General features: G+C 42.9%; 1 protein-coding gene across 2 annotated transcripts; it reads left to right on the top strand.

The window, feature by feature from the left end:
- Nucleotides 1-62,117: 62,117 nt before the first annotated feature.
- Nucleotides 62,118-139,936, top strand: SLCO5A1 (solute carrier organic anion transporter family member 5A1). Of its 2 annotated transcripts, XM_072151759.1 has the most exons (10): nucleotides 62,118-62,227; nucleotides 68,511-69,942; nucleotides 102,145-102,277; nucleotides 103,926-104,143; nucleotides 106,391-106,555; nucleotides 121,568-121,766; nucleotides 123,396-123,555; nucleotides 126,610-126,851; nucleotides 128,101-128,165; nucleotides 131,419-139,936. In XM_072151759.1, the coding sequence occupies exons 2-10, from the start codon at nucleotides 68,964-68,966 to the stop codon at nucleotides 131,883-131,885; spliced, it is 2,628 nt and encodes an 875-aa protein (XP_072007860.1). In that variant the 5' UTR covers nucleotides 62,118-62,227; nucleotides 68,511-68,963; the 3' UTR covers nucleotides 131,886-139,936. The 2 variants fall into 2 exon arrangements, with proteins under 2 accessions (XP_072007860.1, XP_072007861.1); XM_072151760.1 differs by lacking the exon at nucleotides 106,391-106,555.
- Nucleotides 139,937-144,179: the final 4,243 nt, after the last annotated feature.

Below are 144,179 nucleotides of genomic sequence, written 5' to 3'. Positions count from 1 at the left end.
TAGAAATCTCTGTTTTCTATTCTTGGGATTTTCCCGTTTAAGGTTTTTATCAGAGTATGCCATAAACGCCTACTTGGTGTGGGTCAGGCACCTGACTGATTTGGAAAACATCTCTAAATTCTAACCTTTTGAGAGATCAGGGATCTAAGTATGACTGTACTGGTAGGGGTGGATGATAGGTCTGTGACAGAAGCAATTACTAGTGTATCAGATGGGTAGATTTGTTGAATTATGGAAATGTTGAATAACTTTATGTTGGTTATATAGTCTGAATCATTGCTTAACCCCAACAAAAAAGAATACATATGGAAGACCCCAGGTAATACGTAGGGCAACACATAATATATTTGTCATAATTTCAGCAATTTGATATTTCTTTTACCATTTCTTTTACTAAAAATTATATTTAAAGACAATGCAGAATGTGTATTGAAACAGTCATTGATTGAAACGCAAACAAATACTGTAAATATGACATATTGTTCCTCACCCCGATCCCCTTTTGCATATAAAACTAAAATTTTAAAAAATGTAGACAGAGGAAACACATGAAACAGTGCCTAGAGATTCAATTTGCTGCCTAATATCTCCCAGGAGACCCTTGTTGTAGATCATATTATAGATGAAGTGAGGACGTTGAAGGGACTGAGTAAAATTGTAGATAGCTGTTTAAAAGGTTTAACCCATGAGTAAGGGCTGACCTCCAAACAATGGAGCGTTTTCTGAAAAGGGCAACTTTCTTTATTCCTTTCCCCAACAACAAGCAGGGAAGACAAAGAGAGCTGTTTCTGACCTCTCGCTCTTGAGGTTTGTTTGATTTACCCGGTCTGACAACAAATGGGTTAAAATGAGACTGACATGTTACCAGAGGCCGGGCTGTGTTACAAGCACATCTGCCAGTCCTTCCACCTGTGCGAGGTCCAGACTGGAAGAGACAGTTGGGTGAAATGAAATCTCCTCATGTGCCACGTAAAAGAGTGAGGTGCTGAAATGCCCTGTATCCGGGTCGGGCTCAGTTTACACTGGCAGATGGAGCGTACTGTCTTGTGGTCATTAGATCATAGAGTGATCTCCAGGCGGTTACGCACCTTGTACCTGCACATTATGCTCCACATAGACAGTACTACCACGTCTCACTACTCTAACCAACTTATACTACTACCTTATCAGACTGATATAAAGAAGGAGAAACCGTCAGCTCAGAAATATTGAGTGTACATCTATTTCATTGAATTTGTCACATAATCTAGTGGTAAGTTAGTAGATTTCTATAGTGTGTTTAGTTGTTCAAAAGGGTCTCACATAGGGTAAGAGCACATAATATGCTCTAAATACAGGCAGTCCCCGGGTTACGTACAAGATAGGGTCCGGAGGTTTGTTCTTAAGTTGAAATTGTATGTAAGTCGAAACTGTATACTTTATAATTGTAGATACAGACGAAACAAATTTTGGCCCCAGTGACAATTGGAGTTTAAACAATTTTTGCTGTAATTGGACCAAGGATTATCAATAAAGCTTCATTACAGACATCTTACAGCTGATCATTACAGTCTGGGACTATAGTAAAGCATTGAGAAAGCTTCATCATAGGTCAGAGGGATCTGTCTGTAACTATGGGTTGTCTGTAAGTCGGGTGTCCTTAAGTAGGGGACCGCCTGTAAGTATTTTATTATGAAATAAAATGACAGACACCTACAACCAAGGGTGAATCTAAACTCTTTCCAGCCTGAGGTGCACTATATAACGGTGCTCCATCCAGTAGTAATATATCAGATTATGATTTATTAAAGTGGGTTCCCCATACAGTGTCTCACAAACATGACATCAAGCATGAAGTGGAAGGTCTTGCTTTGTAGAAGATAACTGCATACTTGATGCTGCCCCCATCTTGCTGCAAGTGGTGCTGCCTGAGGCAAAAGACTCAAGTCGCCTCATGGCTGGTGCATCCCTAACTGATGGTGAACAGAAGATTTTCTGTTAATCATCTAAGCTGACCTGCATGTAAACAAGTCAGGCTTCTGGAACCCCCTGGACCACCGCGGACGATGACACAAGCCGACACCTGGGACCAAAATCTAAGTGACACCCGGTCTTCACCAGAGCCCGCCGCAAAGCAGGTTGGTCTTGCTGCAGCGTGGTACCACCAGGTCACTCCACAGGCGGGACTTGTCCGCGGTGGCACCCAAGGTGGAGGTACAGAAACAGTAGGCAATCTCGTAGTCAGGGACAGGCAGATGGTCAAGGCAGGTGGCAAAAATGTGAGGTCAGGGATGGAGCAAGAGGTCACGGCTGGCAGTGAAGGAGCGAAGTCAAGAGCAGGTTCGGGGGTCACAGCAGGAATTCGAAACACATGCAAGAGGCTCAGGAAACAGCTTTCTCATCCGCAATAGCAGGAAGAGGCAGGCTTATATGGAATTCTGAAAATGGTCAGCACCAATTTACGGCATGCTGGGTCTTTAAATCTTATGAAGCCGGAGTGCGTGCACTCTAGGGGTAGGGAACGCGCATGCACGGCGGAGGGGGTCGAGACAGGAGCAGGGACGGGTATTATCTAAGAGCATGATGTGATAGAGTTAGTAGCTGAGCAATGTAATGTAATGGGTTATATGATTTGCAGATGGATTTTTGAACAAACCCTGATTTTTGAACAATTACTAGGAGTCCTGATTACTCCTCCCCCATATATGGTGATTGATTGTTTTCTGTCCTCCCATTGATACAAGGAGAGGTGTCAGACACTGTGAGGGAGATTAATCCTATGCTGGTGCTCCTGTGCCGGCATATGATTTTGGCCACACACCCTTGTCGTACCGGATACATCAAGAGGCTTAGGCAAAACTACACCAGGTCCAACCTTGTGCATTTTTGCGTAAAAAACCTGCAAACGAAAGTTTGCGGGTTTTTCAAAAGGACTCCACCGGCCGCAGTGCCCCTCTACACTCCCTCCATGCCCACATGGTGTGGAGGTGGCTTATTGGCTTTTTTTAATCACAAGAATTTGCACTCCGCAAGAATTTGCGATTATTTCACTGCTTCTATGTCAGAGAACTGGCGTGGAAGCAGTGATATCCCTCTGTGAGTTAGCGGGGTATGCAGGACATTCACTGTTTCTACTGTACTACCATGCAGTTCTTACCTTGGGTATGGACCCCTGTTCATGTAATAATGGGGTCCAATCCTTCGGCTAGAAGTTCTGTGTGTGTTTATGAAGATCATTATATGACATGTGTAGTTTTTAACTCTATTTTTGCTGCCTTCTCTATGCTGATGGATGGAGACTGAGCTTCTGTAACTCAGTACCCCCCTCCCCTCTGCATAGACCGGAGATTAATTTACTTGTCCATATCTCTGTTCTGATTTGATTTGAGAGATAGAATTATCTTCTATTATCTCATAACAGACCAATAGTTCAAGGCGCTATAGCACCCGAGATATAGATGTCTAAGGAGAAGTGAAGTCCCTCTATGGTAAAAGATTTTGGCTTTCTGCGCATCTTCATATGACTTTGGGTGAGATTTCTTTTTAGGAAAAAGTAGAGATTTCACTTAAAGTAAGGAATGCTAAAAAGGACATTTGATATCCTACATGTGGGTGCTGGTAGTTTCATGGGGTAAAGTCTGGCAACAGAGGTGCCTCTAAAAACTTTAAATTCTATTACGTTAAGCTATATGAACACGCCTGCCATAGATGTGCATAATGCGTTGATACCGCGAAGTGAGCACATTGGGAGAGATTTATCAGAAGTGTCTGATGTAAAACTATGGCAAACCAATTTTAATTAATTAATTAATTAATTAATTTTAAAACTGCTGTGTTTGCCATGGGCAACTAGAACAGTTCTGCTTTTAGACACTTCTGATAAATCTCCCCCAAATTATGTTTCACTGCAATGTGTCCAAACCTTGCTGCTGTGCAGCAAAAGATGGAGCAGGTCCTATTCCTGCCCTGATTTGCAGCATGGTTACTCAGATCCCCAGGGAGAGGGGATGGCAGAGCAGTGCTCACCCCTCCCCACGGCTTGCAGCACTTTTAAGATATTTTTTTGTGATTTAAAGAAAACCTGTTTTCATGTGACATTTACAGAATATAACATTTGTCTAACAAGCCAGAGACATGCTCCGAAAGAAAACTCACAGCCAAATCCAGGGCTGGGTAATTAGGTCTGCTAGCTAAAGTGGGGATTGTTTTTTTTATACAAGATGCTATTTAATCCATGCTTGTGAGTATAATAAAATACTTTTAGCCTCTATTTTGAGCCTCTGTTGATCTGCACTATAGATTTGTTAGATTTGTTCTCCCTAATACAGTCTTCAAAAAGGATAAAACTGGACCGGTGAAGGGAACCATAACTAATTTTCTGAGACATTGGGGCACATTTACTCACCTGTCCGCTGGAGTTCAAAGAAAATGCACTGTCCCTCTATAATGCTCTGTGGCGCGATTCACTAAGATGGTGCTCCCGATATCCTGCATGTGTCGCTTCCCCACTCAGGTCCGCCGGAGCTCACCTTCTTCTTCCTGGTGCATGTAAGTGCATTGTCTTGTGACACATATTGAAAGTTAAATCCCACGCTCCGTCCAAATCAGTCAGATCGTCCGACGGCCACGGCCCCTGATTTCTGTTGCATGGAAGCCAGCGCAGCTGCGCCAAAATTCGAGCATGCGACAGACTCCCCTGTTAAATAACACAGCCATGCAAAACTTGAAAATGTCAGGACGTCCGACAAAAGTGCGGCCGCGGACTCTTAGTAAAAAAGCCCTAGTGTGTATGGTGACCAATAGAAAAAATGGAGGAAAAAAGGGAGTCAGGTTGAAGATAACAATTTTTATTGTTTATTTGAAGCAATAAAAAATGCTGTAGATCTACTTATCGTTTCAAGGAATCTGGAATTTCTGGAACCTTTAAGCTGCATGCACACGACCGCATGGGGCTTGTGACCGTACATACGTGCCCCATAGATGGCAAGGGCCGCCCGTACCGCTCCATACATCGGAACAAGATAGGACATGTCCTATCTTTCCCTGTGTTACGACCTTTACATAATGCATTGCTATGGATAGGGGAGGGGTCACCCCTCCTCCTCGCCATGGGGCTGAACACATGCCCGCCCAGCTACAGACCGGTGTGTATACATTCGTGTGCATGCAGCTTAAGGTAGAAGCTTGACATTTGCTCATGCAGACGTGTGTATGGAGCCTAACGCTGCATTTACATGAAGTATGGGGGACATGTGTACAGCCACAAGTTTATGGCCGCATATACATCCCCCATTGACGGCAACAGCCACACAGAGCGATACTGTGCCACACACTCTGGGAAAAGATAAGACGTGTCCTATCTTCCCCCATGTGTACCGCCGTTCGCTGTGCATTTCTAGGGAGAGGGGTCACCCCTCCCCCTCTCCAGCGTGCCAAACATATGCCCGCCTGGCCGTAGGGTTCATGTATTCATGAATTTGCCCTAACATTGTACATGAATCTCAGGCAGTCCAGCAGTCATATGATGAAATAAATAACATGGAACCTATAGACTTATGGAGAGATACATCTAATAGACAGATCAAGTCAACAGTTATCATGCGCATGAGTTAACACTTCTTCAAGTCTGCAATGAGAAATAATTATGGAAACCCCTGAGATATAAATGAATATTTAACTCCCCATAGTTATTGGAAGACATGTTATGACACATTGGATAAAACTGTCCTCATTTATTGTGCTCTGGATGTGGAGAGTGATGAGAAAGTTGGCCCATTAAAAGCCCTCAGCTAACAGTTCTCACAGCAGAAGATGACATGTTTGTCACACCTTTCTATAATAACACCTGCCCCGATACAGGCCACTTGTCTGATTTTATCAAACACCACCAGTGAGGCCATCCACAAACAAGGCCCAAGGTGACTTATAGTGACATAATGCATGAAATTCAGAGTTTGGAGAGTCATAAAGAAGTTAGAGAAGTTGATTTTTTGTTCAACGATAAATGTAAATTCTTGTTCATGGAAAAATAAGACATCCCTTGAAAATAGGACCTAGTGCAGTGGTGGCGAACCTATGGCACGGGTGCCAGAGGCGGCACTCAGAGCCCTTTCTGTTGGCACCTGGGCCAGCACACCAGACAGGACTCAAAGAATCTTCCTGCAGTTCCAAGCAACTTAAAAGATGCAGCTTTCAGTCATATTTTGATACCTACTTCGCTACTTGGGACTGTAGGAAGAGGGAGAATGAGTAGACAGGGCTGAATTATCTTTGGAGGACCTTCTCCTGGCCCCACAATTTTTTGTGTACAGAGAGATACCGGAAAGAAGCTAAAATAATGTAAATTTTCCATCTTTATACTGTGTTGGTGTCCTCAGGAGGCCAATATGATTCAAAGTTGTTGAAGAACAGCAAACTATAAGTTACTGCTTTGGCACCTCGCGATAAATAAGGGGGGTTTTGGGTTGCTTTTTGGTCACTCGGCCGCTAAAATGTTCGCCATCACTGACCTAGTGCCTCTTTAGAAGCAAAAATTAATATAAGACACTGTCTTATTTTCGGGGAAACAGGGTAGTACCTCTGTCTCAAAGACCATAGCTTCTCCTTCTCTATCATATCCCGCTCTAATATAAGGACACCCTACAGATTCACTTTTAAACTTTCTTGCATCTTTATTCACCTTATTCACCCAAAAAAATAATGACAAGGTCAGACATACCCGTATATACTCAAGTATAAGCCGACTTGAGTATAAGCCGAGACCCCTAATTTCACCACAAAAAACTGTGAAAACCTATTGACTTGAGTATAAGCCAAGGGGGGAAAATGCATTGGTCACAGCCTCCCAGTATGTAGCCTGTCAGCCCCTGTAGCATACAGCCTGCCCAGCCCCTGTAGTATACAGCCTCCCCAGCCCCTATAGTATACAGCCTGCCCAGCCCCTGTAGTATACAGCCTCCCCAGCCCCTATAGTATACAGCCTGCCCAGCCCCTGTAGTATACAGCCTGCCCAGCCCCTGTAGCATACAGCCTGCCCAGCCCCTGTAGCATACAGCCTGCCCAGCCCCTGTAGCATACAGCCTCCCCAGCCCCTGTAGCATACAGCCTGCCCAGCCCCTGTAGCATACAGCCTGCCCAGCCCTTGTAGCATACAGCCTGCCCAGCCCCTGTAGTAGGAAAAAAAATAACACTGTACTCACCTTTCTGATGTCCCCCGTAGGTCCTCTTCTGCTCCGATTCTCCGGTGCTGCCTTGGGTCCTTCGGTTCTCTTCGGATTCTTCCGCTTATCTTTGGCTCCTCTTCAAGTCGTGCTCAGCCGGCACACAGAATGACGTCAGCCGCTTGCCAACATCATTGTTTGTGGGCCGCTGACATCGCGAGGGGACCCGAAGAGTAGCGGAACTTCCCGAAGAGGAGTTGAAGAGGAGCGGAAGAACCCAAAGAGGATCCAAAGGACCCGAGGCGGCACCGGAGCATCAGAGACAGAAGAGGACCTACGGGTGACATCAGAAAGGTGAGTTTTGACTTTATTTTTTTAGTTGACTGGAGTATAAGCCGAGTAAGGGTTTTTGAGCACATTAAAATTAAAGAATCAAAAATTGCATTGTGTCGCCCCCTCTCGCGATCTTTCTTATCTGAGTTCTCCACTCAGCAGTGTACTGTAAAAGATTTCAGTGTTATATACATATTATGCTGTTCAATTATACCCCTGCAGAGGTTTTAAAACATGAAAAAATTGTAAGTTGCACTGAAGTTTTAAATAATCGTTAAATATTATTTATGTCTCAGAGTAGATAGTAAAAAATCTTAAAGAGCATCTATCACCAGATGAAAGATTGTAAACCAAGCACACCAATATACTGATGTGTGGCCCCTCTGGCAGGATCTTCTCTTCATTTAGCTATTATGTCCTGGATTTAAAAAAAAAAAAACAATTATGCAAATGAGTCTGAGGGGCTCCAGGCTCCATAGGAGTTAATGCATCCTGGAGCCCCTCAGATCTGGTGATAGATGTCCTTTAAAGAAAATCTACCATCAAAATCCATCATGATAAACCTGTGGCACTTACTCATAGATCCAGACGCTGTGACTGAGGCAGTTCCCAGAACCCCTCAGTGCTACAGATTCACAGGCTGTTACACTGATCAGGCAGAGGGAGTGCCGAGCGGCAGCAGAGGGGCAGGTTGAGACAGTGTAACAGCTTGTAGCACGGAACGACACAGTAGCCTTTCAGGCTCATTAGAATAATTTTAAAAGTTGATTTTAGAAGTAAGGAGACCATGGATAGCACATATAAGAAGATTACAGTAAGTGTCACTGGTTTATCACAATAGATTTTGATGGTAGATTTAGTTTAAATCCAAAAACATTGTTTTATTTTGTTTATATTCCACCTCTGAAAAGAAAGGTTTTATAAATGTTAATCCATATGACTTATGTTTTTTATATGGCCATTAAAAAATTCAACTTGTTCTAACGCCTACTTGCCGTTAACCTGTATCTTCTTTGTGAAACTTTTGCTGATGATGATGGTATGTTTTTGGTTGTGGTACTATGAATAGCACATTAGTTTCTCTTTGTTATTATTGGTCTTTTGGGGGGCTGGCTAGGTATAGGTGGTTCATCCTGTGTTATTGCAGTTTCTCTGGGGATGCTCCAGTATATTCAGGACCACAGTTACTTATCTATGAAGTACAATTTATGGGATAGAGTTTTTAAATTGCTTTCATTCAGAAAAAAAAAAAAGTTCAAGTGCCTTCACCACTAAAGGCTCAGAAACCCGAATCTACACCAAGGCGAACTTCACAGACTCTCTGCTTCCTATGCAATTGTTTTGTACAACCTGCATAGCCAGTACTTTGTAAACTTTGTTTAAGACTCTTGTACATAGTGGGTTTTTTAAAATTATAGTATTTTTATTTAGATACCTCCAGACTTGAATTTATGTCTTGTGTGATGATACATTGTATAACGCAGTGGTTGCGAACCTATGGCACGGGTGCCAGAGCTCCCTCTCTGTGGGCACCCGCTCCTTCACCCCAGCACAGAGTTTGCCAAACAGGACTAATGGCCTCTTGTACTCCCAGGCAGCCCAGGACCCTGGAAGGAAGCTCAATGATAATCCGAAATTCTTCTTTTTTACTATTGGTGTCCTCTGGTGCCTATACGATTTAAACCTGTGACAGAGCAGGGAGTAATAAGTCACTGCCTAAATTGTCGCATTGGCACGTTGCAAAAAATATGTGGGTTTTGGTTGTAGTCTGGGCACTCAGTGTCTAAAAGGTTTGCCATCGCTGGTATAACGCCTCTTCTCTCTTTCAAGTACCATTACTGTTGTACAAAGGTTTTTCACTTGTTTTATTTTTCTATGGTTGCTGACAAGCATGTAACAGACTTTATCCTACATTAAAACTGGCATTTCAGAAATAAATGGCTTGTTTAGAAAAAAAAAACAAAAAACAAAAAAAAACTTAATATGAAAAAACAAAAACAAAAAATAGGTTGGTCCTCAAGTAATTATTTTTCCCTTTGTGAAATTAAAGGAACTCTGATACTTTAGATATAAAGATAAACAAAAGGAAGATGAAATGTGGTGGATTGTGTATACATTTCAATCTTAATATCTTCAAATTTAAGAAAACTTTATGTGAAAACTCATGTGGGTAAGTGTTCATCTATGCTTCCCATAAAACACAAGGTGCAAATGTATTTCACTGTATTTAACTGCTGATCTAAGCAGCTGTCTCTATGTAAAAGAGCACTGTGGCTGTAAAAACTGGGAGGTAGGAAAAAGAGAAATATTGACTACAGTACAACCCCCAATAAAAGCTTTTAGAACACATTCCCTTTTATGGGCCAACCTACATTGCTGTTAGAAGCCCACATAATCATGATGCCATACAGCCTAAAACAAAGCCTGGGGCACATGCGGACACAATTACTAGTCCTCCACACACTTTACATCTTAATAGGGATTTACTCGGCTCAGCACGTGTGGAGCACACTCCTGTTGCCCTCCCACTAATTTCATGGAAAGGAATAGCTCATTGATAATAGCACAGGATGTAGTTTCAAGTAAACAGAATGCCAAGCTGTGCATCAGGCCGGCCATTTACAGTCCAGATGTGATGGTCTGAATGCACAGTATGTTATTGTATCAGCCTGTGCCATGACACAGCAAAGAAAGGAGAACAAAACAACAATCAAGAAACCATGGAATAACCATTTTGATACTGACTAAGGAATTACATTTCTACAGTTACATTATCACATAGAACGTTAACTTGGTCTATAAAGCCAGAACAATATTGAATCCCCAAATTAGTCCAAATTTTAGATAACCTAAGGGTACATCTCAGCAGTAGACAAATGTGAAGCAACGAACTGCTGGAGATAATATGGCATTTTTCTTGTTTATTATGTGGGTGGTCTTCTTTAGAGAAGCCATTTTTGAATACCCTTTCATCCCATTTGTAAGATTTTGCAGGGAGTAGATAAACTTATACACATACCGGTAACCCTTTTAATTACCTGCTAATGAACCTCCCAGCAAGAAGCATAGGGCTTCTGGTCCCTATTGGATTTGAAGCGATGACATCACGTCCATTGTTCACTGGACTGTTCAACCATGGTTCTAGACACACCTGCCTGCACTGTAACACCACCAAAGGCACGTGTGGTAACAACAGTGGCCAATGCATAGTGTTCTCTTTGACTTATCAAACTAGTGGCCATCATTTCTGCTTAGCGTGAATCGACTTTCATCAGTGAACAGAACTGAAGTCCACTGTAGATGTTCCCTGATCCAAACAAGGTGATGACTCTTGTAACTATTGGTGTGGTGAAGGTACCCTTGCAGGTCATCTAGCACGCAGACCAAACTGATGTAAATAATTTTGTATGGTCTGATACATGGGTGCATCTCACCTCCCTTAAATGTGGATGGAGTTTTGTGGCATTCATCATTGATCCCAATGAAGCAGTCATCAGTGTAGGACATGACCTTCCTGTGACTCTTCCAGTCTCTCTGTATCTCCTGCTGATGATATTCTGTGATACTCAAAGCTCAATATCCACTTCCATCTAAGAAGTTCCATTTTGAAGCCTGACAAAGGCCAGGTACAGTCGATCAATTGTTACATATTGTCATGTCAAGTTATTAACAGCATGATGAGGAGGACTGTTTAAATATTTCTAACCAGGAAATTTATTGGGTGATTCATGGACCAAACACCTGTTGTTTTTTGCCATTAAGCTCCTTGTGGGAGAACAACAAGTTGTGCAAAAAGTGATGAAGCATTGAATAGTTGGACATGTGCATTCAAACATTTAGAGAAAGTCACATTAAGTTACATGAAAGGTTACAGTGCATTTTCGTTTCATCCTTAAATATCCCAAACTGTTTACGAGTAAACCTGATCTAGGCCCCCACTTCCATAGCGCAACCCCAGGTCTCTTTTTACGGTCTCTATACCCAGCTGGGATGGACGTGGTCATAGAAGCCATGATGTTCAGCAGTGACTTCACCATTTCTGCTGTTATGACTCAGGTTGCCTCTAACTAGTGTCTCCTAAAAGAGACAGCAGGCCAAAGCAGTATAAGTATATATTTTTTATTTTTTTTTTATCTGCTCCCCTCAGGGGTTTTGGGTTTAAAATAAATTTTCTTTTCCTGTTGCTGCCATGTAAACATTTGAGTTTCAGCTTTTTTAGGGATCACTGCATTGTGACTACCACCTGAGTTTGTCTTCCGCCGGGTATCAGCCATCAGATGTCATATTGGCTTGTTGACTGTGCAAATCTCTGTTTGTCTCTGTATTCTGCTGCCTTATTTCTCTATATACCAACACTTAGAAGTCCTGCCTGTTGCCTGTGATCAGCCATGCACACAAGCTTCTGACCCTGCTAATCCTTCTCTGCCACTAAAGTCGAAGAAGCTGATCAGTGAAAATCTTTAAAGAGTCTGTTTACCGAGTCAAAGTGATTAATGCACATCCATTTGTCCTGTGCTGGCGGTGTGTCTGCCATTTTTATCCAGTGGTTTCATAGCTCTTGTGTCTATTATACTTACACACTCACCCTTCATATTATTTGAGTTATGTCTAGTAGCTTACCATTGCTATATGGAAATAAATGGAGGTGAGTTACAATACCACACAATGGGTGTGGTCATGGTGGCACCCAACTTTTTCCTCTGCTTTTATTTTTTCCACAACTTTAAATTGTAATACAATGCCTTTGTTGAAACCCCCCACAATTTCTGGGGGTATTCAGGACTCATTTAATTGCTGTCACACAATCATACACCCAGTTATGGTATTGTACAGTTTGACCTAGTACCCCATTCAGACAAAAGTAAATGGCGGCCGTATGCTAGCTGTACGAACGGCAGCTAAATAAGTGCATATTCTGTGCCATTACCAGAATAAATATAACGCATGCTCTATCTTTCACCATATGTACAGCCTGGCTTCAGGGCTCCCTATGAAGAGGGGATGGGTGAGGAGCACTTAGCACTCCCCTTCACTGGCCGGTTGTATGCTACCCCCTGGTTCTGGGCGTAACATATGTTCATGTGTAAGGGGCATAAACGTGTTACAACAAACTCCACCTATTCCCTAGTTTATGTTTAGGGAAACAGATAATTGTGAATCTTGTCTTCCTCATACAATAAAAATTGAGTGTGATCCGCCGGCAGCATTTTATAGAGAAGGGGGAGCTAAGCAGATTGTACAGTGTCCTATTTGTAGGTAGCAGGTTAAAGAGCAGGAGGAGTTGAGCAGATTTTACATACTGTCCTATCTGTATATAGTATGTTATACAGCAGGAGGAGTTGAACTGCTACTTTTGTATTTAGGAGTCCAGTGGGCAGCCTTTCTCATTGATCAGTGATTGCTGTCACTCACTGAGAAGAAATGGACTCAACATCAAAATAAATAAAATTTAGATCAATCAATTACATGTTATATTGAAGCTTTTCCTATTACTTTGTGGCATCTTTATTTCAGATACAGCATACATTGTACAATGTGTTTAGCTCCTCCTGCTCTGTAACATGGTGCCTGCGGCTAGGACTCTATAACATACTGCCTGACAGTATGTACAATCTGATCAGCTCCTACTGCTCTATAACATGCTGTCTATACATAGGACACCCTGTACAACCTACTCAGCTCCTCCTCCTGCTCTATAACATGCTGCCTGCAGATAGGACACTATGGACAATCTACTCAGCTCCTCATGCTCTATAACATTCTGTCTGCAGAAAGGACACTATGGACAATCTACTCAGTTCCTCCTGCTCTATAACATGCGGATGTGTTTTCTGTGAAGTTAATATATACATCAACAAATTATGATCTTTTTTATATTCATCAGTTATAGCGGTCTCCTATGTAGTCACACGTCATACTTCAGCTCCTCCTCCAACCATAATACACATACAGCAAAACCTTTTTTTGCGCTATACCATATATCTTGTTGGGATTACTGGTACAATGCTTTTCCCAAGAGATGCAATATCTGGATCATCCGAGGATAAATGACGTGCACAAGAAGATGAAATGACTCATCCCAGTTACTACCACTTATAACAAGAGGCGTTTTGTGTACGATCCATCCTTGACCTTGACCGTCTGTCAGAGCTTTTTTCTCACCACGCAGCAGTTAAAGTATTTTTTGTCAACGAGTTTGCCCTTTGGGAGAATGTTTATTAACCTTGACTTGAATGTGGTCTGGAGCTGCCAGTCATGTATTATTCATCGTTATTCCACCCTCTAACCTCCCTCTCTATCTTTATTGATACAATTTACACAGTATAATATTATCTTGAACTTCTTCGCCGCAAGAACACCCAAGTTAATGTCCAAATGACTGGGACTTGAAGAGATGCGTGTAGGGGTGTAAGTTATATTTATTACTATGATTTTAGAAATTCTTTGGCCACATTTATATAGGTGATGCATTGGCGACGGTGGATATCTAGGTAATATTTTCCCTACAGAATGTAGTTCAACCTGGTAGTACTCTAGATGAAAGGGGTTGTCCCAAGTCTATAAGTTATGGATAGGGGAAACTTGGCCCTCCATGATCACAAGAACAGGACCCAAATCAATACGGAGGGAGAGGATACCGTTCTCACTAATGGGTGGATACGTCCTGGTGCTCCATTCAGTAGTATAGGAGTGTCTGAAATTGATGAGCATAGCACTTCATATCTGAGACACTCTCATAGGCAATGCATGGGAGATAGCTGAGTGCAGTGCTTTCCAATTTCCAGCACTCCTATACTATTGAATAAAGGGACAGGCTAATCCTGCCGTCCCACCCATAAGTAAGAATGGGATCCCCATTCTCTGGACCATGTGGATCTGGTTTACCTGGTGTGTCAGGATCTTGGTCACTAAAATTTGGTATAACATTGTCAGGAGTTGAACCAGTGGACTCCGCTATCACAGGCTAAAGCTCCACCAACTGAGCTATGCAACTCTCTGGACAGTTCCGGTGCTGATCCTTGGCCTAGTGCTAGATCTTCCAGATCCTAGCTCCTGTTTCCCTGGTTTGGCTCCATCCCTTCCTTGATTGGACTTCCTATTTCGACCCAACCTTGCTTATACTTCCTTGCAAGATTATTGTGCTTCCAGCCTGTAATCTAGCTTGTCTCCTTCTCTCCTGCGATTGACTTCTCTATTGTGCAACGACCACCAAATTCCTCCAGACTACGCTACCTGCCTGCCTCCTCTGTACTGTTAAGCCTCTCCTGTGTTCCAACCTCTGGCTTCACTGACTACGATTCTTGCCTACAATAACCTTAATAAGTTACAACACTTAGACTTCAAGACTAGACCTCTTACAAACCTCTTTTAATATTCCTACTTTTACAAATTCTTGTTTATACTTTTTTGGAACATAATTAGTGATTAAGTCATTTTTGTGAACCAGAGAAATAAATCCCCAGCATAAGTTTACAGTTAAAGCAATCCTTAAAGCGACCCATCCATAAGAGTTTCCTAGAGTTTCTGTGTAATTTAATACCTTCGTAGGCTTCTGTCCATTCTTCTAGTAAGATGGAATTCACTGAAATTCAATCGTGTATAAGCCATACTAGTGTATAAGCCGAGTTTTTCAGCACAAAAAATGTGCTGAAAATCCTCACCTCAGCTTATACACGAGTCAATACAGCAATACAGCACTTAAAAAAAAAACCAAACTTTTATACTCACCCTCCGGCGGCCCCGACACGCAGCGCGGCTCCCCGATGTCAACGCGGCTCCTTTTCTGGCTTCCGCGTCTGTCTTCTTTCTTCAGTAACATCCTGCAGGGCGCAACCACGTTTCCGCTAGGCCGGCAGGTGCATACTATGACGCGGCCGCTGCTGACGTCACACTATGCGCCGGCCGGGAGAAAACATGCCTGAAGAGGAGCCCGCTGACATCGGGGCCGTCGGAGGGTGAGTATATAAGTTTATTGTTTTTTTTAAGTGTTGGCAGGCTGGCTGGCTGTATACTACTGGGGGCAGGCTGGGCTGGCTGTATACTACAGGGGGCAGGCTGGGTTGGCTGTATACTACAGGGGACTTGCTGGCTATATATTACTGGGGGCTTGCTGGCTATGACCAAAGCATTTCCCACCCTCGGCTTATACTCGAGTCAATAGGTTTTCCCAGTTTTTGTGGTAAAATTAGGGATCTCGGCTTATACTTGAGTATATACGGTAAGTGGCCAAGAAATCCCTTTACTCCCATAAGATTTCTTTAAATGTTTCTTGTAGTCTTTACCAACTCTGGACCTCCCATTGTCCTGTGGCACTACCATGCCCCTGTTTGTTTACATAACTGCCGCGTCCACCGGAGTTCCCCCTCTTCTTCCTGGTGCATGTAAGTGCATTGGTTGTGACACAATTTGAAAGTTAAATCCCGCGTTCAGTCCGAATCAGTTGGATCGTCCTAGGGTACGCCTCCCAATTTGTGTCACATGAAAGCCAGCACAGCTGTGCCAAAAACCGATCGAGAGCAACACAATCCCAACGCAGACACCTATTAAATACCTGTCAAAACTGTGCAAATCCCGAAAAAAGGTGCAAAGTCTGACAAAAGTGTGTTCTGCGGCCATTAGTAAATAAGCCCCATAATGTCTCACTCCATCCATAATGTCTCAGCCCCATAATGTCTCACTTGATTTTCCGCTTTGAGTGGATTGTGTGGATTTTGAGTATTATTCCAAATCCAGAGCACCATGGGATATTATTTTTGATTTTCATTGATCATTTTTATTATTTATTTATTATTTATTTATTATTGTTTTCAATGCATTCTACTATGTAATGAAAAAAGAATTACAACTGGAAAATTTCATTCATTGAGATCTAGGATGTGGTATTTTAGTGTTCCATTTATTTTTGTAGCAATGCATTGTAACTATCACATTGTGTGTCCTTAAAAACCACCTTTATTTTAAAAATGACTTTACTTGAAGAAGTTTACTATGCATATTAACTTTTTTTAATTGGGATGGATTCAGGGCAGCCAAGCCTCTTGTAGCTATTTTTCATGCCGTTCAGCCAGTGACTGGAACACAGAACTTTACACTGATCAATTAGTCATTGACCAAATTGCTGCTGTAAGTGACTCTGGGGAATGACTAAATAAAGCTCCAAATACTTTATGTAATGATGCTTTGTGGAAGAGTTAATAAAAGTCAACCTAAGGTTATTGTGTTTCAGAATCATTATGTGAATTAATGCCTTATTGACCTATATAATAAGTCAGCAATGTCATGGGCAATGGCACTGTTGTTAAGTAAACATGTATATACATGGCTAGTGTGTGTTTTTCCCTTATGAAAAAGAGAATCTGTCATCAGTTTTGACCATACATGGCTGCAGATGGCATTAGGTAGCACCCAGCGAAAACCATACTTATGGGTGTGTTGTTAGCAGCAGCAGGACTGTGACAATTGCATTGGAAGATAGTAGCCAGACTTGTAGCACTCTGGTGGCCCGGTGTGTGGGATCTCTTCACTGAACACAACACAGTCCCTCCTCTCTGCTCTGAGTCACTGCTGTAGAAGGCTACTGTTACTGAATACTAGGTTGGACTTGACGGACTGACATCTAATTTATTATGATACTATAATGATACTATGAATACTACAGCAGTTACTCAGAGGGAGGGGCTGTGCAGCAGTACAGTGAAGTGAACTTACACACCAGTGCTCCAAGTCCAGCTACAATCTTGGAATATAAATGTTCTGTATGTTTCAAAGTCTTTCTGCTACTAACAACACATGTGATTTATATGGTTGTAACTAATTTCCACTAAAACTAAATTCTCTTGCATCCAAGCTATTTACAAGACCGTGTAAGTGGGTCAGAACCCACACTTTATGAATCACTGTATGGGTGATATAGCTGAACAGCTAAAATGAAAAACACAGATGTGAACATTGCTTGATATTCTAATAAAAGGCAGCAGCCTGGCTCGGAGGGCTCAGATACCCAGCCACAAGATAGTAATGCTTTGCTCTTTGGTGCGCGACAGTCAGTGATGTGGAAAGGGATTTTGCCAAACAAGCTCTTGATTCACAGCCATCTGTTTGTGTAGTGTCAGGGACTATCTGATGACCCTATGATTATAATGGGGATATCTTACTCCTGGAGTGTGCCTAACCATCCTGTTACATTTTCCCCCAAAGGAATGGCACATAAACAATTATATAAGGCTACATAACAGCTTTTCCCAATATCGCCTTTCTATTTTAATTAATTAGATAATGAAGAAATAGAAAATAAATATTCAGATTTTTTTCTATAATCTCTGATTACCAGCTGTGAATGTTAGGGAGACCATTGCCTGGCCAATAATGTAACCTACACTAAATAACTGTGGCCTCTGCTAAATCCCCCTAAATGTGACCTGCACTAAATAATGACCTCTCCAAGCCCCTACACTTAATGCCTCCCTACTGTTGCCCCTTTCTATTCATTCTCACTAACAGGAGCCCCCACCTAATAATACCACACTAAATAATGCCCTCCCCACTAAAAATAAACCCAAACTGAATAGCGCACCTACACTAAATAAGTGAAGTCCTCACAGCAACAGGCATATAATGTCCCCCAAATCCCCTAAGTAATGTCCACCGTAGCCCCAAGTAAATAATGTCTCCACAGAGCCAGTAAGCAATGTTCCTCCAACCCCCAGAAAATAATGTCCCCCAAAGACACCACTAACTAATGTCCCCCACAGTTCCCCCAGTCATGTCCTCCACAGCCCCCAGTATTGTCCCCCCAAGCTCCCCAGTAAACACCCTCTCAGCCCCCAGTACTGTCCCCCACAAGCCCCAGTTATGTCGCCAAACAGCTTCCCCTTATTAATGTCCTCCACAGCCTCCAGTAATGTCCCCCACAGACCCCCCCATGGATCTTTTGACATAGCGACGTCCCTGCACCAAGACCTTAACTAAGCAGGAAATCAGAGATCCCTTGTATCCTGGGAAATTATGGAGTGGCATGTGGCAAGTCCAATCACTTCTAAGGTACTGACAGAGATGGGTAGGCACTGTACTCTGGCAGTCCTGTACAGGAATAATGGATCAATTGCGCTTGTGGATCAAGACATTCATTCATCTGTGGTAGGGAGAAGAATAGTAATCACAATGTAGCACCAGCTCACCGCTCTCTCAGTCCACATCCTCTGGCACGGGCACGGACTGGTCCTGAACCCTAGAGGAGAATCCGCGATAAACAAGAACACTCCAGAACTGTTCCAAATGTAGGAAAGTACAAATCTTTATTGTATTAAAGCCATTACCACAGGAAACATCACAGAATCCAGAACTGTCAACCAACAAGCTTCGATTACATCTTATGCAAATGCAGTCAGAGAGTTATCCTCTATCATTCGGCATACAACCATTTTAAAATGTAATAATTATATTTGTCTATGTCCTATTACGCATATGGATTTCTCAGACAGTAGTACCCCACTGGAAACCCCCTTTCTGCCAGCTGTAATCTCACTGCAGCAGGGTGTTTTAGCACATAGTGGGGAGGGGAGAACTTCTCCTTCTCTATGGTAACAGCCTGTGAAGATGCAGTATGGAGGGGCTCTAGTAACGCCCCCAGAGCCCTACTGGTTCATTTGAATCATTTAATGGCTGATTTTAGAAGGAAGGAGGCTATGTATAACAAAAATAAGAAGATTACTACAGTCATGGCCAAAAGTTTTGAGAATGATACAAATGTTAATTTTTACAAAGTCTACTGCATCAGGTTTTATAATGGCAATTTGCATATACTCCAGAATGTTATAAAGAGTGATCAGCTTAACAGCAATTAATTGCAAAGTCAATATTTGCCTAGAAAATGAACTTTTTCCCCCAAAACACATTTCAACTTCATTACAGGCCTGCCTTAAAAGGAGCAGCTAACATCATTTCAGTGATTGATCTCCAGCTCTGTCCTCATCAACATCCACACCTGTCTTAATGGAGCAATCTGTCATGATTAAGTAAGAATCACACTACGGGACACTTTAAAAGGAGGATGGTGCTTGGCATCATTGTTTCTCTTCTGTTAACCATTGCAGCTAGAAAGATTGCACCTCAGTCACCAATCTATCGCATCATCAAGGAATTCAAGGAGAGAGGTTCCATTGTTGCCAAAAAGGCTCCAGGGCACCCAAGAAGGACCAGCAAGAACCAGGACCGTCTCTTAAAAGTGTTTCAGCTTTGGGATCGAGCTACCAGCAGTGCAGAGCTTGCTCAGGAATGGCAGCAGGCAGGTGTGAGTGCATCTGCACGCGCTGTGAGGCAGAGACCCTTGGAGCAAGGCCTGGTGTCAAGGAGGGCAGAAAAGAAGCCACTTCTCTCCAGAAAAAAGAAGCTCACAGTCTTGCCTAAAGACACATCCATGAATAAAGAATGGGACCAGAATTTCCTCCAAGAGCAACTTCTCCCAACCATCCAAGAGCAGTTTGGTGATCAACAATGCCTTCTCCAGCATGATGGAGCACCTTGCCATAAAGCAAAGGTGATAACTAAATGGCTCAGGGAACAAAACACAGAGATTTTAGGTCCATGGCCTGGAAACTCTCCAGATCTTAATCCCATTGAGAACTTGGGTCACTCATCAAGAGACGGGTGGACAAACAAAAACCAACAAATTGAGACAAAATGCAGCATTGATTGTGCAGGAATGGACTGCTATCAGTCAGAATTTGGTCCAGAAGGTGATTGAGAGCTGCCAGGGAGAATTGGAGAGGTCCTGAAGAAGAAGGGGCAACACTGCAAATATTGACTTGCTGCATGAACTCCTTCTGTTAATAAAAGCTTTTGTTACTCATAATATGATTGCACTTGTATTTCTGTATGTGATAAAAACATCTGACAAACCAGAAGAAAACAGATCATGTGAAAATTTAATATTTGTGTCATTCTCAAAACTTATGGACATGACTGTACATTTACTGTTCCTGGATCTATGAGTAACTGTCCCAGGTTTATCATGCTTGATTTTCATGGTAGATTTCCTTTAAGTTGCCTGGAGGCTTCTTTACTACTATAATAGATTAAACTGATGGAAACCCCCATGTGTGGGCTGAAACATAGGGGACAGAGAAAAAAAGAATGAATAGTTAAATGCATCGGCTCCTAGTTCCAAAATGAGCTTGGTACTTCTGGTTATAGGGGCACGAGTCTCATAACGGTGTTTAATAGAAAGCACACACACACACACTTACAATGAAGAGCCACAATAGCTGTAATAACACTTCACACTGTTGTGACCTTACACTCATCGTATACCAATGTTAGTTAATGTGTGGGACTTACCATCTGGGCTGAGGCACAACAGAATTCCTAACCTATTGAATGTCTGTAGATGTGAAGCTTTTCACATTCATTGAGCAGTGTTATTTTAATGCACTTACAGCTGATATGTCCTGCTGGGCTCTCAGCTGAGACTTACCTGGTGGGTATCTCTCTCCAAGCAATCTGAATTATGCATTAAAAGAGAGACCTAGAAACACAACAGCCCCTCCTGTTATGGAAATGCCCACCAAAACAAGTGACCATGGGAGGAAAACCAAAGGTTCATCAAGGTCTTTGTTAAGGATTGTTTCTGAGCTTTTGTTGTCCTGTTGTGTCAGCAGTGCAGAGAATACAAGTACCCTACCTGCCATTGTGTCCATCTAAGGAACCAGAAATGGGAGGAGAGGACAATACACCTGCACAGTTTCCTTTTATATTTAACAGTTACCAACCTAAACATCTTCTTTAGCTACAAAGGTGGAATACTACTCTGAATAACCCAATCAATGCAGCAGAAATACATGTGCTGTTTACTTCTGCAGGTATATACAGTATATAGCACAGCACCTTCAATTAGATTTCTGCAGGACCCTCATGATGGACATCAAACATGAGAGAGACTTGCTTTAAGTTGAATTGTCGCTATGCTAGGTGACTGAAAAGAACACTATTCTTCCCATTCCAGGAGGAGTGCTGTTACTCTTTCCATCTCTATGGTATAGTATTGATCCAGGTCAGCTGTGACCACCTGCTGAAAAAACTTGAAAAATGTTGTTCCATACCCGCAGTGGATTATAATAAGGGCGATTTGGGTGGAGAGCAATCATCATGCTTGTGTGCCAGCCCTGTATACAAGAGGGCTTTCAGGGCCTTAAAGGGTTCTTAACCGGTTAAGGACCGGGCCCTTTCCTGTTTTTTCATGTCCATTTTTCACTCCCCACCTTCAAAAATCTATAACTTTTTTATTTTTCCATGTAGAGAGCTGTGTGATGGCTTGTTTCCTGCGTAACAAATTGCACTTCATAGTGATAGTATTAAATATTCCATGCTGTGTACTTGGAAGCGGGAAAAAAAAATTCCAAATGCAGTGAAAAAACGCATTTGCGCCATTTTCTTGTGGGCTTGGATATTACGTCTTTCACTGAGCGCCCCAAATGACATGTCCACTTTATTCTTTGTGTCGGTACGATTAAGGGGATACCAAATTTGTATAGGTTTTATAATGTTTTCATACATTTACAAAAATTAAAACCTCCTGTACAAAAATTATTTTTTTGATTTTGCCGTCTTCTGGCGCTAATAACTTTTTTGTACTTTGGTGTACGGAGCTGTGGGTTGCGTCATTTTTTGCGACATTTGATAATGTTTTCAATTATATAATTTTTCGGACTGTACGACCTTTTGATCACTTTTTATAGATTTTTTAATATTTTTCAAAATGGCAAAAAAGTGCCATTTTTGACTTTGGGTGCTATTTTCTGTTACGGGGTTAAACGCATTGAAAAAACGTTAATATATTTTGATAGATCGGGCATTTTCGGACGCATCGATACCTAATGTGTTTATGATTTTTACTGTTTATTATTTATACTATACTATTTATATTTATGTCAGTTCTAGGGAAAGGGGGTGATTAGAATTTTTAGGTCTTTTTTATTATAATTTTTTTTTTAAAACTTTTTTTTATTTTTATTATTTTGTCAGATTCCCTAGGGTACTTTAACCCTAGGTTGTCTGATCGATCCTATCATATACTGCCATACTACAGTATGGCAGTATATGGGGATTTTCCTCCTCATTCATTACAATGTGCTATCAGCACATTGTAATGAAGGGGTTAAAACGAAATAGCCTCGGGTCTTTGGAAGACCCGAGGCTACCATGGAGATGGATCGCCGCTCCCCGATGACGTCACGAGGAGCGACGATCCTAGGCAAGCACCGATCACGGGTGTTACTGGTAAGTCTTTGCTGCAATATGCAGCAAAGACTTACAGGCTATGGAGAGGGCTCAACCCGTGAGCCCTCTCCATGCAGCGGGACCCGAACCAGCGGGCGGTCGCAAACCAGTTAAACTGTTGAACAACTAAAAGTGAACACAAAGAATCCTCTACAGAAGATGAGTTCTGGTACCATAGAGGGCTAATTCTAGCTCTTTTGCTGCCTGAGGTGAAGGGCCTCAATTTTCCTCATAGAGACTATATGCAGGCAGGACCCTCTACATAGATAGTATATTCAGGCTGAACCCCTCCCACGTAGATGGTAAATACAGGCAGGAATCATCCCACCATAGTATATACAGACAGAGCCACCTTGATAGTATACACAGGCAGACCCCTCATAATATATATACAGGTAGAAAGTCCCCACCCAAATGGTATATGCAGACAGGACCCCCCATAGGGAATAAACAGGCAGGGAGCCCCCCTTGATAGTATATACAGGCAGAACCCCTCCCCCATAGATGGTAAATACAGGAAAGAATCAGCCCACCATAGATATTATATACAGACAGAGCCACCTTGATAGTATTCCCAGGCAGACCCCTCATAATATATGTACAGGTAGAAAGTCCCCACCCATATAGTATATGCAGGCAGGACCCCCCATCTGATATTACATACAGGCCACCCCCCCCCCCCCCCATAGGGAATAAACAGGCAGGAAGCCACCCTTGATAGTATATTAAGGCAGAACCCCCCCATAGACCCCCTATTCACCATACATACTATGGGGGAGTGCCGGGGTATGATATTAGCCACACCTGCCAGATACATCAAGAAGCTTAGTTTTGCTTAAAAACTTGCAAATGTTTGCAGGTTTTTCAAAATCATGCTGGCGCGGGGCGGAAACACACCTTGCCTGCCCACTGTGCCGGCCGGTGAGCCCCGCTGTACGAGCCCCTCTAAACCCACATGGGTTGGAGGTGGCGTAGTAGCTGTAAAAATTGCAAATTCTTGCATTGCACAAGAATTTGCAATTCTTCCACTGCTTCTACACCGGTTTGCTTGAAGCAGTAATATATATCTCCCCCTACGTCTGTAAAAAAAAATCAGGAACCTACCACTTAACTCCGGGCTCCAGCTCTTTCTGTCTGTTGCTATCTCCTTCTTTTCTCCTGTTAGCAAGTGTGTCATCTGTGTGGGGACACAGGCCGGCGCATGTGATGACGTCACACCAGCCTGTGGCATGTCTCTGCTTGTCAATTACATCTGTGTCTTAAAGATGCAGATGTCATTGATTTTTCCGGTAATACAGACTTACTAGTGTTGGGCAAGTCTTTAGTACTGATGATAAACTGCCCCCCTAAGGGTTCCAGGATCTGCCGTCTGAGGCAGGATTGGCATCTCACCTCGTGTCAAATGCGGCCCTGCAACCATATGTAACAATTTTCATCTTAAACTGTCCCTGTTCTTTACATATTCTCAAAAGACGGAGCCCATGTTTCTATCAGAGGTACAGATAGTGGAAAGTTCTCAACAGACACCTCCCACTGAAAGAGCCTAATTCAAGACAACACCAAACCAAATCCACAATCTTAAATATGTGTCCAGTGGATTCTAGTTTGGACTTTTTCGGTCGTGATGGATAGTGATGGACATATTCATTATGTATTATGTATTATTCATACTTCAAGAAGGTTTACCACAGAAAGTTGCATCCAGCCATGGAAAAAACTTCACTGACAGTTTCACTATTTTTGGAGTGCTGCCTCATCCGTAGATTTATCTACCTCATCTATCCATTTATCTATCTAACCAAAAAAGAGCAACAACTGTGTAATAATCATCTAAATGGAGACAAAAGGAGTCATGCCTAGAATGCCTACGAAATAGGCAGCACTCCAAAGATGGAGTAAAAGGGGTTAGCAAGTTAGGATCATTCATGTGATCGGTGGAGGTTTCATCAACAGTGCCTCTTTAGGAGCAAAAATTAATATGAGACACTGGAGCACATTTACTTACCCGTCCCGTTGACGCCGCCAATCCGGAATGTCCAACGAGGATTTGGAGCTGCCGCGATTCACTAAGGTCGTGCGTCCAATGTCTTGCATGTGTCGCTTCCCCGCTGAGGTCCGTCGGAGTTCACCTTCTTCTTCCCGGTGCATGTGAGTGCTGATCTTGCGACACAATTTCATTTTTTAATTCTGCGGTTTGTCCGAATCAGTCAGGTTGTCCGTCAGCCACGCCCCCGATTTATGTGGCATGAAAGCTGATGCGCCACACTTTGATCGCATGCGCCAAAAACCCGGGGCAATTCAAAGCAAAACGGAAAAATTCGGGAAACCCTTAGTAAATGTGCCCCACTGTCTTATTTTCGGGGAAACACTGTAGTTTATCTGTGTCTGTATCTATCTATCACAAAATGATTGTCATGTAGATGATTTCTCTTGGGTCATACATGAGGTTTCTTCATGCTAGTGGATAAGCGATGATTTGCAAGGAAGTCAATGCAGCATTAGGACGACACCACACAATTGCTTTTATGGATGAGTGGCTCAAATGTCTTCAAGTCAAATCTAATCCATAACATCTTTAAAATGAAGTGATTAGTTGGTGATGCATTAAGCAATGTTTGGAAACATAATACCTAACTGGTTAACATGATGATCCGGAAAAGATGAGCCGTTTACAAAAAGCCGACTCTAATGTTACATCTCCAAAATACTATTAATATCTATCTATCTATCTATCTATCTATCTATCTATCTATCTATCTTATATCTATCTATCATCTATCTATCTATCTATCTATCTATCTATCTATCTATCTATCTATCTTTTAATAATAATATCTATTAATAATAATAATTCCTTTATTTATATAGCGCACACAGATTATGCAGCGCTGCACAGAGGTTGCCAAATCAGTCCCTGTCCTCAATTGGGCTCACAATCTAATCATCCTACCAGTATGTTTTTGGAGTGTGGAAGGAAACCGGAGGACCCGGAGGAAGCCCACACAAACACAGAGAGAACATACAAACTCTTTGCAGATGTTGACCTGGGACTTATCTATCTATCATCTATCTATCTATCCATCTATCAGCACATCGGAGTTGCACTGCCACTGATCACTTATTAATGATGATTGCTATCTAGGTAGTCATTTCTTGTTTTCAATATAGACGCGATCATACAAAAGGATGGGGAACATTACAGGCATGCACATATGGAGAGAACAAACTATCAAATAATTCCTTCACATCATTGTCGATGGCAGATAGTCTGGAAAGTTTAGAATTTGATAGAACTGATAGGAACAGGAGACATAACATGAGTACACTGCTACTTGTCAATGACTGGCTTAAATCATGTAGCTCTGAAGGAGATCACAGTCCATGTTGTTTCAATTGATGACAGCACATTGAGTTACTGGAATATACTGAACTTACAACAATACTGCCCTCTTGTGGTTGTCTGGCTGAATGGTAATGATGTGCACTGGAGCTAAATGACTGTCCCATTGTATCATTTTTATCTACTTCTGTTCCATTTCTCCGTGGGGCTGATTTACACTCATGTGGTTGTATTTTCACAGCAGAAAGTACTTGCTTATGATAGAGCTAATAAACATGTACCTGCTACTAGGTTCCTAACATTACTCTATTGCTGTAAAAGAGCAACAAAGTAAACCCATATTGTATAAGATGTGAGTCAAATCAAACTAGACTGGACTCTATACTAGTGGTCTAACCACTATATTAATAATCTTGAATATTGTATATATGTATGTAGAGATCCTGGTTCTAGTGCTGCATTTCTCTATGCAGCCTGGTTCTGTTGCAGTATATCTGTACAGAGCTCAGTTTTGGTTCTGTATTTTTGTAGGGAACTTGGTTCTGTTGTTGTATTCGTAATGGGGGACTTGGTACAGAAAAACGGACGATACAGTGGTCGATGATTCCTCCCTACTCCAATGTGCAAAACACAGAGCCTAAAACAAAATAGTACAAACAGATAAGAATAGTCATCAGACCCAGGTTGCACAAAATGAGCAAATTAAGTACAAAATCACAGGACAGAAGAGCAGTCTAAAAAGGAGCCAAAGGGAAGACTACCAGAAGAGCAATTACCAGAGTCACAAGCAATGTTTGGAGCTAACTATGGTCAGCACCCTAAGAAAGGTGGGCAGGACACTTATGTGATCTCAGAGCCCCGGACTCAATAGTAATTGTGCCAGAACTCAGAGATCCGATAACACAGGGAGCAGGTGAGAAGGAAGAGAGCTTCCATTCACAATTAGATAACAAATGAAGACTTCGAACTAATGCTGAAGGAAAGAGATGGGTGTGGTGCTAATGAATCCACACAGCATAGCCAGTTAAATACTAATTCAGAAAGACTCAAAGATGGAATCATCACCTCATCCACCGCATACCACAGACAAACCATGACGCAGACGCAGGTGTTACAATATTTCTGTATCAAGCTCGATTCTGGTGCCTTATTTAAGTACTGAGATTTGTTCTAGTTCTGTATTTATGTACTTTTCTGTTATAATAATTAAAGGCTGGGAGTTTTGTGGTACATGACCTTAATTTTTTTCCTATGAAGAGAGAAAAAAATGCTATTTGTATCTGTTAATAAGAGAACTGATTCTTTGATGTCCATTGTAGAAATTGCACGGACAGATCCTCTGTTGGGTAAATATAAATGTATATTTTTAAATTAGAAACATTCTTTTTGACCGGTGTATATGACAACACTTTCTGTCTACAGATATCAATATGAAGTTCTTAGCGCACATTTTGAGCAAACTGTGCGAGACGATCTTTCTGGTCACGGCGACCTCATTGAGATGGGTCACAACACATGACTAAAATTGTATAAGAGGAGATATTCAGATTTTTGTGTCCCTTTTAGTATCATCATCTGTCCCAGCACAATGTCCCATTTTGGAGGAAAATTATTGGTCCCACGAATGGAGGAAGTGACATAATCACAATGATATGATGGAGAACCTACTTATAACAGAATTCCTCTTTTTCTAGTGCAAGGGGGTCAAACACCTCATTTGGAGCGTAGCATAGTGGCAGGGTTACTCCGATACTCACCTTTTCCTTCTCCCCAGAAGCAGCAACCGCCCTTTTCGTCTTCGCTCTTGTGTGTGTCCGTTGTACATGCGAGCTCCGGAGCTGTCACACGTCATGTGACGTACTCATGTGTGCCGGCTTCAGAGTTTCTACTAACAGCTGATGCACACAGGAGCCAAGACGTTTTTTTTCACAGCGAGGCGGGGGTGCTTAATGGGAGGGGGTGGGAGGTGGGTTGGATGTGGGCACTGTGGCTGCTGGGGGGATGTGGGCACTGCGGCTCCCGTGGAGAGGGAGATATGAGCACTGTGGCTGCTACTGGGGGGGAGAAGAAGTAGGCACTGTGGCTGCTTCTGGGTTGGAGGGAGATGTGGGCAATGTGGCTGCTGTTGGGGGGGGGGGGGTAGGTGGGGCCAAATAGGGGACACATTTATCAGGACTTTTATGCCTGAAGTCTGGCAAACAATCCCTAAAATAGATGCAAATACTGCTGCACAGCCAGGAATAGGGCCTATTTCCCCACTTAGGCCATCTCCACGCCAAGCTGGCATGGAGGGAGTGAAGGGGGTATGACCAGGTGCAGAGAGGGCCAGCTAGGGGCATTCCTACCTTGTACAAGCACACAAGCTATAGCCTCTACCCATTACGGCGCAGCGTATGGCAGAATTCTATGCCAAACTGTACTTGGCGTAGAACTGCCCATGTGGTGCGGAGCAGCCCCCTGGGGAAATTATCAGGAGGCCGGAGCATGCTAATAAATCAGGTGGCAACCTAGGGATGGGGGAAACACAATGGGGAAAATTTATCTTATTTCTCTCTTTTCTGAGCTCTTTTTGCACCATTTGTGAGTCTATTTTTTGCACCTCATATTTCTTATTTGCATAATTTTTTGGCTTATTTGGCACAAATTTTTAAAAAATGCGCAAATTTTTCAGCAACTCATACCACTGTCTTTCCTAAGCATGGTCAGGAAATACAAAGACACATTGGGGCACATTCACTAAAGGTCTGAATCACGTTTTTCCGATGGGTTTTCAGAATTTTACAGTTTTGCGCCGGATTACCCCACGATCGGATTGTGCCGCAGCGGCGCCGGCTTGCATGCAGAGATGGCGTGGCCATCGGAAAACCTGATAAATTCGGAAAAATCGCGTTATTTAAAAAAAAAAGTTGCTTGACACGCACTTACATGCACCAGGAAGAGGATGGTAAACTCTGGCGGACCTCGGCGCTGCAGCGACACCTAGTGGATATCGGGCGCACGACCTTAGTGAATCCCGGTAAGCTCCGAATCCTCGTCGGAGAACGCACCGCTGGATCGCGACAGGACCGGGGTAAGTAAATCTGCCCCATCAGGCGCAAACCAGTTTTACTGCTACACAGCGAACTCCAGCGAACTGCTGGGAAAAATCTGTTTTTGGTTCTTTATCATCCAGCTTTATCTAAGCATATTTATAATCACAGTTTAAAGAGGACTCTTCACCAGATTTCAACCCCCCTGACTAACAATGCCTGTTGATAAATGGTTACAAGCAGTGGTGTAACTAGGAGAGGCAGGGCAGATTTCTGCATGGGGCCCCATTCCACTTAAAAAATATTCATACATACACACACATTTATACACTTAACCCCTAGGCGCACCAGGACGTTATAGTACGTCCCCGGGGCTAGATGCTTAGCGCACGGGGACGTTCTATAACGTCCTGCTTCTGGCACCGGCTCACGAACGGAGCCGGTACCAGAAGCAGCGGCTGTCAGCTGTCTAGTACAGCTGACAGCCTGCGCTAACACCCGCGATCAGAGCGCTGTGGATCGGATCCCCCGTGCCGCTTACCGGGGGATCCGATCCACTTCTGGGCAGCTCCGAGGACTGGCATGTGCCCCGGAGCTGCCCGGTCTCCATGGCAGTCAGACCCCTTCCGGGTCTGACTGTAAACTGTCTGAGCATGCGCAAGCTTGCTCAGACAGTTTACACTGCTCTACAATAAAATAGTATTGTAGAGCAGTGTATTGAACTTAAACCAGTGATCAGAGCATCACTGGTTCAAGTTCAAGTATGTATAAGTAAAATATGCAAAAACACTTAACACTACACATTATAATAAATAAAAAATAAATACATAAAAATATAAGCCCCTAAAATGTCACTTTCCCATAAAAACACTTAATAAAGTATAAAAAACACAAAAACACAAAAAACCCCGCATATTTGGTATTGCCGCGTCCGTAACAATCTGTATAATAAAACAGAATCATTACTGGACCCGCACGGTACACGCCGTAGAAAAAAAAACGCAAAAACTTTCCGAAAAAAGATAATTTTTAATTAATACCCTATAAAAAAATGCTCTAAAAAGTAATTTAAAAAATGTTAAAAGAACAACTCTTCTCGCAAAAAATAAGCCCCTAACCAGATTTGTCAGCCGAAAAATAAAAAAGTTATGCATATGAAAAGATGGTGATGCTAAAATGAACAAGATTTTCTCCAAATTGGTTTTCATTCAGTACAATTGAATAAAATACACAAAACCCCCACATATTTGGTATCCCTGCGTCCGTAACAATCTGCATAATAAAACAGAATCGTTATTAGATCCGCAAAGTGAACCCCGTAAAAAACAAAACAAAAAAAAGCTCCAGAAAAAAGATCATTTTCAATTAATACCCTATAAAAATGCTCTAAAAAGGGATTTAAAAAATGTTATGCACTCTAAAATAAGACCACTAAAAAGAACAATCCTTCTCGCAAAAAATAAGCCCTTAAACAGATTTGTGAGGCGAAAAATAAACAACAACATTTTTGCCGAATTACTTTTTATGCAGTAAAAATGGGAAAAAAATAAAAAATCTATATAAATGAGGTCTTTTTGTAATCGTGGCGACCCATAGAATAAAAATAATATACTATTTTTATGGTATGGTAAACAGCCAAAAAAAAAACCCCATAAAAATCTTCCTGAAAAGTGATGATTTTCATTTCCTCCACCAACAAAGAGTTAATAAAATCTCACCAATTAGCCTATAGATTCCCCCAAATTACGTACCAGAAAAGTGCATCTCATGTGGCAAAAGAAATAAGCCCCTATAGGTCCTCAATAAAAAAAGAAAAAAATTATAGCCTGTACAATGTGACATAGCAAATCGGATCTGGATGGCGCCTCCTTCCCTCCTATGCCCAGGCGTGCGCCCATACAGCAGGTTACCACCACATATAGAGTATCCGTGTACTCGGGAGAAATTGGGTAACAAACTTTGTGGAGCCTTTTTTCATTTAATCCATTGTAAATGTTTAATTTTCCACCCAAAATGAGTGTATTGTGAAAAAATATTACAATTTGCAGACTGCACCTCCATTTTGTTTTAACCCCTATAAAACACGTAAAGGGTTAACAAACTTCTTAAAAGTAGTTTTTCATACGTTGAGGGGTGTAGTTTCCACAATGGGGTAATTTACGAGTCTTGCTATTATTTAGGCCTCTCAGTGTCAATTAGAAGTTGAGCAGGTTCATCTAATACAGGTTTTGGTGATTTTACAAAAAATGTGAAAAATGGCACCTAAATTCTGAGCCTCACAACATTCTAGTAAAATATGTGGAATCTTAAAAAACCATGCCAACATAAAGCAGACATTTGGGAAATGTAAGTTATGAATTTATTTGGGAGCTATGACTATCTGCATCAAAAGTAGAGAATTTAGAACGTTGAAAATAAAGAATTTTTCAAAATTTTTGCCAAATTTTGTTTTTTTTCATAACTAAACACAAAAGATATCATCCAAATTTTTAAACTAATTTGAAGTACAATGTGTCACGAGAAAACAATCTCAAAATCCCCTGGATATCTCATAGCGTTCCAAAACTATAACCACTTACAGTGACACAGGCCAGATTTGAAGAATGGGGTCGCGTCCTTAAGGCCAAAAGAGGCTTAGTCCCGTAGGGGTTAAATAAACACAACAACATTCTACACTCATACATTTATACACTCATATGCACACATTTATGAACTCATATATACATTTATACACTAATACATACAGTATATACAAACTCATTCTGTATATACAGTATATAGGCATCAAATTTGCATACATACTGTTTTTGTACATACATATAGCATACAAAGATCGTATTCTTTTACATATGATATACACCCAATGGGGCAGATTTACTTACTCGGCCCATTTGCGATCCAGCGGCGCGTTCTCTGTGGTGGATTCAGGTCTGGCCGGGATTTATTAAGGTAGTTGCTCCGACGTCCACCAGGTGGAGCTACTGTGCTGAAGAGCATCGGGAGTTCACTGAGCCGGGCTGAGTGAAGGTAAGTGCAATTTTCGCGACACATTTTTTTAAAAAAATGCGGCGGTTTTTCCGAATCCGTTGGGTTTTCGTTCGGCCACGCCCCCTATTTCCGTCGTGTGCATGTCGGCGCCGTTGCGCCACAATCCGATCACGTGCGCCAAAATCCCGGGGCTATTCAGGGGAAATCGGTACAAATCGGAAATATTCGGGTAACACGTCGGGAAACCGCAAATCGAGCCCTTAGTAAATGACCCCCAATGTGTATACACATACATGCAGTATAAAAACACCATATATACACATACTGAATGTATATACAGCATATGCACACATATATACAATGTATACACACAGAACGCATATACATACAGCATACACACATATATACAGTATATACAATGTATACACACATAATGCATATACATACAGCATGCACACATACATACAGTATACACAGCGTATACACACATAACACATATACATACACCATACACACATACATACATATATACAGTATATACAGCAGATACACATATATATTTATATGCATGTGTCTACGTACTGCATATAACCACACATACAGTATATACAGCATATACACATACACACAGTATATATAGCGTTTACACATATACTACGCCAAATGAAGTGAGCGGGCTGAGTGGCTGCAAATGAAGAGGCTGAGTCGAGTGGCCGCAGATGAGGTGGGTGGTCAGTGGGATGGGACAGGGACCCGTCTCACTGTACACGGGCGGTCCCATCGCCCCAGCATGCAAGGAGGGATGGAGAAAATACAGTTTATAAATTTTCTCTCGGCTGTTCATCCCGGGCCCCTGTGCCGCCCCGGGACCCGTAGCAGACGCTACAGCTACGGCTGTTGTTGCGCCACTAGTTACAACATACCTCCCAACATTTCCAGAAGAGAAAGAGGGACAAAATTGTGGCAATTCCCCCTAAGCCACACCCCTAATCACGCCCTGGCGACACCTAAAATTTTTATTACTATTCATCATCTTCATTATAATAATAATAATCACCATAATAGTAAGAATAATAATCCTCTCCATAATAATAAAACATTTTTAAATCTCAATCATAATAATAATCTCAATAATAATTATCTCAGTAATAATCTCAATAATCTCAATACTAATAATCTCAATAATAATAATCTCAATAATAATCTCAATCTCAATAATAATCTCAATCTCAATAATTTCAATAATATCAATAATAATAATCTCAATAATCTCAATTACAATAATCTCAATAATAATAATAATCTCAATAATCATCTTAATAATAATAATCAGCTAAATAATATTAATCTCCATAATAATAATCTCAATAATATTCTCTGAGAAGATCCCTCTCTATATACCAGTGTGTCAAAATGTATCAGTGAAACTCTTAGTTACATAAAATCCTCTCACTAACAACATGACAATTTGAGCAGTAACCTATTGATCTCTGTTGTATCACAAGTTTCAATCGTATTGGCGTCCTGAAGACACCAATACAATAGAAAGCAGGAGACATTTGGATTGTAGCTTCCCTCCAGGGTCCCCTGAAGAGGAGGAATCAGGGGATCCAATAGAGATAATCCTTCTCTGTCCACACCTTCTCGCTCCTCCTGTCGTCCTGGCAGCCAAGTAGTTGTCAATTACAAAGAAAGCCTTGAGTCCTATCTGGTAAATCCTGTTCTGGGTGCCCACAGAAAGGGCTCTGAGTGCCATCCATGCCATAGGTTCTCCACCACTGCCCTAGGAGACCATATATGGACAGATGGTGTTCCTGATGACGTGGACAGATCTCTCAAAAGGATTCCCTGCCCGATGTCTGCTCTGGGGAAACCCAAAGAGATGTAGTGACCATATATGGATAGAGAACCTGATGACGAGGTCCCTGCTCTCCGCTAACCCGACACTTCTCTCAAAAGGATTCCCTGCCCGATGTCTGTAGAAGACATTCAGTGCTAAAGTTCTGGCTTTGAAAGTATTTACTATGCGGGACACAGAGCCTATAAGAACATGCGACCTTTTCAAATATATCAATAACTCCCCACACTCGGGATTGGCTGTAGGGGAGCAGGGGGCGTCGCTAAGCCCAGTGATGGGTGTTTTCATATATTTGAAAAGGTCACATGGAGTAGCTGTTTCCCAAGGGTGGGTGGGGGGGGGGGGGAATTGCTCCTTTCCAGCCCCTCCCAGTGGGCAACTGCCTAGTCACACAGCAGATGCTAATGAAAGGTACAATATAACATATCTTTTTTTCGGTAAAACCAATTTTTAATACAAAAACACTTTGGCAGTGTATGTACTATGCTCTGTGGGGGCTGGGGGAGTGCTAAATATGGGTCTCCTGGTGACAGGTTCCCTTTAAGCCGGCCTCTTCCTGCACACCCTGCCGGATCTTCGTGCTATTGCTGATGAGAAGGCTGTTCCCTGCACCTCGTGCTAGTGATTGGATTTCCCGTTGTGACCCCGGACCTGTTCTGGACTTCGCTCCTCTGCTGCCAGCCCTGACCTCTTGCTTCGTCTTTGACCTTGAACCTCTGCCGCCTGCATCGACCTACTGCCTGTCCTCGACCACGAGATTGCCTGCCGATTGTGTTCCTCAACGTTGGCTGCCACCGTGGACAAGTCATGCCTGTGGAACGACCTGGTGGTAGCACGCCGCAGCAAGACCAACCTGCATTGCAGCCGGCTCTGGTGAAAACCGGGTGCCACTTAGATTCCGGACCCAGATGTCGGCTTGTGTCATCGTCCGCGGTGGTCCAGGGGGTTCACTGACCCCGAGCCTTGACAATCACAGATCTTCTGGTTTCATATGTGCACCTTTATTATAAATCATGCAACACAATTCTGTCGAGTTGCTGTATTAAATGTGTTGCAAACTCCGACTAAGCACTAACACTCCCCTTTAGCGGCACATTTTTTACCACTTGTCGTCAGAGTGAAGCTGTGACACAAAACTGGCGCAGACACTTTATAAATACACGTACAAGCTCCACGAATGGTGCAGCCACAATAATAGATCTGGACCATATAGAACAGTGGTAAAAGGTCCAGGATTATACAATGCTGCCATCTAGCGGTAGAAAATCAGATGGCACTGTATGTGAAGTTTTGCAGAATTGTAACAGAACTACAACTTGTATCAGATAAAAAACATTGTAGATTGATTTCTAGCTACTATAAAACCTTGTAGAAAAGAAAACCTATTGGATCACACTTGGAAAATGTACTCCAAAAGACATGTGGCTTCTGTATAAACAGGACGATTCTTGTTTTGTTTTGTTAATTTGACTTTCCTGCTCTATTGCATTATATCATTCATTTACATTTTTGGCATGAGAAATGCAACATCTAGTCTATATAGAGGTACATTTACTGAGCGGCAGATGACAAATAACAGTCAAAGAAGAATCATTTACAAATCTGAAGTTTGCACATTATGGGGCGAGAAAAAGACTACACCCATGAGTAGCATGGCCCTAGAGTGCTAGAGGGAGTTGGCTAACTATACATTGTTTGTGTGGCCGTCAGATTACCTGAGTCTTAATCCTGGCTTCCTGAAACTGAGTTTTCTTACACCAGGATCTGTACCTCTGTCCAGATTTGAACCCACTAATAATATTGCCTTTTGTCAGATTTCCTGCTGCTCTTTGAGCACCCACATGTCTCCCCTCTACTCCTCACAGAGCCAGCACCCACATGTCCTCCCTCTCCTCCTTACACAGCCAGCACCCACATGTCCTCCCTCTACTCCTTACACAGCCACCAATATCCCCCCTCTCCTCCTCACAGAGCTAGCACCCACATGTCCTCCCTCTCCTCTCCTCCTTACACAGTTAGCACCCACATGTCATCCCTCTACTCCTTACACAGCGAGCACCCACATGTCCCCACTTTCCTTCTCGCAGAGCCAGCACCCACATGTCCCCCTTTTACTCCTCACGCAGGAAGCACCCCCATAGCTACAACTCCTAACACTTGCCCATCAACTCTTCTCATACAGCCTGCACCCTCAAAGTTGCCTATTTACACAAGGCAGCACTGCCTTGTCCCTCAAAGTTGCCTATTTACACAAGGCAGCACTGCCTTGTCCCCTTTCTGCTTACATAGCCAGCACCCCCAGAGCCTTCTCTCTCCTTATAAAGCCAGCACCCCATATCGCCCTACTGACCACGTAACCAGCATCGCTTGTCCTCCTCCTCAAGCAGCCTGAACTGCCATCTCCTATCCTCCTCAAATGGAAAAAGTAGCCAGCATCATTTTTTTTCCATCAAAAAACACATGCAAAACAGATGCTTGCCTAACTGAATATATTGGATGACATAAAATTTACATTTATAACAATGGGATTTTTAACCGATGCATTAAATCTACATATGGGGGGTAAGGAACAGAGGTTAAAATGGTAATGTGAACTGTAATTGTAATTGTGCTGCTGGGAGGGGGGCAGAGTATGAAGGGGACCTTCCAGGGGTGCAAAAAATGCTGTGGGTGGACACAATGTGAGCGGGAGATGGGGGCACTAAAGGGGGAATTATACTGTGTGAGATGGCGTAAGGGGCAGAGCAAATGGCATGACATAGGGCAAATAAATTTGAGTTTAATTTAGGAAGGTTGCTGTTTTTCACGCAATTAAATTTGAAATGATGCGAGCCATTTTTAGAAATCCCCCAGTATGCATCTGGCAAACCTCCCTGTAGAGTGCATCCTATGTTCCAATTATACAAACTACTTTGTCTTCCTGTGCTCTGGGTCTGGGATTCAGAAGTTAATTTCTGTTTATATTTAAGGCATGGTGATGCGCCTCTTTTAGTGTTAATTCTGGAGATCCATTGTTTGTGATCTATGCGGTAAAGATTACCTACATAATTCTCTCCACAACCCGGATTGGCCCACCCAACTGCCCCTTTAACTCCAACCAGAAATGACCACGGACACCATTTAACCTTTTAAATTTGTGGTATGACATGAATCACAGTGCTGCCCCAGTAAACAAGTCACAGTGCTGCTCCAGAAGCCGAATCACAGTGCTGCCCCAGTAGCCGAATCAAAGTGCTGCCCAAGTAGCAGAATCACAGTGCTGCCCCAGTAGCAGAATCACAGTGCTGCCCCATTAGCCAAATCACAGTGCTGCCCCAGTAGCCGAATCAAAGTGCTGCCCCAGTAGCCGAATCACAGTGCTGCCCCAGTAGCCGAATCACAGTGCTGCCCCAGTAGCCGAATCACAGTACTGCCCAAGTAGCAGAATCACAGTGCTGCCCCAGTAGCCGAATCACAGTACTGCCCCAGTAGCAGAATCTCAGTGCTGCCCCAGTAGCAGAATCATAGTGCTGCCCCTGTAGCCGAATCACAGTGCTGCCCCATTAGCTGAATCACAGTACTGCCCCATTAGCTGAATCACAGTGCTGGCCCAGTAGCCGAATCACAGTGCTGCCCCAGTAGCCGAATCACAGTGCTGCCCCAGTATCTGGGGGCAATTCTGGACTTTTTGCTGCCTGAGGTGAAAATGGAAATAACTCCCCTAGGCCCTTCCCCTCCTCCTCAGAGAGCTGATATTCCACAGCGTTTCCGACAGAAAGTGCAGCGAAGGACAGTGATACTCAAAGGACTACGTAGGAGCTCTGGTGATGACCCTGGAGCACATGGGTTTCAATATAATAAAAATAAAGTTACTTTCTTAAGTAAACGAAAGGAGAGCAGCTCCTAATAAGCTGGGATATTGCAAGCAGCAGTAATAGTTGATAATCAGGAAATCTGACAGTAGATTCCTTTAATGTGTGTATATTACATGCATTTTGGATATAGTTTGGGTTGCCATGTTAATATATGGCAAAATAAGTCTCTGAGTAGCAAATGTTCATCCTCTCCTTCAGTTACTGAAAGCAAAAGATCCCAAGCAAGTGCAAGTGTGCCAGGGTAAGAGGGTGTTAATAACATGAACATACACTGGTTGTTTCCAGATGTGCCAGATGTATGTTGACGCTGTGGTCTAGAAGGGGGCTCCCTCTAGCATATATTCTGGACATGTCCCCAGGCACAGCCCTATTGACAGGAGGTACGGGCTATTCTCCTCTCTGTACTTGTGCATCCATCCCCCTTATTAGTCTTTTGGTTGTGTTGAATTGAAAAAGAGTAGAAAAAGGGACAGTACTAAGAGCCCTTGCTATTACTCCAGAAAGTCTCAAATGTTCCTGATTATTTACATGTAAATCTTTAGCTAAACACTGTCTGACAATTCATGTTGTAATGTTGAATTTTTTCTTAATAAACACACAGTTATATAAAAAAAAAATAACAAGAACATCTGCAAGGGTCAGCCTAGGTAAAAAGCTGAAACTATTACTACCCTTGCAAATAGTTGAATGGCAGGAATATTCTTCTCCTATTCCAGCGTTGAGGCTATCTGCCATGTGGAAGGAGTTAATGAGGAAAATAATGTTGTCATGTAGATATCTGCAAGAATGGTAAAAGATTCTTGGACACACGGCTAAAATATTTTCTTCTCTTACCACCTTTGCAGATCGCCACATGGCTAAAATATTTAGCTTATATTACTGCAATTTGTTTATCTGTGAGGTGGCAAAAGAGGAAAATATGTTAGCTTCATAGCAAAATATTCTCCTCTTTTTCTCTGACAGTTAGCCACATGGCAGGAATATGAGCTGAATATCAACCTATGTCCCGGGTCGCAGGCGCACCCCTTTGTCCCCCTGCTCGGCAGCGTGACTCACCTGATCATACTCCAGCCCTGTCTCCTGCGGTCCGGCGCACGCGTTTTAAAAGGCCTGTGCGCCGCTGATTGGGACTGGTCAACCCATGATTTTTAAAAATAGCTGGCCTCTTCCTGCAAACCCTGCCGGATCTTTGTGCTCTATGCCTGTGAGAAAGCATTCCCATTCTGCCTGTGTCATGCCTGTTGTGACCTCCCGCTATGTCCCCGACTCTGATCCCATGCTGCCTGTCCTTAACTTCTGCCTGTCCATGACTCCGTCTCTGCCTCACTACTCTGCACTGCGCCTTGGCCACCACCGTGAGCAAAGTCGCACCTGTGGAGTGAGCAGGTGGTATCCTGCCGCAGCAAGTCCAATCTGCTTTGCGGCGGGCTCTGGTGAAAACCAGGTACCACTTAGTCACCTCGCTCCCAGGTGTCAGGCTATGCCATCGCTCGCAGTGGTTTTGAGGGTCCATTACCCCTGAATCCTGGCAGTCTCACAGTGGCTCCAATAGGAAAGGGATGTGGGAGAGATTTTACAGATGGAAAATCCTTACCAAAATCCATCAAGTCAACCCTAAGGGAGCAGAGGAGAGCAGACTATTAGGTTTCTGAATAGAGTGAAATACAAAAGTGTCTGGAAGGAAGGATAGGGAATTTCATAAGCAACAAGGGAGACAATGGGGCTCATTTACTGACCCTGTCCAGTCACGATCCAACGGCGCATTCTGCGACAAGGATTCGGGTTCTGCCAGGATTCACTAAGGTCGTGCGCCCGATATCCAGTAGGTGTCGCTGCTGCGCCAAGGTCTGCCGGAGTTCACCTGCTTCTTCTCGGTGCATGTAAGTGCTTGATCTTTTTTTAAATTCCGCTGTTTTTCCAAATCCGTCAGGATGTCTGACGGCCACGCCCCCGATTTCTGACGGGTGAAATCCGATCCAATCCGATCGTGTGCGCCATTCCAGGTGGAATTCAGCGCAAAACTGAAAAATTCTGGAAACCTGACGAAAGTGCAGCTGCAGAGCCCTTAGTAAATGAGCCCCAATAACTTTCAGGAAGAGACAAGTAGTACTAGAACCATGGATGGTGGCATTTTTTGTGTGGGATCATGTCTGTTTGTGTGTATAGGGAGAGCAGAGGTAGTTACAGTATGTGAAACTCATTTTCACCGAGAGCAACATCCGTTCTCTCTTACCTTATGACCGATAGTTTTCCTGTCTTTGTATTTTCCAGAGTTCTAGTTTTTCTTTTAAAGGTGATTCTGACCCATTCCCTGTATGGAATATTATCCACTAAATGTTTTGGATGCATAATGATAGTCGTAGGATTGAGTTACCTGCTGTATCTTTCCTATAATTCTGTACATGTCCTGTACTGTAAGGTTAACGCAAGAGGTAGATTATCTGCATATCATTCCTATTTGCAAGCGTCCTTCCTTGCTCCCAAAAGCGGCGTGGATCATAATGGCTCCTGTTATATAATAAGGAGGGTGTGGGACAATTCTAGGCTGATAGACTGATAAAGGTGTGCTGAACAGTGTATTAACTAAATTAATTACTAAGAGGGGCTGCTATGCTACATATTAAGTACCTGGGAAACTGCTGACTACATACAGTATAGATTGGTGGGGGGCTGCTCTCCTACTTTAATTAATGATGGGTGCAGGGTTACATAATAATTAATGGGGGTACTGAATGGGGTTAAACTTAAATTTAAAAAAGGACGTTCACAGAGAAAATGAAGGAAAGCCGGGGCACATCCGGATAAAAAATAAAATCTTCTAATAACACACAATAATAACGCACACAATAATGAGAGGATGTTGTTGATGTATAACATTTAGTGGGTGCCATATATAAATTAGGACAAAGTTTTTAGCTATGTGACATTATACTGTAAGTGACTGTGGTGTTTTTAGGTGCACAGTTTCTGGATGTGCTGCCTGGAGCTGAAGACGTCTTGTGGTGAATTCTGTAGCAATAAGTCATGGCCGGAGAAGTTATCAAAGTTCTGTAAGGACAAGAACAGGTAGAAAGTCGGAGCTACGACTGATTTATACAGTAAGTGATATCTATATCTGTCTTATGCCAGACATGGTGTGCAGTAATTTTTTTCCACTGTATAATAATGTGCAGTATTCTCAGCTGGTATATATTTATGTCTGATAGTAGCTTCAGGCTGGGCTGATAGAGATGGATCAGTGCGAATGGTGGATCTCAGCTCTGGGGCTTAAGTCTCCCGACTTGCCCTGGGTATCAGGCAATGGCCTGAGGTACCTCTTCTTCCTCATATTAGGTCTGGATGGCAGCTCAGCAGGAGCTGCACACTGGACCTACTTCTCTATCTACTGACTAAAATCCAAGACCAAGACTCTGCAGACTGACCCTGTTCTCCCGCCCACAAGGGGTTTATATACTACCCTGGTCAGGTGGTAGCACTCTCCAATCAACTTCCAGCATGCCTTACCGTTTCACAAGAAACATCATTGGACAATAACATTTGATATTGTTAACTCTTGCCTTACCAGGCATTGGCTACAGCTGCAATAATTCTCTAGTATTTAAAGACCTCCTAGAGAGGTGATCAGTCTCTCTTACAGCTCCTGACATAGAGAGGGCGCTATTGGCAACTCCCACCTTGACTAGGCTTTGGCAGAGGTATTGCATATATATTGTGTAGAGTAAATATGCTGAGTTTAGATGTGTGTTTTGCATATATGGTGTATGTGTGTAGTATAATGTGCGGAATGGGACCTACAGCGAAGGTTTAGGTATACGGGGCCCTCTGCCGTCTAGTTACACCACTGCTCTTGCGTCTTAATTTTTGAAGTGTCAGTGCCACTGTCAGGGTCGCTAGGGAGAATGCTGGGGTTTCTGGTTCTTCTGCTGGTGCCAGCAGCGTTCTCCGACCCCCAGCGCGTATCCGCGCAAACACCACCTCTCGTCCCGGGCAGCGGCTGCTAAGATCTTGCGCTGTCTAGGAGTTGTGTTCGGAACTGCTGGGACTTGTGGTACCTCTGCATGATGCCTGCTTGTTCTGCACCATGAGAGGTTAATTCCCAGAAGCTGTCCAGCTCCTATCAGGTTCTGGAGGTGGAGTTCTGGCTGCATAAATTGCAGCTTCACTAGTCACCTGTGCCAGTGTTTGAAATCCCTTTATAACTCGCTTGCTGCATTAGGTTGTATTGCTCTGTATCTGTATCGTGATCTCGGCTAGTTTTTGACATTGACTCTTTGCTTACTGATATTGCTCTTGACGTACCCTCTCGTTGTGACTCCGGCTAGTTTACCATTCTTTTGTGTTTTATGTTTGTCAGTCTGTTTGTGTTTCCCTTCCCACACTTATCCAGTGTATTTCGAGTCTTCAAGTAGTCGCCCCACGGTTTAGCGTGGGGGGGCTATAGGAAGGGACAGAGGTTGGGACAAGCTCAGGGCACACTATCCCCTGTCTTCTGTGTTACCCAACCCTAACAGAGACACTGGCCCACACATAGGTCTGCATCCTGTATATGACCTGCTACATTCACTCCTTCCATGGAGCCTTTGTCAGCTGTGGTCGCTCAGGTCCAGACCTTAACTCAGCATGTTCAGAGTCTGTCTGCCCGTCTTCAAACGCAGGTTTCGGGGCAGACAACACCGCAGGCTCCACCACCACCTGCACCAGAACCTAACGTTCCTCTCCCTGACTTGTTTTTTGGTGATCGTAAGAAATTTTTTTCATTTAGGGAGGGATGTAAACTTTATTTTTCTTTACGCCCTCACTCATCGGGCACTGAGACACAAAGGGTAGGCGTGGTCATTTCGAGTACAGACCGAGTACAGGACTTAGTCTTAGCTTATGCCGAGCCACAGACATTAGATGAAGCTATGACTCTGGTCGTCCGAGTTGATCGTCGCCTAAGATCCAGGCGATCACCTCGGGTGTCCTCTGTCTGTCTCCAGGCCGTCAAGAATTGGAATCCATTGAGCTGGATAGCATCTCTCCTGCACAGCGGAAGCAACATCGAACAACATCTTTGTTTCTGCTGTGGAAGTCCAGATCATCAGATACACACCTGTTCCAAGAGGCAGCAGCAGGAAAAACTTCCGCTCCTAAGCAGTAATCGAGGGCACTGCTTAGGAGCTCAGGTACTCCCAGTTGTGTCTAGAATGTATTTACCTTGTACGGTTAAGTTTCAGTCTGTTTCCTGTACTGGTCGCGCCTTCTTGGATTCAGGCGCTGCAACTTATTTAATTGATTATAATTTTGTCTCTCAGTTTTGTATGTCATTGATTCCATTGTCCACTCCTATCCAGATGTCAGGTGCGGATTTGACCCCTCTACAGGTAGGGTTGATTAAATTCCGAACCCCGCAGATAAAGCTTATGGTAGGAGCTATGCATGAAGAATGGTGTACTTTCCTAGTTATGGAAAATTTGTCTGAAAATGTCATTCTTGGTCTACCCTGGCTCCGGATCCATAATCCGGTAATTAATTGGGAAACTCTGGTCCTCACTGTAAGGATCACTTGACCAGAGTTTCATTATGTACAGTAGTGGCGGAAGATCAGAGTCTTCCAGGTTTTCTCTCTGATTACTCAGATGTGTTTTCAAAACCCTTGTCCCAAGTCCTTCCTCCTCACAGGGAGTTTGATTGTAAAATTGACCTTCTTCCTGATGCTAGATTGCCAAAGGGTCGTATATATAACCTTTCGGTACCAGAACGGGAGTCACTGAAGAGTTATATTGATGAGAGTTTGGCAATCGGACATATCCGTCCCTCTGAGTCGCCCACTGGGGCCGGGTTCTTTTTTGTTGAGAAGAAAGATGGTGGTTTACGGCCGTGTATTGATTATCGAGAATTAAATAAGATAACGGTAAAAAACTCAGGTCCTCTCCCCTTGATCCCGGATCTCTTAAATCAGGTTTCTGGGGCCCAAGTTTTCTCTAAATTAGATCTCAGAGGGGCTTATAACCTGATTCGCATCCGGGAAGGGGATGAGTGGAAGACCGCATTTAATACACCTTTGGGACACTTTGAATACCTGGTTATGCCCTTTGGTTTGAGTAATGCCCCGGCGGTGTTCCAAGGGTTTATGAACTCCATCTTTCATGATTACATCGGTGTGTTTATGGTGGTGTATCTAGACGATATTTTGATTTTCTCTCCTGATATGATTTCTCACCAGCAACATCTCCGCCAAGTACTTACCAGGTTGCGCAAAAACCACCTCTTCGCTAAGCTGGAAAAGTGTGTTTTTTGCGTCCAGAAGGTTTCCTTCTTAGGTTATGTTGTTACTCCCTCTGATGTACAGATGGATCCGAGTAAGGATCAGGTGCTCACGGACTGGGTTCGGCCTACCAATCTTAAGGCCCTACAACGTTTTTTAAGTTTCGCTAACTATTATCGGAACTTTATTAAGAACTTTTCTGTGATCGCCAAACCCCTCACGGATTTACCCCGTAAGGGTGCTGATCCGAACAATTGGTCCCCTGCCGCTTGCTCTGCGTTTGAAACTCTAAAAGCGGCATTCTCGTCAGCCCCAGTTTTGGTTCAACCTGACCTCTCTCTACCGTTTGTTGTGGAGGTAGATGCCTCCGAGGTTGGAGTAGGTGCAGTGTTGTCTCAGGGGTCCTCCACTCTCACCAGACTTAGGCCCTGTGCATATTTCTCTAGAAAGTTTTCTTCTTGTGAGAGGAATTATGATATTGGTAATCGAGAGCTCCTTGCCATTAAGTGGGCATTTGAAGTCTGGCGACACTTTTTGGAGGGAGCTCTTCATACGATCACTGTGCTCACGGATCATAAGAACTTAGTATATTTGGATACTGCTAAGCGTTTGAACTCACGTCAGGCTAGGTGGGCCTTGTTTTTCTCTCGCTTTAATTTTGTGGTCACCTACCGACCTGGGTCAAAAAATGTGAAGGCTGATGCCTTGTCCCGTAGCTTCGGGACTCCTGAGCTTCCAGAGGCTACTGACAGTAATATTTTGTTTCCAGGTGTTGTGCTGGCAGCTGTCTCCTCCCACCTCTCCTCTCAAATTTTAGCAGGACAAAGATCTGCACCTAAAGACCTTCCGGAAGGCAAATTATTTGTTCCTCTTTCTTGTCGTTTGAGAGTGTTGGAGGAGACGCATTGCTCGGTATTGGCAGGTCATCCGGGAATGCGGAGTACCTTGGATCTCTTAAAAAGAAGTTACTGGTGGCCTCACATGACTTATGATGTGCACGCATTTGTCCAAGCCTGTCAGGTCTGTGCGCGAGGAAAGTCTCCCAGGAGACGTCCTGAGGGGCCTCTTCTTCTGCTTCCAGTTCCCACCAGGCCATGGTCTAAAGTGTCTATGGATTTTGTCACTGATCTGCCAGCATCTCAAGGGTATACTGTGATTTGGGTGGTAGTGGACCGTTTCTCTAAGATGGGACACTTTGTTCCATTAAAAAAGTTACCTTCAGCTGAGGAGTTGGCTGAATTGTTTATACAGAATATTGTACGCCTCCATGGTATACCAGATGATATTGTGTCAGATAGGGGCGTACAATTTGTTTCCAGATTTTGGCGAGCATTTTGTTCTAGACTGGAAGTTAATTTGTCGTTCTCGTCGGCGTTTCACCCTGAGTCTAATGGTCAGTCCGAGAGAATGAATCAGGAGATGATTCAATATCTGCGACTCTTTGTCTCGGACAGTCAGGACCAGTGGGTGAAATTCCTTCCGTTGGCAGAATTTGCTATTAATAATCACTGTAGTTCTTCCACTCAGGTTTCGCCGTTTTTCTGCAATTATGGTTTTCATCCTCGTTTCTCCTTTTCTTCTGTGCCTGTCTCTAATATTCCTTGGGCAGAAGCTATTACATCCAAGTTGCGCACGCTCTGGTCGCAAGTTCAGGAGAATATTCAGAGGGCACAAAATACTATGGTCCAACAGACTGAAAGAAGGCGCACTAACTCCGATACGTTTGTGGTGGGGGATAAAGTGTGGTTATCAACAAAAAACCTTAAATTGAAGGTCCCCTCTTTGAAGTTTGCGCCCAGGTTTGTAGGTCCATTTGTTGTTACTGAAATTGTTAACCCGGTTTCCTTCAAGATTACTCTTCCAGCAGGGTGGCGGGTTCATAACACCTTCCATAAGAGTCTTCTGAAGCGCTATGTTGAGCCTGTTTTGCCTCTTCCTGACCCTCGTTCTCCATCTATTGTGGAGGGGAATCTGGAATTTGAGGTGGAAAAAGTTGCGAATTCCAGATGGGTAGGTAACTCCCTGCAGTACCTGGTCCATTGGAAAGGTTTTGGTCCTGAGGATAGGTCTTGGGTTCCGGCTAGGGATGTTCATGCTCCGCGGTTACTCAGGTTATTTCATCAGGTCTATCCTCAGAACCCATCTTTAAGATCTAGGGGTCCGAAGGCCCCCCGACAGGGGGGGGGGGTACTGTCAGGGTCGCTAGGGAGAATGCTGGGGCTTCTGGTTCTTCTGCTGGTGCCAGCAGTGTTCTCCGACCCCCGGCACGTATCCGCGCAAACACCACCTCTTGTCCCGGGCAGTGGCTGCTAAGATCTTGCGCTGTCTAGGAGTTGTGTTCGGAACTGCTGGGACTTGTGGTACCTCTGCATGATGCCTGCTTGTTCTGCACCATGAGGGGTTAATTCCCAGAAGCTGTCCAGCTCATATCAGGTTCTGGAGGTGGAGTTCTGGCTGCATAAATTGCAGCTTCACTAGTCACCTGTGCCAGTGTTTGAAATCCCTTCATCACTCGCTTGCTGCATTAGGTTGTATTGCTCTGTATCTGTATCTGTATTGTTGTGACCTCGGCTCGTTTTTGACATTGACTCTTTGCTTACTGATTTTGCTCTTGACGTACCCTCACGTTGTGACTCCGGCTAGTTTTATGTTTGTCAGTCTGTTTGTGTTTCCCTTCCCACACTTATCCAGTGTATTTCGAGTCTTCAAGTAGTCACCCCACAGTTTAGCGTGGGGGGGCTATAGGAAGGGACAGAGGTTGGGACAAGCTCAGGGCACACTATCCCCTGTCTTCTGTGTTACCCAACCCTAACAGCCACAATATTGCTGTTTTCCTACACTCTGGACTTGTTCTATTTTTGGGTGCTTCTATTTCTTCTACTCGTTTGGGGGGCACAAAGAGAGCAGCTAGAAGCTGGACTAAGGAGTTCTAAACCTTTTAGTTTATGCGCAATACATTAATCCCTTGCATATATATAGCATAGATCCAGCACCACCCGGCACCAAAATGAAAAAATGCCCCTCAAAGAGTTAGGACTCTTGCACACAAACGTTGTTTCCTCAGGTGATACAGCGGAATTTTTTGTGGCTGTATCAGAGCTCCATGTATTTCTATAGGATCATACACAGGTAAGGATTCCCCAGCCCCATGTCTCAGCCTAACTCCCTTAAGAAAAAACTCAGAGCAGGCCTTAATCTCGGCAGTGGATCTTGAGGCTGTGGCCACATTTACTAAAACCCCTTTGCCACTTTTCTGGCAGACTTTGCACATTCTTTTGTGTGCAAACTGCAGTATTTAAGAACTGTTTGAGCCACATATGTGTCGAACACAACCCATTTGTGTTGCGGCTTCACTGTTCCTTGTGATACACAATTTTCTACACTAAAAGGGGCATTCCAGTGCACAGTCAGACCGTGGGCCACATGTAACAAGTGGTGTCCAGCAGAATTGTTTTGCACACCCTATGTTAAAGAGATTTTCCCACAAACAAAAGTTAGGCCCTATCCACGGGATTGGGCCTAACTTGCTGATCAGTGAGGGTCTCATGCTGAGACCCCCACAGATCACGAAAACGAGGGGTCCGATGGGGCCCACGTACCTCTGTCAGACCCCTTCATCTCTCTGTCAGACTAATTGAGCAGACGGTCGTGCATGACCGTTCTGCTCCATTAATCTTTAAGAGGCTGATGGAAATTGCCAAATGCTGAGCTCGTTTTCATGATCTGTGGGGGTCTCATTAGTGAGACCCCCACTGATCACCATGGATATGGCCTAACTTTTGTTCGTGTTCGTGCACCAAAAAAAGTTGTATCAGGCACCAGATTCATGAAGAACGCTCCCCACAAATGATGAATCTGGCCACTCTGCACACTACACATGGCTGGACCATTATACAACCTCTTGTGTCACCCCCCTCATCCTCATAGTCTGTAAGCTCTTGTGAGCAGGACCCTCACTCCTATTGTTCCATATGTTTGTTTGTTCTTTGTAATGTAATATAGTTGTATATGTCCCCTATGATTTGTAAAGCGCTACGTAATTTGATGGCGCTATATAAAAAAGATTATTATTATTATATTATTACACAGGCAACTGCACATAGTATGGACGGCACTGTTTTTGATAAATGTGGGCCAGTGTGTTATCCGTGTCTTTTACGCATATGCGGTGGGTTGCTAGGTAACAACCTCCCATTTTTTTATGTGGTGTCCAAATACGGATGACAAAAGGAATACACTCGGCCTACTTTGCTGCTTTTTGCGGCTATAGGACAAAAAGATTGTGTGAATGAGGTGATTTTTTCCACAATGTGTGTATGGGATTGTTATACACGACAATGCTTCTGCATTATGCTGTTGATTTTCCAGTCGAAAATGCCACAAAGCGAGGTGTGCAGTCACCTTTACTTAGGAAATCGACCCACAAACCATCTCTCTAACGTCCTTAGGCATGATGACATAGAGTGTCTTCATATAAGCTCCACATACGTAATCCTGCAAAAGCACATACCTTACTGCTTTACTTACCTACTAAAAGTTTCTAAGCTTTCCCTGTTTACCTCCGCTCACCAGCACTTTTATCAGAAAGGGATAACTTCTCCCACTACTTTTGAAACAAGGGCTTTAGTTTCATGTGGACCAAAATGTCTGCTGTATTCTTAGACAATTGTTTCCATTCCCCGCTTGAGCTTGATCCATTGTACTCCGGCTCAGTGAACTAAATGGCAGAAAGTGAACATGCAGTAAACTCAATGAGAAATTCCTGCACTTGCGTGACATTCTCCATGAGTACATGATCCTTAATCCGCATCTTCCAACCGTCTCTCCCAACGTCTGTTTAATGTGACCCTTTCCAGCTAAATGCTGAGTTAAATAAGGTCACGGAAACTGCATTAAAAATGAATCATCGGGAGCACATCCGTTAAATGAAGCATAGCCCTTATATAAATGATAAACTGCCAGCTGCATCTTCAATACTGTCCGCCATTGCACTCAAAGAGGGACAACAAGTCATGTGTAATGACAACGGCAACATTTTCGCAATATAAGTAAGTATTTAAATATAACATTATTTTTAAGTTTTGTTTTACTGCTGTACTATACTCTGTCCTCCTCGCTTGGTCTCAAACCTATTTCCAAGTAGGAGAGAGACCTAAACGTCTTAAATATGACTGAAAAATTAAAAAAAAAATGATGACACACCCATCAAAGCCACAACATGTGCAGCCACCACAGGGCAAATTACAAATAATTTTTTTCAGGTGGTAAAACTATCAAAAATGTGTCCAGATGCCTCATGTAGCTGCTGGAGAGGATGTGGACAAATAGGCACTGCACTCCATGGGGCTTATTTACGAAGGGTTGCGGATCGCACTTTTATTGGACAGTTCACCGTTTTCAGGGATTGCACAAGCCTAACAGGTGTCTGTGCTGAGATTGTGTCACACGCAATCAGTTTTTGGCGCAGCTGCGCTGGCTTCCATGTGACACAAATTGGGGGGAGTGGCATCGGACGGCCCAAGTGATTCGGACTGAACGCTTGATTTAACTTTCAAATTGTGTCACCAGATAATGAGGGTCATTAACTAAGGGCCCGAATCGCTTTTTTCTGTCGGGTTTCCCGAATTTTTCCAATTATCCCTAAATTGCGCTGGGTTTTTGGCGCACGCGATTGGATTGTGGCACATCGGCATCGGGGGGGGGGGGGGGGGGCCCTCATCGGAAAACCCGACAGATTCTGAAAAAACGCGGAATTTACACGCGCTTACCCGCACCCAGCAACGGATGGTGAACTCCAGTGAACTCTGATGGACTTCAGTGCAGCAGCGACACCTGTTGGACGTCGGGCGCACTACCTTAGTGGATCGCCGGAAGACCCGAATCCTCGACTGAGAATGCTCCGCTGGATCGCGACAGGACCGGGTAAGTAAATCTGACCCACTGGTCCTGTCCTGCCACAATCCAATCGCGTGCGCCAAAAGCCCGGGGCAATTCAGCGCAAATCGGAAAAATTCAGGAAACCCGAAAAAAGCGATTCGGGCCCTTAGTAAATGACCCCCAATGTCTTACATGCACCACTAAGAAGAAGGTGAACTCCAGCGGACCTGAGCAGAGAAGCGACACATGATCTTAGTGAATCGCGGCACAGTGCATTATCCACGGACAATGCACTTTCGGTGAACTCCGCGGTCGGGTAAGTAAATGTGCCCCTATATCTTCTGGGAATGCCCACACCTTACTGATTTCTGGCATACTCTGCATCAAGGCATCACCAGTATGACCGCTATATCACATCCCATGCCTGCCATAGTTCCCATATATTCTCCTCCGTAAGTTCAACTATTTCTCAATAATGGAGATCCACCACCTCCCTGACATTACAGAAGTCTGCAAAAATATGAGTATATAAATGCCCGAACCTAACTAAGGACTAAACACATGCTTCAAGCCTGGCAAGTCTGGACTTTCTGACCCACAACAAGACCAGATCTAATCCTATTAACTCCCAAATATAACTCTAGATACTGTGATTTGGTAATCTTCTTATATTTGTTATCCGTGGCCTCCTTCCTTCTAAAATCAACTTTTAAAATTATGCTAATTAGCATAAAAAGATACTGCTGCAGCTTTACAGGCCCTCCCTCTCAGCATCCTCAGCATTTCCCCCTCACTCTGCCTGATGTAATCTCATTGCGCAGGAAGTTTCAGCAAACAGTGGGTGTGGGAGTGCTCTATGCACAGTGTAACAATCAATCTGCAGCTCTGGGAACTGCTCCAGTAGTCCTTCAGTCTCATTACCATAATTTTAAAAGTTTATTTTAGAAGGAAAGAGGCAATGGAAGACAAATATAAGAAGATCACGGAGCCTGAATCTATAAATTAGTGTCCCTGGTTTATCATGCTGGATTTTGATGGTAAATTTCCAGTAGATCACTCCTCTTTATGTTGTTATTTGGTGGTGTTATTTGTTTTCTTTCTACAAATGCACCTTGTAAAATTCTTGTACTATATATGCTATATACAATCAAAATAATTGTAGAAGATAAAACTATGTGAAATAAATCCTACACCAATCATACTGCCAATCAAACCTACACACCATGGAGGCCTTGGCTCTGAGATTACATATTACTTCTGTCCTCCCTTTCTTCAGGGCTGGTTATAGTTATTCTGGGCTATCACCATACCTTTTTAGTGACTTTGTTTATTGTTTTCCTGGTATCCTGATCTTGGCTCCTATTCAGACTATTCTTTCGTATTTGTAATGTTTTACTTTATGGTCTCTCTGTTGTGACAGATTTGGTGACTAATTTTACTTGTTTGTATTGTTTTTGTCCTTGTCTATATGTTTTTAACGTAAGGAAGAATTGCCATCAAGTTGTCCCGTAACACCTCGGGTTCGTGATGCAAGTAGGTAGGGCTGTTGGGCAAGGTTCAGTATCAGGACTCACTGTCTGTGTCTGTGTTCCTATATCTGGTCCTCTCATAGCACAATATCATTTATTTGCTGAAAGTGGACAACCCCTATAAGTACAATGACTTTTTTGGTTGTTTCCTTATGAAAATTATAGACCAATTGGAGTAACACAAGCAAAAAACTGCACTGAAACCAGTTCTTGTACACACAGTCATAAGCCTTCATAAGCTGATTTTCTGCAGTCCAGGAACAGGCTGAGGCAGAAAAGTTCAGCCAGAATCTGAGTATGTCCTATCTGTTTCAAATTCCAATGTAATTGGTAATGTGTAACAGTTCCCACATTTCATTAGAAACGTACAAGTAGAATAAACCATTACACTGTAAAGGTCATGCCAGCAGACTGGCCTGGATATCATGCTATATGAATGACACATGGCCCCCAGTGCATGCAAGCAAATCCATCTTTATTGAATTATATGTGTCTGTTTCCTAGAGATAAAAATACAATTGAATATACTAGAGGCAACACCACTTGAAAAAAACAAGGAAACACATTGGGGCACATTTACTAAGGGTTTTTGAAGCATGCGATTGGATTGTGGCGCTTCGGCACCGGCTTTCAGGCGACAGAAATCGGGGGCGTGGCCGTCGAAAAACATTGTGCCCCAATGTGGCCGTTTTTAAATAAGAGAATAGTTTGGCCATTTTTATGTCTTAATAACATTATAAAATTCAATCAGTGATTGATATGTGTGCAATAATGTTGTCAATGAAAAATACAGATCATCCTTCAGAAAACAAGCAACTTTAACAGAAAAATTAAAAACATTATTATAATATTATAAATAAAATATAATATAATATAATATACTGTAACCACATGACTCACTGGGGTCTACTAGTACTTCTTGTAAATGAAGGAGATTGTTAAAAAATAAATAATGCACGCCTATTTCAGCATAAACAGCCCCCCCCACCAAATTACAAATATTAGAGACATGCATTTATGTATGGATTACAGTGTAGGCAGGATTATCCCACACATTGCTCCCCCAAATTAATTCTAACATATACAGTGCCCCATTTAATTAAAATGTACAGTGTCTTTCAAATTATAATATTGTGCCATGAATTATAATAATAGTGATTTACATATATACTTCACCAAAACAAAGCTTGTTACAAAAATACAGCACCAGTATGGAGTTCAATACAATTGTACAGTACTAAAACCAAGCTTCATACAGAAACACAGCACCAGGACCAATTTCCGATCCCTATATACATATACACAGTGGGTACGGAAAGTATTCAGATCCCTTTAAATTTTTCACCCTTTAGGTAAGATCAGAAAAGTAATTTTTTTGCTCATTAATGTACACTCTGGCCCTATCTTGACAGAAAAAAACAGAAATGTAGATATTTTTGCTAATTTATTAACCCCTCTTGCTATGGCCCTTTTCGATTTTGCGTTTTCATTTTTCACTGCTCACATTCAAAAGTCTATAACTTTTTTATTTTTCCATTTAAAGAGCTTTGTGATGAATAGTTTTTTGCATAACAAATTGCAATTCGCTGTAACAGTATTTAATATTCTGTGCTGTCTACTAGGAAGCAGGAGAAAAATTCCAGTGAAATTGTTTTAAAAAAAAAAGAAAAAAAATGCCATATTCTTGTGGGCTTGGTTTTTATGGTTTTCACTATGCGCCCCACATGACAAATCTCTTTTGGACGGTATGATCACGGAATACTAAATTTATATAGGCTTTGATGTGTCTTAATATATTTAAAAAAATTAAAACATGTATATAAAAAAGTGCAATCTGTGCAATTTTGCCATCTTCTGTGCTGTGTACGGAGCTATGTGACATGTCATTTTTTGCGAGATGAGAAGAAGTTTTCATTGCTACCATTGTAAGGATTGTACAGCATTTTTATAAAACTTTAAGTGCTATTTTATGTTACGGGTCAAACGCCGGGAATAACAGTTATAATATTTTGATCCAACCATATACTGCCATACTAAAGTTTGGGGAGTTTACTGACCATTTATTGCAATTTTCCACTGGCACATTGTAATAAATGATAAGAAGCTATCATGGTGATAGATCATTCTCCTAGATTACATCACGGGGAGTGATCTAAGCCAAGATGGTGGCGTCAGTTTGCCACCGGCTGTTTACCACAGGTGGCAGCTTTCCCAGTGGAAATCAGAGGGTTGACACCTGTAATCGATGCTAGTACCGATCGCGGTTGTTACTGGTGGGTGTTTGCTGCAATATACAGCAAACACTCACCTTGTATGGAAAGGGCTGTCACATGTCGGTAACAGGTTAAACAAGAAAAACTGAAATATCACATAGTCATAAGTATTCAGCCCCTTTGGTCAGTATTGAGTACAAGCCCCTTTGACCTAGTACAGCCACTGTAGAAAATGTGCACTATTATTTAAATATTATGCTGTACAATGTGCATTATAATATGTATATAATGGTGCACATCCTCCATTCTTTAGTGTGTCAGGTCAGATGCCGGGACCCCCTTGACATTGAAGGCCCCATAACCCCAGAGTACTGTGGAAGGAGTTTTCATCCAGGATGGATTTGGGACACAATTGTGAAGTGGAACAAAATGTATTTGATATTTTAAGCTTTTATTAAAAAAATAATAAACTGAAAAGTTTTGTCCTCTTTACTTTCAGTGCAGCGAACCCACTCCAGAAGTTCAGTGAGGATCTCTTTATGATCCAATGTTTTTCTAAATGACTGATGATGCATATATTCCACCTGTGTGTAATCAAGTCTCTGTGTAATTACACCTGCTCTGTGATAGTCTCAGGGTGCGGTCACACGTCGCGTTTACCGCATGCGTTAAAAAACGCATTGGAATAGCTGGAGAGTGATTTGCCTAATTAAACACCTCTTAACACTTGTGTTTACAAAACGCATGCGTTAACCGCGATGTTAACGCATGTGTTAACAATGTGTTAACAACCACATGCGTTAACTGCGATGTTAACGCATGCGTTAACTGTTGCGTTTTGTAAACACAGGTGTTAGCAGCTGTTTAATTAGGCAAATCACTCTCCAGCTATTGCAATGCGTTTTTAAACGCATGCGGTAAACGCGACGTGTGACAGCACCCTCAGGGTTCTGCATCATGAAGACAAGGAACACAGCAGGAGTGTGGCTTTAGATACTAGAGACATGATCCTGCAGAAAAGAGGAGTACATTTTTAGAGATTAGAGGCTTGATTCTGCTGCAAAGAGGAGTATTACTTTAGAAACTGGATCCTGCTGGGAAGAGGAGTATGGCTGTAGAGATTAGAGACTGGATCCTGCTGGGAAGAGGTGTATGGCTGTAGAGATTAGAGACTGGATCCTGCTGGGAAGAGGAGTAGGGCTGTAGAGATTAGAGACTGGATCCTGCTGGGAAGAGGAGTAGGGCTGTAGAGATTTGAGACTGGATCCTGCTGGGAAGAGGTGTATGGCTGTAGAGATTAGAGACTGGATCCTGCTGGGAAGAGGAGTAGGGCTGTAGAGATTAGAGACTGGATCCTGCTGGGAAGAGGAGTAGGGCTGTAGAGATTTGAGACTGGATCCTGCTGGGAAGAGGAGTATTGCTCTAGAGACTGGATCCTGCTGGAAAGTGTAGTATGGCTGTAGAGACTAGAGACTGAATCATGCTGGTAATAGAAGTATGGCTTTAGAGACTAGTGACTGGATTCTGCTGAAAAGAGAAGCATGGCTCTAAAGACTAGAGAATGGATCCTGCTGGAGACAGTAGTATGGTTGTAGAGATTATAGACTGGATCCTGCTGGAAAGAAGAATGGGCTGCAGAGATTAGAGACTGGATCCTACTGGAAAGAGCAGTATGGTTGTAGAGATTAGAGACTGGATTCTGAAGGAAAGAGGAGTGGGCTGTAGAGACTAGTGACTGGATCCTGCTGGGAGGAGGGGATTACTTTAAAAACTGAATTCTGCTGGGAAGAGGAGTATTGCTCTAGAGACTGGATCCTGCTGGAAAGTGTAGTATGGCTGTAAAGACTAGTGACTGGATTCTGCTGGAAAGTGTAGTATGGCTGTAGAGATTAGAGACTGGATTCTGCTGGAAAGAAGAATGGGCTGTAAAGACTAGTGACTGGATCCTGCTGGAAAGAGAAACATGGCTGTAAAGACTAGAGACTGGATCCTGCTGGAAAGAGGAGTATGTCTGTAGAGATTAAAGACTGGATCCTGCTGGATAGAAGAATGGGCTAAAGAGACTAGAGACTGGATCCTGCTGAAAAGAGAAGCATGGCTGTAAAGACTGAAGGCTGAATCCTGCTGGGAAGAGGAGTTTTGCTCTAGAGCAGACCTGGGCATTGTGCAGCTAGTGGGCCACTGACTATCTCTGACCAGTCCGCATGAGAGCATTGAAAACTTTGAACTCCCCTCCCCATCATTAAATAATTATTCAATTAGGTCCTCCATATTTTCATTGAATTATTGTAATGTTTTGCTTACTGTTTTTTTTTAGGAATAGGTTATATACGGAATACAGTATGTAGGTATTGGGTAGAACTGAGTTACGTATATTAGTCCAGCCCTCTAAAATCATTCCAGTTCCATTTGGCCTTATGGGAAAATTAATTGTCCACCCCAGTCTACAGTAGAGCTGGATTCTTTGTATTCTGCTGGGAAGAGGAGGGTGACTGTAGAGACTAGGGACTGGATCCTGCAAGAAAGAAAGGGCTTTAGAGATCAGAGACTTATTCTGCTGGAAAGAGGAGAGTGACTTTAGAGACTAGAGACTAGTGGGCTTCATGCCCACTGTAGCCACAATGATGTCCCCATTAGTCACAGTGATTCCTGCTGTAGCCACAATAATGCACAATAATACTCTTCCTGCTGGAAAGAGGAGTGTGGCTGTAGACACTAGTGGCTGGATTCTGCCGGGAAGAGGAGTATGGTTGTAGAGACCCAAGACCCAAGAGTTTAACTGGAGAATGGGTGAGGTGGAATGAGAAGTGACTGGTTCCTGGAAAGAGGACGTTCCTGTCTGAGTGTCTCTGACTGTCTGTGTGTATATATCTCTGTCTTTGACTGTCTCTGTCACTGACCGTCTGTCACTGACTGTCTCTGTCACTGGCTGTCTCTGACTGTCCGATCCTTTCTATCTACGTCTGTCTCTGACTGTCAATCTCCGTTTTTGTCTCTGACTATCTCTGTCTATGACTCCAAGTTGCTCTGACTGTCTCTGTTTTTCTCTGACTTTCTCTGACTGTCTCTGTCTGTCTCTGATTGTCTCTGACTTTCTCCGACTATCTTTGACCTTCTTTGACTGTGACTGTCTCTGTGTTTTTCTTTGACTGTCACTTTGTCTATTGGGAGATTTATCAGAAGTGTCTGAGAGCAGAACTGTTCTAATTGCCCATGGCAACCAATCAGAGCTCAAGTTTCATTTTCCCACAGCTCTTTATAAAATAATTTATTATTATTTCTGATGGTTTCCATGAACAACTGGAACAGCTTTACCTTTACATTTCTGATAAATCTCCCCCTATCTCTGTATCCTCATCCATGTTACCTCACACATAAGCGTCTTATACTCTTTGCCTCATAGTAACCAATCACAGCTCAGAGCTCATATTAATGACCTGTGGCAAAACAGCAGCCAATTACGGCTTAGCTTCTAACTGCCACAGCAGCAACAGCAGCCAATGGCTCCTGTATATGGTGGTAAATAAGTGTATTTTGAAAGTGCGGGGTGAAAAATTTGGCTCAAAACCTAGTCTATGACATTCCATGAGTCACAGAGCAGCTGTACAAAATATGGTGATTGTAAATGCAACAGTGTAGACTACCTTAGTGGACATACACGCACAGACACATACAATCAGCTTTTAAATACTAAATATGGCTTCTATGCTGAAAATAATAGGTGGGTATATTCATTTTTGGGATCATAGAGACAACTAGATGGTTAGTTAACTTAAGAAGTCCACAGCACAATATATAATATATATATATATATATATATATATATACACTCACCGGCCACTTTATTAGGTACACCTGTCCAACTGCTCGTTAACACTTAATTTCTAATCAGCCAATCACATGGCGGCAACTCAGTGTATTTAGGCATGTAGACGTGGTCAAGACAATCTCCTGCAGTTCAAACCGAGCATCAGTATGGGGAAGAAAGGTGATTTGAGAGCCTTTGAACGTGGCATGGTGGTTGGTGCCAGAAGGGCTGGTCTGAGTATTTCAGAAACTGCTGATCTACTTTGATTTTCACGCACAACCATCTCTAGGGTTTACAGAGAATGGTCCAAAAAAGGAAAAACATCCAGTGAGCGGCAGTTCTGTGGGCGGAAATGCCTTGTTGATGCCAGAGGTCATGGGCAGACTGGTTCGAGCTGATAGAAAGGCAACAGTGACTCAAATCGCCACCGTTAAACCAAGGTAGGCAGAAGAGCATCTCTGAATGCACAGTACGTCGAACTTTGAGGCAGATGGGCTATAGCAGCAGAAGACCACACCGGGTGCCACTCCTTTCAGCTAAGAACAGGAAACTGAGGCTACAATTTGCACAAGCTCATCGAAATTGGACAGTAGAAGATTGGAAAAACGTTGCCTGGTCTGATGAGTCTCGATTTCTGCTGCGACATTCGGATGGTAGGGTCAGAATTTGGCGTCAACAACATGAAAGCATGGATCCATCCTGCCTTGTATCAACGGTTCAGGCTGGTGGTGTCATGGTGTGGGAAATATTTTCTTGGCACTCTTTGGGCCCCTTGGTACCAATTGAGCATCGTTGCAACGCCACAGCCTACCCGAGTATTGTTGCTGACCATGTCCATCCCTTTATGACCACAATGTACCCAACATCTGATGGCTACTTTCACCAGGATAATGCGCCATGTCATAAAGCTGGAATCATCTCAGACTGGTTTCTTGAACATGACAATGAGTTCACTGTACTCAAATGGCCTCCACAGTCACCAGATCTCAATCCAATAGCATCTTTGGGATGTGGTGGAACGGGAGATTCGCATCATGGATGTGCAGCCGACAAATCTGCGGCAACTGTGTGATGCCATCATGTCAATATGGATCAAAATCTCTGAGGAATGCTTCCAGCACCTTGTTGAATCTATGCCACGAAGAATTGAGGCAGTTCTGAAGGCAAAAGGGGGTCCAACCCGTTACTAGCATGGTGTACCTAATAAAGTGGCCGGTGAGTGTATATATATATATATATATACGCATCTATCTCTCCCTGTCTGTCACTAACTCGCTATCCTCACTATCCCTGCCTGTCTCTCACTCTCCCTGCCTGTCTCTCACTCACTTTCACTACCTGTCTGTCTCTCATTTACTCTTCATGTCTGTAACTCACACTGGTTGTCTCTCTGTCACTCACGCTCCCTGTGTGTCTCTCAGTTACTCTCCCTGTCTGTCTCTCTGTCTTTCACTCACTTACTCTTCCTGTCTGTCTCTCAGTTACTCTCCCTTTCTGTCACTCACATTCACTGCCTGTCTGTCTCTGTCACTCACTCTCCCTGTCTGTCACTCAGTCACCCTGCCTGTCTCTTTGTCACTAACTCTCCCTGCATGTCTTTCTGCCTCCATCCATATTATCTCACACATAAGCATCTAATACTCATTACCTATAGTAACCAATCAAAGCCCAGAGCTCATATTAAAGGGAACCTGTCATCAGAAATTGACCTAATAAACCACTACCAATATGTTGTCATGCAGCTGAACACCTTTAAGATTGTTTCTCTTTCATCACCCAGGGTGGTGGCATCATCCAGGAAACCAACTTTGAAGTGAGATGTTAACTGGCTTTATAAAGTCAAGGAAGTTGAGATTTTAACACTCAAGTCAACCTCTTTTTTCCTCAGAAAGCCCCCTTGACCGTAATTGCTGATCCTGCATCCAAAGACATTACTAACCAGATCTCCCAATGACAAGTTTCCCACCTTGACCTCAAGGTTAAAATCTCCACCTCGTTGACTTTATACAACCAATTTTCCTCTGAATTCAAAGTTGATTTTCTGGATGATGCTACTACCATGGGCCATGAAAGAAACAAAAACTTCAAGGTGTTATGCACTGCTTGACAATTTACTGGTAGTGGTTTATTAGGACAGTTGCTGATGACAGATTCCCTTTAATGACCTGTAGCAAAAAAGCAACCAATCACGGCTCAGCTTCCAACTGCCACAGCAGCAGCAGTAGACAATGGCTCCTGTATATGGTGGTTAATAAGTGTATTTTGGAAAGTGAGGGGTGAAATGTTTGGCTCAAAACCTAGTCTAGTCATTTTTTTAATTTTTTTTACATTTTTCAACATAGTCCCCTTTTAGAATGATACACTTCTCCCAACGTCCCTGACATTTTTTTTACGCCTCCAAAAAATAGGATTTGTTGAACTCTCCAAAATATGCCTCCGTCTCGGCAATGACTTCCTCGTTTGAGCAAAAATTTTTTTACCGCGAGCCATTTCTTCATGTTAGGGAACAAGTAAAAGTTGCAGGGAGCCAGATCAGGTGAATACAGGGGGTAGGGCAGCAATTCATAACGCTATTCATGCAGTTTGGCGGCAACAACTCCAGATGAATGTGCTGGTACGTTATCGGGTTGAAACAGCACCTTATTTTTCGACAAATGCGGCCGTGTCTCCTTCAATTTTTTGTCAAATCGGTCTATTAACTCACTGTAGTATTTTCCAGTGCTCATTCTTCCTTTTTCTAAAAAATCCACGAGGGTGATGCCGTTTGCATCCCAAAAAATTGTTGCCATGACCTTTCCAGCCGATGGGATCGTCTTCGCCTTCTTTGGAGCCAATTCATCAGGAGAAATCTATTATTTTGATTGTTGCTTAGTTTCTGGTGTGTAATGATAAATCCAGGTTTCATCAACGGTGACAACTCGACGCAAAAACTCCTTTGGCATCTCGCTTAAATTGCTCCAAACACTACTTCGAAGTTAACAGCCGCATCCGCTTGTTGTCCACCGTGAGCACCCATTGGGCCGACAATTTTTTCATCGCCAACTTATCATGTAAAATATTACGGCATCTTCACGCACCTACTTCACGCACTTTCGTTTGTCGATCATTTTTAACTACCTACATAACAAAATGATATTTTTTATATTTTTTCTTTTACATCCCCCATGAAGTGCCCCATAATATAGTCAAACCCATGAACCACAGTATATACAGCAGACACCTTCCCTTTTCAATGCTGTACTTTGTATACTGCGTATCACTATAATGCACAGTCTCTCCTCCTCTGCACTGTATTCATCCAGTTTGTGTGCTGAAAACTGAAAGTATGTGGAAAGTAATTGATGTGCACCGTGTTTGACACCGTGGGGCACATTTACTAAGGGCTTTTGTGCATTCTTTAAGATGTAAACTGCTTGCACAGGTATTTAAAAAGTGTCTGCATCACATAGGTGTCACACGCGACCGTTTTGTGGCACAGCTGCACTAGGCATCATGCAACACAAATTAGAGCCAGATTTAACGTTCAAAGTCGGTCGCACGCCCTATTTTAAAGATGCACCACAAAAAAAGTTGGTGAACTCTTATCGGGCCAGTGCAGGGAAGCGACAAATTCATGATTTCTGGCACACTTTCTTAATGAATCTGTCGCACTGAGCGTTATACACGGGCCGAGCACTTTTAGTGCAGCTTCCCACATTCTTAGTAAACGTGCCCCTGTATCCCCTTCATTGTCTGGGGTCTAGATCATTCACCCTGGTGTATACACCTAATACCAGAACTGCAAACTTACAAAATCATCACTCCATGTTACATTTTGTGAAAGTGAATACAAGAAAATATAGATATACAGCAGCCCCTCTACTCCTGTACCCAGGGACCCCCCCCTCCTCTTGCACTCTCCAGCATCTGAGGACCCCCCTCCTCCTGTACCTGGGAACCCCCTCCGTCCTCCTGCACCTGGGGACCCCCCTCCTCCTGCACCTGAGGACACCTGCCCTCCTGTACTCGGAAACAACCTCCGTCCTCCTGCACCAGGGGACCCCCTCCTCCTGCGCCCAGGGATCTTCCTATTGGCCCCGGGGACCCCTCTTCTCCTGCACCTGAGGACTTCCCTCCTCCTGCTGTACCCAGGGACCCCCCTCCTCCTGAACCCGGGGACCCCCGATAGCCCATCCTCCTGCACCTGGGGATCCCCCTTCTCCTGTACCCTGGGATCCCCCTTCTCCTGCACCCGGGACCCCCCTCCTGCTGCATCTGGGGATCCCTCTCCTTCTGCACCCGGGGATCCCCCTTCTCCTGCACCCGGGGAGCCCCCTTCTCCTGCACCCGGGGAGCCCCCTTCTCTTGTACCCGGGGACCCACCTCCTGCTGCAACCGGGGATGCCCCCTCCTGCTGCACCCGGGGATCCCCCTCCTCCTCCTGCACCCGGGGTGCCCCCTCCACAGTAGCCAGCTGTCAGTCTTCAGCACCAGCGGTGGGCGGAGCCTCTCACAGCAGGTGGGGAGGGGCAGACAGAGAACAGACGGACAATGGGAATGCGATACACTGATTGGCTGCCGGTCTCCGCTCTCCTCTCTCTGATTGGTCTCCCGGGCTGCGCTTGCCCCTTGCATCCCACTATAACAGATTGTGAGGCAGAGCGGAGCGGCTGCTGTGTGGCCGGAGATTCCCGGGGACAGCAGGAGCCGCAGGAGCACGCATGGTGACTGTGCACACACTGCGGTCACTGGCGCGCACGGTGAGTTGTTGTGCTGCATTCATTACTTTACTTTCCTCCATTGTGAAGTGTCCATCACTACATCCTTGTGCTGCAGTAACACTGTATCTATTCTGTCCTATGAGACAAAGGATGAGGATGGGATTACAGGAACAAAGGGGCACTGGCAGGTCCTGCTGGTGGGCTGCCTTCCACAGGGCAGATGGTGGATCCCCACTTAACCCCTGCCTGCCTGCAGCCAGCACTGTACAGGATCAGCCTGGCGTCACCTTGTGTCCCCTCCACACATTCTGGGCATTGTCACCCTATTAGATTACCGTCTCCTCCTCGCCATGTCCCAACTCTCATCCTTCTGCCAAAAGACTTCATATGATCTTCCTAAGTCCTTGGAGAAAAGAGCAGTCAGAGCTTTTTAGAATCAAGAACGCTTGTTGCAGCTTGCGGGGTGAGTAGTGCGGAGCCCCTGGCGCCCCTGACCATGCCTTACCCATCATGGGGCGCTCATCCTGCCCACCCTCAGGCTTGGCATTCAGTTTCACTGTCTATTTATCTTGCGTGGTCCAGCTCATGTATAGGCACACACTGGCTGCAGGCTCCTAATATCCATCTCTGTGAGTATGTGCTGACATGCCAGAGGACCTATACATGGTTATAGGGGACACAAGCCCGCACATGTATCCTATGGCTAGATTGTTTTCTTTTATTGCCCTTGGGTGACAAGCAGATGGTCTGGTGTCAGTGTCCTGGATCTGAGCACATCCAATCTTTTGTTCTATCAAGAGGTAATAAAATTTATAGGAAAGAAGATGCCTGAAGTTGTAGGGTTTTGGACATGTCTGATGATACTTATATTCTGATACTTTACATATTTACCGAAACCTTTACATTGTATCATATTTCTGTTATTCCTCATAGTATGAGTAAGATTTGTATTCCTATCCATAGTCTGACACTGACAGCAAGGAGAGGACATTGTCAAGACTGTGAAGGGACAGACCGCCAATTCGTAACACCCACTACTTATTTATGCATTTATTAGAGGAATAACAGAGGAACGGACAAAAAAGCGTTCAAAGAATAGAACCTCCAGAGATGTTATATTGTTTTCTGCCCAAACAACCGCTCCCCTTTTCCCAGGCAGTTTTGACCTTGATGACCTGAGGATGGGCCATAAGTATGAGATTGTTAGGTCGTGCATAGGATGGGACTCCATGCATTATAGTGTTTATGATGTAAGGAGACCCTGTTTCCTAAATACTGTAATCTTGATTACACTTCGGCTTTTTTTATTTTTCTAAACATAGCACCACTCCTATCCTCAGGTTATGTTTGGTATTGCAGCTCAGAGGAGGCAGGGAAGCACATGCCTGGATCCGAGAGCACTCCCCGCCTCCCTGACTGGACTGTTGTTTTTATGGCACAGCGGAATCGTACAGAAACGATAGAATCATTGGAATGCCTTGTATCCTGTCTCTAAGGTGTTGTGTGAAGTTTATAATGGAGGTTTGTGGTGACAATTTCTCTTTAACATTTCATTCTCTTATTCAATTTAGTTAAAAATTCTGGTTCATTACAGGGTAAAATATTTCGCTTAAGCATTTTGGGCACCTTCTTGTCCTTAGTCTTTACAAAAACTAAGGACAAAGTCACACCAAAGCAGAGCAAATAATTTCCTGAAACGTGTAAGTGAAATATTTAACCCTGTAATGGAAATAGGTTTTTAGCTGAATTGAATAAGACAATGAAATTTTAAAGATTGGTGCCGGAATTATCTTCCTCTATACAGTTCAGCTATGGAAAATAGTGTAATACTAAGCACTTTGCTGACAGATCGGAATTCCACAAGACGCCATTGCTCCATGTAGTGTAGATAAGCAGACATACCTAGCAGTGTTCCTTCTTCACTTATCCATGCCTAGTTGCTATATTTAGAGCACCATTTCCAAAACATAGGCACAGAACATGTTTTAGTATAAAGTGTGTCCTTTCACTTCATAGGCTTTAACATACTGTATATACTCGAGTATAAGCCGACCCAAATATAAGCCAAGACCCCTAATTTTACCACAAAAAAATGGGAAAACCTATTGACTTGAGTATAAGCTGAGGGTGTGAAATGCATTGGTCACAGCCTCCCCATTATATAGCAGCCAGTGCCTACCCCCCCAGTATATAGGTATATAGCAGCCAGTGCCTGCCCCCCCCCCCCCATTATATAGCAGCCAGTGCCTGCCCCCCCCCAGTATATTGCAGCCAGTGCCTACCCCCCCAGTATATAGGTATATAGCAGCCAGTGCCTGCCCCCCCCCCAGTATATAGCAGCCAGTGCCTGACCCCCCCCATTATATAGCAGCCAGTGCCTACCCCCCAGTATATAGGTATATAGCAGCCAGTGCCTGCCCCCCCCCCAGTATATAGCAGCCAGTGCCTGCCCCCCCATTATATAGCAGCCAGTGCCTCCCCCCCCAGTATATTGCAGCCAGTGCCTGCCTCACCCAGTATATAGCAGCCAGTGCCTGCCTCCCCAGTATATAGCAGCCAGTGCCTGCCCCCCCAGTATATAGCAGCCAGTGCCTGCCCCCCCCAGTGTATAGCAGCCAGTGCCTGCCTCCCCCAGTATATAGCAGCCAGTGCCTGCCTCCCCCAGTATATAGCAGCCAGTGCCTGCCTCCCCCAGTATATAGCAGCCAGTGCCTGCCTCCCCAGTATATAGCAGCCAATGCCTGCCTCCCCAGTATATAGCAGCCAGTGCCTGCCTCCCCAGTATATAGCAGCCAGTGCCTGCCTCCCCAGTATATAGCAGCCAGTGCCTGCCTCCCCAGTATATAGCAGCCAGTGCCTGCCTCCCCAGTATATAGCAGCCAGTGCCTGCCTCCCCAGTATATAGCAGCCAGTGCCTGCCCCCCCAGTATATAGCAGCCAGTGCCTGCCCCCCCGTATATAGCAGCCAGTGCCTGCCCCCCGTATATAGCAGCCAGTGTCTGCCCCCCCAGTATATAGCAGCCAGTGTCTGCCCCCCCAGTATATAGCAGCCAGTGCCTGCCCCCCGTATATAGCAGCCAGTGCCTGCCTCCCCCAGTATATAGCAGCCAGTGCCTGCCTCCCCAGTATATAGCAGCCAGTGCCTGCCCCCCCAGTATATAGCAGCCAGTGCCTGCCCCCCCAGTATATAGCAGCCAGTGTCTGCCCCCCCAGTATATAGCAGCCAGTGTCTGCCCCCCCAGTATATAGCAGCCAGTGCCTGCCCCCCCAGTATATAGCAGCCAGTGCCTGCCTCCCCATTATATAGCAGCCAGTGCCTGCCTCCCCATTATATAGCAGCCAGTGCCTGCCTCCCCAGTATATAGCAGCCAGTGCCTGCCCCCCCAGTATATAGCAGCCAGAGCCTGCCCCCCCCAGTATATAGCAGCCAGTGCCTGCCCCCCCATTATATAGCAGCCAGTGCCTGCCTCCCCCATTATATAGCAGCCAGTGCATGCCCCCCCAGTATAGCAGCCAGTGCCTGCCCCCCAGTATGTAGCAGCCAGTGCCTCCCCCCAATATATAGCACCCCCACCTCCACAGTATATATCAGCCAGTGCCTGCCCCCCTAGTATATAGCAGCCAGTGCCTGCCCCCCTAGTATATAGCAGTCAGTGCCTGCCCCCAATATATAGCAGCCCCCCAGTATATAGCAGCCAGTGCCTGCCCCCCCCCCCCCCCCCCAATATATAGCAGCCAGCAGCTCCGTTTTGCAGCCCAGTTTGCCCATTTAATAAAATAAACGAATTGAAAACTCACCTTTCCGGGGCCCCCACAGGTCTTATGTTCGATCCGTCCTGCAGTGGCAAGTGCCTGCGTCACACACAATACTATTGCAGCCGCGGCTGATGTGAGAGCCTGTGGTGTCGCACGGACCTGCCACTGCAAGATGGATCAGCGGCTGAGAGAAGACCTGAGAGGGGCGCCCAAAAAGGTTGGAGAGTTTTCAATTTCCTTTTTTTTGCGCAAGTATAAGCCAAGTTTGGGTTTTTCAGCACATTGTGATTAAAAACTCGGCTAATACTTGAGTATGTATGGTAAACCATAAAATCAAACTTCAAATAAAATGTAAAAATAACAGCTTTTTTTATACAGGTTTTCATAATAAGCTTCTCTTGTAGTGCTAAATGTAAGAGTGGAAGATGAAAAATAACATTTTCTGCCTGAATTGATATTTTTAGGTTTTGGCCTAAGATAATATTGACAAGTTTCTGATTTTCATGGAATATGAATCTCGGTGCCAGATATCACATGACACCTTCTGAGATCCTGTGAAGTCCATACTGTGATGGTTTAACATTGGGCTGTAATATATAAGCTGACTGATGTACATATAACTTTTGTAAATAACAAAATATATAAGCCTAGGTTACAGTTGGATGAATGGCCTGCTGGTTGTAGTTTTTTTGTTCTCGTGGACTATTGTTAATATTTATACAACCAAAAAAGTACAAGCTGAAAATATATAGCTTCAGAATCGCCAGCAAACCGATACAACTAATGATGTTACCTGGCTGTGTAAATACTCTTTTTTTGGCCCAGCGGTTTTCTAGAATTCCTGGAAATTTTGAACATTTTGGATATTAAGACCATGGACGTTTTGCATAATATAATGTATAGGTTGGACTTGATGGACTGATTTCTTTTTCTAAACTTTTTTTCTGTGATACTATGAACCTATGACAGGACAATAAGTTGATGTATATTTAGTGGTGAATGGGTGGTAATGACCAATCCTTTTGTAATTTAGAATCAGGTGGTTCCACAGTTGCTGGCAGAAGTCGCTGTGAAACCAGCACTGTCCCATATATTCTATGAATGTGTGAAAGTTATCAGAAGCTCACTGTAATAGGACGTAGCTTGTAGTACTTTTCCATCTTCACAGTTGCTATTCTGCTTTGTGGTTCATTTGAAGAGCAATGGTCCTGTAGTTTGGCTACTGCTGATCTAATATCATGATCCATCCTAAAAATAGGTTGATAAAAGTGAAGTCCTGAAATACTCCTGTGACCTACATCTGTAAAGGCAAACGGGAGCTAAACAGTTCTTTACGTTACCAGGAATTAGCCAAAAAACTGAAGTATACATTTTAGTAGGATTTGATGAAAACGTCAAAAAATAAACCTAAATACAGACCAAACAGGGACTCAGACTCACATTATCACAGCCATTTATGATGCCAGGTGCACCAAATTCTCTTGAGGGCTATTCCCCTGTACTGTAGTTGTATTCTCAGCATGGGATAGTAGTCGAGTGGGGAGGCAGGGTCACTTGTGGTCCAGCAGAAATAGATGTATTGTTTTAATTGACACTGTTTCCAATCCATAGCACTGATAACTATGCAGAGGTTACCAACAGGGTTCTGTCGTTTTGGTTGTGTTGTGCCTCGTCATTGCTATTGTGCATAAAGTCATGAAGATTACTGCAATGGAATTGTAAATAATGTATACCTGTGGATTTTGAAGTAAAGAAAATATTTGGTTAAAAGAAGAAAACTTTGTATATGGTCTATTATTGGACACAGTTCATAGATGCGTTTTGTGTGAGGCTTTGGAGATCCTCAAGTCCTGGACCAAGTACGGTAACTGTTTATTTCCCTCTACGTATCTTTGTCTATTGTTTTTCTGGACCCTACTGTGCTGCCCAATACAGTCAGTCCCCTACTTAAATAAACCTGACTTACAGACGACCTCTAGTTAAAGACAGACCCCTCTGCCCACTGTGACCTCTGGTGAAGCTCTCTGGGTGCTTTACTAGAGTCCCAGACTGCAATGATCAGCTGTAAGGTGTCTATAATGAAGCTTTATTGATAATCCTTCGTCCCATTACAGCAAAAAAATGTAAAACTCTGATTGACCCTGGGGCAAAATTTTTTTTTTTCTGGATCTACAATTATAAAATATACAGTTTCGACTTGCATACAAATTCAACTTAAGAACAAACCTATGGACCCAATATTGTATGTAACCCAGGAACTGCCTAAAGATTTATACTCCGCTACTGTCTTCCAGGTAGGTGTCTGCGTCTCAACTATTTTGGGACCCATATTCCCTAATATAATTTGGTCTGTACTTGGCAAATGAAAAGAATGTTGCTTTTATTGTGTTCTACATGAAAAACTTTCTCTCTTTTGCAGATCATGTATTTTTTTTTTAATAATTTTGTGCGATGAAGACGATTTAGCACATATAGCACTTAAGATTCCCATAAGCCAGGGCCATGTTTTGCTGACAGAAGCACAGCGCTGACCTTCTTTGCTTTTTTCTCTCTCTCTACATTACAGATCAGCACAATTGCCAGTGGAGACATTTACTGGATACAATGGGGACGAAAGAACTGCTGTCTATGGTGGAACCAGAGATGTGAGAGATGACGGTGATTGCAGAATGGCACCGTATTGTATCACCGCCTGAGGCCTCATCTTTTCTAAAGCCTCTTCTTTGTTGAGCAACATCTTATCCGGATGGAAGAGTTTACTGGAAATCAGTGCAGGGACAGCTGCTTGGCTGTTTTTCTGTTAATCCTGAGGACATCTATTCTAAAGACTATTAAGTTCAGTATAACACCTTTATGGATTGTAGGCACCCCGTATAGAATCACCGCTGTTCTATAGGGTGACACCGGGATGAAGAATCATGAAGTTATGTGAAATGGTTTAGATTATGACATTAGCGTTTCTATACATTTTTCTATCATTTCACATTTTAGTCATTGTAACAAGGAATATTTTGTGGCCATGGCTTTGGAAGATCCCAAACCACAATTATTCTGCGTCACTTACCACTCTAGTGACAATCATCATGAGGATCACGAGGGACCTGTGGAGAAAAATGATGCTTACAGGTCGCTAAGTTTGCCTGTCTTGAATGGGTTTTGTAAGGCAAAATTTCAAGAAGTTCAGCCAACGGAGGTCAATACATCACAGACGGCAGTCATTGGGAAAAGAAGTTTTTTACATAGTCAGAGAGAATGGAACTTGAAACGTGGCCATCAGCGGACTTTGTCATCTCAAAGCAGTGCACCTTCCTCAAGGACAATCTTTTCTTTTGCAGCATCTGGCTTCCTAAGTGCAGAGAGAGCTGAGTGCAGTAGCGCCAGCAACAATAAAAAAGGCATTTCCCCATCAGTAACGCTCTCTACAATAAAAAGTAGCCGGGGTCTTGGCAGAGCACTGACGGATTCCCGATGCTTTCTCATCTGCATGTGCTTTTTGACTTTCATCCAGTCGTTGATGGTGTCTGGTTACTTAAGTAGTGTGATAACTACTATTGAAAGAAGGTATAGTCTGAAGAGCTCCGAGTCTGGTCTATTGGTGAGCTGTTTTGATATCGGGAGCCTTTTAGTGGTGGTTTTCATCAGCTATTTTGGAGGAAGAGGGCGTAGACCACGTTGGCTCGCCATAGGTGGCTTGTTTATCGCAGTTGGAGCAGCTCTGTTCTCCTTACCTCATTTTATTTCTCCACCATATCAAATTCAGGAGCTGAACTCTTCTGTTTCAAATGAAGGGTTGTGTATAAATGGCAACACGACTGCCAAAGATCCATCAGAGTCATCCATGTGTCCCGGAGACTCAGGTGGAAAAGACCATTCTCTTTATGTAGCTTTATTCATCTGTGCTCAGATTCTCATTGGCATGGGCTCCACACCTATCTACACTCTGGGCCCAACTTATTTGGACGACAATGTTAAGAAGGACAATGCTTCACTTTACTTAGGTAAGTGTATAAAATGCTGGGTTTCTTTTAAAATGATTTCTATTTTGGAATTATAATTGCATTAGTAGGCCTGACAGAGGGGGATCATGAAGGTCACTGGACCCATGGATGTACTTGCCCTAACCAAATCTAACCCATATTTCCAGTGACTGGCTATATTACTGTTCTCAGGATCAATTGACTAAGTCTGGATAAGAATGAGTTTAATGGAGTCTATGTATCAAGCCATGTTGTCTACCGATTTATGTGTAGATTACATTTTCATTCCTAACTGTTTAACTAGTCGATTAATAGAGCAGACATATCAATGGGCCACTGCCGTACAACTGGAGTAAGAGGTCCCTGAAAAATGTTGCAGGTATAGTATTTGTAGCAATATTTGCAGCTACTTCCATAAGAAAGTGTTATTTATATTCTTTAAAGAATTTTCTTACTTACTTACACCTTTTTGAAAGGTAACAGGTTTATAAAGTTGTACAAAATTATACTGAATGAATCTACAATGAGTTTCTCTAGAGTTGGGACTACCTAGAGTTACAGGCGGCTGTGAGACTGGTGCCGTAGGTCGTTGAATGGTGTTAGTTAGGCTTTCTTTACACAGCGGTTACAGCTAGAACTTCCTTTCTCTACCACAGGAATAAATAACCCCCCTAAACTAAATATATTTTCATAAACTGCTATTAGAGAGCATTGCCTCTATCCCTTCATTGTCCCTCTACATGACTGTAAACTTAAGCAATGAGGTCCTAAAGCTGTATGCAAATGACCTGTGAAATGTCCAATGAGTCATTAGCATATTTAAGCTGTCCAGCTTATTCATGAGTGGGAGGCACAGCCACACCCCCAGTGCTTTACTGACAGCCTGTATAATGCTGTGATGGCTGCTCCATGTGCTTGCTGGTGGCCACACCTCCTGCAGCCTGTGTGTATATAGGAGAGACACAACAGCTCCAGGCAGCCATGTTATAGCAGAACATGTCGGGTACTTGTGTAGCTGATGTCTGTGTCTCTCACATGTTATTGCAGAACATTTCAGGTACTTGTGTAGCTGATGTCTGTGTCTCTCACACATGTATAGCAGAATATGTCAGGTACTTGTGTAGGTGATGTCTGTGTCTCTCACATGTGTATAGCAGAACATGTCATGTACTTGTGTAGCTGATGTCTGTGTCTCATACATGTGTATAGCAGAACATGTCAGGTACATGTGTAGCTCATGTCTGTGTCTCTCACATGTGTATAGCAGAACATGTCAGGTACTTGTGTAGCTGATGTCTGTGTCTCTCACATGTGTATAGCAGAACATGTCAGGTACTTGTGTAGCTGATGTCTGTGTCTCTCACATGTGTATAGCAGAACATGTCAGGTACTTGCGTAGCTGATGTCTGTGTCTCTCACATGTGTATAGCAGAACATGTCAGGTACTCGTGTAGCTGATGTCTGTGTCTCTCACATGTTATAGCAGAACATGTCAGGTACTTGAGTAGCTGATGTCTGTGTCTCTCACATGTGTATAGCAGAACATGTCAGGTACTTGTGTAGCTGATGTCTGTGTCTCACACATGTGTATTAGGAGGATGCAGCATGTCAGCAGATGCAGCACACACACTAGCAATGCTTTACTATACATTACACACAGACATGAGCAGGGGTAGGAGAGGGGAGGGGGAACAGGGGTGACATCACTGCCTCTGACCATGTGACCAGCCTCATTTACATAATAAAGAAATGATGATTTTGCAATGATTAAGGTATGAATTGACTAGATAAAGGCTGTGATGGATCCTTGTGAGCTGCTCCAACAGGTAGTAGTGACAGGACAAGTGAAACAGACTTGATGACAGGTGTCCTTTAAACAGTGCTCCGCAAACATTGTTGTTTGCTGAGAAACAGACATTCTGGATTTCCTTCATCTCGCCCATCTGAGCAATCAGGGTGAGATGTACATCCCCTCCAGTATCTTACCAGTCATTGCCTTACACCTGTATTTGTTGTCGCAGTAATATTCTATTATCTTTTTTTTACTTGTGATACGAGGGTACCTGATAGTAATGAAGGATAAGTCAAAGAGTTGGCAGAACGGGATTCTCAACACATTGTTAAAAGGGTTGTCCAGAGGTTGAAAAACATAGCTGCTTTCTTCCAAAGAAACTGCTCCTCTCCTGACCATGGGTAGTGCTTGGCATTGCATCTAAGCTCCATTCATTTCTATACAGCTGAGCTTTAATACTGGCACAATCCATGGTCAGGTGTGGCTCTGATTTTGGAAGACAGCAGCCATGTTTTTTAACCCCTTTAAACTCTCCGCCGATACAGTATTCCTAACGTAACAGTACACATTTGTGCTAGTGACTTCTCCTCCAGCTCAATACCACTTCTGGGTTATATACCCACTTCGGTACAATATGTGGTTCCTCATGCCCTCATACATCTTTCACCTGACCTGGTCCTTCTCTGGCTTCACTTTGCCACTCTTTACACAGAATTTCTCCTGGACTTACCTGGAAAATAAAACTGGCAGCAAGGACTGATTATTGCTAGCAATGTTCTTCTCCCTAGGGGAAGACTTTCTGGTCTCTTCTAGTACTATATATATATATACAGTATATATTATAGTCATTAAGAGGCCCAGCAACTGAGAGGTGCTTAGACACCACACATATCTAGAAATGGTTGGTTGCAGTTTTTACACATATAAATGTTATACGTAAGCCCGGCTGTTCTGCTATTTATAATCCACAGCACATGGGAATTGCAGGCACTTGTCTGGTGGTATATTTTATACAAATTAAATATCCTATGCCAGTCAATTTTAGCTTCACATCAAGCCTTAAAGGAAGTAAAATATCACATTTCCTTTGTTCTTTCCTGACATCCATTTGATACATCGCATTACCTCACACATTGATCTAGAATTCTTAAGATTCTGGTGTAAAAGACTAAGCCGTGGCAAGGTCATGTGCTGGGGCTGCAGGGATTAACTTGGATTAGTAAAAATATGAATGACGAGAGTATCGCATGGAAGTCTAGGGGGTTGAAGGGAATCAATACTAGAATAAGTACAATATGAGTAATATAAGAACTTCTATCATAGTGTATAGAGAATGTGTATTAAAATAAATCATAAAAAGAGCCGTATATGATAGAGGGCTGATCGCTGTGATGTGTAGAAGACTCTCCTTTGAGTAGAACATTTTTCAGTGTCCAATTTTACCATTATACACAATGGAAGTTGTCCTGCTATGAGCAGACAACCCCTTTACTAGACTCACTTCTGTGAAAAATCAAAAATATTGCTTGAGAAAGATTTCTGTCCCTGAGAAAATCAAAACATTGCTGGACACATGGCGAATGAAGAACCTTAACTTATTTTTTGTAAATCTTGCTGCCATTTCCCTTTTTTTGTATTTCTGAGCATTCAACTAAGTCTAAACTTCTTTTTCTTATATTATGTATGTAAATACTCTCTGGACTCCTGGGAGAGACAGTGAGAGTCCTGCTTACACCACCCATACACAGTGATTGACCAGCTGTCAATCACTTTGGTGGGTGGGTAAGCAGGACTCTTACTGGCTCCAGGAGTCCTTTCCGGGGTTAGTCTACATGAACGTGATCGTGGTCAAGATTGTTTGTGAAAAATGGGGGCGTTAACTTCCATTATTCACAGCTGATTTGCATCTGTCTTATAAACTATAATCTGTGAGTGGTCCGTTAAGATAACAGCCTTGGTCAGGTTGCAACACAAATTACTGTATGTAACGTTATTGTTTTTGTTAAAATAAATAAAAAAATACTTAAAAAAAAAAAAAAAAAAGATAACAGCCTTGGACATTAATCTATTAAAAAGTATTGAATTTAGTGCAGCTGTGTGCCATTCACTTTAAAAAGGTACGGCACACGTCCGATTTCCACTATCGCGTGCATCTGCCCTTTGCTTTTCACATAGAAGTCCAGCCCCAAATAATTTACACCTATAAATGGCAGAGCGCAACTCTTCTTCCTCTATCACATTTCGCTTTCAAATTGGGAAATTACTTGAGAGGTTCACCGAAAAGGATCCTCCCCACCTTTATCATTTCAGGGCGTCAGGATTTGCCACAATGGTTTACATTTATTTTCACTGCACTATTTCTCTGTGACCCGATGTCTATAAACCATTATGCACTGCAGACACAGCATTTATGTGATCTATTTTGTATTGTATTTTTGGTGTCGTTATTCAGTAATTGCAGAATGCTCTTGGTTTAGTTTTTTCCTGCGTTTAAAAAAAAAAATTATTGTTAAAAAAAACTAAAATGTGCAAAGGAAATCTTAAAAGCCAGTGACACTGTATCTTGTGACATTGATGTGAGAAAAGTTTTCCTTCCTGAGTAGTATAGTTATTAGTCAGTGTAGTGATTAGTCAACCTGTAATGATTTTGGTGCCATTTCCGCCTGCGTGGTTTGATCTACGTTTTGACTCCTCTTGAAGGTGGTATCCTAGAAATGAGAAGCCCTGGAGGATTCAGCCTGATGCGGCTAGTCACGCTATGGTCTTACTATGTGTAACGTTCCTCCATCCACACTAATTTGATCCCTTGATAAAAGTCTTTGGCTACTTTGTATCTCTTGTTTTGGTTTCTTGGAAACAAACACTGTACAAGGTGTATGCCTAATATTTATTTTTAAAAGGATGTAGCATTGAATATAGTGTTCTCTATTGTTCCTGCATGACTCGGCTCACCGGCTTATGTGAAATCCAGCAGTTTGAGGCATGTGTGGGTGAGTTGCTGTCGAGTGAAAATAGATTATTTTGCTCTGGTTTTGGCCCCCACAGATGAGTCCTACCCGGCAAGAATAAATGAACAATATTGCAGTTCCTTAGAAAATTAAAGTGCGAGACCCATGTGTTCTTCTACTCCTTGTAACCCAGAGCAGATAATACAATTTAAGTATCTTCCACCTACACACAGCAGAGACATCATTACTGTCAGAATTACTATTATTCATCAAATTGTATCTAATAACGTCGCTAGAAAGAAGCAGCGGTGTACAAATATCTCTGCATCCCTTTTCTTCATATGAACCAAGTCATTATTTCATCTTTGCTCCACTAAGTTAAATCCTTTACAGATGGGTGGAATGCAGGGAAATGTAATTAGGTTATTAGGCCTGGCCTGGAAGGTGATAGGTTGTAATATTACGGTACGTTATTAGGTCTGATTCACATTGCTCCGTAAAACCTGAATTGTCCGCTTTCTGGATAACTTGGACTGAAGACTGAGGGCAGGACTTTGAACACCATAGTGATACATGATACAAAGAGTCCCCAAGGGATTCCTTGTGTCATATATCACTATCCTGCTGCAAGTCTCATCCTTGGCATTGTCGTTTGTTCGTGAAACAGGACTCTGCACGGTCCTGTATTCACAAACCCTTAGGGCTCTTGCTGATCCATTTTCACTGTGTGTTGTGTCAGTATTGTATTTGCATTAGTACATTTTAACATTCGTTAAGCGTTCATTATTTTCGCCAAAGGATGATAGCAAAAAAAGGGTTTCCCTGCATCCTCCAGCCTTGCGCGCGGATGACATCTGTGTGCTGTCCATTTTGATGCAGAACGATTGCCTTCTATCAAAGTCTTTGATCCACATTTGTGAAAACTTACAGCATGCTGTGTTTTAGCCCATAGAAAATAGGACAAAATATAGGAGGGAGGTGTTGAGGTGAAGTCAGTTTGGTAAAATAGTTGAATCAGAGGATTTGCACAGAACTTTGTGACTTTTGTTAAGCGTTCAACTTAACAAACCGTTTTCCTCTTTCAACATTTTGAATGCAGATTTATCACATATATACACATATATTTAGGTGGAACACACACACTAAAGCCAAAGACCCACCAAGGCCTCCTGTGATGCAAGGACTCCCATCCAACGCACTGTGCTGTCACCAAAAATTGTGACAGGTTCCAATAGCCTATGCTACCTGATGGTAGATGATGGTAGATGTCACCTTCCTGACCCATCCCCAGTTGTACTATGGTAATCTTTTTTCAGTATAACTTTGAATGTCCGCATTTAGTAGAAAAAGAAATTTATTAAATATGCAAAAGAGTGAATGTGCTCTACAGAGCACCTCCTGAGCTCCACCGCAATATAGTTTATTCATGCCCCCGTCTGGACTGGCTCCGCCTATATAGTTTATCTTGCGCATTCACAAGAATAACATTACCTGCACTGCCCGGCGGTGATGTCAGAGATTTGCAGATGGAGAGAGACAGAGAATCTATACACTATGTAGGGGAAGCCAGTTGGTCTTGGGGCATGAATAAATAATATAGCAATAGAGCACATTTGCTCATTTGCATATTTTATAACGTTTTTTCTACTAAATGCGGCCATTCAAAGTTACACTGAAAGAAGATTAGTGCAACTAAAAACGGGATGGGGAGGTGAGTGGTAATTATCTACCATCAGGTAATCTAATGGTAGATGTCCTGTAAAGTATAAAAACTTTTGCCTAACTCTGCACTAAGCAAAAATAGGCAATCCTCTAATTTACTATAATTACATATATGCAGCTGTTTTGCAGTTAGCAGAGGTTAAACCTTGCCCCCAGGCTAATCTCCATTTGCCATGCCTTCTGGTATCCATGGGAAACCATATAGAACAGGAGGCTTGTTGAGAGTGGCTGTAGGGCCTGTAGTGATGTCACATGCATGTGACCAATCACATGCTTCAGGTCGTCCAATTACAAACATACTGGGGCACATTTACTTACCCGGCCCATTCGCGATCCAGCGGCGCGTTCTCTGCACAGGATTCGGGTCCGGCTGGGATTTAAGATGGTAGTTCCTCCGCCGTCCACCAGGTGGCGCTGCAGCGCCGAAAATAATCTTAACGCCCCGGAATGCACCATCCCATAGAAGGTGAAGGTGAGCGCTCCCCAAGCGACACATTTTCGGTTTTTAAATGCGTCGGTTTTTCCGAATACGTCGGGTTTTCGTTCGGCCACGCCCCCCCGATTTCTGTCGCGCGCATGCCGGCCCCGATGCGCCACAATCCGATCGCGTGCGCCAAAAACCCGGGGCAATTCATGTACAAGCGGCGCAAATCGGAAATATTCGGGTAACACGTCGGGAAAACGCGAATCGGGCCCTTAGTAAATGACCCCCACTGTCCTGCATCATTTGAAAGTCCTTAGTGTTCTGGTAAAAGACATGAATGTCACAAGCATGCTTCAGATGGGCCAATTACAAACATGCTGTCCTGTTGTGGCATCAGTGGGGTGAGCTGGTGTCATAACCAGGAAGTGCCCACCCACATCAGAATTAGCTTAATTAGTCTGATTTAATAAGAAATAATGTTAAGTTTACCAGATATATCTCAGGTTAGGAAGAAGCTAGCAGCATGATACACGTTTGTCTAGAATTGTTGTCTAAGGCTCTCTCTAGCCGTGCTAAAACTATTTTTGTGTCAGTAACTTTACAATTATGCTTTAATTCACATTATCTGGCTCTAGGCCAACAGCATGTGGTGAGTCCCTGGGAGGGGAGCAGCAGTCTGTGTCTCCTTGTGTATTCTTCCTCTACCCCGCATCTTCCCTCTCACTCCCCTGTATTCTCAATGCACATGACAGTATGTGGGGAGGAGTGAGGGAGCTGAATGAGTGTGGAGGAGAGAAGACTGACACAGGCACACATACAGCCGCAGCTGTACCTCTTGGGACTCAACACATGCCGCTGGCTGGGAGCCAGGTAATGTAAAATAAACTTATATAAACTACTGAAATTATTCAGAATGCTAACAAAAACATTTTTAAAATCGGCATCAGCGAAAAATAACTTTCGTGGTGAAGGTCGGATTCCATGGACCGAGCACGTTTTGTGTGCAGGCGACCTAACACGTGAAAGTTCAGGGGAAGAAGTCCACATCTACCACAATGTCTAAAGCAGAAATCCATAGAGCCCCCATTGCATGACTGGCGTAGGATACCGATAAATGATATACCTTCCCTTGTATTCCAAGGATGATGTAAGTGTGATTTTCTGTAAACAAGCTCTGCAATTTATAAAGCATTTGACAGGTCCAGATTCTTACAGTAAGGATAAGGGACAGCAGTTTTTCTCCAATGCACTTGTGTGTCACATATCATGGGTAATACATTTCTATCTAGTGAAGGTAATTGAGTTATTCTGTGCTGCTCACTGCAAGAAATGTCTCCTGGGGATATTCACAGTGTGAATCCAATGTGCCTTATCAGTAGATTCCCAGCAGTAGTTTTTCATGTGGATATTGGATGTCAGACATGCAGAATCCACATTTTATTTAATTGAGAGTAGGAGAGGCGAGGAGCTGAGGCGCACATGTCCCAAGTGTCTTATGGCTATATCAGCATGTATGTAATAAGCCAGGCTGGATGACATGATTGCTTGGTGATTCTAAGATGTGGGATGACGGGTCATGGACTCGTGTAAGTAAAGTAAATGTTGGATAATTCTACTCTGTATTAAGACAAAAAATCAATCATTTCAACAAAAGGTTGGACATTTTCCGGATGGATCAGAAAGTAACACTTTCACCAGATTTTACCCTATTAAACCACTAAACCCCTTAAGTAGAGGATGAAATGTCCTTTCTAGTAGTTTAATGTGGTAAGATCTCATGGCTGTGGGGTTTGAGTCTGGAGTCAGAGTTGTAATAGAAAAAACCTCTAACTTCACAAATTTATAATAAATTATAAACATTATTAAATTTCCCTTTAAATGTCTATTCTATTCCTGACCAGTGGTGAACATCATGTATTGGTCCACAGGCCATATTGTCAGACTGATCTACCCTAGATGCACAAACAACCGCAACAGTAGAACACAAAATTTTGTTTCTAGGAATGAACTAGACAACCCCCCTGCGCCAGCAGGATTGACTATATGTTTTATATGTTTAACAGTGCAAATTTATCCAGTTCCTATTTTAGTACATTTGCTTTTTGCAGCTTCACATGTTCCTTTGTTCTCCTCTCGGTTGGATTTTCTCTTGCAGATCACTGACTGCAAAGATCTTTCTATACTTAGTTCACCGTAGGAAAGCCTCGTGTATATTACAAGTCATGTCAGGACATCCTTCTCTTGCATACAGGATTTTTGCATACCGTTTTATAAAGCCAGCAGAATTTTTGTAGTGTCTTCTGCTCATACAATGTCACGCTCAGCAGCTTGATCTCCTACCTGGCTTTAATTCTAATGAAGCTTCTAGAAAACTGTGGTGCCATGTCACTGCTGTCCATAAAATACATTTAATGTGTCTTGAGACTTGATTGTGTTAATATGTGTACCTATAACAGCCTATTGGACATAAAGTAAAATAGGGCAGTAATGTAAATGTATTTTTGGTTGCTGGTTTTGTAATTGAATGCAAAGAATGGATTTTGTGCTTCTCCATTATCAGCAGGAGAGCACCTGTGAGCAGTACTGTACAGCTGACAAGTGCTTACTACTCCTGGGTCCTCTCCTGCTCCTGCTTCCTCTCCTGCTCCATGGGCCACTCTGCTCTGGGACACCAGCACATACAACCAGTATGAAGAATGGTGATGGAGAGCGGCAGGAGAGGACCCGGGTGCAGTGAGGTCTTCTCAGCTACACTCACAGCTACCTGGGCTCTTGGATCAATGAATACATCCATCAGTTATTGTCGCTCTCACTGGACTCACTGTAAGAAGGTTGTGGGACGCAACCCAAGGCTTGACTGGTTGCGGGTTGTTAACTCCTGTTCCAGACCTTGAGAGATGAAAGTGACTGCACTTTATGTACATGCTCAGTAGTGAAGTTCCTCCGCTACAGATCAGAGGAATAAGGCACTGGGAAGGAATTCCCTGCATTTATCTCAGCACTGCTAGAGTGACCAGGAAAACGGGACTGTTTGGCTTACCGACTCTACAGCCGTGAAAAAACTGGCGACAGAGTCCCTTTATATAATACTCCTGGTTTATCTTTAGGACTCTAGATTTCAGGGGTATTATATTTATTGCAAACCTCAATGCAGTTATCAGATTGTTTACAACAGAATGACTGTATATACTCGAGCCGAGTATAAAAATGTGCTGAAAAACCTCACCTCGGATTATACTCGAGTCAAGAAAAAAAACAAACCGTGTACTCTCCTTCCGACACCCCCGGCAGGTCCTCTTCCATACATCACGGCTCCGGAATCGGCTCTGTGTTCCGACGCAGTCTGTCGCAGGCATCGTGAGTTCAGACGTTGCTGACATTCTACAATGTGCGCTGGCATCGGCACACACTATGATGTGCATCAAAAGTGTCTGGTGTAAAAATGCAAGTGTCTGGTGTAGAGAAACAATTATTAAAGTTTAAGAAACTAAAAATAATTAAATGATATGCTTATTTAAAAAACTGTTATAAAGTTGGTTGTTAGTAAGATGATAAAGATAATTAAGATGATAAAGGAAAGTTTTGTTTCTCAGAAGGAAATAGACAACCCCCCCCTGCGCCAGCAGGATGACTATATGTTTTATATATTTAATAGTGCAAATTTATCCCGTTCCTATTTTAGTACATTTGCTTTTTGCAGCTTCACATGTTCCTTTGTTCTCCTCTCGGTTGGATTTTTTCTTGCAGATCACTGACTGCAAAGATCTTTCTATACTTAGTTCACCATAGGAAAGCCTCGTGTATATTACATGTCATGTCAGGACATTCTTCTCTCGCATGCAGGAATTTTGTTTTTACGGAAGGTTTTATAAAGCCAGCCGAATATTTCTAGTGTCTTCTACTCATACAATATCATGCGCAGCAGCTTGATCTCCTACCTGGCCTTGGAGTCTCCCTTTATTCTAATGAAGCATCTAGAAAACTGGTGCCTTATGTCACTGCTGTCCATAAAATGCATTTATTGGGGCACATTTACTTACCCGGTCCAGTCGCGATCCTGCGGCGCTTTGTCGGAAGCGGATTCTGGTCTGCCGGGATTCACTAAGGTCGTGTGCCCGATATCCAGCAGGTGTCACTGCTGCGCCGTGGTCCGCCGGAGTTCACTTTCTTCTTCCCGGTGCATGTGAGTGCTTGATCTTGTGACACAAATTCTTTTTTAAATTCCATGGTTTTTCCGAATCCGTCGGGTTGTCGTATGGCCACGCCCCCGATTTCTGTCGCGTGAAAGCCGGTGCCGATGCGACACAATCTGATCGCGTGCGCCAAAATCCCAGGGCAATTCGGCGCAAATCGGAAATATTCAGGAAACCCGACGAAAGTGCGGTGTTGGGACCCTTAGTTAATGAGTTCCATTGTGTTTTGAGACTTCATGACTTTTTGGTTGCTGGTTTTGCATATCTGTAATTGAATACAAAGAACATACTTTGTGCTCCTCCATTATCAGGAGACAGGTAGTGATTTCAGCCGACAGGTAGCGATTGAATATAGCTAATAAACATGTTGGGGGTTTATCATAATTTATCATAAGACAAGTTCACTGGGACAGTTCTATGGGGGATATTTATCAGGACCTGAAATAATCACAAATGCTAGCTTTTGCAATTATTTGACCCGACATGGGTATGCCCCAATGTCTATTATTGGAGCTACACTGCCCACCAGATTCATTTAAGTGGCTTTGACACTTTAATAAATGTTCTTATGGTCTATTTTCTGTCTGGATTTTATTTTTTTTTTAAAAGTCACGAAAAAAGTCTCAAAATGCATAAAAAGTCTTAACACATAGACCAGCAGGGGACTGGAGTAAGTTTGAGACTTTTTATAAGTCATGAATGTGGCTTTGCATGGTGGTGCACTAACAGTAATTCTATGTTTAGGCCAGATTAATGAAGAGATGTATATAGTCCTGTGAGACTTTTTAGCAGTGAAAAACCCTCATTGTGAAAGCCAATGATAAATAACCCCCGTTGATCCTATATGTATTTCTTAACATGTGAACATAACCTTAAAGGTGAGGGATGGAGAATATGACCACAAGGTCAGACTACACAGGGTTTATTTGTTGTCTGTTACCATAACGACACATAACACAAAATAGAAACATTTTAGACTGTTCTTAGAGTAGCTAATTTTTATATCTAAAATTTATGGTGACCAAAAATGTTTGTGAAGGTTTACAAGTTAATGCATTTTATTATTTTCTCCCAACATTGCACAGCATGTGATATGACGAGAAGCGTGACTAAACTCAACCAGTAGCAATATTTTGAAAATGTCATTGTGACTGATCCAGGGAATGCTGGGGGACATGTGGAGCGCTGTCTCTGCACGATCAAGTTTCTTTTCCAGAGGCTTAATGCACTGTGATGGGAACACTTCATACATCGGATCCGTGCATGTGCAAGTGTGTCAGAGGGAACACAAAAATAAATGAGCTGATCACTGACATCAACACAAGTGGACAGGGATACATTACTTGTTATTACATGTGTATTTTGGACATTGCCTTAATACTACACTTATTTAAAGGCAATGTCACATATTATTCAATTATTTGGTAGATTTCCCTGTAATGTGACATATTAGGCTTTTTTTTACAATCCCCATTGGGAGGCCCCATTAGGAACCTATTTCCACATCTTAGTTTGTCGGTTCTTTTGTTATGTTTTAAATATTTTGTGTGTGTATGAGAACAATCTGGTTTTTAGCCAAAGGATGAAAAGCCCTAAAATCACAGAACCTGTCTAGTGGATGTACCACCAAACCATTATCCGTATTTTAAAAGGAACCTGTCATGATGATTCAGGCCCACAAGACATCAACAACCCGTTACAGCCGGTCCCCTACTTAAGGACACCCGACTTACAGACGACCCCTAGTTACAGACAGAACCCTCTGCCCACTCTGACCTCTGGTGAAGCTCTCTGAATGTTACTTTAGTCCCAGACTACAGTGATCAGCTGTAAGGTGTCTGTCACGAAGCTTTATTGATAAAGCCCGTTACAGCAAAAAAAATTTTAACTACTATTGTCACTGGGGCGAAAAAATATTTTGTCTGGATCTAGGCTGATACAGATACACTGCAGTAAGCTATACAGAATGGAAAGATATTTGAGCTGCAAATGTTATTAACTCAGTGAGGATAACATAGACTAAATAACATGTTGTTCAGTTCTTTACTAGGCGGATGTCCCATAACTGTCTTTGGCCTCCTCCAGTTCCCACTTTTTTCCTATCTAGTATAGTACAAAACACTGCCCTAATTCCTTAATTTGGCATCTATTAAACTGTCTACAATAGAAAGGGGATTAGAATGGATACCACATTTGTTTCAAGCAAATGTAAGGATGTCACTCCAATTGTTTTATCTGATTATGTTATTATATATCTAACCCACGATTGGTACAGCACTGCAGAATACGATGGCCCTATATAAATAAAGATTTATTATCATTTCTTAATGCAGAAAACATTCTCATAATGCATACAAGTCACTCTGATATATATTGCAATTCATAATTTCTAAACTTTTTTTTAATCCAGTGAACCGATAGGAGCACACATTTGCCTCTGTCACACAGACACATGAGGGTTGGCACGCCATCTGAATACCGCAGCAAGTAATGGGTTTGGGTGCCTACCTGTAAGAATATATCTGTAACATGTCCCCTGGGTGTTGACATGCCATCTGAATACCCATCAAGTAATGGGTTTGAGTACCTATCTATAAGAATCTATCTGTAACATGTCCCCTGGGTGTTGACATGCCATCTGAATACCCATCAAATAATGGGTTAGGGTGCCTATCTATAAGGTTATCTTTGGAACATGTCACCATCTAAAAAGTCGCCATATGGGAACAAAGCCAGGTTTCTTCAAAGTGAATCTAGTCATGTAGCAGATCAAAAACCAGAATTCGCTCAGAAATCAATTGCCACCTTCAGATTTGCAATATCTCATACGTTATCAACACAGAAAGTTTCAACAACAACCAAGAAGTTCCATGTGAAGCACAGCTATTTGATGTGTTGTCTATGGTGCTGAACACATCGGATCTAATAGCTATGAACCCTTATGAGAATCAATGGAGAATCTCTGTGTTGATAACTTTTGAGCCAAGAGATATTGCCAATCTGATTGTGACGATTGATTTCGGAGACAATTCTGGCCTTGTTTCATGTGCTACATGACCACCTTTCCGTTGGAAAAACTTGCCATTGAGACGATATGATGGCTTTCAAGATGGCCACCAAGTTCTGGATATTACCTAAATACTGGGGTATTGAAATACAGTATGTCATTTACTATTTTACTTCGTTTCTGAAATAACAGACCTGTGACTTTTGATTGGTCAAATTGGTGAATCCCCACCCACCTCTCATATATATGAAGGAAGGACACCCATAAGTTGCACATATTATGTGAAAATTGAATACATTAAAGGAAACATTTGCCTGTAATATGACATGTGCCCCCCTTCCCTGTACATGTTTCTTAGCAAATCTCACTTTTCCTTTAGTCCTGTTTGTAGCCTTGTAGCTGCTTATTATGCTGGGCGTATCTTCTGCTTCTAATCTCGGGAGACATGACTTGTTGACATTGATTGTTGGTTCTGTTTGCTTATGTAATGTAAAAATACACAATGTTCCATCTGTAGTGTTCATTATATGTTATATGTATTCGGTCTATGGTGCAGTAAATAAAACGGAAATCTGCTGCGGTTGTTCAAAGCTGCGGAAGGAGTACAACCTATATTTAATGTACTATGCATTTTTATTCATAACCAGATAGGGGTGAATCTACAATCTCCGCTGTTGAGGCAAAATATAAACAGCTGCGACCCTCCTTCTAATCCAATACTAATGTATCCTGTTAGTTTTTAGGTATGCAAGTTCTATCTGCAATGTCTCATCAAGTTTGAAGAGACACTATTGTGAGGTCCTGCTTTGTTGCATGTGACTGTGCACCTGATATTATTTCCCCCTCCTTCCTGGAGATGTTGCTGCTTGAGGCGAGAGGCTCATATTGCCTCATGGCTGGTGCACCCTCTGCCTATACAGAATAATTGGTGATGGAAGAGTTACAATGCTATGGTTTTTTTTATATTTTATATATTTTTCTTTTGGTACATTGTATATTTTGCATCAATTTGTTAAATCATTTTCCTTTATAAGAATATAAGAGAAATGATGGAACCTTGTAGGCCCAGGGGAGCTCCCAGTGACTTTTGATCTCTTGATAAATGTCACGGGTGCTCCCACGGCCCATATCTTGTGTTGCTAGCTCACCCATGCCCCACTCTGCTGGCCAGCTCAGCGCCCGTGCCACTTACCTGTTCCGGCGGCTGTGTGCACACGTTCCCGACTCCTAGGGTGCGCGCGTACCGGCTTGCAGGGATTTGAAGGGCCAGCGCACCGCTGATTGGTGCTGACTCTTCCCAGAATCCTTTATTACCCACCCTCTCCCTGCTCCCCTCGCCGGATCTTTGTGCCTCATAGCCTTATAGAAAGCTTGTTGGATGCCTCATGCTGTTGTTCTGTATTCCCGTTTTGACCCCGGTTCTGCTATTGAATTTTGATTCTGTTCTGCCTGCCTTGACCTATTTCTACGTCCCTATTTCTAATGTCCCGTGCTGCCCGTCCTGACCTCCTGTCTGTCCCCGACTAAGATTCTACTCAACGTCTGTGTACCTCCCTTGGCTACCACTGTGGACAAAGTCGCACCTGTGGAACGGCCTGGTGGTATCCCGCCGCAGCAAGTCCAACCTGCTTTGCAGCGGGCTCTGGTGAAAACCGGGTAACACTTAGATTCCGGTCCCAGGTGTCGGCTTACGTCCAGTTGGTCCACTACCCCTGGGTGGATACCAGGAAATGAATGTAAATACAAAACTCGAATACCTGCTATACTCATCTTTCATTATATCTTTACTCCATTTTGGACATGTTCCTCTTCACATCTATGTAGGATGTAGGGAGAAACTCACTTTAGCCCAAAGGGGTTAAAGCACCTCTGGGTATTCTTACTTTTCATACTTAATTGTTCCGTTACCTTATTTTCACACCTTTGTGTGTTGCAGAAGCACTTTGTCATGAACCCCCTCCCCCTCAATATCTTTTTTTTTATCACCACATTGGGGGCTATTTATCAGGGATTGTTTGTCAGTTTTCCTGTGTACAAGCCCTGAAATAATTAGATTTCTGCCAAAATGTTTGATTATTTGCCCCCTTTTGCCACTCCACGCCTAGGGGGTGTGGCTGGCAGCAGAGTGGACTGGCAAGGCGCGTTTCTGTCCCACACGTGAACACTTGCTACACCCTATGCCTGTACAGGCACTCGCACAACAAACGGCTGGATACATCAGTGGCCAGAGCCACTGGAGGCACGTGGATTGGATCAGCTAGCATCAGTTTTTGATAAATAATGATTTGGTTTCTTATTTTACTTTTTGAAACTTTTTTGTCTCAATTTGAGAGCTGCAACAAAGAAAAGTCTCAAAAAGTAGTAAAAGAAACCCCCCTCCCCCAAATGTTTGGTAAATGGTGATTCTTTTCCGAATACAGTTTAAAATAATCTCCATGATCCACAAAGCTCTGCACAATGCTGCACCTCCCTACCTCTCCTCTGCCTAGTGTGTATAAATTGCTGTGAATTTCATGCAAAACATAACAATTTCATGTATAACAACATGTATGACGAAAAGAACTAGTATACATACCATGAAATATACTCAGCCTCAAAACCTGATTTTTTTCACTCTTCTATCGCTCTCTATGGCTAACAAATCTACACTACTAGTATCCTCTCTCATCTCAGTCTATTGTCCAACCCATGCTCTTCGATCTGCCAGTGATCTTAGATTATTCGTTACCTTAATTCGAACCTCTCACTCATGTTTCCAGGACTGCACTCTAACTGCACCAATTCTCTGGAATGCCCTACTCAGGTTTATACACAACCTCCAAAGTTTCAAACATGCTCTTTAAACCCATCTCATTAAGCCAACCTATTCCACTGCTGAGAATGTGGGCCGGGAGAGATGACAGCCTGTGCAGCTACAGCAAGGAGGAGCTCTAGTAATGCCTTCCACCCACAGCACTTCTTGCTCATTAGCATAATTGTAAAAGTTGATTTTAGAAGGGAAGAAGCCATGCATAACAAATATAAGATTACCACAGTGCCCGGATCTAAGAGTAAGTGTCCCTGGTTTATCATGATGGATTTTGATAGTAGATTCCCTTTAAGTCTGGTGCACCGTTATGTGAAGTAAGCTTGTCCAGCCCTAAGTGCCCTCCATATATAAGCTCTTTGTGATATTGCTAAGCAAATCATGGTAATACTGCAGGTCTCTCAGAAAGTTGGTGAGTCAGCGCATTGCCATGACAACTAGATAGAGCGTTTCAAATCATTTTCATATTATTAGGAGGTCAGACGGTGCTGCTCACCAAAGCCCTTAAACAAACATATAAGCCATATAAACACACTATTACTGTGCCCTTTGGAGTTACAGCAGCCGTGACTAATAAAAAACCAAACAGCAGGCTTCTGTATTTATCCATGTGCTTAAAGGGGCATCTTCATCTCAGACATTTGATTTACTTTCTAGTCTGGATATGAAGGCTGTCTTATCCGATGGGACAAGGGCAGAGGCGTCATCTAGGTATTGGTCATAGGCCTGGTATGGGACATGAGTGGCATATCCACTTATGTCTCCAGAGGTGCACCAATTGCCTTGAATGCCGTACCCCGGTCTATCAGACTTATGTCCAACCCCTAAAGCTTCAAATGTGCTCTTAAAACTCATTTATTTAGGAAGGCTATCACACTCACCAACCACATGCAACTTTAACTCTTTATTAACCAATTCTGGGTACTCCTCCTCTCTGTTATCCGGAAAATCTTTCTCTGCTGTCCCACTGACTTTAGACTTTGTATATGACATGGCGCATAATGACTGGTAGAAGCAGAAGCATTTTTTTTTAATTTATTAAACTATTTTTATTCAATTCCCTTATAAAAATGGCTGGACCATTATACAAGCTCTTATACCTCTTGTGTCACCCCCTCATCCTCATAGACTGTAAGCTCTTGTGTCACTACCTTATCCTCATAGACTGTAAGCTCTTGTGTCACTACCTTATCCTCATAGACTGTAAGCTCTTGTGTCACCCCTTCATCCTCATAGACTATAAGCTCTTGTGTCGACCCCTCATCCTCATAGACTGTAAGCTCTTGTGTCTCATCCTCATAGACTGTAAGCTCTTGTGTCACCCCTTCATCCTCATAGACCAGTGATGGTGAACCTTTTGGAGACTGAGTGCCCAAACTACAACCAAAAACCACTTATTTAACGTGAAGTGCCAACGTGGCATTTGAAGCAGTAACTTATTGCTACCTTTTCTTCCACGTCTTTCAATCGTATCGGCCCCTGAGGTCACCAATACAGTTGAAAGAAGGATGGCAAATTCAGGCATCATTGTAGCTTCTCTGCAGGGTCTCTCTGTAGAGGAAGAATGGGGAGTCCAGCAGAATGACCTCCAAAGATATTGCAGTTCTGTCAGCGCCTTCTCACTATACCTGCAATTCCAAAGAGCCAATGAAGTGTCGCTTTAAAATAGCGCTGAGAGCAGCTTCTCTTAAGTTTCCTGGGACTGCAGAGAGATTTGGTGGATTTGGTCCTATTTTGTAAACTCTGTCCTGGGGTGATGGTCTGAGTGCCCACAAAAATGGCTCCGAGTGCCACCTCTGGCACCCGTGCCATAGGTTCGCCACCACTGTCATAGACTGTAAGCTCTTGTGTCACCCCCTTCATCCTCATAGACTGTAAGCTCTTGTGTCACCCCCTCATCCTCATAGACTGTAAGCTCTTGTGTCACCCCCTCAACCTCATAGACTGTAAGCTCTTGTGTCACCCCCTCATCCTCATAGACTGTAAGCTCTTGTGTCACCTCCTCATCCTCATAGACTGTAAGCTCTTGTGTCACCCCTTCATCCTCATAGACTGTAAGCTCTTGTGTCACCCCCTTATCCTCATAGACTGTAAGCTCTTGTGTCACCCCCTCAACCTCATAGACTGTAAGCTCTTGTGTCACCCCCTCATCCTCATAGACTGTAAGCTCTTGTGTCACCTCCTCATCCTCATAGACTGTAAGCTCTTGTGTCACCCCTTCATCCTCATAGACTGTAAGCTCTTGTGTCACCCCCTTATCCTCATAGACTGTAAGCTCTTGTGTCACCCCCTCAACCTCATAGACTGTAAGCTCTTGTGTCACCCCCTCATCCTCATAGACTGTAAGCTCTTGTGTCACCCCTCATCCTCATAGACTGTAAGCTCTTGTGTCACCCCCTTCATCCTCAGACTGTAAGCTCTTGTGTCACCTCCTCATCCTCATAGACTGTAAGCTCTTGTGTCACCTCCTCATCCTCAAAGACTGTAAGCTCTTGTGTCACCCCCTCATCCTCATAGACTGTAAGCTCTTGTGTCACCCCCTTATCCTCATAGACTGTAAGCTCTTGTGTCACCCCCTCAACCTCATAGACTGTAAGCTCTTGTGTCACCCCCTCATCCTCATAGACTGTAAGCTCTTGTGTCACCCCCTTCATCCTCATAGACTGTAAGCTCTTGTGTCACCCCCTCAACCTCATAGACTGTAAGCTCTTGTGTCACCCCCTCATCCTCATAGACTGTAAGCTCTTGTGTCACCCCCTTCATCCTCATAGACTGTAAGCTCTTGTGTCACCCCCTCATCCTCATAGACTGTAAGCTCTTGTGTCACCCCCTTCATCCTCAGACTGTAAGCTCTTGTGTCACCTCCTCATCCTCATAGACTGTAAGCTCTTGTGTCACCTCCTCATCCTCATAGACTGTAAGCTCTTGTGTCACCCCCTCATCCTCATAGACTGTAAGCTCTTGTGTCACCCCCTCATCCTCATAGACTGTAAGCTCTTGTGTCACCCCCTTCATCCTCATAGACTGTAAGCTCTTGTGTCACCCCCTCATCCTCATAGACTGTAAGCTCTTGTGTCACCCCCTCAACCTCATAGACTGTAAGCTCTTGTGTCACCCCCTCATCCTCATAGACTGTAAGCTCTTGTGTCACCTCCTCATCCTCATAGACTGTAAGCTCTTGTGTCACCCCTTCATCCTCATAGACTGTAAGCTCTTGTGTCACCCCCTTATCCTCATAGACTGTAAGCTCTTGTGTCACCCCCTCAACCTCATAGACTGTAAGCTCTTGTGTCACCCCCTCATCCTCATAGACTGTAAGCTCTTGTGTCACCCCTCATCCTCATAGACTGTAAGCTCTTGTGTCACCCCCTTCATCCTCAGACTGTAAGCTCTTGTGTCACCCCCTCATCCTCATAGACTGTAAGCTCTTGTGTCACCCCTCATCCTCATAGACTGTAAGCTCTTGTGTCACCCCCTTCATCCTCAGACTGTAAGCTCTTGTGTCACCTCCTCATCCTCATAGACTGTAAGCTCTTGTGTCACCTCCTCATCCTCAAAGACTGTAAGCTCTTGTGTCACCCCCTTATCCTCATAGACTGTAAGCTCTTGTGTCACCCCCTCAACCTCATAGACTGTAAGCTCTTGTGTCACCCCCTCATCCTCATAGACTGTAAGCTCTTGTGTCACCCCCTTATCCTCATAGACTGTAAGCTCTTGTGTCACCCCCTCAACCTCATAGACTGTAAGCTCTTGTGTCACCCCCTCATCCTCATAGACTGTAAGCTCTTGTGTCACCCCCTTCATCCTCATAGACTGTAAGCTCTTGTGTCACCCCCTCATCCTCATAGACTGTAAGCTCTTGTGTCACCCCCTCATCCTCATAGACTGTAAGCTCTTGTGTCACCCCCTCATCCTCATAGACTGTAAGCTCTTGTGTCACCCCTCATCCTCATAGACTGTAAGCTCTTGTGTCACCCCCTTCATCCTCATAGACTGTAAGCTCTTGTGTCACCCCCTCATCCTCATAGACTGTAAGCTCTTGTGTCACCCCCTCAACCTCATAGACTGTAAGCTCTTGTGTCACCCCCTCATCCTCATAGACTGTAAGCTCTTGTGTCACCCCCTTCATCCTCATAGACTGTAAGCTCTTGTGTCACCCCCTCATCCTCATAGACTGTAAGCTCTTGTGTCACCCCCTTCATCCTCAGACTGTAAGCTCTTGTGTCACCTCCTCATCCTCATAGACTGTAAGCTCTTGTGTCACCCCCTCATCCTCATAGACTGTAAGCTCTTGTGTCACCCCCTCATCCTCATAGACTGTAAGCTCTTGTGTCACCCCTCATCCTCATAGACTGTAAGCTCTTGTGTCACCCCCTCAACCTCATAGACTGTAAGCTCTTGTGTCACCCCCTCATCCTCATAGACTGTAAGCTCTTGTGTCACCCCCTTCATCCTCATAGACTGTAAGCTCTTGTGTCACCCCCTCATCCTCATAGACTGTAAGCTCTTGTGTCACCCCCTTCATCCTCAGACTGTAAGCTCTTGTGTCACCTCCTCATCCTCATAGACTGTAAGCTCTTGTGTCACCTCCTCATCCTCATAGACTGTAAGCTCTTGTGTCACCCCATCATCCTCATAGACTGTAAGCTCTTGTGTCACCCCATCATCCTCATAGACTGTAAGCTCTTGTGTCACCCCCTTATCCTCATAGACTGTAAGCTCTTGTGTCACCCCCTTATCCTCATAGACTGTAAGCTCTTGTGTCACCCCTCATCCTCATAGACTGTAAGCTCTTGTGTCACCCCCTTCATCCTCAGACTGTAAGCTCTTGTGTCACCTCCTCATCCTCATAGACTATAAGCTCTTGTGTCACCCCTTCATCCTCATAGACTGTAAGCTCTTGTGTCACTACCTTATCCTCATAGACTGTAAGCTCTTGTGTCACCCCCTTCATCCTCATAGACTGTAAGCTCTTGTGTCACCCCTTCATCCTCATAGACTGTAAGCTCTTGTGTCACCCCCTCATCCTCATAGACTGTAAGCTCTTGTGTCACCCCTTCATCCTCATAGACTGTAAGCTCTTGTGTCACCCCCTCATCCTCATAGACTGTAAGCTCTTGTGTCACCCCCTCATCCTCATAGACTGTAAGCTCTTGTGTCACCCCTCATCCTCATAGACTGTAAGCTCTTGTGTCACCCCCTTCATCCTCATAGACTGTAAGCTCTTGTGTCACCTCCTCATCCTCATAGACTGTAAGCTCTTGTGTCACCTCCTCATCCTCATAGACTGTAAGCTCTTGTGTCACCCCCTCATCCTCATAGACTGTAAGCTCTTGTGTCACCCCCTCATCCTCATAGACTGTAAGCTCTTGTGTCACCCCCTCATCCTCATAGACTGTAAGCTCTTGTGTCACCCCTCATCCTCATAGACTGTAAGCTCTTGTGTCACCCCCTCAACCTCATAGACTGTAAGCTCTTGTGTCACCCCCTCATCCTCATAGACTGTAAGCTCTTGTGTCACCCCTTCATCCTCATAGACTGTAAGCTCTTGTGTCACCCCCTTCATCCTCATAGACTGTAAGCTCTTGTGTCACCCCTTCATCCTCATAGACTGTAAGCTCTTGTGTCACCCCCTCATCCTCATAGACTGTAAGCTCTTGTGTCACCCCTTCATCCTCATAGACTGTAAGCTCTTGTGCCACCCCCTCATCCTCATAGACTGTAAGCTCTTGTGTCACCCCCTCATCCTCATAGACTGTAAGCTCTTGTGTCACCCCTCATCCTCATAGACTGTAAGCTCTTGTGTCACCCCCTTCATCCTCAGACTGTAAGCTCTTGTGTCACCCCCTCATCCTCATAGACTGTAAGCTCTTGTGTCACCCCTCATCCTCATAGACTGTAAGCTCTTGTGTCACCCCCTTCATCCTCATAGACTGTAAGCTCTTGTGTCACCCCCTCATCCTCATAGACTGTAAGCTCTTGTGTCACCCCCTCAACCTCATAGACTGTAAGCTCTTGTGTCACCCCCTCATCCTCATAGACTGTAAGCTCTTGTGTCACCCCCTTCATCCTCATAGACTGTAAGCTCTTGTGTCACCCCCTCATCCTCATAGACTGTAAGCTCTTGTGTCAACCCTTATCCTCATAGACTGTAAGCTCTTGTGTCACCCCCTCAACCTCATAGACTGTAAGCTCTTGTGTCACCCCCTCATCCTCATAGACTGTAAGCTCTTGTGTCACACCTCATCCTCATAAACTGTAAGCTCTTGTGTCACCCCCTCATCCTCATAGAATGTAAGCTCTTGTGTCACTTCTCACCCTTATAGATTGTAAGCTCTTGTGTCACCCCCTCATCCTCATAGGCTGTAAGCTCTTGTATCACCCCCTCATCCTCATAGACTGTAAGCTCTTGTGTCACCCCCTCATCCTCATAGACTGTAAGCTCTTGTGTCACACCTCATCCTCATAAACTGTAAGCTCTTGTGTCACCCCCTCATCCTCATAGAATGTAAGCTCTTGTGTCACTTCTCACCCTTATAGATTGTAAGCTCTTGTGTCACCCCCTCATCCTCATAGGCTGTAAGCTCTTGTATCACCCCCTCATCCTCATAGACTGTAAGCTCTTGTGTCACCCCCTCATCCTCATAGACTGTAAGCTCTTGTGTCACACCTCATCCTCATAAACTGTAAGCTCTTGTGTCACCCCCTCATCCTCATAGAATGTAAGCTCTTGTGTCACTTCTCACCCTTATAGATTGTAAGCTCTTGTGTCACCCCCTCATCCTCATAGGCTGTAAGCTCTTGTATCACCCCCTCATCCTCATAGACTGTAAGCTCTTGTGTCACTCCCTCATCCTCATAGTCTGTAAGCTCTTGCGAGCAGGGCCCTCACTCCTATTGTTTCATATGACTGTAATTACTCTGTAATGTCTTATTTTATTTGTATATGTTCACCAGAATCTGTGAAGCGATATGGAATATGATGTTGCTATGTAAATAAAGATTATTATTATTATTATCCCGGGGATATAAATATTGTACTATATATCATTATCTAGTACTAGGACAATGTACTAATATCTGTGACACTACACAGAAATAAGGGAACATGGAAAGATTTGGACTTGTTTTGGTGTTCCACCAAATGGTTTTCAAATGATGTAGGAAATAGTTGACAATATCATTCACCAAGTAGGACTGAAGATGGGACCATCAGAGGTTTATGTAGACCTTTGTTTATTGAAAGTTATGACAATGCATTTTGGGGAGAGAAAATCCCCTTCTTAAAGGAAACCTACCATTTCAAATGGCAGGGGTAAGCTGTAAATACCGAGCACCAGCTCAGGGTGAGCTGGTGCCGGTACTTACTTTCGTTAGTGTTATTAACCGCTGTATCGCAGTTTTAACTCTTTTTAAAGGTTATAGCAGAAGCTGCTTCGGCGCTGCGTGCGCACGATCGTGCGTGTGCCTACATAGGAATTGCCGGGGACATTGCGCGCGCACGGGCGTGCGCAGCCCCGAAGCAGCTTCTGCTATAACCTTTAAAAAGTGTTAAAACCGCGGTTAATAACACTAACGAAAGTAAGCACCGGCACCAGCTCACCCTGAGCTGGTGCTCGGTATTTACAGCTTACCCCTACCATTTGAAATGGTAGGTTTCCTTTAAGGTCATGTTACATGCAGTATTGTGTAGGTGTGTGGAGTGGATACATTATAGACTAGTGTTAAAGGGGTTGTTGGGAGTTTGAAAAACATGGCATCTTTCTTCCAAAAACAGATCATCTCCTGCCGACTGGTAGCCTGTGGTATTGCAACTTATATCCATTCATTTCTATACAGCTGAGTGCAGTACCGGCACAAACCAGGTGAGGAGCTGTTTGTGGAAGTAAGCAGCCAGGTTTTTCACCCTCAGGACAATCCCTTTATGGGTGAATACTTTAGATTATATGCACTTTTGAATACTTTGTAATATGATTTGTTCCAAAAAAATGTTTTCAGTGTTGGCAGTTTAATTCCTCAAGGTCACATCAAGATGAGATTTTATTTCAGATGCCTTTGGGTGCAGCTGCCAGATTTTTGCAAGCCAGCTCAGTGGCTCAGTGAATACACGTGCATCAGCAATGTACTGACAGCCTCGGTTAGAAATGTACCCTTGGTATCTGAAAACTTATTAAAATCTACTTTAATATTCTTTTTGTAGATTTCATATAGAATACTTGGCCGATGATACAGAAGCACAACACACAACACAGGCCACTTGATCCCAGCGTTGTCCTCCACTAGACTTGACACGCCGGAATTACCTAGAAAAGAAACTTGCAAGATCCCCGGGCTGCTAATTATGCACAACCCTGTCATCTTCCTCTTCTATGACAGAGCACAACACGGAGGTGGGAAATCAGCATCGGAGAGGGAGATGACGAGGGGCGTGCATGATTAGCAGCCCAGAGAACCGGACATCTCGCCCTTGTGCTCCGTGCTACTAATTAGAAGTCTATTTTTCAAGGTGATCCCGGCGTGTGAAGACTAGTGGAGGACAGCGCCAGGCTCAATATGAAGTGTAGCAGAGTTTTTTTAGGTTTTTTTTTTTACTTTTCCGATTATATATTTTTTTAAATGTAGTATATCTCAACACAATAAAACTCTTCTCTCTCCGATAATCATGCTCATTTCTTGCTCCCCACCCCACTTGCTAAACTACCTTTCATTTTGGAATATTTGCTGAATTCTGTTTTCTGTAGCAATATGGGTATGAGGGCACAATAGAAGTCTATGGAGAGGTGGTGGGAGGTGATCAGTAGCTGTGTTCGAGTAGAATAATGCTTTTATTTATATAGCGCACAAAAATTTATGCAACGCTACACAGAGCCTTTTAAAGGGGTTATCCGAGTGTTTGTAAAATTCTGGGGGCAGGCTGGGGAGGCATTTTAAAAACAAAGCTCTACCCACTTCCTCAGTCGCTCCAGACGTCCCATGCCGCCTTGCAAAGCCGTGTTCCTGTTTGTTTATAGGGACACGGACTCTCTGCTGAGTTTGGCTACCGGCCGGCCGCTGTATCAGGCGCTGAGATATGGTGACGAGTGAGCACGGCCAGCCACCGCGGCCAGCCACCACGGCCATCCAGAAGCCAAACTCAGAGGAGCTTCCGTGCCCATGTAAACAAACTGGCACAGCGAGATGTTGGCGCGGGACACCTGGAGCGATTGAGGAGGTGAGTACAGCTTTGTTTTTTTTTTTTTATAAATTCCTCACCAGCCTGCCTGCAGAATTTTACAAACACTTGGATAACACCTTTAAGTTCTACAAGAATTTTATGTCTTAATGGGGTTTTCCCGGGAAACAAGTTAGTCCCTATCCACAGGTGATAGTGATTTCACCCCCCACAGATCACAAGAAAGGGGGTCTGAGGTACCACCGTCGGACCCCTCGTCGCTCCCAGAGAAGAGCGGAGCAGACAGCCGTACATGTCTGTTCTGCTTCATTCATCTATATGGAGTGTCCGAGTTTCCTGAGTGAGGCGCTTATGAGTAAATTCTTCCTCCTCAATTCTGTCTCTCTGCCACGCAGTGACCTTATTAGCCAGAGTTTGTTTGGTCCTTTCAATTCTGTAATTTTTAGAATATTGCTTCTTTACAATATAAGAAGCTTATTCAGATCCCCCCAAGAAGGCTGTTTGCCATTGGAAAGACAATAGCAAAAGAGGACTGGATAGTGCAGAGAATCTCCATGGTAATCATTTCAACACTGCAGCTGGAATTGCCCGCCAGTTTAGCACAGAACAGGGTAATGATTTGCCTTGTTATACAATGGGACACTTTCACTTACCTGTCCGGAGGAGTTCACCGAAATTGCATTGTCTGACGATAATGCACTCTGCCGCGATTCACTAAGCTCTCGCGCCGGATATCTTGCATGTGTCGCTTCTTCGCTCAGGTCCGCCAGAGTTCACCTTCTTCTTCCTGGTGCTTGTAAGTGCATTGTCTTGCCACACAGTTTGAAAATGAAATCTCGCTCTCAGTCCGAATCTGTCGGATCATCTGACAGCCCGCCCCACGATTTCTGTTGCATCAAAGCCAGTGCAGCTGCGCCACAATCCGATCGCATGCGACACAATCTCCTGTTAAATACCTGTCACAATGATGCAAAACCCGAAAACGTCGAAAGTCCACGGACACTTCGTAAATAAGCCTCAGTGTCTCAACGTTTAATGGCATGTGTACTGAAAGCCCATGCTGCAGTGACCAAATCTGTCATTAGCAGAAAGAATCAAAACGCTACACTTGGCTGAGAGGCATGTTGTGGGGACAGAGGAGAAGTGGACCAGAGTTCATTTTAGTGACGAAAGCAAGTTTAATTTAATTGTGTCTTGTGGGAAACATAATCTTCATCAACAAACTAGGGAAAGACTGAACGCAAAGCATGTAAAAAGTCAGTGAAAGGTTGAGAAAGTGTCATGGTTTGGGGAATATTTTCTGCAGCAGCAGTTGGACCTCTCATACACCTACATGGCATGAGTGCAAAAGTGTATCAGAACAACATGTGAATCCTTCCTTGTGTTCTTCACCAGTCACCCAGCAATTTTTATGCAGGACAATGCCCCCTGTCACACAGTAATATGAGAAAAGCAGTTTCTTGTGACAGAAAACATTGAAACAATGAAATGGCCACAGTCCTGATCTAATGCTAATAGAAAATGTGCAGAAGTCATTCAAAGCCAAGCAAAGTCATTGAAGTGGTGACTGCTGTAACCTATAGAAAATGTAGTTATAATATCTCTGTTCTACAGCTACTGCTGTTCTCTTATTATGGTCCTCACATTTTTTAAAATGTTTTTTGTTGATATACTTTGATTATTTTGTAAAACACTGTCCTACAAAAAATCCATCAAATATTAATCAACAGAGGTTTCTGTATATACTCGAGTATAAGCCGACCCGGGAATAAGCCGAGAGCCCTAATTTTACCACCAAAAACTGGGAAAACCTATTGACTCGAGTGTAAGCCAAGGGTGGGAAATGCATTGGTCACAGCCTCCCAGTACATAGCCAGAAAGCCCCCTGGGGTATTTAGCCAACCAGCCACCATTAGTGTATAACCAGACAGCCCCCTGTACTATATAGCCAGCCCCCTTTAGTATATAGCCTGCCAGTCCCCTTCAGTATATAGCCAGCCAGTAGCCTTTAGTAATATAGCCTGCCAGTACCCTTTAGTATATAGCCAGCCAGTCCCCTGTAGTATATTGCCAACCCCCTTTAGTATATAGCCAGCCAGTCCCCTGTAGTACATAGCCAGCCCCCTTTAGTATATAGCCAGTCAGCCCCTTTTAGTATATAGCCTTCCAGCCCCTGTATTATATAGCTAGCCAGCCCCCTTTATTCCATGTTTGGTTTTATTTTTCTTTAGACATTTACTATAAGGTTAAATACATAAATTCTTTCATGAAGTCCTTCATGATCAAGCTAATCTCGAAAATAATTAAAATGCTTCTGTTCCAGTGTACAGAAAGGGTGAATTTATTCTGCGTTATTTTAGGCAACCTGTGATCCACAGTGGTTTCCTAGACTACCCTCTGAAATGTTACTTTATTTAGCAGATCTATGAAATGTTTCATCATGTTTGACTACAGCGGCATGTTTTTGCGTTTTTGTATAAAACAATCCATTACTGATTCTTAATAGTTTCCATGGGATTATAATAAATGTCAGCTGCACATTTTAAAGGAGTATTCCAATTTCAGTAAGTAATTGTTGTACTTTGTATTCTATATAGTTGTATAATTTCTGTATTGGTTCTTTATGAGGTTTCACATCCTTCAGGGCATTACTAACGGAATTCCCCTCCGAGCTCTATGTGGTCTGTTCCATAGACCTTCTTCTGTAAAGCCAGAAATGACAATGTCATATCAGTCAATCACTATCCTTACATGAGTTGCATCAGTAGGACATGATCAAGGGACTTTACAAGACCCTACAATCTGCACTCAGCTTAGTCTTTAAAGGAAAAAATTGAAAACCTTTTTAACATAATGGGGCAGATTTACTTACCCGGTCAATTCGCGATCCAGCGGCGCGTTCTCTGCGCTGGATTCGGGTCCGGCCGGGATTTATTAAGGCAGTTCCTCCGACGTCCACCAGGTGGTGCTGCTGCGCTGAAGCTCCCCGGGACGCACTGGAATACACTGAGCCGGGCTGAGTGAAGGTAAGTGCAAGCTCTGCGACACATTTTTTTTAAAAAATGCGGTGGTTTTTCCGAATCCGTTGGGTTTTCATTCGGCCACGCCCCCCCATTTCAGTCGCGTGCATGCCAGCGCCGATGTGCCACAATCCGATCACGTGCCACAAAATCCCGGGGCAATTCAGGGGAAATCGACGCAAATCGGAAATATTCGGGTAACACGTCGGGAAAACGCGAATCAGGCCCTTAGTAAATGACCCCCAATAACTTTTGTTTTATTTGCTATTCCAATCATTGATGTACGCCAACTTGATGGAAGCCAAGAGGTGACTTCTTTGCTCTCCCTACAGCTAATATCACACTATGAACATTTGTGAGGTAGCCATTGAAACTAAATATAATTACCTGTCAGCATTTTCTTTAAGATCCCATCACATATCTTCATTAGTCTTAAGGTACATTCACACAGGGCGGCATACCGCTGTGCACTGTAGAGGAGGAGGAGGTGACCCATCCATAGGAAACAGCAGCCGCACACTCTTGAAAAGATAGAGCATGCTTTATCTTTTCCTGGTGTACCGCCGCCGGGCCACCATATGCGGCCGCATATACATCCCCCCAGACGGCCGTATAATTGCAACCTTAAAATGTAGGGATTCCTGAAAAAAAGACTTTTTTAAAAAGATCTTGTGTGATGACGCGGGTGTACCTCACACAGGCGTTCCTGTCTAATAAGTATGCATGCCTCCTGTGGCAATGGTTACCTCCTCTCCCCTGCTGGAGAGCCTTTAGACATCACGCAGAAGGCGCGCATAATTATTAGGCTAAGAGCGTGGGGCAGCCTGTGTGACGCACAGAGAGTGCCCAAGGGTAATGAAGATATGGGAAGTGATGGGATCTGGAAGAAGACGTCGACAGGTAAGTTTATTTAGTTTAAATGGTTACCACACAGGTGGTGGATTTTTTATGATTCCCGAATGAACAGAGCAGCCAGTCGCACATGTGCTCTATGTAACTATGATGATTATAGCTGAGTGCCCTATTTGCTATCTATGTCAGTTACTTGGGCATTGTATGGCGTGCCGGATCTCGTTAATACGGTCCCATCACTGAGATCCCCCCCACCGATGAGTAAGTCCGCCCCTATCCTGTGGATAGGAGATAACTTGTTATGAGCCGAGACTTGAAGATCCATTTACTGGACAACCCCTTTAAGTTGTGACAGGAAGACCGCATTACCTTTCTTTCCCCCCCAAACAAATCTGGCTGTGTACATATATGAGATGACCATCAAATTGGATCCACCCACAAACGTGTAATCTGATCTGCCGTAGGATTCGAGATTGAATTCCACATTTTTCTTTATAGTGTGAAGATTTATAGCCATAAATATTAAAATGTTTAATAATGGATTGTAATGTTATGTCGTCTTTGGCTGCGTCTCCACATTTACATCCTGCAATCAGTGGATTTGCTTATTCAGCAGATGTGCAATGTGTTGGCACCTGAGCTCCGATGCAGGATAATTGTAGATATGACTCTCCTCTTGTGAGACACTGGATCCCTACACCCATAATGTGATGGATAAAGAAATAGGAGAGCAGATAATATATAGGGGCTCATTTACTAAGGGTCGCGCTGCTAATTTTCATTGGACTGTGCACCTTTTTGCAGGGATTTCTGGGCTTGCCCAGGTATTTAACAAGTGCGTGCGCTGGAATTTTGGTGCATGTGATCCGTCTTTGTCGGATGCGACACAAATTAGGGGGCGTGCCGTCGGATGATCTGACTGATTTGGACTGAGCGCAGGATTTAACATTCAAATTATGACGCAAGCCCAAGCTCTTACATGCACCACTAAAAAGAAGGTGAACCCTGTCGGACCTAAGCGGGGAAGCAGGTGCACGGTTTTAGTAAATCGCGGCACAGTGCATTGTCGTTGCACAATGCACTTTCGGTGAACTCCAGCGTCCGGGTATGAAATGTGGCCCATATAGTCTAATGTTATGCACAGACATTACATATTATGGGTCCATACCCAAGAGACGTCAGTGTTTCCGACACTGTTTTTAACAAAATGATTGGCCGGAAAAATCTTCAGGTTATTAAACTTTTGAAGCTAAAACCCCATAGGGGTTGTTGTCATTCCAGGCAACGATCATCTCAACATGGGTAAGCCATACTCCATCTACTTTTAATGACTATTGTTTTGGATTAATCTGTAATTGTCTTATGCTTCCCATCAATACCAGACTGATAGACATGGCCACTGGTGCCCTTATTAAATACCCAACTTTTTCATTATGATCTGTTGTCTGGAGTGCAACATTATCTTGTGTCCCCTCTGGGGCAGAATCATTTTTTAACCAGTGTTTGTTATTTGATCAAAATAAAGTATTTATATCTTCTGACATCACTAGTTTCTTCTTGTAAATTGTGCTACATTGTTGGACTTTTACTTCCTTTTTTTGAAAGGAAGAACAATAGGTTCTACTACTAAGCTAAAACCATCTGTAGATCATGAAGGGCATTGTAGAAGACAAGTGATATTAAGTACCATACACAATGCTGTTTTTCCTTTTTGTGCGATTTGGGATCTGTCACACTCCCTGTAAGGTTTTCCAATCTTGATGCTCCGTCGCTTTGATCACCGTAACCTGAGGAGTCCTATGATATATTTTTATTCCTGAGATAAGTGAAATATGTCACTTTCCAGCACCGACCTGGATCCTTTGTCGTCCACCTCCTCCCCTTGACTGTATTTTCTGGCTAGATGTAATATGAAGAATAGTATGGATCATTTCACATGTCTTCAGAGACATCTCTGTTTCGGGGCAAAAAGCTAAATTGTTAGCTTGATTCCATGGCTTCATGACTTATAAATTAATTTCACTGTTTTCTTTCATTACTACCATTAATTCACTGCAATTAAAGCACATCTACCACCAGGATGAAAGATTGTATGCAGATGAGCCTGAGGGGCTCCAGGCACCGTTAACACTTATGAAGCTTGGAGCCCCTCAGGCTCATTTTCATACAGTCCTTCATCCTGGTGGTAGATGCCCTTTAAGTAATAAGAAGTAAAATGCTGACCTGTTATGGATTGTATATTATGTTACATTTTCTTATGCTGTGTTTCTGGTTTGTGTTTTTACAGCTATCATGTACGTCATGGGTGCCCTTGGTCCAGCTGCCGGCTATCTGCTGGGTGGGGTGCTCATTGGGTTTTATGTTGATCCCCACTCTCTTGTCAGCATTGAGCAGAGCGATCCCCGATTCATTGGCAACTGGTAAGTGGTGAGGCCATGTCTATATAAGTCCCCATATAGAACTAAATTATGGATGTCCTGAATCTGTCAGTTGATAAATATGGTTCTCAACAGACCCCATTGGAAATAATTGGGTCCATGAGAGTTACAGCATGCGATATTGTGCCTGGCTTTTTTGTTTTACGAGACTCCTATGCAGATGTAAGTCTTTTGTATAAATTAGTTCAATGACTGTTTTATTCCTTTCCTTGAATTACCCTTAATTTAACCAATATATATGTTAATTCCAGACACCTATGTGCATATCCTGCATCAGAAGCTTCTTTAAATTGTGTGGACTGTACCACCCAGACGGGGGAAGAAACTCCTCTCACAGTTACTAGTAGTAATTATGAAGGCTCCTGTCACACAGTTAGGTGCTGGCAAACTTATGGCATCTCAGCTTGTTTTAAAGAATTGCAGTCCACTCCGAGCTCCCGAGCCGAGCTCCGTACTCACCTTCAGCTCCATAGAGAGTGAACACAGCAGCACCGCGCACCGCACACCGACCACTCCGTTCTTTTGGGTCCCACCGCTGACACCCCCAGGACCTATCCAGCGGATATGAGCTAACTTCTTGTGACTGGACAACCCCTTTAATACATATTATCCCATATTATTTATCTATACAAGTATCTTAAATAGAAAATACCGCTCCATATACGGTGTAGTGGACAATAGCGTTCCTGATGCTTGGGCTTCACCAGTCTTATATTGATTATATATTCTGGACTACCAATATCTATAACTTTTGAACAACTCCTTTAAAGGGAATCTGATCTCCAATCTCTGATAATGAACATTTTGGTTGTAACTCTGCTCACCCAAAAAACAGATATCCTGTAAGCATGAAACTGTTGAATGGAGCAGTACTGTATTAGGAGGTGATGAGCTATATGCCAGGGGATCATAGAATGATAAATTAATAAATGAATTTAACAATAATTTACATGTCAGCTACTAAGTCTCAGTCCCTCTAGACCTTGTCATCAAGTTTATATGGAGTGCCAGCAACTTTTAAGAGGAAGGAGGAAGCTGTTATTCGCTTGTACTCTTACCCTCAGTAGTTGCAGTCATTGGCAGGAAGCATAATAAGAATAATAATTCTTTATTTATATAGCGTACACAGATTATGCAGCGCTGCACAGAGCTTCCCAAATCAGTCCCAGTCCCCAATGGGGCTCACAATCTAATCAACCTACCAGTATGTTTGTGGAGTGTGTGAGGAAACCCGAGGATACAGAGGAAAACCACACAAGCATAGCCTTAGCCATAGAGTCAAACATTTTTTAATTGCAATTTTTTCAGTATTAAGAATGGAAGATATTGTCACATCCCAGGAGAAGACTATGAAGAAGCAATGTCGCTGACTTTTCAACAAACTTTGCATAAATCAATAGTTTGAGTGACTACAAGAAGTTTTGTAATGTATCTTCTCATAAGTGCTTCTTTCTCCACTTACTTTGCCTCCTTCATTACTAATTTGCTTTTCACTGAAATCTCTACTGAATTCTCTCTTTCTAGCAAGAAGGACAGACGCTTACTGAGATGTCAGGTTACATAGAAGCTTTATGCAGGAGGGAGGGTCAAGTCTCCTAATAGTAAAGCCGCTCTCGCTTTCCCCTCGCAGGTGGAGCGGGTTTCTACTGTGCGCCATGGCAATGTTACTTGTCATTTTCCCAATGTTTACCTTCCCAAAGAAGCTCCCTCCTCGACAGAAGAAGAAAAAGAAAAGTAACTCGTATGATGTTTCCAGTGATGATGATGTGATGAAAGAGAAATCCGGCAACAAAACGAAAGCGGACACTGGTGTAGGCCCATCCATTGGGTTTGGGAAAAATTTTAGAGGTAAAACAAACGGCAGTTTTGATATGGTTTGTATTAATTAGAATATATGGGCTTTGGTCAAAGAGAGTTTTTGATATTAACCCCTTAGAGTAAATCTACCACCAAATCAAACATGATATCATTTCTTCAAAAATCAACTTTAAAATTACGCTAATGAGCCCTGAGGGTAGAGATGAGTGGGATTGCTTCTTGAGTTCGTTTGCGTCCCACACAACCCGGACATATTGCTGGGTTGGTGGCTTTGCAGACAATCCGGCAAATTGACACCCCTTTCAGCTAGCCATGGCTGTGATTGGCCAGGGAAGTGATTGGCACGGGTCATACATGTCACGCCTGAACAAGAACTCAAAGTTCGGGTCCGCTCATCTCTACCTGAGGGGCTAACCAAGTCCCTCTGTGATCCGGCTTTATAGACTTTTACACCGTCTCACCTTCGCCCTGCTCCCTCAGCACTTGTACAGTGAGCAGGAAGTGCGCTAATAGTCCACTTTCTACCTTCTCCTTAGGGTCTCTGGCTGTGTCTGACAACCGGAGACCCGGTCCTGCTCCTGCAATCAGCATGGGAGCAGGAGAAACTGCAAAAGTGTTTCTGCAGACTTGGGACTCGCAAGAAGTCAGTGGAAAGTCAGGGACGAGTTATTGGCAACGTTTTGCTAATTTCTGGTTGTCCAGAGATGTTAAAAATTGTGATTGACTTTGTGCATTGCCACCGCAGCTAGTTCCGATGACATTCCTCTTCTAGGGTCAAATCAGGGTCAGTCCATTATTAGGAATTCTTTTCAGGGGTTCTCTGCTGTGGAGAGTCCTTTGTTGGTTAAATGGGTTCTTTACAATAAGCTGATCATAAAGAATCCCGCTGTTTAGACTACCATCCATGTGTTTTATTCTTCAGAGAATCTGGCAGTAAGGCTTCCTGCACATGAATGTGTTCCTGGACCTTTTTTGCAGTCCATATGCAATCCATGAGTAATCCATTGCCGACTGTACGTCTGCAAAAAACGGTCCTTGTGTCATCTGCAGAAGACAGATCTTCAACAATAACCAAAAGCTTCTAAATTATGTCACTAACTTGTCCCAACCTCTTATAAGATCACATGATGGTGTTCTATATAAATTGATCTGCAAATACACCGTTTGGCATATGTATCTTTAACATTACCAAAAGGGAAGGCCAGAGATCCAGAAATGTGCAGGAGAAACACCTTTGCCCTATGAGAATTCTACAGCCTCCACTTGGATCTGTGAAAAACACATTCATGTGCATGGATCCATTGAAATTAATGAGTCCGACCATCAACTAATAGCACATTAACAAAAACAAGGTTTGTGTGCATTAAACCTAAGCTTTTTAAATTTTTAACACAAACAATACTTATCCCCTTTGCACAAGATCAGGTATAATTGACTACTGGGGTTCAACCCACAATCACAAAAAAGAGGGTCCTGATTAACTTCTGTTGAAGTGATGTCCATCTCTGTCCCAAATAAGGTGGTCACCTATGCATACTACCACTTGGTAGAGTACTCATTCTTGTGATCTTGGACCCGACTTATCAGACATGAATATTGTATCCTGTGAATAGATGGCACATTTTGTTTTGGGGAAACCCCTCTAAAGTGAACCTGTCACCAGGAATGTCATTTTAGCTGGTGACAGGTTTCAATAGCCTATGCCATGATAATTTTAAAAATTCTGAACGATTTCAGTACTTTTTAAAACTTTATTTCACATTCCCTGTCTCCCTGCCAGCAACGTGTGGTCCCCGTTGAAGGGGCAGCTGCACCAAGCTGTGTCTCAGTCTCCTTGATGCATTCTTCCTCTACTCTTTATTCATCCAGCTCCTTACGCCCCTCCCAACTCAGCTCCCCACCACAAGCCTCCTCTTCCTGTCATGCAGGCAGGGTAAGGGGCACAGGAAGCTGGATGAGTGAGGAGTAAAATTAATTGAGGAGAAAGACACAGGCTGGCACAGCTGGGCGTCAGATAATGTGAAATAAAGTTTTATAGAGTGCTGAAAGGATTTGGAATGCTGACAAAGGCATGGCATAAGCTATTGGAACCTGTCATTGGCTAAAAATGACATTTCTATTGACAGGTTCCCTTTAAATGTCTCAAAAAAAGCATAGACCAAATCATATGTAATTTGCTGGTGGTCTCTTTCTCTTGCAGGAAATCCTTCATTACATGCCCTTCATATATTATTTTCCCATCCATCATTTATAAACTTCATCTCTTGTCATTTTTAGACCTTCCAAGAGCAGCAGTCAGAATTTTAAGCAACATGACATTCCTTTTTGTGAGTTTGTCATACACAGCTGAGAGTGCCATTGTCACCGCTTTTATTACCTTCATTCCCAAGTTCATCGAGTCTCAATTTGGCATCCCAGCTTCCAGTGCCAGCATCTACACTGGTAAGACCATGCTACTGGTGCATGTAAATTACAAAAGGAAACGGGCTTTTTTTATAAATGGTGATATCATCTAATAAATAGTTGTAGAGAAATGATCAAACGGTAAGTAAATAGATAAAGCATTCTTGATTTGCATAAAGTAGCTTGTGTATTCATCCTGTACTGGTCCACTGGCTCATGAGCTCATAGATTCTTAAGGACAATAATGTATATTGGTCTCTCTGAAAGAAAATATACCACTACAATCCATCATGATAAACTAGGGGCACTTACTCATAGATCCAGGCACCCTGACTGGTGAAATCTTCTTATATTTATTATCCATGGCCTCCTTCCTTCTAAAATAAACATTAAAAATTATGCTATTGAGTCTGTAGGGCTAAGTCCTCTGTGCTCTGGCTTCACGGGCTGTTGTCACACTGTGCAGCAGCACATCTCAATCTTACCATCTCCCCTTAAACTTCCTGTAATCTCAGCAGCAGAAAGCACACAGTGACAAGGGGAAGTGCTCCTGCACAGTGTAACAGCCAGAGAACTTTTAGCTGTATATATTTTTACAACAACGTTCATAGTGTATATCTACAGTTCTGTTGCACCTAGAAACAAATACAGGCGGTCCCCTACTTAAGGACACCCAACTTACAGACAACCCATAGTTACAGACAGACCCCTCTGACCTCTGGTTAAGCTCCCTGAATGCTTTACTTTAGTCCCAGACTTCAATGATCAGCTGTAATGTGTCTGTAATGAAGCTTTATTAATAATCTTTGGTCCCATTACAGCAAAAAATGTTTAAATTCCAATTGTCACTGGGGCCAACATTTTTTTTGTCTGGATCTACAACTATAAAATATACAGTTTCGACTTACATACAAATTCAACTTAAGAACAAACCTCCGGACCCTATCTTGTACGTAACCCGGGGACTGCCTGTACTGATATGGGGAGATTCTCCTCTTTAATAGCACACCAGAATTGTGTTTGTAGGTGCCAAGGGCCAGAATATAAAGGCGTGAAGTAGGCTATTGTCTTGACGTCTATAAAAGTGCATTCTGCACATTCTGCACACATGTGCAAATAGAACGTATATAGCCGTATGGCAAACATAAAGGGGTTAAAGGAGGCAGACAATAACAGTTCAGCTGTTCAACAATTCCTCATGAATACACATTGGGCTTCTGAACTATTCAAACATTCTCCTTGAAAGTTGAAGTGGACTTTAAGTTCAACCCCATCTGCTCCATCATCATACAGCTGTTCCAAAAACAGAAATAAATCTTGGCAGGAGAGGACAAAGGAAGGACTTTTTATACTTTCATTGAGTTTTTAAGTTACGGTACTTTTGTTTTTTATCGTAAATGAAATGTTACCTTTTGTGGTCCAAAGAAGTGCTTCCACGCCAGTTTTATAGTGTAGACGCTGTAAAATAATCACAATTTATTGCGATTGATATTATTATGGCGACTATGCCACCTGCACGTCATTTGGGCATGAAGGGACGTGGCCACGGGTGGAGTGGGCTAGCGTGGGGTGTTCCTGCCCCGTGCCGGCATACTTTACTGCAGGATTGCGAACATTCACCTACAAATGTTCTTACATAGAACTATGGTCGGCAGTTCTGCCCTGCGGCATAGTCGCCTGATGGGTACATGAAGAGGTCTATGCCTCTTGATGTATCAGCCGCGTTGAGAATGGAGGTCCCGTTCTCAATAATGGAAGGAGCAACTTTCCACCTATTCACTGTGCACTGGGCTTGCTATCTCCATCATTTCATACAATTGAATGGAGTGGTACATACTCCACCCATTAGTGAGAACAGGACCTTAAAGGAAACCTACCACTTCTGAAGGTAGGTATGAGATGCAAACACCGGGCACCAGCTCAGGGTGAGCTGGTGCCGGTGCTTAGTCTCGTTAGTGTTAAAACCGCGGTATCGCGGTTTTAACACTTTTTAAACTTTATAGTGGAAACTGTTTCGGCGCTGCGCGCGACCGTGCGCGCGCAACGCCTGCGGCATTTCCAATGTAGGCGCGCGCTGAAGCAGTTTCTGCTAGAAAGTTTAAAAAATGTTAAAACCGCGATACCGCGGTTTTAACACTAACGAGACTAAGCACCGGCACCAGCTCACCCTGAGCTGGTGCCTGGTGTTTGCATCTTATACCTACCTTCAGAAGTGGTAGGTTTCCTTTAATTCTCTGGAGAGCTAATAGTCACATTCTTGTGATCGGTGCGGATCCCAGTTGTTGGGCGCACACCGATGAGATAGTTATCCACTATCCTGTTGAGGATAATTTAAATACTTTAAATACTTGGTAAACCCCAAGAATGTTTATGCATCCTTTTCCTTAGAGGATTGTCATGTAGTATGCGTCCCCCTAATTTTTAAACTTCTTTTTCATCCTTGTTAAAGAAAAAACCTCCATCCTGCTAATTTTGCTGCACTTCCTACAGCAGAATCAGTGGTAAATCTGCTTCATGTATCCACACACTGTTTAATTTTATATGGGATTTAATTGCCAGAGAAACATTTCTTAAACCTTTGCTCTCTGGGTCCATGAAAGACTTTTTGATTAATTTATGTCGAAGATTTAAAATCTGCTACAACTGACACCAAATAAAACTACCCTTGGCTCGCATTCACACGCTGCTTTTTGAATTGTATTCAGAACCACAATTCAGGTGCGGCAGGGAGGAGCTTTTCCCGATCACAGATGCGTGTACACCGCTTAAGATCTGGAATTCAAAACACATATTACTCATTTGTGATCACAAGTATTTACCATATATACTAGTACGTAAGCTGAGTTTTTCTGGACAAAAAATGTGCTGAAAACCCTAACTAGGCTTATACTTGAAGTATGTTTAGTTGTGATAGTTCGGCACTCAGTCACCTGCGCCTCGTGCTCGTGGACAAATGGTGCTTATAAATCCCGGCACTTCGAGGTAGGTGAAAATCAAATATTCTTCTTTTATTTAACAAGACATCATAAATCAAGTATAACACGCAAGGAAAACGCGTTTTTTCGGCTCCACCTGAGCCTGAGCTGATGGGGGCAGGCAGGCTATATACTCGAGGGGGCAGGCAGGCTATATACTCGTAGGGGCAGGCAGGCTATATACTCGAGGGGGCAAGCAGGCAGGCTATATACTCGTAGGGGCAGGCAGGCTATATACTCGAGGGGGCAGGCAGGCTATATACTCGTAGGGGCAGGCAGGCTATATACTCGGGTGGGCAAGCAGGCAGGCTATATACTCGTGGGTGCAGGCAGGCTATATACTCGTGGGGGCAGGCAGGCTATATACTCGAGGGGGCAAGCAGGCAGGCAGGCTATATACTCGAGGGGGCAGGCAGGCAGGCTATATACTCGAGGGGGTAGGCAGGCTATATACTCGAGGGGGCAGGCAGGCTATATACTCGTGGGGGCAGGCAGGCTATATACTCGTGGGGGCTGGCAGGCTATATACTCCTGGGGGTAGGCAGGCTATATACTCCTGGGGGTAGGCAGGCTATATACTCCTGGGGGTAGGCAGGCTATATACTCGTGGGGGCAGGCAGGCTATATACTCGAGGGGGCAGGCAGGCAGGCTATATACTCCTGGGGGTAGGCAGGCTATATACTCCTGAGGGTAGGCAGGCTATATACTAGTGGGGGCAGGCAGGCTATATACTAGTGGGGGCTGGCAGGCTATATACTCGTGGGGGCAGGCAGGCTATATACTCGAGGGGGCAGGCAGGCTATATACTCGAGGGGGCAAGCAGGCAGGCAGGCTATATACACGAGTGGGCAAGCAGGCAGGCTATATACTCGTGGGTGCAGGCAGGCTATATACTCGTGGGGGCAGGCAGGCTATATACTCGAGGGGGCAAGCAGGCAGGCAGGCTATATACTCGAGGGGGCAGGCAGGCAGGCTATATACTCGAGGGGGTAGGCAGGCTATATACTCGAGGGGGCAGGCAGGCTATATACTCGTGGGGGCTGGCAGGCTATATACTCCTGGGGGTAGGCAGGCTATATACTCCTGGGGGTAGGCAGGCTATATACTCGTGGGGGCAGGCAGGCTATGTACTCATGGGGGTAGGCAGGCTATATACTCCTGGGGGTAGGCAGGCTATATACTCGTGGGGGCAGGCAGGCTATGTACTCATGGGGGCAGGCAGGCTATATACTCGAGGGGGCAGGCAGGCTATATACTCGAGGGGGCAAGCAGGCAGGCAGGCTATATACTCGAGGGGGCAGGCAGGCAGGCTATATACTCGAGGGGGCTAGCAGGCAGGCAGGCTATATACTCGAGGGGGCAGGCAGGCAGGCTATATACTCCTGGGGGTAGGCAGGCTATATACTCGAGGGGGCAGGCAGGCTATATACTAGTGGGGGCTGGCAGGCTATATACTCGTGTGGGCAGGCAGGCTATATACTAGGGGGGGGGGGCTGTGACCAATGCATTTTTCACCCTAGGCTTATAATAAAGTCAATAGGTTTTTCCAGTTTTTGTGTCAAAATTAGGGGCCTCGGCTTATACTCGAGTATATACGGTAGGTCTAAATGCATCTACAATCCTCCTCCCACGTAACAAGTGAAAAATTGACTATACTATAGGAAAATATAGTTAACTTGGTGCATCATTACTTCATCTGTCCTAAAACTGCTGCAGGTCTGCAAGTCATAAACGCAATTTGGGGGAAATTTATCAGAAATTTCTCGGGTAAAACTGGTGTAGTTGCTCATGGAAACCAATCAGAGCTCAGCTGTAATTTTATAAACCGCTGTGGAAAACTTAAAGCTGAGCTCTGATTGGTTGACAGGGGTAACTAGAACAGTTCTGCTCTCTGTAGCGGATGTGCACTAACAGAGCAAGTGGAAAAGCAATGGAGGAAACTGGAGTAGAATGAAGGGCATGTTGACTTTGTGGGGCACATTTACCCGGCTGGGATTCACTAAGGTGCGCCTGATGTCCATTAGGTGTCGCTGCTGCGCTGAAGTCCGCTGGAGTTCATCGGTATCACTATCCTATCCTGGGTGCAGGTAAGCGCGCATCAAGCGACACGTTTTCTTTTTTAAATTCCATGTTTTTTCCGAATCCGTGGGGTTTTCCGATGGAAAACAGGGAAAAACAGCGCAAATCAGTAATATTCGGGAAACCCGGTGAAAACTAGCGATTCGGGCCCTTAGTAAATGACCCCCGGTATGTCTGATGAAATAGTTAACTTTCATTTTCTGGGTGATTGGTCTCTTTAAATTGTGCTCCCTGACTCCATGTTTCCGCATATTAATGTGGCGTCTGCTGATAGTGCCATAGTGAGCAGATTACTCAGCTTTGATTACCCTATAGATGTATACATCTGGTCTCTTCTGTCCAATGTAAAAAAATGCAAGCGCAGACAACTTCATTCTGAAGCAGTAATCACACAAGAATGCAGGGCTGTAATCTCCCGGGGCGGCTGCTTATACGTTCACCGCTGGGTCGAGCTGCCGTCTCAAATGGCACAGCAATTATTTCAGGCAAACAAAAATTTAATGTTCCATTATTGTGGTATAAATTACTCCCTTATCAATGCTGGCCTTTTTCGTTATTCCATTTGTTTGCTCCCTACCCTCAGATCTGTATAAAAGCTTGTTTTCTACGCAACAAATTGGGGCTTATTTACAAAGGTCCTGTGGCCGCATTTCCATCGGGTTTTCCGACGTTGTCGGGGATTGTGTCGCATGCGATCGGATTTTGGCGCATCGGCACCAGCTTTAACGCGACGCAAATCGGGGCCATCGGACGATCCGACCAATTCGGACAATGTGCGGGATTTAACATGTCAAATTGTGTCGCAAGACATGCACTAACATGCACCGGGAAGAAGGTGAACTCATCCTCGTCGGACAGTCCGGATCAGGGCTGGTAAGTAAATGTGCCCCATTGTCCTTGATAGTGACAGTGTTTGATATTCAATGCCGTGCACTGGAAAGCTGGAAATAAATTCTAAATGTGGTGAAATTGGCGAGTAACCACATTTGGGTCATTTTCTTGTGGGCTCTTTTTAAGTTTAACTGTGCACTTAAGTTTATTATTTTTGGTTCGGTACAATCACAGAGATACTACATTTATATAGGTTTCATTATGTTTTAGAAAATTAAAACCTTTTGTACAAAAAAAAATCTTGACTTTGCCTAATTCTGACGCTAATAACTTTTTCATACAGAGCTATGTAAGGTGTAATTTTTGCGGCCCGATTGCAATTTTTGCGACAACTTTTTCATTGCTACCATTTTGGGGACTGTACCACCTTTTGATCACAAAATTTTAGATGATGTAAAATGGCGAAAAAGTGGCGATTCTGCCATTTTGGAGCCATTTACCCTTTGGGGTTCACCACCGGGAATAACCATTTTTGTATATTGATAGATTGGGCATTTTGGGATGGAGCAATACCTAACATGTTTTTGATTTTTAGACCCCCTTGGGTACTTGAACCCAAGCAGAGATCTAGTAAACCATAAGGAACTAATACAGTAAGTATATTGGACATTTGTACAACTTTTCCTTACACAAACAATATCAATTGTTTTTTGAAAGTGGACAACCCTTTTAAGCTTTTTAGTGTAGGGTTTAATAGGGTAACACATCCCGGTGTAGCATGCTTCCCTCTAGTGGTGGTCCTGTTCCTGATCCCTACCTCCATGTTGACCTGCTATTTTTCTCCAACCATTATTCTGAAGTAACAGATTGGGGCAGATTTACTTACCCGGTCCATTCGCGATCCAGCGGCGCGTTCTCTGCGGTGGATTCGGGTACGGCCGGGATTCATTAAGGTAGTTCCTCTGACGTCCACCAGGTGTCGCTGCTGTGCTGAAGAGCATCGGAACGCGCTCGAGTTCACCAGCCTATTCCTAGTGAAGGTAAGTGCAAGCTCCGCGACACTTTTTTTGTTTAAAATTCAGCGTTTTTTCCGAATCCGTCGGGTTTTCATTCGGCCACGCCCCCGATTTCCGTCACGTGCATGCCAGCGCCGATACGCCACAATCCGATCGCGTGCGCCAAAATCCCGGGGCAATTCAGGGGAAATCGGCGCAAATCGGAAATATTCGGGTAACACGTCGGGAAACCGTGAATCGGGCCCTTAGTAAATGACCCCCATTGTTTGGATAGTGAGTACCTGTAAGTGAATATTACGAGGACTTGGCTATCATTGGATTTATTATTCCGGTACACGGGCTCTATTGGTCCTTTTTAATACTGTACAATGGTCTAGAACAGTGGGGACGGGTTCTTAGATTTATTTGACTTATTAAAGATAAGAAATCACAGCATTATTGTGGATGTGCGAGTTACAGTCCCGGAGATATGGGCAGTTAATATAACATCAGGTATCGGATTTTTAACAGCAACTCAAATTCACAACTATGACTAAAACTCTCTGTTTCTCTAATTCTGTAGCTCACAGAATCACAAACCTGATACAGTTTGAAAGTTGAAAGTATCATATTTAATAATACTCACATCAAATGCATGGTAATAGATCATTGTTCTAGAGCCCAAGATAGGCTCATTTGACGCTCCACCTTCAACCTCTAAAAGTGACTCATCTTTGGTAAAAAAAAAAGTACGATAACTCTTCTAATTTAATTTGGAGATGATTTTTGAAAGGTACTACTTCCCCAGTTTCAAACTTCCCCGCATGCGCATTCCACCTATTAGTTTGGTACCGACATGCGCCAGTGCATGGCCGGCTAGCTTTTAATCACAGCAGCACAGCACATTACTGATGCAAGTGTGGTGCACCTGTGGGAACGGCCATGGACACGCACGCCAAACTAACAGGCAGACTGCGCATGCGCGGAAGTTTGAACCTGGACTGTAGTGACGTAGAGCTAGGGATCGTGTTTTGGGGCGTGGGACATAGCCAGAGCAGCCGTGAGGAGGCTGGCAGAGCTTGACTGGATCGGAAAGCTCTCCCGCGTCTTTGACTGGATTAATGAACGAAGACAAAAATAATTAAAGTTGTTTTTATTCCACAACAGCAACTCAGAGTAACATGATTAGAAGCATTGAGATGTCTCTACACTGTACCGTCCAGGTTTATTCAACCGATCGGAGGTGACAGGATCCCTTTAAACTTATGATAGATTATTCTTAAAGGAACTTGGATAGGATAAACCATGAATATCTGATGTCTGTACCAATCTGCCGATCCAGTCTAGCAAACCATTTAGCAGGAAGCAAATGGCTCCATTCCCCATGGACCATCCACACATTTTCCTGCTGTTTTGTAGGTAGGGATTACAGATTTCACATGATTTCCCCTCCGCAATAAGAACCAGTACAACTCGTATAAAGCTAAAAATTCATTGTAATCAATAGTGGAATGTAATAAAATTAACTTTAACAGTATTGTACTATTCGGATAGCCTTTTTTCTTAATGCAGACCAACCAGCAAGGGAAATTTTATTTTTGCTAAAACTGCAGTTCTGAAAAATACAGGACATGCGATACATCTGTGCATAGAATCACATTACATTGCAAGACAGAATATAGTATATACACGACTATACTCTTAGCTTTAATAATGAAAGCTAATATGTTATAAATGTGTATATATAGCTGTATAAACAGTGGTGGCCAAAATGTAGATTATAAATGGGAAATGTATATTTAGAACACAATCTGCATAGAGTATATACAAGATTGTCATTTTCATATTGAGCTGTCATAACCTATTGCATTGGCTCGCTAGTGACTCATAAGTCCCTTCAGGGGTGAATAATACAATAAACGGCATGTATCCGGGAATATTATGCAAATTTCTGCCGATGGATCTCCTGAGGAGGATATGAGATGGGTAGAAGGGTAGGGATGAGTTGACAGGTCGTTCTTTTCCATGACAAGACAGAACTGTGCTATTATATCATATGATAATGCGGTGATAGGTCAATTTACACATATTTGTAGGTTGACTGGAGAAGTAAATTGCAGTTTTTGCACCTTAAGTGGAGGAAAGTAATAACTGGGTTGCTATATTGCATTTGGATGTCTCTCTCGCTTGGATTGAGATTGCATTAAGGTGAATGGTTGAGAAGTGTCACTAAGCACCCGTCTAGCTGCATCTGGTGGGCGAACGCTTCATGCTGACAATCTGTGATAAAGCACTTAACATATCCTATATAATATACAGGGTAAGACATCGCCCGCCATGGCTGTGCTTAATCTACCATCTACTCCAATATCCAAAACATGAATATTTTACACATGAAGTGTAAATGGTTGAATACTAATACTGGTTACGTGCCCCCTCCTTATAACAATGGATGTATTGTTCAGTACTTGTCAGTGACTTATGGTAAATCAATGCTATATTACATTGCGGCTTCTGTGCCAGGGAAGACTGTAAGCCCCTTAATGCAATGCATTAAAAGACTAGGGCGCAAGGAAAAGCTTTTAGTGGATTTCATATTACGGCTATAAATAAACAGCAGCATTTCTAGAAAGGAGATATTGAGCAGAGGGATGACGCATACAGTAAGCGAGGCATAAACAGGTCCGGGTATTTATAGCGTAAGGTGACTTTCTCTCATGTTATGGCAGAGCATTGACAAAGGGCTGGACCTGAGGACATATGTTCTGCTGTAGACCTGAAAGACGTGTCCTTGAGAGATCTCTGTGCATAATCCAAAAGTCGTATCATGTCATAGTATAATGGGTGTACTATTTGTAAGGCCTATGTCTGTCTGGCTCTCCACTAAGTACATAACTTGTGTTCTCTCCCAGACAGCTTAGCAGTGGTATGAGACATTGCCACGTGCAACTGTGCCCCTTTGGGTGATGACGGATTTGGCTTTGTTATTACTTTACACAGTCATTTTTATGCCAAAATCTTGAGTGGAATCTACAGAGATAAAAAGCTATTTAGCAGAGGACTTTTGGAAGCTGTGGAACCTCGCTGAAAGATGTGTCCCAGTCCCGTCAACCATAATGTATAATTTATAACACTTGTCTCTAAGGGTCCTATGACTCCTACTATGTCTCGGAGTCACCTTATGGGCCCCCTTAGGCTCCTGAGTTGTAGCGTATTGAACCTGTCATGGGTTGGACTTGCTGACCAGTATAGTGCCACGTGAATGTGTCCTTAACATACTAACCCACCTTAACGGGTTTGTCTACTTTCAACAAATAATTGTATAATTTTTCAGTACACCACCACTAGAGGGAAGTAACCAGTCCATGGTACATCGGGATGTGTACCCATATTAAGCCCTACATTAGAAAGCTTAACCCCTTCCCGCCGCAGCCCTTTTTTGATTTTGCATTTCCATTTTTCACATCCCACCTTCAAAAATCTATAACTTTTTTATTTTTACATGTACAGAGCTTGTTTTCTGCGTAACAAGTTGAACTTCATAGTGATCGTATTTAATATTCCATGCCCTGTACTGGGAAGCGAGACAAAAATTCGAATTGCTGTGAAATTGGTGAAAAAAACGCATTTGCAACGTTTTCTTGCAGGGTTGGATTTTACGGATTTTTAATGCAGCAGCCAAGCCGGTCATTTAGTCCGAACACTAAACAAATGCCTCCAGTTTGTGCTAATCACTGCACTGGCTGCCTGTCTCTTTCCATGTTCACTTTAAAATAATAACCCTCATACACAAAGCTCTGAATAATGCTGCACCTCCCTATCTCTCTTCTCTCATCTCATTCTATCACCCTACCCGTACTCTTCGATCTGCTAGTGATATTAGATTAATCTCTACCTTAATTTGAACCTCTCATGCACGACTCCAGGACTTCTCCCGAGTTGCACCAATTCTCTGGAATGCCCTTCCCCGGACTCTCAGACTAACACCACCCTCCAAAGCTTCAAATGTGCGCTTATAACCCATCTCTTTAGACAAGCCTATCACACTCGCTAACTGCTTGAAATGTCAACTCTCCCTTTACTAATCCATCCTGTGTCCTATCTCCTGTCTGTTATCGGGGAAACACCAGACATATACCAAGCTCCAGGCTTTTCTGCATTCACTTTCACCTTGGACCCTGCAAATAAGATGGCGGCTGAAGGCTGGTCCAAGCAGCAGAATTCTTATTGTTCCCTGAACCATTATACAAGTTCTTTTACCTCTTGTGTCACCCCCTCATCCTCATAGACTGTAAGCTCTTGTGTCACCCCCTCATCCTCATAGTCTGTAAGCTCTTGTGTCACCCCCCTCATCCTCATAGACTGTAAGCTCTTGTGTCACCCCCCTCATCCTCATAGACTGTAAGCTCTTGTGAGCAGGGACCTCACTCCTATTGTTCCATATGACTGTTTGTTCTGTGTAATGTAATATTATATTTGTATACGACCCCTATGATTTGTAAAGCGCTACAGAATTTGGCGCTATATAAACAAAGATTATTATTATTATAATTACGGATTTCACTGTGCGCCCCAATTGACATGTCTACTTTATTCTTTGGGTCGGTACGATCACAGGGATACCAAATTTGTATAGATTTTAGCATTTTTTCATAAATTTACAAGAATTAAAACCTTCTGTACAAAAAACATTTTTTTTTATTTTACCATCTTCTGGCGCTAATAACTTTTTCATTCTTTGGAGCTGTAGGTGGAGTCATCTTTTGAGACTTTTGATGATGTTTTCAATGCGACAATTTTGATCACTTTTTATTGAATTTTTTATATTTTTCAAAATGGCAAAAAAGGGCCATTTTCGACTTTGGGTGTTATTTTCCGTTACGGGGTTAAACGCAGTGAAAAACGGATATCATATTTTGATGGGGCATTTTCGGACACGGAGATACCTAATGTGTTTATGATTTTTACTGTTTATTTATATCAGTTCTAGCTTTGCTGGCAGGGAAGGACAGGTTAACATGCGCGATCTGTGCTAGCACCTATCGCTGGTGTTACTGGTAAGTGTTTGCTGCAATATGCAGCAAAGACTTGCCGGCTACGGAGAGGGCTCAGCTCGTGAGCCCTCTCCATCCTCCCGCATCCGACGTGTGACGTACTAGTGACTCTCCTAAATTAAGGCCCCTTTCTTATAGATGTTGAGATGGCTGATAAAGTGGTAGATACACGCCCGCAATTATAGACACTTCAAAGCCAATTAAGGACTCAACCTGTGACGCCTTCTCTGCCTTCGAGTTGAAGTTTCTTAGGAAGAGAGTCTATTATGCACAATTGTAGTACAGGCCGTCCCAGGGTTACATACAAGATAGGTTACATAGATTTGTTCTTAAGTTGAATTTGTATGTAAGTATATTTTATAATTGTAGATCCAGACAAAAACATTTTTGCCCTTGTGACAATTGTAGTTTAAAATGTTGTTTGCTGTAATTGGACCAAGGATTCGCAATAAATCTTCATTACAGACACCTTATAGCTGATCATTGCAGTCTGGGACTAAAGTAAAGCTTTTAGAGAGCTTCACCAGAGGTCACAGTGGGCAGAGGGATCCGTCTTTAACTAGGGGTCATCTGTAAGTTGGGTGTTCTTAAGTAGGGGGCCGTCTGTATACTGGTAGACTACATGCTAAAGCAGCACAGGTTGTGAGCTAAACCACTTCCCTACACTGTACTAACGAGATATAACCACGTCAAAACAGCTCTGCCTACAGTTGGGAATTTGTTCCTTCTGGAATAGATATACTGGTTTGGTTTTAATCCCACATCATGTCATTAGGCTTCCAGAAAGTCGTGCTTGATTGTAAGGGAGCTGCCTCACAAGGTTGCAAATTAGGCATGGTGTTCCTTATTTCCTTACTTTTTGACAAGTTTTATTGTTATTATTTTTTTATAACTCTGAATAAATTGGTTTTAAACTAATGCAATAAAAAGAAGATTACAATATCAGTTGCCTTCCATCCCCCTGTTATTAAATCCTGGATAAATTTATAAATACAACTATATAATATAAGCCTCAAACTTTGACTACACAAATAATACGCTTTTAAATATAAAATAAATGTAGTATGTTTTCCATGACACATTTATGGTGTGGAAGAAAATGCATCTAACCTCAACCAGACCAGTCATCTGTTTCTCGATGAGTATATGAAGATTATAATAAATTCCTGGATCACTGACCCATCCCAGGAGCTCCACTACAGATAAGTTAAAATTCCATTTTTTAGAGAGGCCTCCAAATCCCTTTTAAATTAATTTAACTCATTAAGATCCGGGAATTGGATTTTGTGTTTGCTTAGGTGGTTGATTTTGGTAACTTTGAAAACTCAAGAGTTTGAAAACAAGTTAAAACAGATAAGAAAGAAGCAAAGCACCGCGTTCAATAGTATGTAGCAACAGCGGTGCGGATTACAAATAATCCTGTACAATCTTGCTTGTTTTGTGGTACACGCAATATGCACTGTACTGTACAAACTGCGGTACTGAGCCTCTTATGCTGCAGGGGTAGGTACAGAGAGGCGATTTTTTGGCACGCATTTTCCATTTGTCTCCGATTGATTTCTGTAGTGGATTCCACTAAAAATGGGGGGAACTCTGGTCACAATCCACACCAGAAAGCTGGACATAGGAATTTCGATGAAGATTTTCTGTCTGGTGAATGTGTGTACAGTCCTAGAAGTCTGGTGTACAGTCCTAGAAGAAAAATACTTGACCATTTATAATGAAACCATGAAATCGGCGCCACCACGACAGATCCCAATGACTTATAATGGGTTCTGTTATGGTTTCTGTTATTTTCACTGGATGACCAGCACAATATATAACTTTTCTTCTCACCAATGTCTTGCAATGGAATCAGTAGGCTGACATAGTGAATCATGTCCATTTACTTTATTTTATATTGGTGGGTCACTTTCTGTGTCTCTTGCTATAAACTAAAACTTACATTTGCCTTCTCGAGAGATACCTTTATAGGCAGGGCCGGCGTTAGGGGGGGGTGGCAAAGTGGGCATTTGCCCGGGGCCCCCTGTCTAACTATCTATCTATCTCTCATATCTATCTTCTATTCTCTATCTACCTATCTATGAGCTTTAGGCTAATTTTCATAGCTTTTGAAGCCTTTTTTTTTTAAATCAAGGGCATAAGAAGCTTAAAGAAGAGTGGATCCTACCAGAGGGGGCACACACTACCGTAGCATGTCAGTGTGCTTGGTTTACAATCCTTATCCTGGTGGTAGATGTCCCTTAAAAATGTGAATATGTTAGATATCACTAGTACTGAATTGGTTAATGACTTTGTTTGTGGGGGTCTGACACCTAGCTCCCCTATTCATCATCTGTTCCTAGCTGACCAGTGATATTAAAGGGGTTGTCCACTTTCATCAAATAATTGATATTGTTTATGCAATGAAAAGTTATACAATTTCAATTCCTCATGGTTTATTAGATCTTTGCTTGCTGTCATTCTAAAGGAAGCCTTATTGTTTACTTCCTGTTCGATCCATAGTCATGTGATGTAACACTGGTGCATAGCTCATTTTATAACAAACTATGTCACCTGACCAGGAAAGTAAACACTGAAGTTTCCTATAGGATGAAAGCAAGCAGAGATCTAGAAAACCATGAGGAATTGATACAGAAAGTATATTAAATATGTATACTGTTTCAGTACACAAACAATCTCAATTATTTGCTGACAGTAGATAACCCCTCTAAGGACATACTTTTAATTTAAAAATTGCTAAATGTAATTGTTCTGTTTTGTTCATTTTCTTTCATTTTTGTATTTGGTAAACCAAGCATCACCCTGATGTATCATTCAGCTTTTCTATTATTCATAAATGTTATACTTTTTCTCTGTAGCCATTAAAAATTGGGCTTTGTTTTAATCTAGCGGTTTTGGCACCTCTTTTGTGATTACTACAGAAATCTCACTGTGTTGCCTTGATTTAGGAACAATACGGCATTTAGCAGTAATTTTGCTGTAATTATATCCGCTATGTGTACCAGATATGTAGTGTAAGAACTGCACAAACATGTTGGAAATAAATGACTGCCATGTGAGCTTGAGTTAATGAGCAAACAATGATTGTATTGTTGTTTACTTTATCTTTTTAGGCTTGATCATTGTACCAAGTGCTGGTGTGGGCATTGTGCTTGGTGGTTACATCATCAAGAAACTGAAACTGAGTGCAAGGGAATCGGCAAAATTGGCCATGATCTGTAGCGGCGTCTCCTTGCTTTGCTTTTCCACTCTTTTCATTGTGGGATGTGAAAGTATCAATCTTGGAGGAATCAATATACCTTACACTACTGGGTAAGTATACAAGAAATTAAATTGTACTAGGAATCATTCATTGTGGTGACAGCCGCTGCTGACCACTTACACTGGCTAGTTTCCTAGATCATCTGCTTGACAGAGGTTGATGATAAAGAGACCCTGTCACCACATTTTTCACATATATAGCTAGTGACATTTTCCTAAAAATTGTTTCTCATAAAATCAATGTGGTTATATTACCTGACATACATCCAGATCAAGCAGCGAGTTGAAGGGGGCAACTCCTGCGCGGCCAAGTCCAGCGGCTCCTCCCCAAGCCCCATGCCTCCTTCTCACCATTCAGCACTTCATGTCATGTGAGCAGGGTGATGTCATCTAAGGTCCTTTACCCACAAACATTTGAAAAATCTACCCCAAATCACACAATGCCTCCATGGAGACATACTGTGATTTCATGTGATCATACATGGGGTAGATTTAGCAAATCTGCTAAAATTGCATGCCCCTTCAATACCCAATTTCAACTTTACAGGCCAGATTTCCTGATAAAATTGAAGGGTTGGTCTTTATGCAACAAATACATTTATAGGTGCCATGGTATTGTATCAATTGCAAGAGCTTGAGGTAGAGATAAGGAGTAGTATAGACCTGTCATTGTAGTCCATATAAAATTCCTTGCCTTGGTATGACACAGCACTACTTCTACAAATACTCATGAAGTGTAATATTAAGAATAATCTCTGTGTATTTGGTAGGGAAGTGCTAGACTTCCTCCATATCTGAGGCATTAATGGTTTCGTGAGTGCAGGTCTGTGGCCGGAGCACTCAGGGCTCTGACAACTTTAATCCTCCTTGCAGGATGATGTTACAGTCCTGACATTGCTCTTTACTTGTGGTCTCTCAAACCTATTTTGAACCAAGTAGCGTGGCCGTATAAATACATACCTCTGTATACATACATACCGGAACGCACTAAATTATCTATTGATTCCTCCATCTCATTAGCTAGAAATAAGAGACCAGTAAATGTAAGCCCTTGAATTGTCCTTTTTATGTTAGTGCTTTGATTTTTTTGAGGCTGACGGACAACCAATTTGGTCAGCAGAACATCACTGTGAGACTTCTCCTAAGTGAGGATAGCTGGGGGTGAGAGGGATGGCCGTGCATGGATGGATAACAGGTTATGATGTAAGAAAATCTCTTTTATAGAAAGGTTAGATTGAAGTAGATTAGATTGAGGAGTAATGAATCACGTAGGTTGTCATTTTAATCTGAATAACCAACTTCTTGTTTTATTTAAATTTTTATGGATGACCTAGCCTTAGGGTTAGCCTAAGCCTATCAGATCAGTGGTGGTTTGACACCCCCACTTTTTGGCAAATTGAGGAGGCAATGAATACTGTACCCTCTTGATAGGGACTGTGCTGTCACCTTTACTAGTTGTGTGTCCCAGTGTAGCACCCTGCCTGGTTTAAAGTCCTTTCCCTTCAATCGGTTGGGGTGGTAGATATCAGACCCTAACAATGTGTTATATGTATAAAACTGGGACTTGTTCCACCATTTCTGGAAGTTACTTAAGTTCTTAAATGTACTTTTTAATGCAATATGTAAAATAACTTTGCATCTATTCTCTATTTTACCCCCCTTTGCCTCCTTTCCGCGCAGTCCTACGCTAACCATGGCACACAGGAATCTAACAGGTGGCTGTAATGTTAACTGCGGCTGTAAAATTCATGAATACGAGCCAGTGTGTGGATCAGATGGAATTACATACTTCAATCCTTGTCTCGCTGGATGCATCAATGTGGGAAATCAAAGCATTGCTGTAAGTACAAAATGTGCGAAACTTGCTTGCCGACTGTCCGCATAGTGAAGACAGGAGCGTTATTATTATGCTTATGTGGCCAAGACTTTTTCACTCTTCTGCATTCATGATACAGTATATGACAAATAGTATGAAATGTACGTTCTAGAATTCTTTATCTTATGTGAAGTCTCGTCTGCACCAAAAAAAAAATTATGTGAACATCAGATTTTGCCTGAGATGAGTCAAGTTCTGAGGCTGGAGGGGGAGTCTCACTTCAGATACCCCTATCTTCAATCCTACAGTACTTAAAAACATGCTCTGATGCTTGAACCTGCCTTCAGATGCCCCTATCTTCAATCCTATAGTACCTAAAAACATGCTCTGATGCTTGAACCTGCCTTCAGATGCCCCTATCTTCAATCCTATAGTACCTAAAAACATGCTCTGATGCTTGAACCTGCCTTCAGATGCCCCTATCTTCAATCCTATAGTACCTAAAAACATGCGCTGATGCTTGAACCAGCATTAGAACAGAAGTGTTGTAAAAACATTAAAAAAAAACCCTAAATAGATGTCTGCATCTATAACGACCCAAGCTATACTGGCTCATTGCACTTTCCGAAAAAAGAAAGATGCAGCCCCCCCCCTTTTTCCCTCTGTAAACAACGTATGTGAAATGTAAAACATATATTGTACTATTGCTCTCCTATAATGGAGACTGGAAAGGAAATCCCCAATGCAGGTATGTACTGGCCCTTAGATATCTCATGTGGAGAACATGGTAATTAAGTATATATCCAAATTTTAAAAAAATAAACTAAAAGTCCTATTTTCCTCAAAAAGGCACAATATCTAATAGCAGCCCAAAACAATAAACCCTGTTCGTAATATACTATCTATCTGTCTATACATTTGAAAGTCAAGAGCAGCACAGCAGCCTAAGGGGGCAGTCACATGGCTTTCCACAGAATGATTGCATATGCATTTCTTTGACTACGCATGCAACAATAACCAGCACCCAGTGTCTTAAAGCGTTAACATGTGACCGCACCCTCAAAAGGATGGGTGTTAAGCCATATGGATCCTGACAAAAAAAACAGCTATATGATCCACAAAAAAGGCAGCACTCCAGGATTCAAAAACAGCAATTGGTGAACTTTGTTCCATGAAAAAGTGATACGTTTTGGATATAGTAACCTATAGTAAACTTGAGAAAGGTTACCGTAACCGAAACGTCGCATGGAATAAAGTTTACCAATTGCTTCTTTTAAACTCTAGAGAGCTGCCTATCTATCTATCTAAAGAAAAAAGAAAAAGTCTCAACGGCACTGCAGGTAAAGTAATGGTGGGTGCACGCACTAACGGGCCGGCTAAATTCCCACGGTAAGTAGAAAATTAGAAAAATAGGCGGCACACCAAAGTGGTGGAAATAAATCAAGTGGTTTTTATTCCCAAGCTGCTATGTTTCAGCCTCGTCCAAAGCCTTTCTCAAGCATCTATCTATCTATCTATCTATCCATCTATCCATCCTTACATAACATATCTATCTCTCTATCTACACTTATACAAACATTTACTTTTTATATTGTGAAAAAGTACTAAGAATTAGAACAAATCTATTACTGTATCGGTCCAATGTGTGTATTTCCCCAGCCAAAAATTGACAGTGTAGAAAACGGCACCTCTATAACGGGAACTACGTGGATACTGAAAGCGGTTCTGTCCAGATGATATATCAGTCTCCAAAGTGAGATGTGATCTCTGTGTGCAGGATACAGATTTATGGCACGCTGGCATTCCAGACTGTCAAATCCGAGCCAAGGCAACTTGATCAGCCTGTGAGCCAGCGAGTTATTGTCTCCCTATGTCTGAAGGTCGGGCTGCAGGCTTAGGAGAAATGCTTGTGTTCTGCTTGACTTCTTTTTCTTATGTGTCTGATTACTGAATTACTGTATACTATGTGTCAGAACGAGGCATGCCACTTTCCCATATCCAAATGATATATCCATAGTCAGTATCTGGTAGCTCTCCAAGTAGAATTTACATTGATTAGAACATCTACATTACAGCGGTTTCACATGTCGTAAAAGGTACATGAAATATGGCCCTTATTTCTCAGTCCAAATGCTGTGCCAGCACTCAGACTCCCAGCATCATAGTCATATATAATGCCAGGATTCTCAGCTTTACTGTGGGACTAGAAGACTATGAGATTGACAGTCCAGGGCCCCGAACAGTGTTTGGTCTGATAAACATGTCCTCTAGGTCATCTACAGCAGATTGGTGTGGGTACAACACTGAGTAGCCCTTCTTAACTGCTTATTCAGGAAGCCATTGGGAATGGAATACTTCACTAGTAACTTTTACTTGAATATTTTAGGACCACATTTATTTTAGCACCTAAGTATCAGACCTTTCCATTCTTAAACTTCATATGTATCTTTATATGGTCCAAACGGCTGACAGACTTTGTTAGGTAGCTGCCCTGGATATCTTAGTAATAATTATGTTTTTAGCCGCAGGACTGTGAAAAATGCATTTATATTCAATGATCTTTGCTTGACTTGCACTGGTGTGTACTATACCTACACTTAACACAGCACAGCATCTTCAATCTGAGCTACTGCTGTAATATTTAAACAGAAGCTGCTACAGCAAGAGGGGAGGGGATGCGTGCAGTAAGTGGAGTGCAGTGAAGAGATCTTACACAGCAGTACACCAGAGTGTTCCGGATGTAGCTATAACCCTGGAATATAAATGCACAGTCCTGCTGCTACTAATCTCACACAAAAAGTATAATTACACTCATCTCCAGGGCCAACACCTAACACTGTCTGCAATTTTGCATGGTCGAAACTGCTGACTGCTAGGGCAGTGTGCCAACATAGTCTAAGGTTTTTGTCTATCTAGTACTGGTAAATTATTCAGGGGTGTGTTAAAACCTGCCCCATGATTCTAAAAAAAAAAAAATATATATAACGCATGTCATTATTTTTCTTTATTTTACAGAATTGCAGTTTTTATCTTTTTCTAGTATTTACTGAAATAATGGTTTGTGTGCTTCTGTTAAAGGTCAAAAATTATACTGAATGTGGCTGCGTCCAGAGTCGGCAGGTTATCACGACACCTACAGTCGGTCAACGCAGCCAACTCCGAGTGGTCATTGTGAAGACATATCTGCATGAAAACGGCTATGCTGTATCGGGAAAGTGTGACCGCACCTGCAACACCCTCATTCCATTCCTGATATTCCTGTTCATTGTTACCCTTATCACAGCATGTGCACAACCCTCCGCCATCATAGTGACTCTCAGGTGAGGAGGAGATTGAAAGGTGATATTATCAAATTTTACCTCTGTTGACTAAGTTTTATTACAGAACTGTGAATTGCAGATTTTTGGGGAGGTTATTCCTATGTGTACTTTCCCATTCCTGAGAAGATTATCATTGTAATGTGACATTTAGTGTATATTATTCATGGATAAATGTGCTGCATATATCCAGTCACATACATAATCATTTCATGGAATGTTGCATTGAAAGAACCAAAATGAATTTCCATATATAACTGTGTGGCCTCCCCATCCCTTAGGATTAACGTCAATTATTAATTGGGTAGTCCAAGCGTTAACTCACAGACTCTCTAAAATGCCTGAAATCTGACATTTGGGATTGTATCTTCGGAGGCGCACACAGAGCCTTACTTTCAGTGACACATGATACAAGTCACATCGCCCGCAAACACATTACATTACAGTTCTGCATCATTTGTCTTGTCACCAGTGTACTGGACTGAACTCTCCTAAATACCACACTCTTTTACTTCATATAGTTGCAGCCTGAGGTGGGTTTAACATAGAATGTAACTTTGGATGCCCATATTCAGTGCGCCCCGGGCACTTGTGGCCGAGTGGCTCCAGTACAGGTGCAGCACATCATGTACGTGTGTGCCCCAGTAAATGGTGTTTGTTGCAATTATTGGACACCAAGGCCTATGCACACCTGAGATGAGTAGCAAGTAGTACATAGATAGGATGCTGGCCTACCAAAGGACCAGGACCAGGGGATGCTCTGGTGGGCACTGAACTCCTGATGAAGGCAACCTAGTTTAAAGGCTACTAGTTTCTATTTGTGGTATATGTAGCCCCCACTTACATTTTTTCTTTCCAATCATCCTCAGGCTGAGCCTTCATAGGGGTACGTTTATCATGAACTTGGCATACAAGCCCTGAAATAATAGGGAACTGCCAAGAATTGAGACTATTTCCCCCTCAAGCTACTTCCCTGCCAAGTGTGTGAAGGTCCGACACCCAAACGATGGAAGGCTACAGCGAAATTCTAGGCAGGACAGGGCCTGAGGTAGAATTGTAGGCCAGTGCAGCTTTTCACTGGATACATCAGGAGGTCGGAGTGCGCCAAGGGATGGGTTTCATTATATGTTGGTGCTTCATAGTGCTATATCAAGAGCTATGCACACCATGGATATGTTTTTGGTAAATATCTCTGAATTTCGGATGTGCTGGACAAACCCGTAACTGTTACCTTTTATATTTTCTTTTTTAGGTCAGTAGATGAAGGAGAGAGGCCATTTGCATTAGGAATGCAGTTTGTTTTATTGAGAACTCTTGGTAAGTATTACAGGTAGTATAAGACATTTGTAGATTTACATCTGTTACGGTTAAAAGAGCTCTGTAAGGCTGCATTCATATATTGTTATTTCCTTCAGTTGTCGGGATACTTCAGGATTCCCAGGGTATTCTTGCAACAGAGTGCAGCAGTGTGTCCTCATACTGTGTCCTCATACTGTGTCCTCACAAAGTGTCATCACACCGTGTCCTCATACTGTGTCCTCATACTGTGTCCTCACAAAGTGTCATCACACCGTGTCCTCACACCGTGTCCTCACAATGTGGGATACCTCCTCCTATTCAGCCCCGCTCCACCAAAAGAAGGAGCTTACATTGAAATCCGGCAGTAATATTCTGCAGAGGGGGTCAATGTATTACATCACTGAGAAAACATCTATAGTGTACACTCAGCAGAGGCCTGGGGTGGAGGCCATACAGTGACATCTGTCCCTTGTAGGCTACTAGGGTCTACGCTAAACGTATCCTTTTTTATGACAGTGGTATAAAAGGCTGCCTGTGTTGTTTGCTGAATGGGACAGTTTATGTGTATAGAGCTTTTGTGGCGTTCACACTGAATAGGTCTGGAAAACAAGATCTGAAACATACCCTAAGACTGTGCATACTGAAAGGACTGTCCCATGACTAGATAATGGATAGTAGCGCACATTTAAATGATAAGTTTTACAGAATTTTCCCCAACATAAAAAAGATATCAAAATCAGATCATGCTGCTTCAGATAGACCACTATGTACAATCTGCTCAGCTCCTTCTGCTCTATAACATGCTGCTTCAGATAGACCACTGTATACAATCTGCTCAGCTCCTTTTGCTCTGTAACATGCTGCTTCAGATAGACCACTATTTACAATCTGCTCAGCTCCTTCTGCTCTGTAAGATGATCCTGCAAATAGACCACTATGTACAATCTGCTCAGCACCTCCTTCCCAATAACATGCTACCTGCAGATAGGACACTATAAACCATTTGCTTAGCTTCTTCTGCTCTATAACATGCTGCCTACAGATAGGACACTATGTACAATCTACTTTTCTCCCCCTGCTCTATAATATTCTGAATGCATATAGGACACTATAAACAAACAGCTCTCAAACAGTCTCCTTATATTCCAACCGGTTACTCCTTCTTTAGTCCAAACGGTTTTCTTTATAACTGCAGCACTTAAATGCTTTTATACTTATAGTTTAAAACTAATTGGCCCTAAAATCTGGTATAACTTAATCACATTGATATTAGCATAACCATTACATAACCATAACAATTTCTATGTTAACCTTTTAAAAAATGTATAAGTTTTATGGAAATACATCAACAGTTTCCAAAATAATTATCACGTGTTCTGCCTTCTGTCCACTAGGAGGTGCTGTTGGGCTGTTGATGTGAGAATAAGCCTATTTTAACATGTAGATTCTGAGTGAGTCAGGCAATTGTGACATTTAGACAAAGAAGATGCGATTGTAAGAATATTTGGCTACAATATTACTAAATATTCTGCAGCATGAACAAAGTGCACCAAGAAAATGGTGTACACTTCCCGAGCAGCGCAGGGGGCACCAAATTAATGAAGACTGGGCGCCAGTTTTTGGGAAATTTAGGCCACTCTGCACACGCAACAGTACAGACTGCACTAGTTTTTATAAATGTGGACCAATGACTTCAGTGATTTTAGTAAGGCTCCGTGCACGCTGACTTCAAACTCCACAGTCTATGCAAGTCTGTGCGGGACATACACGGCACACTTTGGATTAATGGGTCTGATTTGGGTTTTTCTTTTGGCCCCACTCTCTCTGGCAGTCGGCCCCTAGCCATAGTATTGCCACCCAGTGGGTAAGTGGGCACGTTTTGCCAGCATATAGATTGAAGTCAAAAACTCCTTTCATCCTTATTCTAGACCAGTGGTGGCGAACCTATGGCACTCTTTCTGTGGGCACCCAGGCCTTCACCCCAATTTAGTTTGCCAGATAGGACTCAAGACTTTCCCCTGTGATCCAATACAGCCCAGGCCTTGCCATGCTCAGTGCTATTTTAAAGCAACATCCTTGGCTGCCAGGACTACAGGAGGAGCAAGAAGGTGTGGATAGAGATGGATTATCGCTGGACCTCATGCTCTGGGTCCCCTGATCCTTCCTCTTCAGGGGACCCTGGCGGGAAGCTACAATCCAAATTTCTCCATCATCTTTCTATTGTATTGGTGAATTCAGGACGCTAATACAATTAAAACCTGTAATACAGCAGGTTCCAATAAGTTACTGCTTAAATTGTCATGTTGGCACTTCGCGACATATAAGTGGGTTTTGGTTGTAACTTGGGCACACTGTCTCCAAAAGGTTCGCCATCACTGTTCTAGACCATCAGGTGAGGGGGGATTAGAAATAGTGAGGGCTGCAGCGGTAATCCCACTGCCATTCCACAAGTATCAGAAATCGACCGCAATTGTTTGGATTCTGATATGTATAAATGCGATTTTGACATTGTGAAGGTTGATCTCTGCACCATGATGATCAGAAATAAATGTCACTTATTTACTGCAGATTGATGGGTTTTTTTATGTTTGTATGGGATTGTCATAAATCTCATATACTATAAAGCTACTGTATTACGCAGGGGATAGCTTGGTTCTGGATAGTTTCTGGTTGTCAGCATTTGGGGCGGACATTCCAGCGGGCACATGCTGCAAGTGTGATCCGAGTTGGATGCATCACACTTGGTAGTGTGTAAGGAACCTTATTCATACATACAAGCCAGGGTGCACACTTTGGGGGACATTTATCAGGGCTTGTACATCAGATTTCTGGCGTACAAGCTCTGAAACAATCACAATTCCTGGCAGGTTGCCAGAAATTACAATTATTTCTAGTTTGTGTGAAGGGGGTGTGCAAGGTGGTAAAGTGGGTGGCACTCCAGCATAAGCCTGCAACCAATCACTGGTAATAGCCTAATTCTATCTAGAAATATTTACCCACACAGCCAGACACCAGATACATCAGGAGGCCGGAGCCTACTAATATATATGGTGTGACAGAGAGGGTGGGCTTACATCATACGTGGCCGCCCAATGCACTAGTGTATGATAATAATTGGGCATAATACATAGGAATTATGTGAACTAGATCCTTGTAAGCAGCTGTACATATCCCCGTGATTACTTTGGCCGTGTACATTGATTTCGCAGGTCATTTATTGTGTGACAAGGCGGCGATTACTGAATGTTCCCATGTTTCTTTGTTGTTGCAGCTTACATTCCTACCCCAATTTACTTTGGGGCTGTTATCGATACTACTTGCATGCTTTGGCAACAAGACTGCGGCATCCAAGGATCCTGCTGGGAATACAACGTGACATCATTTCGTTTTGTTTATTTTGGACTGGCAGCTGGTCTGAAATTCTTAGGATTCATTTTTATATTTTTGGCCTGGTATTCCATAAAACACAAAGAAGATCAGTTGCAGAGGCGAAGGTGGCGTTCGTCCCCAATAAGCACAGTCAGTGAGATGATCGGCAACACTCGAGCAGAGCCAAATTATGCACGAACCAGATCCTGTCCTGCCTTTGGCGCCAAGGAGGACACAAATGATGATGGGAATACGGACAAAGCAATGCAACACTTAGCACAAACCTACCCTGGGCCTTTCCTGGAAGCAATAAATTCATCCTTTGAGAATTCTCAAGAAGAGACCCAAGCTGACACAGAAACAGGATAATCCAATATCAAACACTGTTGTCTAGGTTCAATATGGCGTCTTGTGCAACATGTGCCTTTCACTGAACTGCGAGCATATGACATACGTGAAATCACCTTTTAATCTGCAGCTACAGGGTTATTGAGGGCTGGTTACCTCAACTGCTGTTTTACCCACTACACTCCAGTTGTGGGGTATTTTTTAATTGTTAGTGATAATTCTTTGCCCTAAGCCCTTACACTTCACTTCGGGCACAGATTTTACAATAATCATGAAGAATGAATGAATGGGCATGAAACAATACACCTTGGTCCTCATGGATCGACTATGGAAATGGTGTACTTGGAAGGCACTTGGGGACTATAGCAATGATTGAGATGGGCCCCCGCTCTGGGTATGTGATTGTTGGCAGATCTCCCTCCATTTACTTACCATGATCATTGGGCAAATAACAATGCCGGTCCTCCTGAGATGCACAAGTTATGGCGACCCAATAGTAAAAAGGATAGGACTGCTAGACTTTCGCTCTCTAAAGATCCATAAGCAGACAGTTACTCTGCCATTCCTTAGTTGTCCTTTCTTTGAGCTACGGAGGTTGAACAATATGATAGCTAATCAGTTGGCCAACAGCTGTTTCTCACTATCCCTCCATACACATGCAAGCTCGGATTTACCATGCCTGCTTGTACTTAAAATAAAGAGAGGCAAAGTTTGCTTCCAGATGCATCTGATTTGGACATGACGAACCTGGCACAACCCCGCTTTCCATCATCTGTCGGAGACAGCTGATCCTTTGCTCCTATTTTTATGGGAAACTTTGAGGGTCAGTCAAACATACCACTAGCATCTGGGGCATGCCTCGGCCCAATCGCATAAACATTTACAGGCGTGTGATCGGTAACCAGCACCCAGTATTGTGCATTGTTTTAATCATAGTCATTGGGTACTGGTTACCGAGCACATGCATTTCACTGGAAACGCATTTACGACTAGGCTGAGGCCCACCCGCCGGAAGCTGGCGTTGCATTTGTTAACACAATTCTAGTGGCATGTATGACTGCACCCTAAGATCTAGAACAAAAGACAGCATGTAACTGTGTCTGAGCACTTCCTGTAGCCTGTTTCATATCCTGATCTTAATATTTAGGAGTGATTCTTCTTTTTGTTCAGGGAGCATTTTATTAATGATAAAGTGTACAAATGAATCCTGCCGATGTCTGCAAATTGTGACGGGAACTACACAGGCTGGCATTGTAGGCTGTCTTCATGAGATTTTGAAGAATCTTGGGTTGCTTAAAAAAACAAAACTTTATCTTAGACTGGAGTAGAAAACTTTGCCTCCCTAAATGCTGCGTTTCTTGTGTAACTCTTTATTGGTACCAGTTTCAAAAAGTGTGGGGTTGTGGTCTTTCTAGTCCATAGTAAGGTCCTCCCACACACAGTAGACCACTGTTGGCCAACAGCTTTCTCTCCCGACTTCCACAATCGGCACAGCTGATATGGAAAGTGATGCAACAAATGCATGTGCAATTAATGGAGACCCCCTCCGGCTGTGGGTTATTTCCGGAAAAGCAAACGGATCGGGTAGTTGACTTGCCCAATCATCATTGCCCCCGATACCATTAGGTATGTCATTAAGGGAAAGTTACTTTTTTTTTTTTAGAAGCAGATGAAATTGGTGGCTTTGGATGGTTCTCTTCTTATGTGTATGTGGGGGGTTTTAGTTTTTTTCAATTTCTTGAGTGGAGATTTCTAACGGTATGTGTGTTGTAAGATTATCTGTCATAAAAGTTCCGTTATCTGCTGGAAACACTACTGTGAGGTACGCTTTAAAGCACAACTAAATGCGTCTAAACTATGCAACTACTTTGGATCAAATTGCATTGTAAGCATGGCCGAAAACATGGGAGAACATGCAAGCCATACTTGAGCTACCTACCTACCACAGTGATATCCAACTGCAAACGTTAAGCTATGGGCATTGATATGTGAACCGTAGACCATAGTGTTTGGCATGTACATATTATCTCCTGATCAGCCTAGTTAGTACTTGAAATTAGTTTCATGAAATTATTTCAGATTTTTTTTTCCAGTGCGTAGGAAGAAGAGGTTTTGTTTTCAGTTTGGTCAATTTTCTAGTCAATGTGTAAATTTATTTTGTGGATTTGTAGGTAGATTATTGGTTATTTCTATAACTGTGTTTAGAATATATTATACTAATATATTACTTGGTTTGTAGGATAGAAAATATTGTCAGAAGGCACTTTGTGGGTTGGAGCTAAAAAATATCTACAGTATGTATCAGAAAAATGAAAAAAAAAACCCCACACATTTCAAACGTCAGTATTTTTTCAGTCATATGCATTTGTTTTCTGTGGCATAACCAGAAATGGGCCAGTAAAAGTTAAAATTGTTCTATTACAACTCATCTCTGTATAGTATCCACACCTGGTTTTGACTAAAAAACAATGATGCAACCCAATTACATGTGGATAAGGCCTAAAACCCGATATTAAAAAAAACGTGTTTGGGTTGACACAATCTGTGTACTTGTGAGAGTTAGGCCCCTTTCACACTTCCGTTTTTCACGCACGTTTTCTATGCGTGCTTTTGACGCGCAGAACTTGCATTGCACTCTGACCCATTGTAATCAATGGTCTTTTCAGACTTACATTTTTTTTCACGCACACACGCGCGTTTTTTTTAACGCACGTTTAAATCTCGACATGCTCTACTTTTGCAAGTCACGCGCGTGAAAAACGCACCATACAAGTCTATGGAGATGCATCAAAAACGCATTGCACTCTGAGACACTTGCAAGAGCAATGCAAGTGCAATGCGTTTTTCACGCATCAATTGCCATAGAAAAGATAGAGCTCAGCCCTGAGTCCATTTCACGCGCATTTTCTGCGACACTGAACAAACTCTGACTGAAAACTGATTGCACTCTGATGCAAAATGTGCGTTTTTCACTGACCAAACCCTGATCGCACCCTGATCAGACTCTGACGTGATCTGCAACACAAGTGTGGAAGGGGCCTTACCGGACTGATCTCCGAATCACTGACTTGAACTCAGCAGGTCAGTTCCTATCAGCGACTCTAGATCTGGTGCAGGGACACAGAGCACGTCCGACCAAACTCATTGGGGCACATTTACTTATCCGTCCCATCGCGATCTCCGCTGTGCGTTGTCTGACAAGGATTCAGAGCTGCCGCGATTCACCAACATTGTGCATCAAATTTCCTGCATGTGTCGCTTCCCCCGCTGAGATCCGCCGGAGTTCACCTTCTTCTTCCCAGTGCATGCGAGTGCTGATCTTGCGAAACAATTTGCTTTTTAAAGTCCGCGGTTTGTCCAAATCATTCGGGTTGTCCGACGTCCATGCCCCCGATTTGTGTCGCATGCCAGCCAGCGCCGATGCGACACAATCCGATCGCGTGCGCGAAAAACCCGGGGCAATTCAGCGCAAAACAAAAAAAACCTGTGAAACCCGATGAAAATGTGTCCGACAGACCCTTAGTAAATGTGCCCCATTGTTGGTATTGGGCTTTAGGCAGCATATTCATTCTGTCATATATTACGCAATGGTAGATCATTCGACAAACTGCATTGTAGTCATGTATAATGCTGTAACCCACTGCTAGGACATGAGAAATACAGTCCAGTACCGGCAACATAATTACTGTATGGCACAGTAGTCCCATAGAGAGGCAGTGAGTCCAATGATGCAAAGGGCATAGGAAACATGGTCAACATTTTGTATGTATTTTACAGTCAGTCTAAAGCTAGCTTTATCTAGCCTGGTTTACTCGAAATCCTGGGTATCGGTCTGACTGTCAAGTAACCTAGACCTACACCTTTTCCCTTCATATGGTTCTTATATGTGAAATAGCATCCTTGGTGTAGGTTTACACCCAAAATAAATACACAATTACCTTTTATGGCAAATTGTGCAAATTGGGTTTTGTCGTGGAAACCATTTTCCCTAACAGGTCTGTTTCTGGATTTTTCAAATTTTATGAACTCTGCTGTTAATGTAATATACTGAAATTTTTCTTTAGACATTTCAGCAAAAAAAAAAATCAACCTATTCTGCATTCCTTAATAATCTCCCTTAAATTGACCGTTATTTAGTGTCACTATCAAACCTCAACCGGCACCTGACTAAAGTTTCAGCCACTAGTATTACATTGGACGTGTATGAGATTTCCGTTTTCTTCCTTACCAACGAGTAACTCTTTAGCACGTCTACGATCTTATATGTGTGAGTACATATTGGTGAGTCAGTCAGCATAACTGAAATAGAGTACAATGTTACATTGAATTTTAATTAATTGTATAGTATAATTTTATCCATAGAATATACAGCACCTCCATCATGCCATTCCAAAAATTCTTGCCTTCAGTAATTTACTTTGGCTGCCCATTACCAAATTTTTTTACTCCAATTCCACATACTAGGTCACCACAGGGTGCTCTTCTGGAGAGCTGCAGCAGATCTATGCAATATAGTCATAATAAGATTACATGCCCATTACAGATGAGCGGGACATGAGCGCATCGGGTTCCGTTGCTCCCTTGCGACCTGGACATATTGATGGATTCACAGCCGAACAGTCAATCGGGCAGATTGATGTCCATACCAACTTGCCATGGCTATGATTGGCCAGAGGTGTCCCCTAGGTATCCCACAGCCATATTTAGCTGGCTAGGGGCGGAATGTGCCAGATTGCGTGTTCAGCTGGCATTATGTCCATGTCGCGTGGGACGCACCCGAAAGGAACCTTCGGGTCCGCTCATCTGTAATGGCCTTATGCTTTTTTAAAAATTTCTATTTAAACTAATGCATGTCGGGGGAAAAACAAGTAGATCTGTCATATGCTGACATTTGGAACTATACTGGTTATAAGTTATCCATTTTAATGAAATAAAAATCAGATGCGGTTTTGTTACAGAACTGAATATGTAATTAAAATAATTTTTTGTCCGTATTTGGTAAATATTCAAGCATACCACAAATTCATCTCATTCTGTCTTCTTTGTACTCTCAATTTAGTAAAACTGAATCAAAAGTGTGAACAGAGACCGAAACGCACTTAAAGTGTTAGCTAAAGCAGCTGAACACACGTGACCTGCTGTCTCACCATCATGGTGCCAATGAGCTGTACTGGAAGCGCAGTCTAATACGCCTTTTCTTTCCCAGATCATTTACAACTTTGATAGACTTGCATTCTTATAGAAATTCAGGATTGATAATCTATCCTTTACATTGTCATTGCCCTGATATATTGGAATATACTTTTAGGGGAAGCTTTTTCTCGACGCAAAATCGAACAGTGCAGAGTTAGACCTCATGCACATGATCATACATTTTGCGGCCGTGAGCTAGCCGCAAAAACGGCATCTAGTCCACAGTTGCTATGGAGGTGTATTGTGCGCGGATACAGTTCCATGGGCTCACCGGGTCTCCCTGCACTGTGACTGAACTGCAAGAGATTGAGCAGGCCCTATCCCTGCCTGTACTGTAGTGCAGCCGCTCTGCTTCCTATATAGAGAAAGGGTTGAGGAGTGCTCACCCCCTCCTTCTCCACCCGGCCGAAATCAGGCCACAAACTCAAAAATTACAAAACAATTCTGCCACAGACAGCTTGATAGATCTGCCCATAATAGCTAGTCTTTGATCAGGTCAGGATTACGTAAGAATGTTAGGGTGTGCAGCGGTTGATGGAAAATACCTTGAAATGTATAAATCAATTAAGTGACCTTTCCGTATGGGTCACAACCCCGAACTTATAACACCCCGATCTTGATTGAGTCACAACCCCCAACTAATAACACCCCGATCTAGTCAGGATAAGAGAGGAACACAGTTATATACCAAGAGATTATCCAGAATATTATAGTATTTACTAAAAGAGATAAGGACAGCAGACATCTTTGGTCTTCATACCTCTAAATTAATATTAAAGCATTTTAAGAATACTATATTAATATATATTAAAGGTGTATCATAGGACTAAGGGTGTCTTGAAGAGGGAATACTTAAAATGTCTTGGTTCTAATGCAATATCTTAACCTGCCTTGCCTACAACAACTATTCTGTATGGGGAAAGATAACGTACGGGCCCTTGAAGCTCCTTGGCCTTGTACCTTCAAAAGTCACGTTTCTTGTTCGTCGGGTCCCCCCTCTCCCTAATCATGAAAGGTTCCTCTTTCCAGATCTTAAAAATCCCTGTACTCTGTTCCCCTTTATATTATACAGTCTACTTTGGTCTAAGTTAAGAGCTTTCGGCTCATAGTCACACGTTGGTAACAAACCACCATCACTTTACACTTGCAGTGCTAACACATGGGAGTTTATCACTTTTCCCATTACTGGCAAGTAGATGTGAGGAGCATTGACAAAAAGGAAAGGGGAATGCAACAAGAAAAAAATCAGTATTGAGCTCTGTATTTTACTTTTCAAAGGAGACTGTAGAAAAATTGTTCTTACCCCCCCCCCCCAAAAAAAAAGTGCAGTTCTTCTACGATCTTTTTACTCCAGTAGTTTAATAGTATAAATTCACTTTGCTGCTTATAATTGAACAGGGCACCGCAATGCAATAATATGTAGTGTACCATGTAATCCGAATAAACATTGTAAGAACAAGCATGGTTACTTGGGAATGTTGCATGACAATAAATAGATTGCACTCATTTATCAGTTAGGTTGAAATCATTGTATCTATGAACTAGATGTAAGTTTAGGAGATAGCGTGTATTACTGTATTCTGTAGTATTTCTCATGTTCCAGTATTAAGAAGTTGCAAGTGAGTTTTTTTTGTAATAAAAATATTTTAGACAACTATCACTCTTCTTCTGAAGACATTTCCTACATAAGGGAAAATAACCAAATGTGAGTATATTTATATAGTCTATAGCCTAATATGATGTAGAAATTGAATGAATTGTGCAATAGCCCGTCGTCTATGTATAGGAAAAGCCCATCTGCTACACGGATGACATTAGAAGCTGATGACATTGGTGATTTCTTGGGTTAAGCGGGAATATCCTTCTGCCGTAAGGAGGTTGTACTGTAAACTGTGTCATCTGGAGGTAAATACCTAGAGGGGTTTTCCCAGAATCAACTTTATTGACCTGACTTTTGTAAGGGTCACGTCGGCAATGGTTCTGGGGAGTGAAACCCCCCACTGATAATGAGATAAAATGGGACCCAGTGTGAATATATATATATAATGGAGATATATACACTCACTAGTCCACAGAGATGAAAACTTATTGAATGAACACGACCCCAAAAATCAGGCATGGAATTCCCATTATTTTGGATAGAAATGTGACTGCTCATGCATGGCGATCGGAGCGGTTTATTAGCTACTGTACATCAGAAGGAGGCTCAGTTGTTAGACCCCTATTACATGTCTAAACGCCATACAACTAAAACTTTTATGGCTAAACTAAAGTAACAAAGCCAAGGTGGGTTCACATCAGCGTTTTGATTTTGTTAACTTAAGAAAAAGGGTAACAAATCTATCGTATCTATAAAAAGTTTCAGCTACTTTAGGTAATTTTTATAAAATCTCCAGCTGTTCTCACCCATTTGTTTTGATGTAATAGCCGTTAAATTCTGTGTAAGAGACGGATATGGATATTTATTGGTATCTGTTATTTCTATATTATTTCTTGTGTTTAGAAAAGACTTTTTCAGTTTAAAGGGGTTTTAAGTTAGGCCCTATTCACAGCCTAACTTGCTGCTCAGTGGGGGTCTCGGTGACCCAGTACGGCGCACTGCAATCTCAGTCAGCTCCAGAGAGTGGGAACGGGGAAGACCAGCCATGCGCGATCAGCTGCCCCGATCACCCCGGGGAGCGACGACAGGTCCAGCGGCTGTACTTCGGACCCCCCTGTTCTTGTGATCTTGTGATCTTTCACCGAGACCTCCACCGATCAGCAAGTTAGGCCCTTACATGTGGATAGGGCTAACTTGTATCATGGGAAAACCTCCTTTAATTTAGCTTCCAATAATAAAGTTCCTTGAGAGAATTTGATTATCAGATTTTTTTTTTTTTTTTATAAAATAAAAAGCTCCTATATTGTTTTGTCAATCTTCCACACATTTTTTGTTGGCTTAAAGGCTAAGGGTAATGCTTAAAGGTAACAATAGCCCTGACTCCATTGCTAACCCTTGCAAAACAATTTGTGGAAAATTAACGTAAACGTGATATGACCATATCAGTTCAGACCAAACTCCTTTAAAAGGACCTGTAAGCTATTCTGATGTGTGTATGTATTAATACATAGGTGTATTTTCTGTAAAATAACTACTCAGTAGCAATATGAGGATACTACAATAAAATATACTCCTATAAATGTATGATTTAATTGACATAGGGGGTGTGTTGCTATACAGTCTGACAACACCCAGTTGTCAATTTATTCATCCATTGTTAGAAGTAATAACACGAAAAGTTGATCCAGAATTTTTATCTAATGCTGAATACATTTGGTTTTCTAAAACTGACACATCAGGAGAGGCAGAAGCTAAAATAATGAACCGGTTGTTGGTAATACAAGACAAAAAGTCATCTCTAATGGGAGATGCCCTATATGTTGAACCCCCTCCTTTTTGCCTCTATATATACATAGGGGGTTATTTATCATCTGGTCAGTTCCTTGGGACAGTTGTTTTTTCAAAATGTCTCAAAACCCATAAAAAGTCCCAGCACATAAACCAGTGGGGCTGGAGTAACTATGAGATTTTGCAAAAGTCTGAAGTCACGGATCTGGTTTTGCACAGTGTTGCATGGCGATGCACTAGCAGTAGTTCTATGTTTACTGCAGATTAGAGAAGAAAGAGAAGAAAATAGTCCTGAGAGACTTTTTAGTAGTGAAAAGTATCAAAAATCCTCAATGAAACTACTTTGAGACTTTTTTACGCCAAAAAAGCCCAGGAAAACCAATGATAAATACAGTACCCCCCTTAGTGTTCTGTAATAAGGCTGGAGTTGGACATCCTTATATTGTCAGAAGGTTTTGACCTGTTAAAATATTACTCTTCTTTCTTTAACTTACATCACAATAGTATTATCAGTTGACTTCTTTTTCTTGAAGTTTAGAAAGCTGGTATACAAATCCCTCTAAATCTGTACAAATACCTCTGTATAGTAACATTACTATATTTTTAGTTCTGCTCTATGAAGTGCGGCAAACATCACCATAATTTGCATGAAATACCAAAAACCTCTAACTTTGAGATACGATACAAATGTAGAATTTAAAGGGGTTCTTTCACGAAGGTTGGTGTCCTAAAGATAGGTGACCAATTTTTATGTTCTGAAAAATGTTATGTCACTACTAGAGATGAGCGAGCACTAAAATGCTCGAGTGCTCGTTATTCGAGACGAACTTTTCCAGATGCTCGAGTGCTCGTCTCGAATAACGAGCCCCATTGAAGTCAATGGGAGACTCGAGCATTTTTCAAAGGGACCATGGTTCGGGAATAAAATGTGTTAATTAATTGAAAAAGAATGTCTTCTGATAAGTTAGCAGATGTATGCAAACATCTGCAATCTATTCTTCACTGTTCCGCGCGTATATTATCTCCCGACAAGTTAACAGATGTGAAGAACAGTGAAGAATAGAATAAAAACAGTGACCACAGGATCATTTAAGTGAAAAACACAGTGAAGAATAGATTGCAGATGTTCTGCACATCTGCTTACTTGTCGGGAGATACGCTGTCCCGGGATCCGCTGCTCTTCTTCCACTGAAGTCTCCCCGATGTCTCCGTGCCCCTCGATGTCTCCGTGCCCCTCGATGTCTCCGTGCCCCTCGATGTCTCCGTGCCCCTCGATGTCTCCGTGCCCCTCGATGTCTCCCCGTGCCCCTCGATGTCTCCCCGTGCCCCTCGATGTCTCCGTGCCCCTCGATGTCTCCGTGCCCCTCGATGTCTCCGTGCCCCTCGATGTCTCCCCGTGCCCCTCGATGTCTCCCCGTGCCCCTCGATGTCTCCGTGCCCCTCGATGTCTCCGTGCCCCTCGATGTCTCCGTGCCCCTCGATGTCTCCGTGCCCCTCGATGTCTCCGTGCCCCTCGATGTCTCCGTGCCCCTCGATGTCTCCCCGTGCCCCTCGATGTCTCCGTGCTGCCGCTGCCCCATGTCTCTGTGCTGCTCACCGTGTTCTTCACACATATATATTGTTCTTCACATACTATTTTGTTCGCACCGTTCCGCGCGTATCTTCCGACAAGTAAGCAGATGTGCCGAACATCTGTAATCTATTCTTCACTGTGTTCTTCACTGTGTTTTTCACTTAAATGATCCTGTGTTCACTGTGTTCACTGTTTTTATTCTATTCTTCATTGTTCTTCACTGTGTTTTTTTAATTAAATGCTCGATCTCGAGCAGGGGAAATACTCGTCCGAGCAACGAGCCGTCTCGAGTACCTTAATACTCGAACGAGCATCAAGCTCGGACGAGTATACTCGCTCATCTCTAGTCACTACCAATAATGGAGCTCCCTCTTTAGAGCATAGCTTTTTGAACATGTTTGAAAACTAGGCAAAATTGGTTACAGGTGTAATTACAATTGATTTATTTGCGAATGTCCCTGGTAGCACCCATGTAAGCAGGATGGGCTTGGGCCTGTTTAGCCAGAACTATGAATCTTGGGCTTTTCAGATAAGCATATATAGCAGCATGTGTTCATACGCTGTATTCCCGGCTATTGAGGCATGTATAAACCCAGGTTTAAAGTTTCGGCTAAAGGAACGTGAGCCTGACTTCCTTCATGGCTGGACGTAGCTGTTGAAAAGTATAAAATGAAAGTGAAAATGCATTGGGGATGTTGGCAAGTCAATATATGGAAAACTAGGCAAAATTAGTTCTAGGTGTATATTACAAAGATGTTCACAATGCTATGGTCCAATGACAGACATCCATTATTGTTAGGGACACAACCCCTTTAAGTAATAGAAAACTTTTAAAACACTTTTGAAAAACGTCACTTAGAGACATTTAACTTGGGAAGTATACCGTCTAAAAAAATCAATATGTTTGTTGGCTGGATTTACCGGCCCAAACCCATATACAGAGTTCGGCTGAGCGGAAATTGGGACAGTAAATTGAAACAGACCCTTAATGTCGGGCAATGGGGGTAATGAAGAGACAGTTTTAGCAGTTTGACTTTAAACAGTAAACGGACCACAGTATAAGCTGTAGCTAAGAATGGATGAATGTGAGCTGGGACTACATCCACGAACGGGCATAGTGACTTATGCATCTCCACTTGGGCATTAGATGCCATGTGGAGGGGTCATGTGTTGATGAAGGGCAAGTATTATCACATTGGGTATGGCACAAGCGTGTTCTTATAAACGTGTAGTACAAGAGTCATACAAATCTGGGTTTTTCTTTTGCCTAAACTAGGTTTGTTTTTACTTGATATTTATTTCTATGATGACCATGGATTTTTGGAAAAAAATACAAACCGGTTTGTTTAGCTCAATCTTTCTGAAAATGTTGTTTACAAACCTTTCAATACTTGATATATTATAATGTAATAAAGAAGAAATGTTCATACTGTGCGTTTCACTGGTATTTCATTATTCCACTTTGTAAATTAACAGACTGTTCATCGTTTATTTTTAATTTTTGTCTGTTCAATCAAGATTCTTGCCAGTCTCTAGCTAGAGAACGCTAGTCTTTTGCTACGACAGATTTATCAATAGGATGATACATTTTGGTGCAGCATAAGGTTTCTCCTTCAACCTAGTTTTAGTTGTGCTTAACTTTTGGGGCACGGACCATCGCCTGTCTGTCATGCCCCTTTACAACAGGGACAGGTCAGAAAAGTGGCAAAAATATTTTCTAAAAACCTTGATAAATGTAGCACAAGTCATTTTAGTTTTTTTGGCAGATAAATTCGCCCCTTTGTTTCTACATTTCAAAAAGATTTTTTTTTTCCTTAAACTTCCTCATATGAGTTTCCATCTTAGAATACATATGATTATGGGGCACATTTATTAAGGGCTTTGCCGGTTGTGCATGTTCTTCATTGCCAAATCACAGGTTTGCTTGCACAGGTATTTGAGAAGTGTGTGCGCTGCGATTGTGGCACACGTGACCCTTTTGTGGCGCAGCTGCGCAGGCTTCCGTGCGTCACAAATTAGGAGTCGTGTCGTCGGACTGATTTTGACCAATTGTGCCGCACGCCCTATGCTAAAGATGCACCACAAAAAAAAGATATTAAACTCTGTCGTACCAGTGCGGGGAAGCGCCAGATCAATGATTTCTGACGCACGATCTTAGTGA

The sequence above is a fragment of the Engystomops pustulosus genome, chromosome 5 (genome assembly GCF_040894005.1).
Source record: "Engystomops pustulosus chromosome 5, aEngPut4.maternal, whole genome shotgun sequence".
NCBI lineage: Eukaryota > Metazoa > Chordata > Amphibia > Anura > Leptodactylidae > Engystomops > Engystomops pustulosus.
This window is presented reverse-complemented; position numbering and strand designations above follow the sequence as displayed.

Coding starts and splice junctions, on each gene's coding strand:
- SLCO5A1 (XM_072151759.1), top strand. CDS start 68,964: ATGGCTTTGGAAGATCCCAAACCACAATTATTCTGCGTCACTTACCAC. Junction 102,278..103,925: donor CCCCGATTCATTGGCAACTG/GTAAGTGGTGAG, acceptor TTCCCCTCGCAG/GTGGAGCGGGTTTCTACTGT. Junction 106,556..121,567: donor CAGTGCCAGCATCTACACTG/GTAAGACCATGC, acceptor TTATCTTTTTAG/GCTTGATCATTGTACCAAGT.